The sequence below is a fragment of the Diceros bicornis genome, chromosome X (assembly GCF_020826845.1).
Source record: "Diceros bicornis minor isolate mBicDic1 chromosome X, mDicBic1.mat.cur, whole genome shotgun sequence".
In the NCBI taxonomy this organism is placed as follows: Eukaryota; Metazoa; Chordata; class Mammalia; order Perissodactyla; family Rhinocerotidae; genus Diceros; species Diceros bicornis.
In genome coordinates this window covers 46872479-47016657 of record NC_080781.1, presented here as the reverse complement: position 1 = coordinate 47016657, position 144179 = coordinate 46872479, and the positions used below count along the sequence as shown (strand labels likewise).

The window sequence follows — 144179 nt, the reverse complement described above, 5'->3', positions numbered from 1 at the left end:
CCCACTACAAACAGTCCTCAAAGCATAGAGTGGGAGGTGGCAAGGGGAGAGGATTAAAAACTTTGTGATTTGGTAGAATCACTGGTAGAATAATCAACCAGTTGTGGGATGGGCCTCAGACTGGCTGCTGTCCTGACATGTAGCTACCCAGTGAGTGGCAGATTGTGTGGGAAACACACAGTCAGACAAGCTCTTGAATCTTAGCTCCTCCATATTACTTCCTGTGTGACCATCTACTCTTTCATAGTCAGGCTTATTTTATGCAAAAGATAATGAATTATTTTCTTGCCCTGTAACATTTTTTTTGGTCAATATTACTGGAGGTGAAGAATGTAAATTATCACACATTGTAGATTCTCATTGAAGGAGACTAATTGCAGCTGTGACATCATCATTTTGTATTCATTTTTACCACCTTACCAGAGAGAGAGAGAGAGAGAATTAAACCTAAACCGTTGCACTCCAAAGGAAAGCCCACTGTCATGGGAAGGAAATGGCCTATCAAGTGAGAAAATCCATTTCTCCTCCTCTCTTTTTGATGTGAGGGAATCAGATCTCACAATGAAAATTTTACTCCCAGACTCTCTGACAAGATCACAAGGGTGGATTCCAGTCCACATTAACTTACATGTTTTATAGTTATTTCTAGGGCTAATGTAGTAATCATTGTTATTTACTAGAGCTCAGTTATGGAGACTGTATCAGAAAGGATATTTACTCAGCGCAGAACTGATTGTCCCATTCGAGTAATGTTATGATGGGTCGGGTACCCGTCAAGAGGACTCTGCAGGCTGCATCATGAAAAGTAGAGATACACCTCTGTAAGCCAATGTGCACGCACATGCTCTAGTTCCTTATGCAGCCAGTGTGAGAATGCTATTGATATCATCCCACAAGGGAGTACCTGGGCACAAGGACTGGCATCTGAAGTATCTCAACTAAGTGCAGGGGCAACAATATGCCTGTGCTCACCATTGTTGGGAGAGACCCCTGATTCCCACTGCAGGGAGAGTGTACCACCTGCCTCCCTCTGAAAGCACTCGTGTCCTATGCCTGGTTTTAGGTTTGGTTTAGTCATTCACTCAGAATATATCTTTTTTCCATGTTTGTTTCAGTCATTACACATAAGTTCTGACCTTCAGTGGAGCCCTCCTTATGTTTTAGGACACTTTTTTTTTTTTTTTTTGAGGAGATCAGTCCTGTGCTAACATCTGCCAATCCTCCTCTTTTTGTGCTGAGGAAGACTGGCCCTGGGCTAACATCCGTGCCCATCTTCCTCCATTTTATATGGGACGCCGCCACAGCATGGCTTGCCAAGCAGTGTGTCGGTGTGCACCTGGGATCCGAACCGGCAAACCCCGGGCCGCCGCAGCGGAACGCGCGCACTTAACCGCTTGCGCCACGGGGCCGGCCCCAGGACACGTTAATTTTTAAAAGTCCAATTATTTTAGTGAATTATAACTTTAGAGCACAGTCTAGAATCTAAATATTTATTGAGACCATCAATGTCATGCAACTTACAGAAAGTAAAACAAGATATCTCGATTTCTTTAAAATATGCATGACTGTTGAAAGCAAAAATTATAGCATTGTCTGGTGCGGTTTTTGATGTATATAGCTGTATTTCGTGTTACAACTATAATATAAAAGTCAGTGGAGGAAGGTAAAGGGTCATGTGTGGTTGTAAAGATTCCATATTTTACTTGAAATAGAAAATATTACCTCAGTACAGACTGTGTAACATTATGTATGTGTAGTATTTTGATCACTAAAGCAACAACATAAAAATAAAGATATATAGCCAAAATTCTAATACAAACATTAAAATGGAGCACTAAGAAGATTCAAATTATCCAAAAGAAGTCAGGATAGAAAGAACAGGGGGAAAAATAATAGGTCATGGAGAAAACCAGAAAATGAATAGTAAAATGGTAGACCTAAGTCCAACCATATCAATAAATAGATTAAATGTAAACAATCTAAACATACAAATTAAAAGGCAGTCATTGCCAGATTGGATTAAAAAAATCCAACTATATGCTGTCTATTAGAAATCCACTTTAAATATAAAGACATAGATGTATTAAAAGAAGTTGGAAGAAGTTGTATCATGCAAACAATAACCAAAGAAGGAAGCAGTGATTATATTAATATCAAACAAAGTAGATTTGAAAGGAAAAAAAAATCTTCGAGTCCCTGTTTTTAATTCTTCTAGGTATATTCATAGAAGTGGAATTGCTGAATAATATGGCAGTTCTACATTTAATTTTTTGAGGAACCAGCACACTGTTTTTCACAGCAGCTGCACCATTTTACATTCCCACCATCGATGCACAAGGTTTGCAATTTTCCACATCCTCACCAACACTCTTTTCCTTCTTTTTTTCAAATAATATCCATCCTAATTGGTGTGAAGTGGTATCTCATTGTGGTTTTGATTTACTTCCCTCTGAGTCCTTTTAATGCCCCCCATAATATAATTGTTAAATATTTTTTCTATGTACATCAAGACCCACATTAAACAGTGTTACATAATTATTGCTTTAACACTCAAACATAATTTAGAAAACTTAAGAGGAGTAGGAAAGTCTATTATATTTGCCCAAATGTTAACATTCCATCGTTTTTTCTTTCTTCCTGACATTCCAAATTTCCTTCTTTTGTACTTTTATTTCTGTATACAGAAGTTTCAGAGAGAAGTCAAGATGGCGGCGTAGGCAGACTGTGAACTCACCTCCTCCCACGGACACAGCCAATTTACAACTACTTTTGGAAAAATTACCCCTGAGAGAGAACTGAAAACTGGATAAGAGGAACTCCTGCAACAAACGACAATCCTAATTGAGGTGGAAGACGCAGAAATTCCCTTCTGGAGAGGAAAAACGCCACCTTCACAAGCCGCAGTGCTTCACGGCCGCCTGGGAGTAGCCCAAAGGTACACAGCCCTCCCTGGAGGAGTGGGGCCCTGAGCCGGGGAGCGCCTCCGCTATAGGCATTTTTTGAACCCAGCACAATCGAGACAAGTGGCATAATATCTGACTTTGCTTGCTACTAAAACATTGGGGAGTACCCCCAGAAAAGCTGGCTCACAAAGAAATTAAAGCCTCTCTTAAAGGGCCCACGCACAAATGGTCGGGCCACAATTTAGCCTCTTTCCCTGTGCTTGTGTCTATGTATTAGGTAGGTCAGCTATGTCTCCTGCTCTTGGAGAGGTGACCTTATATAAGTGATGCCTTAGGAGGCCCGGCAGTGTGCTTCCCTCAGTTCTGAATGTTCCAGGAGTGACCTCTATTTGGGCTACGTGTGTCCTTCTGTTGTGGCGTGGTTGCTCTCCCTGTAAGTGCCCAGGGAGGCTGAGCTATGCCCCTGGCCAGGTGTTGTAATGCTCAGCTGCTTGTAGTTGTTGTGGGCCCTTCAGTCTCTTTACCGGGTGTGGGGAGCCCCAGCACAGTTCGCTGCAAGTTCTAATAGCACATTTGTGTTGCAGTATTTCTTTTAAGTGAGTAGGCCCCCAGCGTGGCAGGTTGTTAGGCTCAGGGGCTTACAATTGCTATAAGCCTCCAGCCTTTAGGTCTCTTGTCAGCTCTCTGAGGATTGTGGCTGGCCTCAGGCACGGGAGTACCGAATTGTTTCAGGCTTTGGATGGTGGGGCAAGCCCCCTATGTGGGTCTTTGAGAAGCACAAGTCTTCTGCAGCTGACAAGCCCCGCCGCCCACAGGTCCACACACACAGTCAACACAGTCCTGCCCCGTGTGCGTGCCCCGACCTCCTGAAGTGGACGCAGTTTCTCCAAGGCAGGAGCCCCACACACTCCACCACCATCCCACACTCTCCACCCACTCCTTGCACACACCCTGCCCCACAGAGGTGGACCCACTCACCAGGCTGCGGAGAATCCAGGCAGCTCACTTAGCGGGCCCACAGGTTGCCCGAGGGCTGCTTGTTGGGTGGGGCCAGTCCCTAGGGTGGGCTGCCTGCCCTGGCTGAGCTGGATTAAGTCAGTGCTCTAGTGGGTGGGGCAGACCCTGGGCTAGCAGGCCCCAGGGAGAACTCCAATGGCCACTGCCAGCGTCTGTGTCAGCACGCCCACACCAGGCCACAACAATGGCCGCCACCAAAGTCCCAGTCCCTGGAGAGGTCTCACCTCTCACCGAGATGCACTCAGAGCCTATTAGGTGAGTCTCTTTTCACCAAAGCACTGTGCACCTTTCTTTCTGGTGATTTTAGGTTGCTTTCTGAAACTGGTGAATTTGTGCGTGGGATATTATTTGAAAAAAAGAAGGAAAAGAGTGTTGGTGAGGATGTGGAAAATTGCAAACCTTGTGCATCGATGGTGGGAATGTAAAATGGTGCAGCTGCTGTGAAAAACAGTGTGCTGGTTCCTCAAAAAATTAAATGTAGAACTGCCATATTATTCAGCAATTCCACTTCTATGAATATACCTAGAAGAATTAAAAACAGGGACTCGAAGATTTTTTTTTCCTTTCAAATCTACTTTGTTTGATATTAATATAATCACTGCTTCCTTCTTTGGTTATTGTTTGCATGATACAACTTCTTCCAACTTCTTTTAATACATCTATGTCTTTATATTTAAAGTGGATTTCTAATAGACAGCATATAGTTGGATTTTTTTAATCCAATCTGGCAATGACTGCCTTTTAATTTGTATGTTTAGATTGTTTACATTTAATCTATTTATTGATATGGTTGGACTTAGGTCTACCATTTTACTATTCATTTTCTGGTTTTCTCCATGACCTATTATTTTTCCCCCTGTTCTTTCTATCCTGACTTCTTTTGGATAATTTGAATCTTCTTAGTGCTCCATTTTAATGTTTGTATTAGAATTTTGGCTATATATCTTTATTTTTATGTTGTTGCTTTAGTGATCAAAATACTACACATACATAATGTTACACAGTCTGTACTGAGGTAATATTTTCTATTTCAAGTAAAATATGGAATCTTTACAACCACACATGACCCTTTACCTTCCTCCACTGACTTTTATATTATAGTTGTAACACGAAATACAGCTATATACATCAAAAACCGCACCAGACAATGCTATAATTTTTGCTTTCAACAGTCATGCATATTTTAAAGAAATCGAGATATCTTGTTTTACTTTCTGTAAGTTGCATGACATTGATGGTCTCAATAAATATTTAGATTCTAGACTGTGCTCTAAAGTTATAATTCACTAAAATAATTGGACTTTTAAAAATTAACGTGTCCTGGGGCCGGCCCCGTGGCGCAAGCGGTTAAGTGCGCGCGTTCCGCTGCGGCGGCCCGGGGTTTGCCGGTTCGGATCCCAGGTGCACACCGACACACTGCTTGGCAAGCCATGCTGTGGCGGCGTCCCATATAAAATGGAGGAAGATGGGCACGGATGTTAGCCCAGGGCCAGTCTTCCTCAGCACAAAAAGAGGAGGATTGGCAGATGTTAGCACAGGACTGATCTCCTCAAAAAAAAAAAAAAAAAGTGTCCTAAAACATAAGGAGGGCTCCACTGAAGGTCAGAACTTATGTGTAATGACTGAAACAAACATGGAAAAAAGATATATTCTGAGTGAATGACTAAACCAAACCTAAAACCAGGCATAGGACACGAGTGCTTTCAGAGGGAGGCAGGTGGTACACTCTCCCTGCAGTGGGAATCAGGGGTCTCTCCCGACAATGGTGAGCACAGGCATATTGTTGCCCCTGCACTTAGTTGAGATACTTCAGATGCCAGTCCTTGTGCCCAGGTACTCCCTTGTGGGATGATATCAATAGCATTCTCACACTGGCTGCATAAGGAACTAGAGCATGTGCGTGCACATTGGCTTACAGAGGTGTATCTCTACTTTTCATGATGCAGCCTGCAGAGTCCTCTTGACGGGTACCCGACCCATCATAACATTACTCGAATGGGACAATCAGTTCTGCGCTGAGTAAATATCCTTTCTGATACAGTCTCCATAACTGAGCTCTAGTAAATAACAATGATTACTACATTAGCCCTAGAAATAACTATAAAACATGTAAGTTAATGTGGACTGGAATCCACCCTTGTGATCTTGTCAGAGAGTCTGGGAGTAAAATTTTCATTGTGAGATCTGATTCCCTCACATCAAAAAGAGAGGAGGAGAAATGGATTTTCTCACTTGATAGGCCATTTCCTTCCCATGACAGTGGGCTTTCCTTTGGAGTGCAACGGTTTAGGTTTAATTCTCTCTCTCTCTCTCTCTGGTAAGGTGGTAAAAATGAATACAAAATGATGATGTCACAGCTGCAATTAGTCTCCTTCAATGAGAATCTACAATGTGTGATAATTTACATTCTTCACCTCCAGTAATATTGACCAAAAAAAATGTTACAGGGCAAGAAAATAATTCATTATCTTTTGCATAAAATAAGCCTGACTATGAAAGAGTAGATGGTCACACAGGAAGTAATATGGAGGAGCTAAGATTCAAGAGCTTGTCTGACTGTGTGTTTCCCACACAATCTGCCACTCACTGGGTAGCTACATGTCAGGACAGCAGCCAGTCTGAGGCCCATCCCACAACTGGTTGATTATTCTACCAGTGATTCTACCAAATCACAAAGTTTTTAATCCTCTCCCCTTGCCACCTCCCACTCTATGCTTTGAGGACTGTTTGTAGTGGGGTACGAGGAGGAATTGCAGAGGCAGCCCCTGTCCTTGGGAATGAGCATTTAATGAAGGGAGACATCTGATATCCATGGATGTGTTAGAAAGCACTTACTGGATCCCCCGAGTGGCACAGGTTTCCAGGAGCTCAGAGGAGTGAGAAGGACCAGGGTTGGATGAAGCGGACGTTGAAGGACTTGCAGAGGGAGGTGGCAGAATTAACCACGGTCTTCGAGGGGGACATGGAGATGGGTGGGTGTGACATCCATCAGGTGTAACTGAAGGGATCACCATTCCTCACCCCCACCCCCCAGTCCTCCACCTCTTTGTTAGCATACCTGTGTGTTCTCCTGAGAGACAGGCTACATTTGCCAGGGGAGAGACAGCTCCCTTTTCTCGTTGCTTGGCCAGAGCATGCGCCACATCCAACAACACAGAACCCCAACCTTGAAGGTGACCTGAGCCTATAGCTGAGTCTCCCGACAGCCATTCCCCCGTGCTACAACGCTAATCTCTGTAGATGTAGTGGGCATGGTAACGTGACCACTGCAACCCCTACCCATTTTAGTAGATACAGATCCTTGGTCTGCCAAGGCGATATGAATATTAAGACCGGCAATAGTAATAAGAAACTAATGTTACTGGGTACTTAGTACGTGCTGGGAACACTAATACCTTGATTCATTTAATCTCTTTATGACCTTATGAGGGAGGTACTAATTTAATCCTGACTTTTACAGCAGTGATCCCGAGGGCTAGAGATGGTGAAACCCAGGTTTGTCTGACTCCAACGCCCATAGGTACGACCACTTAACCGTACTGCATGTCTATCTATCTGCCTCTATAACATTGTCAGCACTGATGAAGATAATAGGGCTCTGAACCCTAGCTGAATCTATGGTCCCTGGAATGGCTGTCACGGTCAAAAAGCGTGCACTGAAAGATCTCAGGCTTCCTTTTATTGTGAAAATTTCACCAAGACTTTTGTACCACAAAGAGTTTTGTGACCCCATAGACACTGCACAATCTTGTCTCAGCCCATCCACCCATCCATCCATCCGTCCATCCATCCATCCATCCATCCGTCCATCCATCCGCACATCCATGTATGAAATCATGACTCCATCCATCTATCCACCCAAGAAATATGTTTCTAGAGCTTCAATAGGCCATGAACCACAGCTCACACTCCATTAGAAAACTTCAGCATCATCCTGTGAAGCAGGGCAAGGCACTCTCTTAAGGGGCCTTCTTTCTGTTTCAAAAATTTGGTCCTCTGTGGTCTCCTCCGGGAAGTTTCCTCTTTGGCATTCTTTGATATATTTATCACCAGCTCATAAACAAAAGCTTTAAGACGCAACTATACTTTTTAGGCCTCTCTCCAGCTGCTGGATCACTGGGATTCACCCCTCTGACCAACATCAAAGCACTAGAACATACACAAATGTTTATAGCTCCACATATCCATTTGAGTGGTGCTTCTCAACTCAACGTACATCACAGAGCAGGAAGGGCAACATCGAAAGCTTTGTGAAAAAGGACAATTTTTGATACGTGGAATAAGCCTCCTCCTGTATTACGCCACTGTACCTCTATCTATTTTTCACTTGGTTTATCACTAGGCAAATTTCCAACCCTGGACAGAGGTTCTGTCAAGTGCTTTTTTGTTCCTCAGTTGCTATAAATAAAAAGGAACTTGTTCAACTGGCCTCCCACTATGGTGCTCAAGAGATGTCATTTCAGCATTTGCTGATCTGCAGAGCTGCTTCGTAAGATAACGTTATCACAGTGTCAGCAACGTACCATTATGGTTATTTTTTTTTAAATAGGACTGCACATTCTTTCAGGTGAAGGTGATTTAGCATAGAGTCTGTTCTAAATAAATAGTTGCACAAATGGATCTAAACGAAATGCAAATGTCAAAATAGCCTTGAAAGAAGGAGTAGGTAATAATTTAAAAATATAAGTTGTCCCTCCCTGCCTTTCATGACCTGGCTTCTGCCTACACTCCTGCCTCATTGCCTCATCTCCTGCCTCCCCCGCATGTACCTTATACCACAGTCACAGTGCTGTTCTGGGCTGGAAGGAGTGCTCCTGAGTACACATGTGTGCATATGTCGGTGCATGCGCAGGACCCTTGCGACAATCACATTTTTGAGAGTCACAATTCCATGTCTGTGCGTGGCTTCGCACAATACATCCTGTGTCTTAGTTTCCACTCCCTTGTTAGTTTCTTTTTCTCTTGAGTCAGATGGATTAAGCTTCAGTTTCCCTGGTAACCAGCTTTGTTTTTTGTTTTTTTTTTTTTTTTTATCTCAACCTCTGGTCACAGAAAGAGAGCAAGATGGAGAGATGTGCTTTCCCATCTGTCCTGGCCCTTCCAGCTGGGCTGTTGCCTGAGCTGAGTGACCCAGTGACGATGAGTAGACGAATGTTGCCGAGACAACAGAATCCCACACCCCTTTCCAGCGCTGAGGCCCTTCTCCCTCCCCCTGTCTGCCTGCTGGGATCTCACCTGAGAATGGGAATGTGCTTTGGCCAAGGGCGAAGGGATAGATGTACGATAGAGGATACAAGGAGAGAGGTGAAATCTTGGGATGCTCTCAGAAGGGACTGGGGGAGGGACCAGAGTCACAAAGAAAGCATTCTTCACAGCACTGAGATCCCAGGAGACGATGAAGACTGTGAAAGCATAGTGGCTCTAACATGTGGTCCTGTGATTTTCTCCAGCAGTACACAGTGCTACAACCATTTTCTGAAGCCAGGCTCCCTGGATCAGGCCCTGGAAAAAGGGGCCTGTGTTGTTAAAGGAGAAAGGAGCCTGGCATCACTCGTGGAGGGCAACGACGGCCTTGAGGAGGACCTGCTCACCTCAGTGACCACTCTCATCAGTTACTCCACTCTGTGTGTCCGTCTGTCTGGTCCACTCTTCCTTCTGTGCTCTGTTTTGGGGGTCTGTTTATGGGATGTGGAACGTTGTCCTAGGTTAAAGGAGAGGACAAGGCCAGGATGCCCCAATCTCCTCTAACACGGACTGGTGAGACCATGGGCAGAGGAGGAGCCGGTGGGGGTGGTGTTCCTCGGACTGCATGAGCACTTTGGTTAATTTATTCTCTCTGGCCGATCTGACCTTCATCATGAGTGCCCACGCTCTGGACTGGATAGTAAGGGGTGAAAAAACCCACTGATTTTATGTCTACTTTCTTAAGTGTAATCTGATGCTGTCATGTGAATGGTTCATTTGAACAAATGCTCAGTCTGTTTTGGTGGAAATGCTCAGTCTCTCAGATTTCCACCCCACCTCCCTACTCCTTTCCAAGGCGGGGAAGGGGGATGTGTGTCTTACAAGTCTCCCAGGTGATGTGAGACGGGGCTGGGGGGGAGGGATCTATGAAATTCTTATGTTGATCACAGTATCCTCGGTGGTCTCTGAGGGAAGGATGACCCTTGTCTCCCAGGTCCAGCTGCTGAGGCTGACCTGCACCACCCACGGGTGGGGCTGGTGAAACTTGCACTTTTTTTTTTTTTTTTTTTTTTTTTTTTTTTTAATTGATATTTTAATGGTTTCTAACATTGTGAGATTTTGGGTTGTACATTTTTGTTTGTCCTTCACCCCATATATGACTCCCTTCACCCCTTGTGCCCACCCCCCACCCCCACTTCCCGGGTAACCACAGTCCAGTTTTCTCTGTCCATGTGTTGGTTTATATTCCACATATGAGTGAGATCATACAGTGAAACTTGCACTTTTGTCTCTCTCCTCTTGGTCAGGACCTGGTGCTCCCCGCCTGAATCAGCCTCAGCTCACTCTGCTGGCATCTGCGGATCCCCCTGAATCTGGGTCTCATCCTCCACCCTGCCCCTGGGCAGGGCCGTCCACTCCACAGCCTCAGCTGCAGGGCCACCGAGCCCCTTGCCTGCTTAGGCTTCCTTCGTGAACCCCTGGCTCTGGTCTCAGCCACTTTCCACATTCCTCCCTCAGAGAATGAAGCCCCGTGGGGTCTCACCGACACCACAGCAGGAACCAAGATCAGCTCCAGAAAGCTAAATTCCCAAACTCCAGCCATCCCTCTGCCTAAAGACGCTACTGGGTCATTCTGCAGAGTGAACTCTTGTGAGTCCCAAGTGTGAATAGGGGCAAAATCCCCTCTTCCACTTCTCTGACATATCTCGCTTGTCTGAGACGAGGTCCATGGAGGGGAGACTGAGGCTTGAGAGCCTTACCTCCACCTGCCACGGCTTCTGTGTGTCTTCTACTCCCCCGAGGCTGGAACAGAATATTCTTTTCTTTTGCTTGTCCTTCATGCCGACACAAGGCTTCCCATAGTACACCCAGATCACAAAGGGAAGGCTTTAGGATTTGCATTTTCTTTTTTAGGAAAAAGAGGTTAGCTAACTGATAAAGACACATAAAACAGAAGGGATTACCAAATACGAACCCTTGCACCATCATCAGCAGGACAAGATCTACAAAAATAAACTCCGAGTTGAAGGAGAGACAGTATGTTTCAAAAGGGTCCTAGGAGATGCTGTATCAGCAATTTTAATGTGAGTGCCCAGAGAGCTTCACTCCTAAGCAATCTGTCCCTGCCACTGTCGGGTAACTGTCAAGGAGAGTTGGGCAACAGAGATGAACTATCCTGAAGCTTGTGATGTGTTCCAGGAGTTACGGGGCAAGCTCGGGTGCGTGTTCACGTCCGTGAACGTGCAGAAATGTCTTGGGGGCTGGGAAAACTTTTTTTCACACTCTCATATTTACCAGATAATAAATTAAAAGGGCAGCACTTGAGATAGGCTCAATAGTTTAATCTTTAAAAAGAAATACTTTTCTCATTACCGGGTTGAGCACATTCTACATTATTGGAAAACAGAATGAAAGTACTACTGTCCCAATTACAGAATCATTGAAATGAAAATGTTTGCTTGAAAACCTCCCATTCTGGGAAAAATGCCTTCAGTGGCCTTCCTACCGAAGCGTGAATACAGGTTCCTGGCTCAAGTCCTAAACAAGGCATTTGTTTCCTACATAGTTATATGGGCGTCAGTCTATCAGGAGCAAGTGAGAGCACTCTGGCACCCTGCTGCCTTTTCTTGGGCTCCTGAGTTCTCCAGCTGGCAGCCGCTAACAAGAAAAGCAATGATGCTCTAAGTGAGCATAAGTGAGGCCATCTTGTTACGCTAAATGGCCCCAGCCCCTCCCGTGTGACTACTCGCTGCTCTGCACATACTCTAAAAAAATTCACATGCTCTCCTGATTTATGGCCTCTGCTTACGTAGGTACTCCCTGATAGCTTGATAAATTAACACTTTGTTCTATGAGTTTCTCTCCAGGAACAGGCTGACCACAGGCGGGAAACACACCTACAAGGTATCCATCACAACTGACAGAAGAATGGAACCATAAAAGACCCTGGAGTCCATCATGCCTGAAGGAAACCCCCTCCTTACCGCCCATTTTCCCTATATAACTACCTCAAGATTCTGTAACTTTTGAAGATGGTTTTTTGAGACATTAGTCTGCCATCTTCCCGATTATGCCAGCTAATCTAATTAAAACTTCCTTTCTCGAGCCCTAACTCATTGTGATTAATTGGCTCAGATTGCAGCGAGCAGAGCGAGCCCATTGCTCGGCATCAATGCTACCAAACTCATTTTGAAAGCTCCTGGGTGCCTGCACTGTTCTGAGACTGGACAGTCTCAGTCACCATGTGGGTATATAGCCTGACTGCCATATGTGCAGATAGGGAAACCAAGGCACAGGGAGATTTAAGGACTGTGCCTGATGCCACGCAGCCAGAGAGCTTCCTGGATGAAGTCATGATAGCACTGCTGCCCACTCTAGGCGACCTTACGATTGGCTAACATCTGCCATTTTCTCCCTCTCATTTATCATGGATATGTCATTTAAAATAGCAATAAGATAACTTAATGACTTAGAAGGAAAACAAGGCAGGGCAAGGTATTCCTTGTGGCTTTAATACCCATGCCTAGAAACCTACAGGAGTTATCGTGGGGCGCACATGCATTGCAGAATAGCTGTCGATTTGAAGGCAGATTCTCCAGTAAGATCCCCCTGCTCTGCCCCCCTCGCCAACCTGCAAGGAAGCAACAACAGGTCTCAGGTGGCCCTTTAATCAGCATTCAACAATATTAATGGAGCCTCTCTTAATAGGTGTTTGCTCCTCTTGCAGGAGCTGGTAATTTAGCACTTAGCTGGGGAGTGAGAGAATACCAACCAACCAATGAACCAATAAGTTGGTGTGGTATGGAGGAGGAAAATAATCCAGGTCCTAGGCCAGAAACAAACGACTTTACACAGAGTGGTCAGGGAGAGCCTCTCTGAAAAGGCAACAATGGAGCAGAAATCCTAAGGTTGAGAAGGAAGCAGCCATGTAAAGATCTGGGGGTAGACTCTTCCAGGCAAAGGGAACTGCGATTCCCAATGTCCTAACGAGGGAATAAGCTTGGCGTGTTCAGGAAACAGAAGTAGGCCAGAGTTATTGCAGTGAAGGCAAGAGATGATGAGATTGCTTGGATATTAAAATACTGGCAGCAGACAAGCACAGAAGGGGATGGATACAGGATGTATTCAGGAGACTGAATCAAGAGGACTTGTTGTTGGATTGCAGTGCAAGCAAACGAAATGCAGCACACCTAAGAGGTGTGCTTGGGACATGTTAAGTCTATGATGCCTCCTTGTCATTCAAACAAAGAGAGAGACAAATCTGGATCTCAGGGGGACAGGTTGATGCAAGAGATAGGACTGTGGGAGGTCACGTTATATACATGCTACATGATGGCAAAATGGATGAGATAACCCAGGGAGAGAGTGTAGCGTGAGAAGGGGCCCCGTTAGACTTCATGTGGAAAAGGAGGAGCAAGCAGCGGATACTGAGAAGGAGTGGAGTGGCCACTGTGGATGAAGGAACAACACCTGGGGGGTATATTGTCAAATATCCAAAAACAAACAAAAAAAATAAAACAGAGGAAGGGAAGGAGGGAGATAAGGAAAGAGAGAGGGAAGGAGGGACGGCTTCAAAAAGGAGGGAATTGTCAAGTGTACCAAAGGCATCTGAGAGATATAGTAAATTGAAGACAAGGACACGATCATAGGAGCAGGCAATATGAAGGTCATCGGTACTTTTGACAAAATCAGGTTTCTTTCAGGGCGACAGGCTGGTAGAAGCTCGACTGAAGTGGTTAGCAAGGAGAACGGTCATAGAACAAGGGGAGACAGACTTGCTGTTTGAAGCATCAGGGACATGTGGCAGTATGTTGGAAGTATACGGGATAAGGGATGGCTTTACGTTTTACCTCATTTTGTATAAAGGGTGAGAAATATGAGCGTATTTGTAGACAATAAATAATCCTGAAAAAAACTGGGAACATGACAATTCAGGACAAAGTAATGATGATTGCAAAGGCCTACCTCTGGAGAAGACGGGCAAGGGATCCAGGTGAAGGTCCTGGCCTCAAGGGGATCAGGTCACTTCCTCCAGAGGAGCAGCAGAGAATACAAGTGCAGATCCAGTGTTGCTGGGAAGTGGTGCGAGTTGCTATGTGATCTCTTCTCTTTTCTCAATGAATGATGAGTGACTATCACATGGGAAGAGTGGCTGCTGGTGCTCTCCCGAAGGCTATTTTGGGTAGAGGAGAGAGAAGATACAGGTGTGGAGGGTGCAAAGTTTGTCCATTTGGTGGTATTGCCAGCAGAGCAGGGAGGAAGGAGCAAGGAGCAAGGAGCAAAAGAGCTGTGTTTGAGGGGGAGCGTTTATAGCCCTGGGCCAGCTGGGTAAGGAGGGGCCTGGTGGACGGTGAGGAAGGCCGTGGGGTCGGTGGACTGGAGGTTTCCAAGAGGCTGAAGGCTGTCGGTGGAGAGGCATTAGAGGGAGGGAGCTGGACGACCAGGGCATGGCGTCGAGGTGATAAGAGAGGGGAGTGTTAGAAACGGACATCGTGGAGGGGCAAGGTCTTTCCTGATGCCCAGGGCATGACCGTGGGCTGGGGGATGCTCGGGTGCGGAGGAGGCGAACACCCCCGAGGACGGAGAGGCTCCGGGTTGACCGGGTCAGCCTCGTGGGCCCCGAGGTCGCCGGCAGGGATCAGAGGAGTGAGGGCTGAGAAGAGGACGGGGAGTGTGCCACGGGACGAGCGTGTTCCCAGGCCGGGGGTGGGCGGGAGGAGGATGGCAGGGGCTTGGTACAGGTCCCGCACGTGGGGTGGTGGGGGCGGCTGGGGCAGTCGGGCGACAGGCCCTGGACATCACCCGTCCAGTCGCTCAGCCCACAGTTCGCGGCAGGGTCCCGGAGGAAACCTCCAGCGGCCACGGGCAGGGAGACTGGCCGCGATCTCACCGGGCGCCCGCGCGCACGCCCGGAACCCGCCAATCGGAGCGCAGCCCCGCCCCCTCCCCCGGTCGCGTCCTTCCCGTGCACAGGGACTTCCTGCCGCTGTTGCTATGGTTCCGAGGGCGGGACTAAGGAAGGTGACCGTGCCCCAAACGGTTTGTCAGGGCCACTCTGGCCGGTTCTTTTCCTTTCTGTGGGCCTCATCTTCATCCCGCCTGGCTTCCTCAGCCATGATCTCCAGGTCTTTGCGAGGAAAAACCGCGGAAAAGATGGATTTTCCTGTGGGGTTGTCGGCGTTCGGTTTCTGTGGTCTGCAGATGGCAGTGTTGCGCCGTGCAGTCGCCCTTGCCTGCTTCATCCTCCGCCTTTCGTGCTTGAAAAAACGCCTCAGAGCCTTTTCCGCGAGAAGAGGCGCCTTCCTCCTGCGCCTCTGCGGGCTAGACTGGTTGGGGCTAGATCCGCTGCCTTCCGTTGGGTCCCTTGTGAAAACTCACTGCCTTGAGACAAAACCCCTTTGCTTTTCAAATTGCCTTTTCTTCTAAGGAGTTGCCTAGATTCCTTAGCAGCTAGTATTTCTGCTTCTCTGAGTGGTCTTGTCATTGTCTTTCCCCAAGTTGTTTTGGGTTTTATGGACCTTCATTAATATATTCTGCAGTTAACGCCAGTCACTCAAATTTGAGTAGAAATTTGGGAGGACGGATAAAATATAATAAAGAAAGTAATCTAAACCACGGTCCCATCACCCAGTGATCACCATTAATAGTATTTTGTGATAAATTTCCTTAGAGGTTTTTCATCAAAAAAGTTGCTTTTTAAATATACTAAGGTTTGTGCCGGCCCGTGGCTTATCGGTTAAGTGCGCCCGCTCCGCTACTGGCAGCCCGGTTCCGACCGGGCGCCCACCGACTCACCGCTTCTCTGGCCATGCTGAGGCGGTGTCCCACATACAGCAACTAGAAGGATGTGCAGCTATGGCATACAACTATCTACTCCGGCTTTGGGGAAAAAAAACAGAGGAGGAGGATTGGCAATAGATGTTAGCTCAGAGCTGGTCTTCCTCAGCAAAAAGAGGAGGGTTAGCATGGATGTTAGCTCAGGGCTGATCTTCCTCACAAAAAATAAATAAATAAATATACTAAGGTTTATTTTTGCATGACTTCAACCTCCTTCTTCTTATGCATTTTTGAAAATCGTTTTCATATTTTTAGTCATTTTACTGAAAAATAATGCAGACATATTGTAAAATGTTGAAAGTTTTGTAAACCTTGAGTTCAAGATATAATTACCTATGATCCAAAGGCGACCACCACAGTTCACCTCCATGAGGGCAGGAGCTGTGGGGCATGTTTGTTGCACTCTTTTGTCCTCAGCACCCAGAGGAGTACCTAGCACTCAGTGGGTGCCCAGTAAATATTGGGAAATTTTTTAAAAATTTGCTTTTCTGCTCATTTTTCTTTATATATATATATATATAATCAATCTTTTTCTAGCCCTGGATTATAGTATAGCAACAGTTGTCTACGTGATTTTTTTCCTTTGGCCCTTTGCAGTCAGCATTTGTCTGTGTCATTAAAATTTCTTAAAAATCAGTTTTTCCGTTCTCTGCCAGGTCAGTTGACTTACTAAAGGCCATTTGGCGTGTTGGTGACAGAGTCAGGACAGAGCCCAAGTCTCTCCAGTTTCAAGGCTCTTTCCTTTATTCCGTAATAATCTCAGTGAGGCTTAAGTGACTAAGATGTAGCGCAGAATTGCCTTGGTAGAGATGGTGCATCTTTTATTGTTTGCTCCATGTTTTCATCAGCTTCAATATACTGGGTGTCTTTCCTGAAGGACCCTGCCCTGCAGTATAGTCAATTCATGAAACTTAGATTCTGGAACGCATCCTAAGGTTTTTTGGTCCAGTCGTTAAAAGCTCTAGTCAAGCTAGCTTGCTGCACTGGATTATTGATTTGGGTCATGTAATGTGGGGCAGGGAGTGTAAAGAAGACTATACTAAATATGAACTTAGGGATCTAATTACCGACATGCTGCTGGAATTAGGAACACAGTCATTCGACAGTAAGCAGTATGTATGAAGCATGTCTGATCTGACGGCAATGGTCTTTCTCTCCCCAAGTCTAATGCTTCTGACGCTGCAAAGCATGCCTCACATCACTGAAAAAAAGTCACATATTTCTTACCAAAAAAGTTTAATTTTAAACAATACTGGACACAAATAATCTAAACTCATTTATACTGACAACTTCTTTACCATAAAGACGTCGTTTGATTGGACACACAGTTCTTCACTAACTTTTTCTTCCTGTTGGGTCTTGTGAAGGCCTTGGGCCAGGGCTCAAGAGAACTTCCCTTCCAGTTCCAGCTCTACCAGCCTTACTGATTTTACTCTCTGAGTCACTTTGCTTCTCTGGGCCTGCTGTTTCCTCAGTTTTAAGAAGAGTCAGGCTAAGTTACTGGTTGAACAGGGAGGCGCATCCAGGAAGGGGTGCGGTGAGAGAGCCCCTGTTCCCAGTAAGGTAACTCTTCTTTTTTCTTTTATGTATTGGAATTTTTTTCCAGGAAAGGTTTATTTTACTTTAACAAAGAGTTTGCAATCTACTGATCTACACAAGCTCCAAGATTTCCTCTGTGCTCAGTCTCCCAGATGTGAAAGAAAGAATGGAGAGGAAGGAAATTATAAATATGAATAGACTTGGCCATCTTTAGGAGTAGCAGACACTAAAAAGTAATCTCTAAGCTTAGGTACCCAGTACTGTCAAGCTACCAGACCAGCCCTTGTCTTAATCAAAAGATTATTTGAAAGAGAAACTTTTATCTTTTTTAAAGCTAATGTATTTTTGCTCCCTTATTAAATAGACTAGGCTGTATCCTAACTGAATAGTTAAATAAGTGCATGGACTGCAGCATCACTGAAAAGCAAACTCTATAGAAATTTGAGTCCCTTTTCTCAGTTTAGTGAGTGTTCCATGATATATCTTTTCCAGACAGCAAATCATGGTTTTTCCTGTACTTGTTTCCTAATGGCATCCTAGGTTGTATTATTTTGGCACAGACCCCCTTTGTTTGCATTGTAAGGATGTAGGGAAATACTTTACTCCCCCTGAAATTATGATTCCACAGCTTGTGCTCTTATCTGTTACAAAATCATGAGGCCAAGATTTATTGAGTATATACTATGTGACAGGCACTCTGCTAAGTCCTTTTTATGTACTGTAGTCTCATTCATGACAGAAACCTTATCAGGTAGGTTACTCTAATTCCCCCCCATTTAACAGATGAGAAAGAAAACTGCTAGTTAGGGAGATCGCTGCTAAGGATGACTGTATAATATGAACCCTATGGCGATGCAAGGGACAGATTTCCTTTGAATCTCGTTGCCAGGAACACTGGTACTTGCCTTGAGAAAATGGTTTGTTTTGACCCAATGGTAACTGTAGTTTATGCAAGTGATCCTGTGGCACTCTTTGCTTTGGCTGCTAGAAAATTGGGGTCAAATTAGTGGTAGAACTTGTCTAGAAAAAAATATGGTTAAAGTGATTCAAATAGAGGCTAAAGGCTTTATCCAGCTTATGTGCATCACCTCAAACCGAGCTGAAACAGAACTACACTTTTTATAGGGAAAGGAGAAGAGAGGTACATGACTGCCGTATTTCCCAGGTCACAGTTTCTTTAACTTCTACAAATGTTTGGTTGGAAGAGTCGGCAATTTGTTCCACTTCTTCATCTCTTGCTCAGATCCTTAGTGCAAGCTCATTCCAGCCGGTGTCAGAACAGTTTTTTGAGAGCTGTTTTTTGTTTCTGTTGTTCGTCAAGTTTTGGGAGTGGAGAGAGGTAACAAAAGAGGTGGGGTAGGTAAAAGAAGAGGAAAAAAAGGTAAAGGAAGCAAGGGGTAGAAGCAAGGACAACTGGGGTCTATTGTAATTATTTTTCAGTCCCTCCTCTTAGGCAAGATGAACTGTTTTCATCACCAGCCAAATCTTTTCAGAGAAAAAAACGAAATCACAGAGATGTATAAGGTTCGGGAGTTGAGTCAAGAAGGCCTCCATAGTGGGTTGGAGGGGCAGTTTGTTCTTTTGTCTTCTGTTCCTTAATCATAGCTTGGATCGTCTGTTTGAACAGGACAGTGATGCTGGTTCTGATTAGACGCGTGCTATAGACTGAATGTCTGTGAATCTCCCAAAATCCATATGTTGAAATCCTAATCCCCAATGTGATGGTATTAGGAGGTGGCCTTCGGGAGGTGATTAGGTCGTGAAGGTGGAGCCCTCATGAATGGGATTTTGCCCTGATAAAAGAGGCCCCAGAGAGCTCTCTCACTCCTTCCATTATGTGAGGACACAGCAAGAAGAAGACCTTCTGTGAAGCAGGAAGCCGCCCTCAACGGACACCGTGTCTGTATTCATTAAGTGTTATTAGTATTTGCCTTTCTCTTCCTGTAATGCCTTTGTCTGGTTTTGGTATCAGGGCCATACTGGCCCCATAGAGTTTGGGAGTGTTCCCTCTTCTATTTTTTGGAAGCGCTTGTGAAGTTTTCTTACTAATTCTTCTTTCAACATCTGGTAGGTTTTACCAGTAATGTCAGCACCAGATAGTCATTGTGGGAAGTTTTTAAATTACTAATTTAATCTCTTATTATGGGTATATTCATGTATTCTATTTCTCCGTGAGTTAGTTTTGGTATTTTGAGTTTTTCTAAAATTTGACAATTTCTTCTAAGTTATCTAATTTGTTGCCATACATTGTTCATTATATTCACATAGAACCCTTTTTAATTTCTGTAAGGTCAGTAGTAATGTCCCTTCTTTCATTCTGGTTTCATAATTTGAGCTGTCCCTCTTTTTGCTTGGTCAGTCTAGCCAAAAGCTTGTCAATTTTCTGTTGATTTTTTTTTTTCAAAGAAGAAACTTTTGGTTTCACTAATTTTCTCTATTGTGTTTTCTATTCTCTATTCCATTTATTTCCATTAGAGTCTTTATTATTTCATTCCATCTGCTTGCTTTAGATTTAGTGTGCTCTTCTTTTTCTAGTTCCTTAAGGTGAAAATTAGGTTAGTTATTTGAGACCTATTTTTCTTTCTTAATATTGGTATTTACAGCTATAAATTTCTCTCTGAAGACTGCTTTATTTGTATCCCTTAAATTTTGGAATGTTTGTTTTCATTTTCATTCCTGTCAAGGTATTTTCTATTTTTCCTGTTATTTCTTCTTTGACCTCTTGGTTATTTCAGAGTATGTTGTTTAATTTCCACATATTTGTGATTCTCCCAATTTTCCTTCTGTTATTGATTTCTAATCTCATCCCGTTATGGTTGGAGAACATATTTTGTGTGATTTCAATCCCTTTAAAGTCGTTGACGATGATTTTGGCCTAAAATACGGTCTATGTTGGAGACTCTTCCGTGTGGACTTGAAAAGAATGCGTATTCTGCTGTTGTTTGGTAGTGTTCTATAGATGTCTGTTAGATTAAGTTGGTTTATAGGGTTGTTCAAATGTTCTATTTGCTTGTTAATCTTTTGCTTAGTTGTTCTATCCATTATTTTAAGTGAGGTATTGAAATCTCCTACTACTATTGTTGTATTGTCTATTTCTCCCTTCAATTCTGACAGTTTTTGCTTCATGTATTTTGGGCCCTCTTTTTAAGTGCATATATGTTTATAATTGTTATATCTTTCCAATAGATTGTTTCTTTTATCATTATGAAGTGTCTCTCTTTATCGCTAGCAACGTTTTTTTAAAGTTAATTTTAAAGTCTAATATTAGTATTGCCACTCCAGGTGTATTATGATTGCTCTTTGCGTGACATATCTATTTATGTCCTTTTACTTTCCACCTTTTTGCATCTTTGCATCTAAAGTGTCTCTCCTGTAGAGAGACACACTTTATCCAACCTAAAAATCTCTTTCTTTTTATTGGATTGTTTAATCCCTTCACACTCACTGATGAGCGTGGATTTGGATTTACATCTGCCATTTTGCTTTCTGTTTTCTGTATGTCTCGTGGGGGGAGGGTGTTACTCTATTCCTTTATTATCAGTTTCTTTTGTTTTAAGTGGATATTTTCTAGTGTAACATCTTAATTCTTTTAATAATTTTTTATGATATTTTTGAATCATTTTTTAGTGGTTGCTCTAAGGGCTTACAATATACATCTTAACTTATCAGAATCTATTTCAGATATATACTAACTTAATTCTGGTAAAATATAGAAACTTTACTCCTTTATAGGTCCATTCCTACACCCCCTCTGTGTGCTATTATTGTTATACTCAGTAGTGCTATATGTGTCACAAACCCAACAATGAAAACTTATAATTATTACCTTATATAATCTTCTATCATTTAAAGAAGACAGGAGTGCAAGTATATATTTACAGAGTTTGCTATATTAATGTTCTTATTTATCACCTCTGATTCTCTTCATTTCTTCCAGTGAATTTGCATTACCATATGATGTCACCTCCTTATTCCAATACAACTTTGTTCCTGCCTGCCTCCTTTGTGCTGTTATTTCCAAATATATTACATTTGTATAAGTTACGATCCCAGCAACACAATTATTTACATATTGTGTCATGCAATTGGTTTTAAAATTAGTTAAGAAACGAAAGGAAAAGAACTATGCAATTAAACTTTCTTCTGTAATTACCAACATAATAATTACCTTTAGTGACATGCTTTGTTTTTTCATGTCGATTCGAATTTCTGTCGGGTGTAACTTGTTTTCACTCTGAAAACTTTAGTATTTCTTTCGAGGCAGGTCTTCTAACAACAAATTCTCTAAGCTGTTTTTCTTTTTTTCCTAAATCTTGGAATGTATTTATTTCCTTTTTGCTGAATATGAGATTTTTGGTTGATATATTTTTTTTTTAAACTTGCAGCATTTTAAATATGTTGTTCCACTCCCTCGTGGCCGCCATTGTTTCTGCTGAGAAGCCCACTGTTAATATTACTGGGGTTACCTTGCAAGTGATGAGTCATTTTTCTCTTACTGTTTTCAAGATTTTTTCTTCATCTTTGGCTTTCATCGTTTTGGCTACTATGTATCTGGATGTGAATCTTCATGCATTTTATCCACGTTGAGCTTCATGAGTTTCTTGAATATGTAGATGAAAGGTTTTTTGTTTTTTTTTTTTAATCAGATTTGGGAAATTTTCAACCATTATTACCACAAATATTTTTTCTTCTCCTTTCTCCCTCTGCTTTCCTTCTGGTACTCCCATTACATGTACTTTGGTGTGTTTCATATTATCTCACATTTCTTTAAGGCTCTGATCATTTTTCTGCATTCTTTTTTCTCTCTGTCCTTCAGATTTCATAACCTCTATTGATCTATCTTCTACTTCACTGATTCTTCTACCAGCTCCAATCTACTGTTGAGCCCCTTTATGAAATTTTTCATTTCAGTTATTGTAATTTTCAAATCCAGAATTTCCATTTGGTTCCTTTTTATAATTTTGAACTCTTTATTGTTATTCTCTATTCATTGAGATACTGTTATCATACTTTTAAAATTTTTTATGCATAATTTCCTTTAGTTCTTTGAGCATATTTATGATGGCTGCTTTCAAGTGTTTTTCTGCTAAGTCCAAAGTCTGGGACCCTCCAAAACAGTTTCTATTGACTGTGTGTATGGGTCACACTTTCCTGTTTCATCGTATGGATCGTTTTTTTTTTTTTTTTTTCTGTTGTTGAAAACTGTCAATTTTAGAATCTTTATCTAAATATTTAGATATTGTATCAATTCCAGATACTGATCTCCCCCTACCCTGGGACTGTCGTTGATTTGTCATTTATTTTTGGTGACTTTGCTGAACTAACTTTGTGAAGTCGACTTCCCCTACAGTGTTCAGCCTCTTATGTCCCTGTTCATATTTTTTTTTATTTTTTATTTTTTTATTGATGTTTTAATAGTTTATAACATTGTGAAATTTTGGGTTGTACATTTTTGTTTGTCCATCACCATATATATGTCTCCCTTCACCCCTTGTGCCCACCCGCTACCCCCATTGCCCCTGGTAACCACAATACAGTTTTCTCTGTCCATGTGTTGGTTTATATTCCACATATGAGTGAGATCATACAGTGTTTGTCTTTCTCTTTCTGGCTTATTTCACTTAACATAATACCCTCCAGGCCCATCCATGTTGTTGCAAATGGGACGATTTTGTCTTTTTTTTATGGCTGAGTAGTATTCCATTGTATATATATACTACATCTTCTTGATCCAATCATCAGTCGAGGGACACCCACCAGCTGGGAGAAAATATTTGCAAAACATATATCTGACAAGGGGTTAATCTCCATAATATATAAAGAACTCACACAACTGAACAACAAAAAAACAAACAACCCGATCAAAAAATGGGCAGAGGAAATGAACAGACACTTCTCCAAAGAAGATATACAGATGGCCAATAGGCACATGAAAAGATGTTCAACATCACTAATCATCAGGGAAATGTAAATCAAAACAACACTAAGATATCACCTGTTCATAGTTTTTGTTTGTTTGTTTTTTTATCTTTTAGCCTGGCTACATAGGGGTCAACCCTGGGTCAGCATAAACCACTTATTGGTCAAAGGATGTGTTTCAACCCCCTTTGCCAGTTAGATTTTTACCCTTTATCATTGGATGTTTGTTTGGCCTGTAGGCTGCTATCGCTGCTCACAGAGTTTACGTTTTTGCCTCACATTCAGTCAGGGACGGTTAGCTTGGATTTTCTCTTTCCAATCACTCCTAAGAGAACGCAGCTTTGAGCATGCACACAGTCTTCTAACTGCCATGGGATCCCCTGATTTTACTCTTCAGCTTGGTTCTCTAGGAGTTGCCCCTTTATCAGAGTAGATTATTCAGCCAGTATTTGGTCAGTGAGACTTGCGCTCTTGGTTCATGGATCTGTGTGAGGTCTGGTATACGTTTTCAAGGCTTCCCTGTGTCTACTCTAATTGCTCCTCAGTGGGGGCAACATCGTGCTTATATAAGCACAGCCTTCCTGACCCCAGGCTTGGCTATGATCCCAGACAGGTCTTCTTGGCTTTCCTTTGCCTAATCTCTCTGTGAAACTTCTGATTGCTTTGCCATTTCGCTTGTTGCTACTAGTGTGATGGAGCTGTGAGTTCTCTCTTAATTGCTCTACAACAAGATCTCCATTGTTTTTGGCAACATCCTTAGACATGGAATTCTCCATGCTCTGTTCCAAATAAAGTTAGTCCTCTTAAGCAGAGCACAGAGTTCTTCGTCCTTATGGCCTGCCTCTCTCCTTGCACAGAACCTCTGCACAGGAGCCGGAATGACAGTGCCCCAGAGTGACACTCCTGTTCTAGGAGTGGGCACCGAGGCAGTCGTACCCCCTGTTCTTCTTGGCTTGACCCTCCTGGCATGGAGCCTCCACCCTACAAACAATTTTGAGTGGGATTGATCGGACCTGTGTTCTCAGCTTGCTCCGCCTGGACTAGATCCTTCTACCCTATGAGTAGGTGGTGGAAGAGAACTCAGTCCTCTTGGCAAAGCCCATCAGGAACAGAGCTGCTGCAACACAGGGTTGGGGGAAATGAGGAATGCCAGTGGCCTGCCCATCCTGGGGTGAAACCATAGCCCTAGGCTGGGAGCTGGGGGGAGAGGAAGCCCTCATCTTCTTGGGCACATCTGCAGGAGTAGTATGCCCAGACTAGTTTCCATAAAACATAGCTGGGAGGAAAGGAGGGAGCAGGCTGTGGCTCAAGTGCAGCCACAGACTATCACTGTTCTTAACTAAATTTAGTGTATTTTCTCGAATAAATGTTTCTCCATTTGTTGTATTCCTTAGGACTATTGCCGGAGACTTTAAATGATTGGTTTTTGTTTTGTTTATAATTGTCTCCAGTTAAATGGTTGTTCTTTGGGAAGAGTGTGCCATGTTCCTTGCTCTGCCATTCTGGAAGCCAGTGTCTAAATTGTCTTTTGGTAATAGGGCAAGAGAAATATAGAATGGCTATAAGTCTGTCTGGTGATACAACAAATTATAATTCCTCGGTCTGGTGAGAGGAATTTACCTTCTTGGGATAGATAGATAGATAGCAAATGTGAGCCTGACAAAATAGTAATTTATCTTTAGAAACTTTACGTCCTTTTATAACCAAATGTTCCAAGAGATAAAGTGAGTCCTCTTGATAAGAGGTTCGACCAGGTGAACATAAGAGCAAGTGAATATATTGGATCAAGGTAAAAGAATGAGGAAACTACAAAGCTTGGAGATTATGGTTGAAAACCTTAGAGAAATACGAGAGGGCTTCAGTGAAGCCTTGAGGCATCACAGTCCACGGGTATTGCTGTTTATTCCACGTGAAAGCAAAAAGAGTGTGAATCAGGATAAGGGAATACTAGAGAAGGTTGCACAGAGATCTACTGCTGTGTTGAATTTGGAGGTAGAGAAGCCAGGATAGTATTTGGGTTGGGGACCACTGGGAAACATATGCACATTACGTGATTTACATCCTTTAAGTCTTACACATAGAGTTATCCACATCCATTTGAACTTGTTACCTGGAGGGTAGGAGTGCTGCAGGGACTAGTACAAGGAATAAGTAAGCCCTTAGCTATGAAGTCTGCAACAATGGTTGTAGTCCCTTTAATGCTTAAGGTTTTAGGGGATGCTGGGGCAATTTAGGCAGAGGAATAATGGTGTCAATATTGACTTGTAAGGCTTCTATATTACTTATTTACCCCATGTCTGTAGATGATGTCGATCAGAGAATATGGGGAACTGAAAAAAAATAAGTCAGAAAGTTATAGTAATTCTAAGGGTAAGAGACTTGGGGACACAAGAGTGGAGGGTAGTCAAGGGAAGCCACCGTAAGATGATATACTGGGTCATCCAACTCTGTGAAATCGAGAAAAAGTCTTTCAGGTGTGCACCTAATAGTGGCCCTTCATTGAGCCAAAGGACCCCATCCTAATAGGTTAGTAGGGGTGGAAGGACTGAGGAGAAAGGCATACTGAGAAGTTAAGGGACCCAACGAGATGGGTAAAGTCAGAATGTATTCGATTGGTAAGTCCCACCACTGACATCTTTTTATTACTTCAAGGAAACTTGGAAGGAAATTGGAAGAAATTATTGGTGGAGACTGTTGCTCCAATGTCTACAAAAAATTAGGTTGATGACTACGATGGTTACTTTTATGTGTCCACTCGTCTAGGCCACAGAAACACTAGTTTAAATGTTGCTGTGAACTTATTTTTTAGATGAGATTAACATTTAAATCAGTAGACTTTGAGTAAAGCAGATTGGCCTACATAATGTGAGTGGGCCTCATCCAATCACATGGAGGCCTTAAGAGAAAAAAGACTGACATCCCCCCAAGAAGAGGAAATTCTGCCAGCAGACTACCTTCTGACTCAAACTGCAAGATCAACTCCTCCGTGGGTCTTCAGCCTGCCAGCCTACTTGCCAGCCTCCACAGTTGCATGAGCCAGTTCCTCAAAGAACGCGCGCACGCGCGCGCGCACACACACACACACACACACACACACACACACACACACACAAACTATTAGTTCTGTTCCTCTGGAGAACTCTGACTAATAGAATGATCATTTACTAATGGGGTTATTTCTCTTTGCTGAACCAGAGGCACTTGGGGAGGCTGAAAGATGCCTTCTTTGAAAGAGAGTCATTTTGTTTCTGATTGAGCAGCTTGTTTGGCTGCCTGGGTCCTGGCCAAAGCAATATAATTCAGGCCCAGTGACTTTTATTCCCCCAATATGTACAAGTGTCTTCTTCTGCCTGTGTTGTATTTTGGAGAGTTTCTAAGTTCGTAGCATCATAAGTTTGTGTGTATAGTTTTGTCTTTATCAGACTATCCACAAAATGCTGGGCTACCTGTTAAAGCTGATGGATGGGCCAGGTCTGCCAGCCTATTTTCTGCTTCTGAACAGCAGCTGATATTTCAGGCTTAAGGCCACTAACAAAATAGGTGGAGATCTCTGCAGTGGTGTTAGCATTAATGCCCAACCCCCAGCATTCCTGAAAGTGGTCTCTAATCAGTCTCTCAGAGACTGATTCATCCTGCCCCTGTCAACAGGGTTGGACTGTTCTCCAGGAAATGCTGGTGGGGGGGCGCGGGGGGGGGCGGTAAACTTCAAGGATACCATTTAGAAGAACTTCTCCTTTCTCTAGGGCTTTAGCGTATGCAGAGGGGGTGTCATTTCTATCAGGGTTAGCTGAATTCTCATTTATGGTTACCCATATGGCCTTGTCAAAGCAAGCTCTGGCACCTTCTGGTCCTACTAAAAGGTGTGCTAACTGAGATGGATCAGAGGGCCGTCTCAGTCAGCCTTTTAGTTGGTGGGAAATCTCCGATTTTGCCAAGTACTTGGGGGTAAATTCCAACTCTCTGTGGTTACTGCGAATTTTCATTTGTTCCGGGTCTTCAAGGAATTTTAGTGGGGAGTTTAGTCAGGGGACTGGAAGCGAAGAAGAAGAATGGAGAAGAAAATAAGTAGGAGGACAGGTGGATTAGGAAGGACTTTGTCAGCTTTGTACTAAAGAGTGAAGCTATGCAGGAAGAGATCGATGGAAATGGTTACATAAAAATAAAATTATCTATGCATCTAAAACCCACAGATAATTACAAAGCCAAATCCAAGAAAAGTATATGCAATGTATGTGCCTGAATGTGGGTCCAAATCTTCACATAGAACTGTTAAAATCCATAAGCTAATTATTTTTAAAGCATGAATAAATGCTGGGGAGAGTATGAAAAACCAAGAATTCTTGTAGAATGTCAGTGGCAATACAAATGGGTATTATGTTTCTTGCAATATGCACCAAGTGTGTTAAAAGCGTTCACGTCTTTCAAGGCAGTAAATCTGCTCCTGGAAATCTAATAAGAAAATCAGAGATGGTGAAAAATATGTACTTGCAAAAATATTCTTTTTATTTTATGGAGGGATAGTCTTTGAGGGATGTATCACTGTGCTTTTCTCCTACACATTTCCTTGACTGAATTTCCCTAGAAATTACTAGTGTGAGTTTTCCACCAGGAAGCAGAAATGGGTAGTTGAAGAAGAGATATCTGCTGTAAGTTTAAAGAGTACATTTTATCACACTCAATCTTGTGGCTTGAAAATCTGTACACATGTTATAGGGAATATGGGGGATAGCACCAGCAGTAATATTATGGTATCTACAAGTGCCAGGCACCAAAGCTAAGAACCTGTTGGGGAATTTATGCTGGCCCCCCAGCCCATGAAGCAGATGCTATTACCTCCCTGGTTTTACACCTGTGGAAACTGTGGCACGCAGAGGAGGAGGCAATTGTCAAGGGTCTCAGGGCTCCTCAAAGAGGGCCATTCAGGTCCCAGGTCTGTCAGACTCTAGATTGCACACTGGTTTGCAGGATGCTTGCCTGCCCCCAATACGAGAATGAAATGCAAGACTCACTGGGGAAGAGGGTAAAACAGCCAGCAAAACTTTCTGAAAAGTGTAATAACAGCTATTGCCCACAATAAAGTGCTAAGTGGAAGAGGAAACAAGCAACGTAGGGAACTGTTCCCGTAGTACCATTCCAGTATTATAAAAAGATAGATTATATTTACAAAGGAAAGCATAGGGAACACATTAGGTACTTGTTCATTTATTCAACAAATATATATTGAGAACACACTGCTAGGCACTGTTTTGTTGATGTGCTGAAAACACGATGGTGAGCAAAAGCAAACATAACTCCTGTCCTTAGGGAGGTTACATTATGCTATTTTCCTTTGAGATAGCGGTCACAACTTATTTCTGCTTTCCATCTCAGGTATTAATTTTTTCAGCCTTTTAGACTAAGTATTCTTTAGGAAGAGAAGTGAATAAAAATTTTAAAAGTATTTTTCAAATGATTTGTACAATGGGGGTAACATGCTAAAATTCTGGTTTTAAAAAGCGAGATGTTCAAGTCACGATGCAATATGATCCTCATGTTTAAAGGTCACCTTTATGAATGAAAAACCGCTAAGGAAACTTATCACAAATTATTATTAATGGTCATCGCTGGGTAACGGGATTGTGGATGATTAGCTGTCTTTATTACACTTTACCTGTCTTCCAAATTTTCTATACTCAGGTGGAGTGACTTCAATAATGAGAGAATATATTTTATGATATAGAAAACCCAGGACAATCCAGGGAAAGACCATAACAAGACGATACGGAGAAGCAGACATACAAGTTGCTAAGGAACCTAGGCAGCTCCGCAGGAAAAAGGCCGACTTGAAAAGCAAATGGGCTTTGTCCCTGGGCGGTGAATTTTCACAAGGGACCCCCACCGAAGGGAGCAGCCCGGCCTGACGAGCGGCCAAGCCCGCGCGCACCCACAAAGAAGCTGCCTTTTTCACGGAAAAGGCTCCGGGCAGTTTTTTCAAGCACAAAGGGCGGGGGCGAAACCGGGCAGCGCGGCTCCACGGCGCAACACTGCCATCTAGGGGCAAAGGAGACCAAGTGCCCCCATTCCCGCAGGAAAATCCTTCTTTTCTGCTAGTTTTTCGCTCAGAACCTTGGCGATATGGGCTGAAGAAGCCACGCGGGATGACGGCGAGGGCCAGAGAATGGAAGACACCCGGCCGGCATGGACCTGACGAACAGGCCCCGGCACTGTGGCCTTCCTTAGTCCCGCCCTCGGAACCATAGCAACAGCGGCAGGAAGTCCCTGTGCACGGGAAGGACGCGACGGGGGGGGGGGGAGAGGGCGGGGCTGCGCTCCGATTGGCGGGTTCCGGGCGTGCGCGCGGGCGCCCGGTGAGATCGCGGCCAGTCTCCCTGCCGGTGGCCGCTGGAGGTTTCCTCCGGGACCCTGCCGCGAACTGTGGGCTGAGCGACCGGACGGGTGATGTCCAGGGCCTGTCGCCCGACTGCCCCAGCCGCCCCCACCACCCCACGTGCGGGACCTGTACCAAGCCCCTGCCATCCTCCTCCCGCCCACCCCCGGCCTGGGAACACGCTCGTCCCGTGGCACACTCCCCGTCCTCTTCTCAGCCCTCACTCCTCTGATCCCTGCCGGCGACCTCGGGGCCCACGAGGCTGACCCGGTCAACCCGGAGCCTCTCCGTCCTCGGGGGTGTTCGCCTCCTCCGCACCCGAGCATCCCCCAGCCCACGGTCATGCCCTGGGCATCAGGAAAGACCTCGCCCCTCCACGATGTCCGTTTCTAACACTCCCTTCTCTTATCACCTCAACGCCATGCCCTGGTCGTCCAGCTCCCTCCCTCTAATGCCTCTCCACCGACAGCCTTCAGCCTCTTGGAAACCTCCAGTCCACCGACCCCACGGCCTTCCTCACCGTCCACCAGGCCCCTCCTTACCCAGCTGGCCCAGGGCTATAAACGCTCCCCCTCAAACACAGCTCTTTTGCTCCTTGCTGCCACCTCGCTACCCACTCCTTGCCTGTCTCTGAGCACCTGAACGATGACGAAAAATCCTTAAAACCTTACTGATTTGTTTTATCTTAAATCCATGACCAGGAGAGGATTGCTTCTCACTTTCCCTCTCATCCTACCTACACTACTACATTACCCACTAGGAACCCTCCTCCATTCCAATGAACCTCCCTTAATAAGTCATTGAGAAAACAGAAGCAATCAGGTGGGACTTCTCAGATCTTCCCAAACCCAATCTACCTGTTTCTGCCCTGGCATTCTCTGCCGCCCTCTGCGTACCTGCTCCTGACTGCAACCAGCCCCTCACCTCTGCTCAGGATCCCATGCCTTCCACCTTCTCAGGGACTTTGCTCCTGCAATTGTCACTCCTCTCTCTTGAACCATCACCTGCTCCCTCTACACTGGAGCACTCCACAACAAAGGGAGAAAAACCCACCCCCTTCCCACATGTCTTTCTGCAGCTGCTGGCACACTTTCTGTTGCCCTTCAAAACAAAAGTGCTTCAACTTCTCCTGAGATGATTCACTCCTCAGCCCCCTTCAATAGAGCTTTTGTCCCTATACCTCCCCGGAAACTGGTCTTGTCAAGGCCACTATTAATATCCATATTGCCTGATCCCACAGACACTTTTTTGTGCTCACCTTAGGTAACCTCTCAGGCGCCTTTGGCACATTTGACTGTTCCGTTCTTTATCGCTCTATTTCTTTTTATATTTGGGGGGGGGGTCATGTGACAACATAGTCTCCTATTCTTGACAGGGTACACATTCCACAGCATGCCCCTTTTGACCTAGATATAGTATGGGAAGTCTTGGGTCAACATGAAAAACAAGCCAAAGAAAAGAGTGTCCATTCCAGTCACAGGGGCTAGAAGGCCCACAGAGGTAGTGGCAGGCAGAGGTGAGACAGCTCAGACAAGGAAGGTGTGTCAGGAAGAGAAGAGGAGCTCCAGGTAAAAGGGAGTTTCACCCCATTCACACTTGGGACTCACAGGAGTTCACTCTGCAGAATGACTCAGTAGCGTCTTTGGGCAGAGGGATGGCTGGAGTTTGGGAATTTAGCTTTCTGGAGCTGATCTTGGTTCCTGCTGTGGTGTCGGTGAGACCCCAGGGGGCTTCATTCTCTGAGGGAGGAATGTGGAAAGTGGCTGAGACCAGAGCCAGGGGCTCACGAAGGAAGCCTAAGCAGGCAAGGCGCTAGGTGGCCCTGCAGCTGAGGCTGTGGAGTGGACGACCCTGCCCAGGGGCAGGGTGGAGGATGAGACCCAGATTCAGGGGGATCCGCAGATGCCAGCAGAGTGAGCTGAGGCTGAGTCAGGCGGGGAGCACCAGGTCCTGACTAAGAGGAGAGAGACAAAAGTGCAAGTTTCACCAGCCCCACCCGTGGGTGGTGCAGGTCAGCTTCAGCAGCTGGACCTGGGAGACAAGGGTCATCCTTCCCTCAGAGACCACCAAGGGCACTGCGAGCAACATAGGTGTGTCGTAGATCCCCTTCCCACATCACCACATAGACTTGTGAGCCACACATACCCTTCCCCATTTGGAAAGGAGTAGGGAGGTGGGGTGGAAATCTGAGACTGAGCATTTTCACTGAAACAGACTGAGGATTTGTATATACGGACCATTCACACGATGGCATCCGATCACACTCCCCACATTAGAAGTAAATTCAGTGGGTTTTTTCCCCCCTTACTATCCAGTTCAGAGAGTGGGCAATCCTGATGAAGATCAGATCAGTCAGGGAGAATAAACCAAAGTTCCCGTGGGGTCTGAGAAACACGAGTGAATCTGTGATCTCAGCACACCATCCCCACCAGCTCCTCCTCTGCCCACGGTCTCATCAGTCCACGTTAGCGGAAATTGGGGGGGTGTTTGCCTCCTCCTCTCTTTACGCAGGACAGCTTTAACAACCCTTCAATGGACCCTAAAACAGATCACAGAAAGAAAGGAGAGGCCCAGACAGACAGACAGAGTGGAGGAACTGATAAGAGAGGTCACTGAGGTGAGCAGGGCCTCCTCAAGGCCACCCTTGCCCTCCACAAGCGCTGACAGGCTCCTTTCTCCTTTAACGACACAGGCCTTCACTTCAAGGCCTGAGTCCTGGAGCTGGGCTTCAGAAAATGTTTCCAGAACCAGAAAAGGAAGCCTGGAGGGGCATGCAGAAAGCCAATATTTTTTATTAGAAGAAATAGGTTTTCTTCCTTCTTCTTTCTTTTGAAGGTAATAATGCCAGTTTCCTCCTGAGAGTTGAGAGGCATGGGTGAGAATCTCGGTAGTTGCTGCCAGACCCAGAAATATCTCCCAAGGTCTCTTGCCCATCCCGCTGGTTCCTCAGGGAATCTATTCTTCAAGGGAGACCCTCCCCGTTTCTCCTAGACCTCGTGTGTGCCCTCGAGCACAGGCAGTGGCTTTTGCCCCGAGAGAGTGTGCAGCAATCAAATGCTCCTGGTAAGGGGCATGTCTCAGGTCTCCACTTCTGGGCAACTCGGCTGTCGTTGCCCCCTGAGTGTGTTTTCCATCGAGTAGAGCACATTGAATAATAACACCACCACCAATTAAACAGCAGAAGCAATACCAGTTTTCACAGGCTTACTTATATGGAGCTATGTGACTTAGAAAACATTTGTATACCCACTGCCTCATTTGGTTCTTGTAACTCAGAAAATCGTGCCTTCTACCCGCCTTCATCTTAAGGAGACAGCAGTGCTCTGAGGCCCAGGAGTCTTTCAAATGGAAACCAGGAACTAGTCCCAAAGAAGCCACCGCGGCTCTTGTGTCTCACCCTGGGGAGCTAAGGGGGTCAATTTGGAGGGAGGGCTTGGTTCTCCTCCTGTCACAGTCATGCCCCACCTGATAGCCTTTCCTCACTGGGGCGCCCTCTCAGATCTGGTCCTATCCCTCCCCACCGGCCAAACAGAGGTTAAGGAGCTTTGGAAAAACGGGATGTCCTTCACAAAGACCTTGAGTTCTGATAAGCACCTGGGCTGTGCACAGGTCGCTCTGGCAGAAATCTCTTTCGGATTGGACCCTGCTACTTCACTGGAAAGCATACACCTCAGTTATTTGATGGTGGCCCGATACCGGTGGCCCTTGTGTAAGATCTTTGAAGACTCCAGACTCAGGCCTCTCCCTGCACTTCCCCTTCATGGTGATCTGAGGACTAGACTCTGATATCTCACCTTTGCAGGGGCCAGAATCACAAGGGAGTTCTGTTCTTTCGCTCTATGGACCAGACCCTCTGTTCCTCATCTGAAAGACCCCAAAGCACAGCCTCCTCGCCACAGATATGAAACATCGAGGCCAAACCTCTCCTAGCTTCTCATAGCTTTCTGTGCGTCTATCGTCCTGAACCAAGTAACATCTTTGCAGCAGACACTCAGTGTGAATCTCGAAGCCACTCAAATGCCCTTGTCTCCAGCCCCTGCCATCACCCCAAACACAAGCCCCTTACATCCACTGCCCTCATCACAGGACTGCTCTGTCCTCCCCCAGCAGGACTCTGTTCCCTCCGATGCCACCTTTGCCAGAGCTTCCCAATCCCTCCCCCCTTGATTTCACTCTATTCTGAGTTAACTCAATCTTGGACTCTCCCTGACACCACCCATTGAGGCCTTTTACCTGGAAGATGTTGTATCTCTCAGCCCACACCTCCGTTGGTCAGGGAGGTAAGAATGAGGGCAGGAAGAGGGGATGGAAGTCTTCCTGCAACTCCACTGCTGCTCTGAAACCCCCATTCCTCCCTCCTCAACTTGAAGAATCACCTGCGAGGCTCATCGCAACTCTTGATGACTCTTGTCATCTATTCAACAGTTCTCATGACGGTTAGAGATTTCTGGAACCTGCATCCTGATGTTTTTCTCTCTCGTTGTTGGGGACAGAAAATAACGTACCCTGAAAAGCACATGGCCGTCTGTTTCTATTACCCTGTGTCTTTGATTCTTTTCAACCCAAGCTTCTTGAAAGTGTAGGCTCCAATAGCATACTTATTTGGTTACCTTTCGATTCCTCCTCAGTACGCCCCCATCCATGGAACATCCCCTTGCTAAATTCTCCAAAGGGCTCCGTGTTGCCAAACCAAAGTATCCGATGCTGTCTTGGCCACAGTCAGCATTCCTTTTTTTCAAAATGCTCTCCTTTCTCAGCGTCTGTGACAGCAGCCCACCCTGGCTTTCCTCCTACCTCTCAGACCATTACTTCCAAGTCTCCTCGTTGGTCCTTTTTCTTTGATCCCCTGCTAAGTATTGTTTTTCCCTGTTTCCAAGCTCTGCCCTGTGCTCTTCTCATTCTATACAAGATCCGTGGGTGACCACATCACCACCCAGAGCTTTTCCCCCATCTGACTTGTTTTCGTCTGTATCCCCTCGTATGGTGATGGCTTTTCCCATCACCAAGTCTGCCTAAGAAATCTCAGCTGGGCTCCAGAGCCCCCATAGGCTGAGACCTATGGGGCATCTCTACTCAGATGTCCCACAAGCCCTGCAAATATGCAGGTAACCCCCAAACCTTTAACCCATGTCTCATGGATGGGCACTGCCATCCACCCGATTCCTTAAACCAAACTCCTGGGGATGCTGCTAGGTGTGCTTTCCACCACCCTGTGACTCCCCTGGACCTGCTCTGGAAAAGGCTAAACCATGATCTTCACGTTGCCACAAGATGTGCATCAAGTCCCCTGTGAGGGCTCGTTCTTGGCAGACACACCCTGAACGCAGCCTGAGCAGAGACCTGTGCGCTGGTTTGGGTGGGCCCCTCGCAGGAACTTCGAGGAGAACCTGGGCCCTGTAAATATACCTGAGAGATGGAAATCCTTATCTTCTGTAAGAACTCAACAAATAATGTCTAAACTCGATGAATCCAGACATAGCAGCATAAGCCCATTATTTGGGAATATGGAGATGAATGTCCAGAAGAAATCGCTAAGAGAGAAAGTTTGGGGAGGCGGGTGTCCATGGGTACGCATGAAACAAGGGATTGCTCAATTTTATCTTTCATCATAAATATCCTGGTCCTATATGGTCTTTTATCTGAGCGTGAATTAATTTGATGACACAAATTATAATAAAAAGTTAAAAAATGCAACTCAACAAACTTAGCCAGCTCAGCGGATCCTTCTACATCAACTGATACAAACCTAGTCATCTGTAATTTTCAAAGAACTATTGTGACTCGTGTCTCATGGAGTTATCTATACAATGTTTTACAAATTTTAAAGTAACTAAGCACAATGGCTTGACAAGAAATAAAAGCTTAAATGTTTCATTAGCAAATGCAGGGTTTTAACCTCAAAATTTTGATTTCAGGAACATGGACAACAGCAAGTACAGCGTCAGTCTAAAAACACGCATTTGCTTTGTCATGTTTTTTCCTTTCCTAAGACATCTGCCAAGCACAGCAGGTAATGATGAAAACCTGCTTTCCTTGTAAAGAGAAGTCTCAAATCTCCGATTTTAGGTTTCCTCCTATAAGGAAGGTTTTGTTTCCACAGCTGCAATCTAGGCTTTCGTAGGAGAAGTTTTGCTCAGTAATGCTCATGCCAGGGCCACATTCCAGACCTACTAATTCAGACTCTCTGGGGATGGTGCGCCACCATCTGTTCTTTTAAAACCACTCCAGGGGAGATCTGATGCGCCTCCGAGGTTGAGAAGCATAAGCACACACCGTGCTTCACCTGTCGTGGTTTTAAATAGAATTTTGGACTTTAGAGCCATGTTTGTCATTTCTGAATTTTTTAAAAAAGTTAATATGTATCTTCTCTTTCGAGACGTATTTTTGACATATTTACTTTATTTTACAGCCATGTTTAGAACAATTTCAAGGACTCGGGAGTGTGTTTATGCCCCAATGTCCCCTTCCTTACCTGACCCCCAGGCAGGTGGAGGGAAGGGAGAACGGCCTTGGGGTGGAAAGGCGGCTAGAGTTCCGTTGTCTTGGTCACTGCTCTGCTGCGCATCCCCACTGGGTCGCTGAGCTCGGGCAGGGGGCCCTATGGGGGGACAAGCCCCCCTCACCACTCTACATGTCTTGCTGTGACCAGAGGTTGAAGCTAAGGGCTGAGGTTGGTTACCAGGGAAACTGAGCCAGGTCCAGGGGATTCATGAAGAATAGAAAAACACCCAAGTGTAATTTCAGACCCAGGGTGGATGATGGGAGCCTGCCGCCAGCCATGGAATTGCGAGTCAACCATCGTGTTCACCCAAAGGGCGCCTGCGCGTGAACACACAGAGAAACACGCGCACATGTGTGCACTCACCAGCACACCTGCTACCCTGATGTGCACAGTGACTCTGTCTGGCGGGAGCATCTAGTACACACGGAGGAGGCAGGCGATGATGGGTCGTGTAGGCAGGACCCAGAACATGGAACGAGAGAGGGGGGTTCCTTAGTGCTATATAAGCAACGGCGGACCTTTTCCTGCATGACTTCCGTGGACATTTGCATTACATTTTCTAAACAGCTCTGCTGAAGTATAATTTACATACCACAAAATGCACCCAGTTCAAGGGTCCAATGCAGCGACTTTTAGTAAATTTACAGACGTACGCAACCATCACCACAATCCAGTTTTAGAACATTTCCATCACCCCAAAAAGATCCCGTGTGCCCATTAGCAGTCAATCCCCATTATCACCTCCAGGCCCTGGCACCTCTAATCTAATTTCTGTCTCTGTAGATTTGCCCTTTCTTTGCATTTCATATTAATCGACTCATGCAATAAGTGGCATTTTGTGTCTGGGTTCTTTCGCATAGCATAATGCTTTGGAGGCTCATTCCAGTTGTAGCAGAAATCAGAACTTCGCCCTTTTTTTTTTACGGATCAGTGGTATTCTACCGTAGGGGAATACCGCCTTTTGTTTATCCGTTCAGTAGATTGTTTCTGCTTTTGGGCGATTACGAACAGTGCTGCTGGGAACATCTGAGTACAAGTCTTTGCGTGGACATAGGATTCATTTCTAATTTCTCCATGTTTTCATTTCTTTGTCTTGCATGACGGCACTGGCTAGAACCTTCAGTCAATGTTGGATTGCAGTAGGGGAAGCAGACATCCTTGCCTTGGTCTGGATCTCAAGGAGAAAGCATCCATTCTTTCACTAATAAATACGACGTGATGGGAGCAGTAGGTTTCTCGTAGGTGTCCTTCATCAGATTGAGGACGGTCCCTTCTAGCTCTAGTTGGTTGAGCGTTTTTTTTATCATGAATGGGTCTTGAATTTTGTCAAATGCTTTCTCTGTCTGTCAAGACGATCGGATGGTTTCTGTCCTTTATTATATTAATGTGGTGTATTACCTTAATTGAAGTTGAATGTTAAACCAGTACTGCAATCGTGGGATAAATCTCGGTTGTGTTGCATACTCCTTTGTAAATGCTGCTGGATTGGGTTTGCTAATATTTTGAGGAGGATTTATGTATCGATATTCATGATGGATATTGGTCTATAGTTTTCTTGTGACGTCATGTCTGGCTTTGGTAGCAGGGTAATATTGTTCTCATAGGATGAGTTAGGACATGTTCCTTCCTCCTCTCCATTCTGGAAGAGTCTGTGAAGGATGGGTGTTATTTCTTCTTTGGACGTTTGATAGAATTCACCAACAAACCCAGCTGGCCCAGGGCTTTCCTTTGTGGGAAGGTTTTTAATTTAACAATTTCATTTCTTTACTTGCAATAGGTACATTCTGATTTTCTATCTGGACATTACATTTTAAGCCCACTTTCTCCCAATATTTTCTTGCCTCCTTGTGCCTGTGGCTCGGTCTCTGGTCTAGAATTTGACCTGCTGGACATTTCTGGACATCACTGGATTCCAGCTCCTGGTCTGTAACTTGGGACAGTATGCTGTCTCAGGTGTGACACCCAGATCTCCTCCTACACCCCATACACGAGAGTGGGGACAAAGACTTGGAGATGGGTAAGGGGTGGTGCCGCTGACTCCCTCAGTTACACCCGCCCACCCATATCCATGCGCCCTCCTGGAGCCCACTGGGCAACTCTGCAGTTAGGACCTCCCTCAGCAAGCCCCCAGTGTCCACTTCATCCCACCATGATCCTTCTCACTCCTCTCATCTCCTGGCAACCGAGCCGCACAGGGGATCAATGACGGGCTGTCTACCATATCTATGGGTGTCAGATCTCCCTCTGATTAAAGGCTCAACTCCCGAGGGCAGGGATGGGCTCTGCAATTCCTCCTCACTTCCCCGCCCCAACAGCCAGCCTCGCATGGAGTCGGGGAGGTAGAGAGACAATGCCAACCTTCATGAGTGGCTAGACTGTGGGTGGCAGGATTGACCTGACGTGGCTGCTGGAGTGAGGCCATCACTTTACAACCTCTGTGAACTCTGCCAGGTGGGGATATTATCCCTGCCCCAGTGCACCGTGGGGAGGACCCAATGATGTATCTTACCCAGACTTGGTGCTGCCAGCAGTGAATCGTCCACTGAAGTCACCAGCTCTTCGCACTCCACCCCCAGCCTTGAAGGAGGTTACGGTTCGGTGAATGGTTCAGAGCGTGGGCTCTGAATCCAGTCGGCCTAGGTTTGCGTGCCACCCCCCTCTTATTGCCTGTGTGACCCTGAGCAAGTCCCCTAACTGCTCTGTACTCTGCTTTCCCACTTCATAAATTGGGATTGAATCTTGCTAAATGATGGGTCTGTGGGAGAGGATTAAATAAGCTGACCTATGGAAATATGTAGAATATTGTCTGACACCTAGTAAACAACCAATAAACATGAAATGCCATGTTACTCCTTCTAAACACACCGCAAATGACCAGTCTGAATTCAGGGCTTTGAGTTTCAAGAAAGAAAAGCCCTGCTTTACTTACCTTCTCCCCTCGAGCTGGGAGACAAGCCTGGCAGGGTCGGTTGAGCTCCCAAGCTCTCTGATGAGATCACAAGTTCAGAATCTAATAAAGGTACCTGTTCTCAAGCCACTTCTGTCTGCAGAAGACTCACAGATTTTTGCAACAATACAGCTCCGGGGACTACATGAAGACACAGACTAACGGAGAGCAGAGTTTATTTTCAGTTCAGAAGAATTGCATGGTCACTTCCTGGGTACACATCATTGGATTCTGTGAGGGGAAAAGGTAGATTTAATCACTCGTGCCTCCTGAAATGAAAAGGCACATGTCTAAATCCCAATACGACTCTCAAATAACTCAGTGACGCTCTGGTTCTCATGCAGCAGGCATGAAACTACTGTTTGTCTTCACCAACCCAGGGATACCAGGCAACGAAGAATGGGCCTGGGAGTCTGCATGCCAGGGGCACCAGCACCATCCCGCAGGACCTCCTACTGTGAGCAGCAGACTCTGCTTCCAACTCTCCGTGGGCAGGAGGACTCTCTTCCATTTGCTCTGTCTGGGTGATCTGAAGGCTGGTTTCGCTGCAGGGCCACAAAGAGTGACTTGAACACCAGGTGTTCTCTGGTGCCCTCCCTCCACCCCTGTTCCAAATGCGCACAGTTTAGAGCTCCTCTTGATACACTCGGATCTACTGCTCTGGGATTTAAATGTAGTGATCTCAGATCTAACAAAGAACAAAACAATATGGATGAACAAACCTGAATTCTAAAGTTAGTTTCCTTTTATGCGTATGTTTATTTGGTATCGACGATGAGAAATTCCTTCAGAATTTCCGTCAGAAATTCCTTCAAGGGGAAAGACTACTCATTGTTAAGGAGCAGGGAAACAGCTACATTTAAGCTTGTCATACTCGTAATAGCTTATACAAACCATATGATACAATGGTGAACCCCCAAGTTCTAGTTCCACACCCCTTTTCCACACTTTGTTTAGCCTCAGATCTTTGAAACTGGATCTAAGTTTAGCACCTGTGCATTCCACCACACCTAGTGCTGTTTCTTGGAGGCAGTCAGTAAAATGGCACACAAGCACACGGACAGCAACAAGGCATTCTCACTACAGAGACACTCTATATCTTATTGACACAAAGTAGGGAGGAAAGACAGAGATCCAGGGTGTGCAAGCGACAACATGCATCATGGGAGCCATATTACAGGAGTTAAGGACCACTGGTATGCAGTCTCCCTTGCCACAGAATGCCCCAGAGTGATCCAGAAATTCCAGGCAGGAAAGTTTAGGACCTTTCTGGGATCGGATCAAGGCTCATGCTGATGGGATTTCCAGTCACAACTCTGGTCTTGTTACTCCTCCGACTACAGCTTACTCTTTGGTCCCCAAAAGGAATCCACGCCCAGGATCTGGCAACACCAACATCCGTGTCTGAATCCGTTCAGATCTCTGTCATGTGAGGATGAGAGTCTCAGTTTTCTTTTAACCACTGTTTTAGGAGCCTCTGAAACATTCTTTTACTTTCCTGCCGCATCTCCAGTTGGAGCTCCTCCTCCCTCTCCTGCTGCTGGAGCACCCCTTCTGGCAGAAGGCCGGGCCGGTTGGTACCTAGGCTGAGGGTCAAGCCACTGAGGCCCTGTACTAGCGTTTCCCAGGAGGAAGGATGTGGGGCCCCATTCCTCTCAACAGGCATCCCAGAAACATTCGGCCTACGGCTCTGGCAGTATCGACATTCACATCGGAATCTATCCTGAACCCTATCCCCTGAGGAAGAGATTCTGGCTTCCCTTTCAACCCAATAAGGTGCCATGCGATCGAGGTGTCTCTGTCTCATGTGCCCCAGGAATGTTTTCTTCCTCTGAGGGGATGCTGACCTTTCCCACTGACTCTCTTGCAGGGTTTTCTCATCTCTGTACCGCTCCTGGAACAGCCCCTCTGGTAGAGGGGCCGAGTAGCTGGTGCCAGAATGAGGGTTCGGGTCACTGATGCCCATCATTAGCAGTCCTGAGAAGGAAGGATGAGAGGCTGCTGTGACTTCCCAGGAAGTCTCTTCAGAGGTCGTCAGGAAAGATTCAGAAATCAGCGCTGGGTTACGTTTCTGGAGTGGATCCATGGAGTAGGTCTAGTCCGTGCTCGAAGCTCCAGCCGGCCCTTGGGTCTGGACAGGAAGGTGAAGATGAAGGTTCTCAAAGAACTAGAAGGTAGCAGGGAACGTGTGGAGCCAGAAGAACCCAGACTGCAACAAATAGTGACAAGAGAGGAAAGAAAATCCATTATTATTCATCTTACCTAACCCTTCTGTCCTTCCATTTCCTATCCGTAAAATGGGGGTAATAATGAGACCTACTTCCTAGGATTGTCCTGCAGGTTAAATGAGATATAATTACACCTCAAGAGCTCAGAATACTTATGACATATGATTATAGGGGTTTACTATATATTATGTAATATATATTATTATTGCAAGGCTTTTAGAAATGAGATCAATTGTTGCATCCATACGACACCTAACACAAAATGATGCACCGCAGTCAACCATGTTAATTCCCCGATGACTTTATACAAACTATTCTCAAGCATGATTTAAAGAACAATCAACGTGTGACTAACATGTCCTCTTCTCATAAGCACTCCTATACTTTCAAAAAGTAGACATTTACTAAATTGTAAGCATTTGCACCACGGTGACACGCTCTTTTAAATTTTCCTTCACCCTCGCTGACTTGTCATCTGGTTAAAAAGGCTGCTCGAGCCTATGGGAAACGTCTCAAAATTCCCAGTAAGTATAAATAAGAATTTATTTTACTCAAAAATAAGAAAAGAAACCAACGAGATTTCTAACAGAAAAAAAAATACAGAGAAACTCAATTAAACCAAAAGCTGGTTCTTTGAAATGATCAATAATATTGATAAACCTCTAGCAGGACTGACAAAGAAGAAAAAGAGGGAGAAGAAGAAAATTACCAATAGCGGGTATGAAAGAGGAGATTTCACTGCAGACCCAGCAAATATGAAAAGGACAAAAATACGGTAATACTATATTCAACTCTACATATATAAATGCAACTACCTAGGAGAAATGGATCCATTACTCAAAAACCATAAAGTACCAAGATGGGCCCAAGGTGAACTAGTGTACAAAGTCCAATATCTTTTACAGAATTTGAATTGGTAGTTAAAAGCCTTTGGAAAAAAACCCCAGGTGGTATCACTGGTGAATTCTACCAAATATTGAGAGAAAAAAGAAAACCCACAAATTCTACACAATCTCCTCCAGAAAACAGAGGTGGAGGGAACACTTGCAACTGATTTTATGAGGCTAGCATTTCACTGGTATCACAAAAAGAAAACTCCAGACCAATATTCTTTCTTATCATAAGCACAAAACTCCTCAACAAAGTACTAGCCTCGCATCCAGCAATATATGAAAAGAATAATATACCTTGATAGAGTGGGTTAACTCAGGAATGCCAGGGTGGTTCAATTATTGAAAATCAACCAATGCAACCCACAGATTAAGAAGATAATTGATTAATCAATCAATGTAATCCACAGATTAATATAACAGATTAAGAAGAAAAATGATAGACAGATTCAATGCTATTCCCACCAAAGTCCCACTGGTATTTTTTACAGAAATAGAAAAACAATCCTAAAATTCATACGGAATAACGAAAGACCCAGAATGGCCAAGGCAACTCTGAGAAAGAAGAACCAAGCTGGAGGCATCAAACTTCCTCATTTCAAAATTTACTACAAAGCTACAGTAAGTAAAACAGTATGGTACTGGCATAAAGACAAACATATAGACCAATGACACAGAATAGAACCCAGAAACAAACCCACGCATATACAGCCAACTGACCTTTGACAAGGGCCCCAAGAATACATAATGGGAAAAGGACAGTCTCTTCAACAAACAGTGCTGGGGAAACTGGATATCCACATGCAAAAGGATGAAATTGGATGCCCATCTTGCACCACACACACAAGTCAACTCAAAATGGATTAAAGATTAAATAAACATAAGACCTGAAACTGTAAAACTCCGAGAAGAAAACATAGAGGAAAAGCTGCATGACATTGGTCTTGGCAATGATTTCATGGAAATGACACCCAAAGCCCAGGCAACAAAAGCAACAATAGACAAGTGGGACTATATCAAACTAAAAAGCTTCTGCACAGCAAGGAAACATTCAACAGAGTGAAAAGGCAACCTACAGAATGGGCGAAAATATTTGCAAAGCATATATCTGATGAGTTAACATTCAAAATTTATAGTGAACTTCTATAAGTCAATAACAAGAAAACCAATGAGCCAGTTAAAAATTGGCAAAGGATTTGAATAGACATTTCTCCAAGGAAGACATACAAATGGCCAATAGGTATATGAAAAGGTGCTCGGCATCACTAATCATGAGGGAAATGCAAATCAAAACCACAATGAGATACCTCATCGCACATGTTAGGATGGCTATTATCAAAAAAACAAAAGATAACAAGTGTTGGTGAGGACGGGGAGAAATTGGAAGCCTTGTACACTGTTGGGAATATGAAATGGTGCAGCCACTATGGAAAACAGTATGGAAGTTCTTCAAAAAATTAAAATGAGAACCACCATATAATCCAGCAATCCCACTTCTAAGTATATATTCAAAAGAACTGAAATCAGGGATCTCAAAGCGATATCTGCACTCCCATTTTTACTGCCACATTATTCACAATAGCCAAGATAATGGAAACAGCCCAATTGTCCATGGACAGAGGAGTGGAGAAAGAAAATGTGGTATATGTATACAATGGGATATTATTCAGCCTAACAAAAGAGAAGGAAAGCCTACCACTTGCGGGCCAGGTGCTGTGCACTAAAGCAGCGTGATAGAGAATGTTGCCATTTATTTAGTGCCTTCCACGTGCCAGGTAACGTGAGCTGGGTGTCTTAGATCCAATAGCTCCTGTAGGTCTCCCAACAAACCTCTCGAGTAGGTAGAGTGCCATTTTACAATGAGGAATTTGAGGCTGAAGGAGAGAGAGTGGCTGAAGAGGCAGAGTGTGCGCTGGAATCCAGTGTGAGTGTAAACTGAATTCTGGGGTGGAGGGAGAAGAGCTTGGAGAGAAAAGCAGGGACCAGGACACAGAGAGCTTCCAATGCCATGCAGGAGCAACAAAACATCACAGGCTTTCTTACCTGCCCTGGGGCGTCCCCTGCACCAGAAGCAGCCCCTACCTATCTGAGGACAGAACTGGAGTGAACTGAATGGATGCACACAATATAAGATGATGTGTATTTGTGGTTCCCTGGTGGGAGGCCCACAAGCCAGACTTGTGCTGAGGGGTCGTCCATGCGTGAGAGAAAAGCTAGAAGACTGTGGCAGAGAAAGAACGAACCTCTAGGGCTGGACAGAGACGTCTAAGGTGATCTTTATGTTCTTCGCTGTAGCTCATGCAGCGTAAAGCCTGGCCTGCAACCTACCTGATGGCAGCATCAGTAGTTGTAACCATAGGGAATGTGCCAGGCACATTTCTACGAGCCTCATGGCATTACCTCATTACATACTCACAAATACAACCCTCTCAGTTGGTACTGTTATGATTAAGAATACTAAACCCATTTCACAGGTGAGGATAGTAAGGCACAGAGGGCCAAGTAAATCTCTCAAGACGACATGACTGCAAGTGGCAGAACCGGGTTGGAAGGGAGCCTGTCTAGTATCAGAGCCTGTGCCCTTTCCCACCACACGGTATCAAAACTCCCTCAAAAACAAACAAACGAACGAACCAAAAAACCCACGATGCTCACTGTATCGGGAAGTCTGCTTTGGGCTGTGAGTAAAGAGAACACCCCTCCTCCAACAGGCCTAATCAGAAAGGCAATTCACAATCACACAAAATGAAACCAGGAGGAAGGGTCGGCTCAGGCAGGGGACACTCTGGGATCCAGTGATGCCGTCAAGGACCCAGGTTCTTTCCAGCTCTCTGATCTGTCCTTTTCTGCAACAGGATCCTGGTTGTTCCAGGATCGACATCTAGATATGGTGATATCCAAGAACAGAAAAGGACTTTCTAATCCCGTATCTTTCCTCTGAACAAGGAAGTATCCCAGAAGCCCCCTGGCAAACACTCCCTTCTTTTCTCATTGGCCAGCACCGGGTCACATCCCCACTCCTCAGTCAGTCAGGAACGCGTGGGAGGCGACGGCTGTGGTGGTCCTAGGTGAAGGGTTTGGGAATGGAATGGCTGTTAGGGAGACTGTCACCTCTTATTCACCCCTCAGGACTCAGCTTAGCCAGCACATCCTCCAAGAAGCCTTCTCTGCCCGTTTCCTCATGCCCTGGACAGGGGACTTCCTCTGAGCTCCCACAACACCCTGTACTTCTATCCCAGCCACAACCTCACTCAGCTGTCAGAGGTGGTTGTTTGTCTGTCTCACCCACTGTCACAGGAGCTGACAGAGGCCAGGGACTTTACCTTGCTCACCCATCACAGAGCCTCAACCTCGGTGGGCATTCACAAATACAGTTATCTGTAGAGTGGAATAAGGGGAATGTGGGGCCCTTTAGAAACATCTCATTTAGTATATCAACCCCACAGAATCCATATTTTCCCAGGTCACAAAGGTGGAAATGCTTGCATGGAGAGGTTAAGTAACATCCCCAAGGTCACACCTCAGGCAAGGGACAGAACTCCATCCCAAGTGCATCCTGACTCCAGATGCACGCACCGTTGGTGGCACTGCCTCTCTGGATTCTCTGCCTCCCCGAAAGCCTGACTTAGAAAGCAATCCTGAGGGAGAGAATTCAGGTGAGAATGTCCTGGGGGCTGGACCACGGGTCCAGAGTTGGTCCAGGGATCAGGTAACTCATGCAGCAAATAGCTCATATCACTTCCTAGTGCCAGGCTCCATTCTCAGTGCCGGGAATACTGCCCAGAACAAAATTTGCAGACTCCCCGCTCTCATGAAGCTTGCCTTCTGGTGTGGGGGGAAGAAAGTAAACAACTAAACAGGTAAGTACCTGCTATGTCAGGGGTGATGAGTGCTACGAAGACACTTGTATTTATTTTGACAATTAAACCTGTGACATGTGATACTTTCCTCAACTTTCCATAATGATATGAAAAACGATTATAAAATAAATTTATTCCTGTTCAAAGAATCAGATTTCATGTAATAATATTTCAAATAATAGTTTGACTTTTTTTTTTTCCTTTCTCCAGGAATGGCAAAATCCTAAGGGTACTAGACTGAGATCTGTCCAAGGTCACCGAGTGCTGAAAACCATCCCCCTAGCCCTGTGCAACACCAAGGAAAAATGAGTCCGAGTCCTAGCCATGCAAACCACACAGATTAATAAAAGAGATTCTCCAGCACCTGGTACGCAGGTGTCCCATATTTTTGATGCCTACGCAGAAAACCTCCATCCTACTGACTCCAGAATGGAGGAGATGCTTTTCAGAGTGGTGTCATTACAAAAGAACATTTAAATCAGTAATGCCCACTGATGCCCACTTCTGAGTGTGAAAGAGGAAATGAAGAGACCAATGAAACATGGTCCTTTCATTAGGGATCTTACAGTGTGGTGGGCCAGAGGACATATCAACAGAAAGCAGTGGGAGTACAAAGGAGGGCACAGGGGAAGGGTAAAGAGGAGCAGCAGCCACAGAAGCAAGAGGAACACAAGGAGAACAGTCTCCTGCTGCGAGTGACAGAGGGCACGTGGACCCGCCCAACGGGACTGAGCAGCGAGTTCACATCGTCCATTCTGCTGATGGAAGCCGGAGTGACATCTATACCTCTCACCCACGAAATAAGATAACCTGACCGTCCAGGTTGGATTCTTCCAACCAATATTTACTGAGGGCCCACCTGTTCATCAGTCCCTTCAGTGAATTACCCAATGCAGCCCCAACCTAGCACAGACCTAATTCTGAGCAAGTACAAGACTGTCCAACATACAGTATAAAGGGGAAAAATGTGAGGAATACTCGGACACTAGACATTCGGGACAGAGTGGGGATAGAAAACATGATGCCCCTCACCCCCTTGAATGAACAGAAATTTGAGCAGAGCATTTTCTGTGTTTGCTCATTTACAATATATTATTTCCAGTTGAGAAACAACTGGTATAATGGTAGCTATACACTAGGAAGGAGAAAAGTGGGTGTTACAATAAGGTTCTGGACAGTGGGGGATACAAGACACAAACACCCGCTGGATTGAAAATTGATCCGAGAGATTTGCTCTACCCACTCATTAGGATATATTGTTTCCAATAACCAAATTGACAGCATACCAATAGCTACACTGCTCTGTGTGCGTAGCTCGTCTCACCATCACTCACATGTTAAACGTGTTCTGAGCACCTGCTAGGCACCAGGCTCCAGGACCCGTGCTTTGGTAGACTTTGTGCACACGGGATGTCATGCGGGATAATAGTCCTCAAAGAAGAGCTCACAGTCTGGTGGACAGGGGGCCAGGCTGAAGACAATGACAAAACAAGCGTGATGAGAGCCGAGGCAGGCGTGAGCCAGGGGATGCTCGGAACACAGAGGAGAGCCGCATAACCCAGATGGTCAGGAATGGCTTCTCCTGGGGGTGGTATAATACATAATATTATTGTCTCCATTTGCAGATGAGGTAACTGAGGATCAGAGAGCGTAAGCAACTCACTCCAGGTCACACAGCTAGGTCGTGGTAGTGACCATTTTTCACTTAGGTTTGTTAAAACACAAAAGTCTCTGCACTATTCATTACACCAATCTCTCCCTGTTAAATATTGTCACCTGTTTTAACTCGCATTCACCCCCCCCCCCTTATACATACTCTTGGCTCTCCTTACCCCTTAAATACTTAAATGATCCGCTGATTTAAATGACCACAGTATAGATTTCCTTTTAGCACATCAGGCTTCTTCACTTTATAAATTTTCCCTGCCAGGCACAATGGCCTTGCCTAAACTGAACATTTGTCTTGAGTTTGCGTTGCATCCAAATGCTGGGCAAAGAAAAGGGATCACTGCGATCTTAAGTTTTAACTTACCTATTTCATGCAGTGTCAAGTACAATTTTAAATGTAGTCAATACCCAAGTAAAAACAGTAGAACCCGTGCTTCCCTAAAACAACCATTCACAAAACGTTTTCTTGAATACCAAGGCGTTCCAGGTAAGAGACCCTGCTCTTTTGATACGGAGTTGTCGAAAACCTGCTCTCTCTAAGGCTCACGCACGTTCTTTGGCGGATCAGATTCCCGCCGTCCAGAAGCCAATGCGCTGCCTCCCATCCTCAGTCCAGGCGAAGAAGCGCGGCCCCCGGAATAGAAGGGTTAAGACCACCGCGAGGAGAAGTCCTGCCCACGTCCTAGAGAGGCTGCCCACCCCTACCCGGGGAAGGAGGGTCTGGGGGCTGAGCCTGACGTCACAGGGATGGGACACTGTAGAGAAGCCAGGTCTTTCCTCTCTGGCCTCCCGCGGGCTGCAGTGGGCGGGGAGGGAGCCGGAAGTGGCCTGAAGGGGAGTAGGTTCCTCTCCGTGGGCGGCCGGGTGGGTCGGGGGAACCCACGACGTAAAGCCTGCTCGGAGGAGATAAGCGTTGAGTCCGCCCGTCCCGGCCGCGCAGCGGAGCGGTGGTCCCAGGTCCCAGGAGCTCGAGACGGGACGGGTGGGGAGGAATGCTTCTTGAGGACGCAGGAGGAGTTTCCAGGCGGTGGAGGTGACTTCACCGACGACGACGCACGTGGATGCTGGGCTGGGGGAATGGAAGGAGGGGCTTCTTCCGTGACCGCCTGGGTACTTCTGTTATAGAGGGCACACGGGAGGAGAAGCACCTGTTACTGATTTGTCGTCTTACCCATCGTTTTTGCATAAGCGATACATCACACTGGGAATGACAGAAGCCAAACTAGTAAAGAGAGGGACTTTATTCAGGCTGTTGCAATCGGGAGCGCACCCCAGATCTGAAGATCAGACTGTCACAGCAGGGTGGTTTTGCCTTTTACTTCATGAGGAGTAGGCCACTTACAGTGGGGAGATTCATAGGTGGGATTGTTTCTGCATTCAGGGGAAGTCTCCCTCAGCTGAACGGGAGATGTTTATCTCTGCTGTCTAGCTAGTTTCAGCAGGACTGACTTCTAATCTCAGTTATCATTCAAGAGACAAAGAACAGGGCGTTGGAGCGTCTGTTATCCTGCCCTTCAGCAAAGGAGAAAGGTCTGTGTTTGGCCTTGTCGCAGGTATACCAGGAGTCACCCGCGGGTTTTATGGGAAGTATGACAAAGAGTGGACAGCAAGCCTTCTCTAAGTCAGAAGAGGAAGGGGGTGGTCCTTTGGGGTAAGCCATTTCCAGAACACAAAAGCCTGCAGAGATTTCTTTACCGTGGTTTGTTTTCAGGGCTGGGGTGAAGTTCAACACTGTCAACACAGTAAAAATGAGCAAGGCATCTTTCATGCTTGTCCAAGCACATACATGGGTAAGTAGGGACATTCCCTGTTTACCCTGGAAGTAATCGACACTCCAACAGCACACTGTAGTTTTCAAAAGGTAATATTATCATGATCTAAGTGAAGGAAGCAAAACTGAGTCATTATCCCAGAATATGCTCATCGACCTCATCTTACAAATGAGGAAACTGACCACAGAGAGGTTAAGTAACCTGCCCAAAGTCACACAAGGACTAAGTGGTGGAGCCTTGACTCAAATCTAGATATCCGTGGCTTTATCACCTCCCTGCTATTCAGCCATACACTGATGGTTTCCAGACCCACGTATCTGGCTCAATCCTCTCTCCCAAACTACAGACCTCCTGAGCCGACTGACAGGCCCACAGGCAGACTGCGCTCAACAAGTGCTAGACAACCTCTGGGACGCTGGAGATGATGTCACAGAGAAGGGGAGTGTTAGAAAAACTCAGTCTCAAAGGCCCTACCCCCACCCTTGGAGGGAGTGAAGGGCTACGGGAGGAAGACTGGAGGGTCCGCAGGGGGGGGCAGTTTATCTGAGAGACAGCCTGATGGGCTATCATACTGCACACATGATGATAAACACTGGTTACTTTGAACTTATGTCTTTTTTTCTTTTAACGTTGGCAATACATGCTGCCTGGTGAAAATACACAGAGCACATATGGAAAACCAAGAAGAGAGATGGATAAGTATGTTACCCGGGCAAGGTCCACTGCCCGATGCACACAGAAGCCAATACCATGGCACTGGCTTTTGAGAAAAGAAAAGGTTTTATTGCGAGGCCGACTGGCAAGGAGACAGGAGGCAAGGCTCTCAAATCTGTCTCCCCGATCCAGGGTTCGGGGCAAAAGTTGAGGAGTTAGGAGCTACTAAGCTGTAGCTGGGTCCACAGAAGCTGATTGGCTAGTCTCGAAGCAGTCCATCAAGCTACCCGGGCTGCTGGAAACCAGATTTTCCTTATTGAAGGCCGGGGTCATCCTGGGCCTACGGGCTCCCACCTGGCAAGGTCTGATTAATGAATTACCTGTTTTAAGGAAGCAAAACTAGTTGAAGCTGGTCAATGTTTTATGCGCTGTTTCAAGTAGAGCGATTCCCATTTTACTTAGGGAGTACCTAACAGTAAAACAGCACTCTGCTGTATACAAGGAGAACATCCTCCTAGACTAAATGAATGAAACAGAAATTAGTCATTTTTCCTAATTATTAGTAGCATTGTCCTATCACAGATGAGGCATCCCAGGCACAGAGAGGTTAGGTCAGCTCCCCCAAGTCACTCAGGTAACAACTGTTTGAGGCCCACAGGCAAGGAACACTCAACATGTCCAAAGTGAATCCATCCACCCCCCACTCCCCACACATCTGCACCCCCTCTGGCGTTGCCTAACTCAGTGAAAGGCAGCCTTCTACCCAGCTGCTTAGGCCAGAGGTCCTCAAAGCCATCCTTGATTGCTGCCTCTCTCTCACCACCCCCTCAATCACCAAGCCTGGCCAGTTAGACCTCCTAAGTCTTTCTAAAAGAAGATGTTGACACTTCTCTCCATCACCACAGTTCCCTAGTCCAGGTCACCCTCATCTCTCTCCTTGACAACCACCACCAATCTTGGCCCTTTCCTCGCATTCTCTATCCCACTGCCTGAGGGACCTTTCTTAAATCCTAACCTGGTCACGTCACCCCTGCTCAAAACTCTGCAGGGGCTGCCTGCTGCTCTTAGGATAACATCCAGCCTCCTGCCCCCAAATGCCTCATCTTCAGCAGACCCCTACCTCTGCTCCACGCCCCACTCGATATTCCAGCCAACCGAAACCTCTTTCTGTTCATCAGGTGACCAGTGCGCTCGTGCTTGTACTGGTTCGTTCTCTCTCTCCCTCTCTCCCTCCCTCCCTCTCTCTCTCGTTCTCTCCCAGAGTTCCACAGCCTCACATGTGCTGTTCCCTCTATCTAGCATGCACTTCCTCCCTCCTCATATGCCTGATTCATACTTACGTTCAGCTGTCAGGTTAAGTAGAGCAATTTCCATTTTACCTTAGGGAGTACCTGGATGTAAAGGCACAGTTAACCGATTTTCTATTTTTATGCAATCTGACGGCAGAGTTTTTCCGGGAAAGGCTTCCTTGCTAAGAATAGCATACGCGCGGCAAAGATCTCCCCTTATTTCATATGGGCCCATTGTTGTGTTTGAATATGGAGTTTGAGATTGTGGCCACAGTGTTCGGACCGTGAAGGGATCCAGGCCGGGGACCTACCTCACAGTGAGGAGGCATAAGCCAAAACATGGAAAGAATCTGCCACTTGATGGTGTCATTGACCCCCATTAACGGTAAATTAAACAGACCTTGAGCTGCCCTACCTGCAGACTTGGATTTGATGTGAGAATTTTTCGCCATAAGTTACAGTCTGAGTTTTCTGTTAGTGAAACCGAGCACGAAGAGGTTAAAAAATCTTCCCTGGGCTAGAAGAGAGCAAAAACTTTGAGATAAGCTTTGCTAACTGCAGCTGTGCATATTCAGCATAATCAACTGTTGTTTAAAACTAACCAGGTCTTTCTGTCCTTCCTTAGTATATGAGTGAGCTGTCTGTCTTTCCCAGGAAATCAAGGTCCAGACATCAAGAATCAGCCTCACAAGGCCAAAACACAGGCTGAAGATGAAAACTAACCAGAAAAGTCCAGACAGTCAAGGGAAAGAAATTCAGTCTTCAAGGCCACATGCAAGCTGGTGCCAGCTGGGAAGGTGCCAGCCAGCACGTCCACATGATCCCCCCTCCCTTACCTAAAACCCCAACACATGCTCTCCCTCTCAACCTTTAAAACCCCTTGCCTCCCATCTTCGGGGAGATGGGACAAATTTGAGAGCTCTCGTCTCCCGGCTGACGTCACCCGAAATAAAAACTTTTTCCTTGCCATAAGCCTGGCGTTCTAGTTTTATTTGGCCTCTCTTGTGTGGCGGGTAAAGAACCTGGGTATGTATCTGGTAACATTAGGACAAGAGAATGTCTACAAACTGGTCCTCCCTTTGCAAGGGGTTCGGTTTACTAGTCCCTGTGGTCATCAGGGAGGCAAGGATCAGCTGCCTGCTCACTATGGGGGACCCTCCAGGGGAATCTGACAATGCCCTTGTGCCACTCCTTAGAGGTCCCCCTCTAGATGCCATCAGCCCCTGGAGGAAACTATGTCAGTTCCTATCAAGTCCAGTGGAGAGCGCCAATCCCCTGCTGATTCCGCCTGCTACAGACTCAACTGTGAGGATTAACTTCATTCACTGCAACTCCTCTGAGCAGAGCACACTTAAGTATGAAATGAAGTGTGTGCCTTGGACACGTGTGTACAATGAAAGAGTAAAGATGGCAACGGCACCAGTCTGACCACCACCACTCCAACCCCCAACCCCAGCCAGAGGGTAGACCAGACCCCCAGGGGCCCTGGCGTGCTTCCCTCACACCAATGTGTCCCTAACACAGGGCACAGTGTGAATAGCTCTTCCTGGAGCCTACCCACTGAGGAGCTAATGTATGCTGGGCATATACAGTTTTATTTCCCAAAGACCCAGAGAGGTAAGTATCAGACCCCGCCTTCTACAGACAAGGACACAAGCTGAAAGAGGTTAGGTCGCTGATGCAGTAAAGGGTGGATCTGGGAATCACAGAGACACACACACACACGTTCTGCCCGACTCCAAAGCCAGTCTTCTTTGCATTCATGACGACGCACTTGGCTTACGTTTCAGGCGCTGAGATGCAGATATTGTTCCATGATTGGAGAGTCATCACTGTGCCAACACCACATCCAGCTGTGAAATGCAGGAACCCAGCAGAGCAAAGCAACCCTGAAAGGTTCTAAGACTCTCTGCGTCTGCCCTCAAAGGAGTTGCCCTGAAGCCAACAGACCTGGAGTCCCTTGGCGTGAAAGGCTTGCCTCAGAGTTGACAGCCAAACAGGACTTGAACTTCCAGGGTTTCCCCGTGGGGAGGCACTTTGCCACATCCGCGAGACTTTTACAACGAATCCCTACCCCCAAATTATGCCCCCACCAGTCTCACTATATTTACCAGATATTAAGAACCAAGAGGCAAGCAAGAGGAAGTGTTTTTAGTGGCTGCATCACCGCTCTGCAGATGAACAAACTCCAATGGTGGTTTGGAGCCCAACGGACTGAGAATTGAAATCTAGCTCTAGCTGTGTTGATCTCTCTGTTCTTCAGCTTGCTTGTTGTCTGTAAAATGTGGATAATCAAAGTGCCTACCTCAGAAACCTCCCCTCCCCTGAGAAGTCTGTCCTGACCAAACTCACACAAACACCCTCAGGGAGGGGTAAGATGCCCTCCTCTGTGTTCCTAGGGTAGCATGATTTAAATCCTGCCATTGCTTTTCTCACACCACAACATGTGGCAGTCATCTGCTTGCAGGTTACATCCCTGTATCCGCAAACTGTGTCCACTAGGCTGAGATGTAGTGTCCAGTCGGTGATTAGAACATGTTTTTTGATGAAGGAGCTTGACCAAGGGTCAATAAAGGGTAGCTATTATTGTATCAGTTATTTTGGTGTGTTATTTCAATGACACAGGAGAACAAAGTCAATAGGACATCTCTGTAGTCAGATTCTCTTCCCTTTGGGGCGAGGAGGACTGCATCTTTCATACCATCCCAAATTCTGGAAACTCCTAATGAAAGAGGCTGCAATGTTCATTAAATATGTGTGGGTCACTCTGTTGTCCCATCAGCCACAGTTCTGGCCTCACAGTGGAACTTGGGTCAAGATCCTTGGAGCACCAGTCAGTTCACTGAATGCTTCCCAAGTACTAAGTGGCTGGTAGTGCACACGGTAGACCCCACAACAACCTGTCCAATAGGTGGACTGTTGAATGAATTCAGGCTGCTAATTAAGTGTGTGATGCTGTGCCTCAAGAACAGATGTCTGTGGAGACAGGGACATGAGCACACGGACGAAGGACGTCTCAATCCAAACCCAAACCCGCCTCTTCTCTGACTGCTCTTCCCCCATGTCCCTCTGCCTCACTCGACAGCCTCGCACAGGCTTGTCATTCAGCATCTACGACCTTTTCGGTCCAGCGGACTGAGCCGAGCTTACACAGCCCAGCAGGACCAGCCCAGCCCTGTCACCCTCGGTTCTCCCCACCTTCCGTTCAGCTCTCCCTCCTTGCCCTCAGTTCCCCTGGCCTCCTGGAAGTGCCTCCAGTGTGTCTGCACCCTCTGCCTGTGACACTTTCTCCCAACTGTTCCCTCTGTCTGCAAAGTCCTGACCCGAGACATCTGCTTGGATGACTCCTCTCCCTCTTCATGTCTTTGTTGAAATGTCACCTCCTCAATGAAGCCTACCCTGGTTGCTGTGGGCAGTATTCCCACTTGCTCCTCAAATTCTCAATCTCATTACCATGACCTAGACTTCTTTTTTTTTTTTTTTTTTGTGAGGAAGATCAGCCCTGAGCTAACATCCACGCCAATCCTCCTCTTTTTGCTGAGGGAGACTGGCCCTGAGCTAACATCCGTGCCGACCTTCCTCCACTTTATGTGGGACGCCACCACAGCATGGCCTGACAAGCGGTGCGTCGGTGGGCGCCCAGATCCGAAGCCAGGCCGCCAGCAGCGGAGCGTGCGCACTTAACTGCTACGCCACAGGGCTGGCCCCTAGACTTTTTTTTTTTTTTTTAATCACAGAACCATCACCTTCTAACACACTTCACAATTTACTCTGTTGTCACGGTGAAGGTTTACTGTCTGCCATCTACTCCTTCCCCTTCAGGGAGTGTAAAGTCCAGGGCAGGGATTTCTGTCGGTTGGGTCATCACGTATCCCAGCACCTGGAGCAGTGCCTGTACACAGAAAACCCTCGATGAATATTTGTTGCCTGAAGCAATGGGTCTGCCTCCCCTCCTAGACTGTGAGACCCTTGAGGGTCTGTTCTGCTCCCCCCTGGGACAGGGCCCTCCCTCCACGCAGGGACAGGTCTTCACGTCACGGCTGCATTGGTTTCAGCCACACCTGCTGCCCGGCAGCTCTGTGATCTGGGACGCGGGGTCCGCCTAGCTTTATTTCAAACCCCAAACACTTAACTTTAAAGGAACTTAGATATAGTCAATGTTTTGCTTTTACCTTGTAGCCTTGCTTATTTCTTGACATGCTAGTTTAAAAAAAAAATTGCTGCTGTTCACGAAACATTTAGAAGTTCAAAATTTGCAATCAATTCAGTTGCGCCAATGTGAAATGCTTCAATCTCAGTGTGTGTAGTCCTTCTTTTTCTTCCTCTTTTCTTATTCTCACTTGTCAACCTTTTCTTTCTGTTGCAAAAACAAGAGGAAAGTTTACCCCCGCCAACATTCAGGTGACTCGCTCCCAATGTGTTCAGTGCTTTACTGCCAGGCACTCAACTGTGCGATGATTTCCATTACTGTTACACAGGAGAGGCTCACAGGCATTCGTTTACAAGGTTTTACAGAAACAGCAATCAAATAATTCATAACATCGACCTTTGAGAATTCCCCCATGGCATTCTGGAATCAGAGAAAATGTTAGGAAAAGTTAGAAATGCCCTGACATTTTCCGCTGGGGGTGTGACCTGCCATTCCCCTGCCCCACTCAGGCCAGAAGACTTCCCCAGACTTCACACCCTCAGAGAACTGAGCAGAGGGGCCGTGCCACAGAGCGGGGCTCGGAGGCAGGAAGGCAAGTTTCGGAAAAGCGGACTTGTCAAGGACAAGGAAGTTTTCCCAGCACTGGGTATGCAGCGGTGCTCTTGTCTGACAGCCTTGCTGCAGAGGTGTTGCTGCTTTGCAGGTCTGGGAGTACATGAAGATGAAGAGAGGGGTGGGTGGCTTTACATCAGACAGAGGTTATATTAGAAAATGGCCCTTCGTAGGGAGGGCAAAGCTTCCTGCTCGGTTGAAATCGGCCTGAAACACTTGCCCCAGTGGTTGAAGAGAAACTCACCTCCACCTGACACGTGATCCCACAGTGTGTAATTTATAGCATATCAAGGAAAGTTACAAACCTGTCTTCTAACCAGGTTGTAAGTTTTCAGAAAAGGAACAAAGATTTTTCTCCCTCGGAATCCTCACCTCCTGGTGCGGAATGTATTATGTAAGTTTCTCAGGAAACAACAGGATTAAACCACGGGTGTCTAAGAGATGGAGATAAAATGCTGGACTATGTTTACTCATTCTGCAACCCAACACACATTTATATTAAGCAATATGTGCACAAGACTCCAATGTACCAACTGAGACATCTCAGGCCCACACTCTCCCCCGGCTAGAGATGGAATTTGCCTGGATCCCTTCCCCTCCCCCAGCCCTGAATTCTGCTTTCAGAAGACGTGTGTGATTTGGGGACGGGGCTGAGGTACAGTCTGTATAGCCTCATCATGGAAAGGTCACGTTAAGGTTTGGAAAGATGATCCAAAAAGCTAGACTCTCCTACCACCCATCCAGGTCATAGGGGATCCAGGCTTTCAAATGTACAGTCAGAAGGCTGCAAAATGGATGCATCCAGCTTTATTTTATGGGCGTCAGGCCTGAGAGGAGACAGATGACATCAGAGGACAAGAGGGGCAGCTCCCACCCATCGTGAGAGAGGAGTCCCCCACGCTGTGTCTTTTGTCTGAGACACAGAATAAACTCCTCCCCACAGTGGGATTTGCACAAATGGGACCGAGGAGGACCCTGTGACCTTCAAAACAGCGTGGTGAGAACCCGACCCAAGGGGAGGGTCTGAAGGAAGCCGACCACATACACTCAATGGTCTAGACAAGGAAGCCGGGTTGTTGGGAGCTGGAGTGGATGAGTTCACAGACAGTCAACTCAGATCAATCTCTCACTGTCTTTCTGGAGAGCTATCAGACTGAAACATCAGGAGGAGGTCACAAACACCTCATGTCTGAACTTTGGTACATGACAAAGTCTCTCCATGGGGATACAAATGCCCAAATGGCTCAGAGGTTTCAACCTGGGACACAGAACCAAACACAGACCAGACCTCACTCTGGGACCCGGATCTCCACCAGCTCTGATGCATCATACCCTCGACGCAGACTCCCAAATACCTCAGGGACCTCACACTATGGCTCACAAACCCCACAATACCCCAGTGACACGCTAAACCCAGATACAGACCCAGGAAAGAGCAGCTAGGAGACCTCACTGCACTGGACATACACCACCAAACAATCCACAGAACTCAAACTCCTAGAGACTCAATCAATGAGGCCAGAGACACAGAATCAGCTCAGAGACAACAAATTCTAAAATATAGGCCACACGCCTTTTAGCAACTTCATAACCTATGACATAGAAACACAATAGCTCACAGACCTCACACCCTGCACACAGAAGCCACACAATCACAGAGCTCACGTCCTCGGACGCAGACACACAAACAGCTCAGGGCGCTGGTACAGTGAACACAGACAGCTCGCTCACAGTGTTACACACAGCCAACATTTAAGAGACCTCAGACCGTGGTGCACCAAATCCCACCCGCCCACCCAAGGTTCACGACCCGAGACAGTCGACCCCTCAAAATTCCAGCACCCTCAATCCCTGGTACGCAGACTTATAACCAGGTCAGAGATGTCACACTCAGGATGCAGAACCCCCAAACGGTCAGACACCTCCCGCCTTGTGTCAAATAACCTTTGTGATCTCACAACCTAGGGTATGGACCCTGAGGAGTTCAAATATGTCACACCCTCGACCCAGACCCTCAGGAGAGCTCAAACTCTAATTCCTGAAATACAGAATGGGAACAACTCCGGATACCTTACATTGTGGACACAGCATGGAAAACAGATCAGATACCTCACACACTGGAAGAGAGACCCCTAAACAGCCCAGAGAACTCTCACCCTGGACACATAATTCCCCACAGCTCAGAGATCTCACATCCTGGACATAGACCCTCACATAGCTCAGACGCCTCAAATCCTGGACACAGACCCCGAAACAGCTCAGAGAAATGACATCTTGCTTCTGACACCCAAAAAGTCACCCCACACAGGACACATATCAGTTAAAGCCACAGTGAGGTCTCACGCAGCCCCGTGAGTGAGACTCAAAGAAACAGCGAGAGACCGAATGAAAGAGAGAATTACAGAGAGCCTTTCTGGAAAACTGCTGTCTCCACGGAGTTAGCTCCTATCACAGGAACCCCATCCAGCCACCTGAAGAACCTCCTCTTCTCTTCCAGGGGAAGGAAGACCCCAGGATCTGCCCTCATTGGCTGCTTCTGGAAAATGACTCAGCTGCACTGGGCCCAGGCCACAACCAGGAGGGAAGGACCCCCCCCCCCCACCAACTTCCCCGTCCCCTGACCTGACGCACAGTGGAGCCCTCCACCCATCAAAATGGGATACCTTCTAGGTTTGGAGGGTTCATGCCATCCTTGGGGGAACCCCCACTGCCCCTAAGGCCCTGGCGCCCTCCTGCCGAGGAGCTGCTGCCTCAGCGTAGGGAGCGGAATCTGTGGGAAAAGTGGAACAGGAGGGCAATCCTATGCTGCTCGGGGCAGGATTGGAGGCCACTGCAGGCCGGGCCCTCCACAGCCCCATGGACTGCTTGGCTGACATCCAAGTTGCCCTGAACACACTGCTTCAGCTTCCTCAGCCTGTGGATCAAGGGGGTACTGCAGCCACCTGGTTTTCCCTCAGCCCGCCTCAGCCCGGAACAAGGACACCTTCAGCCAGCAGATGCCTTGCAAGCCAGTGAACAAGAGTGGGGGAAGGAGATGGTGAAGAGGTTCACACTGCTGTGCTGGGGGCTACATGCCACAGACCACATACCTGACCACTGAGAGGCGCCCCCGTCCCACCCACCCCTCCACCTTGTCACTTCCCCATCCCCAAAGAGAGAACCTGTTCCCTCCTCTCAATGCCTAACTCTGCTTTCAAGGGGAAGGGGGTGTGAGCGGCTCTACATTTCCTGTGGGGCTTTGTGCAAATTGTGAGGCACACACATTACCCCGCCTCTATCCCGCACCAGGAGACCAGCACCAGGGCAGGGCTATTTGCTCATGGGCAAAAACAGCTGCAAGGCTAAGGAATTCGGGGATTGAAGCTGATGTGGGCCTGGCTGATGCACCTCGTCCTCCTGGGGACACACACACACTGGCCCATCTCCGATGCCCTGGTGAATTTTTATCCCCCAAGACAACAGGAACCCAGTCTTGCATCTCTGGCCTTTCCAGCAGAGCTCTGAATATAGTCAGGGCTTAATGAACGTCTGCTAAGAAGTTCACTGACTTGAGAAACCACCTATCTCCTACTTACCTACCTTCACTCAAACATCTCTCCTGTCTAAAACCTGCCTAAAATCCCATCAGTTAAGCATTCACTTCTTTGGGATGAGCAGGTCACCTTCTGTTTCCCTGGAGAAACCTGGCCGGGAGACCATCATGAGCCCTCTGGGAACTGTCTCTGCCCATCCAGGACCCACAGGTAGCCTGGTGGACACATAACAGGAGATTGGAGAAGGGTTTTCTCAGTGTGGTGTGAAGTGTTATTCAGCTCTGAAGTCAATATAGTGGGATCCAACAAGCACTGTCAAAAAGGGAACAGATAGATCGACTACAAGACAGAATAGACGAAGCCGGTGATTCCACTGACCGGGTAGCATCTTCAGCCTCTTTTGCTGGTGCTCGGGCTGAGGTTCCTGGGCAGGATTCCAAACCCTCCACTTCCGCCTCCATCTCCACCATTCAAGCCCCACATCTACACCCATAAACTCCTTGAGTAGGACACTCCCTCTCCCAGCCAATGGGAGTTCTCTTCCCTGGAAGATCCTAAGTAGGAGGTCCCATCTAGACCAATCAGATCTAGTGTTGTCCTTAATGTCTGCCCTGCTCACCCATCAGGGAACCATTCACTTGCTCCACTGTGGTCTTCCCTGGCCCTATTTGATTTGAATCTGTAGAGCTGGCGGGCTGGGGCCAGAAATGGGATGATGGTGACCTCAGGAGAGGTGGAGGCCTCTCTCTCAGACTGGACATGTGGAGGTCCCTGCATGGTGCTGAGCCCCCCTGCACCCTACACATAGTGGTTGGTTTTGAATACAAGACCCCCCTTTCCAGTGGTAGCTCCCAGGGCAGACTGCTCCATGTGGGTCTCTCAGCGGTACATTCCAATAGAGGAAGGTACCACCCTCCACTCATCATTCAACATCTTCCCCTTCCCCATCACCCACACTCTGGTAATTTGCCCAGAAAGGGTTGTTTCATGCCTATTTCCAAGGGGTGATTTCATCCCCAGCTCCCCCACCACCACCACCAAATACATCTACATGGGCAGTGGACTGTTCCATCTCGGTCTCATTTCCCCTAAAATCCCCACATGGATCATTCCAGTTGTAGACTCCAAGATCTTGTAGAGAGCCTTGGGATAGAGTCCAGCCTCCGGCTTAGAGCCTCCACCCCACGAATGGTGCTGAGGATGCCGGCAAAGGGGCACTGGTTCCCTTGCCCCACTGAGGGAAGTGTGAACTGGTAAAACAACTTTGCAGGGCTCTGTGGCAGCATCTACCAAAACTCAAATTCTACCTCGTCCCCACCCACAGCAGAATTTCAGCTTCATGAAAAGAGAGACACAGGTCGATCTTACGCTGTGATGTCTCACCAGCATTTAGAACAGTATCGGGTACACAAGTAGGTACTCAAGAGATGTTTGTTTAGCCAAAGAATTCTTTGATCTCCAGCAATTCCAGTTACAAATGTGTCCTAAAGAAATGTTCACGTGTTCACGCACGCATAGGGCCGTGTGTACAATGACAACAGCAAATTCTGGGGGGGAACAACTCTAAATGTCCATTAATAATCAAGGACCATTGGAAGGGTAAATGCGAGATGAAGTGTTCATATTATACCATGGAGCACCCACTAGCCTTGAAACAGAATGAGGGGAACCAGTTTGTACTAGCCAGAGAGCTTTTTTTTTTTCATTTTTTTAATGATGAGTAGCAAGTAAGAAATACTCATACTCACCCAGTGTCTGTATGTGCACGTGATGTTTGTAAATGCAGAAAACAGGGACAAGAAAGAAACACCTAATCCGACTACAGTGGTCACCTCTGAGGATCAAACTGAGGGAGGCAAGATTCGGACAGCTTATTACGTCTTCTGCTGTAGCCTACTGTATTGCCAAAAATGTCCAAAAATATATCCAAAAGTACACGCTTTCCTTTTTAAAAGCTTTTCATTTTATTGAGCTGTAATTCATGTACCACAAAATTCACCCTTTCAATGAAGTTGTACAATTCAGTGGTTTTTACTATATTCACAAGGTTGTGCAACCATCACCAATGTAAAATTCCAGAACAAATCCCATACCATTAGCCATCCCTCCTCAGTCTCCCCTCCCACCAGCCACTGCCATTCACTAACCTGCTGTCTGTCTCTATGCATTTGTCCATTCTGGACATTTCATATAAATAGAATCCTACACTAGGTGGCCTTCTGTACCTGGCTTCTTTCACTTAGCATAATGTTTTCAAGATTCATGCACGCTGTAGCATGTATCAGTCAGTACTCTATTCTTTCTATAGCTGAATAACATTCCATTATATGGATATACCACCACATTTGATATTCTATTCATTAGTTGTTTGGCATTTGGGTTGTTTGCACTCTTGGACTATTACGATTAATGCTACTAGGAACACTGGTAAACAACTTTTTGTGTGAACTTATGTTTTCACCTGTCTTGGATATATACCTAGGAGTGGGAGAGCTGGGCCATATGCCAACACTAGGTTTAACTTTTGGAGGAACTGCCAAACTGTTTTCCACAGCAGCTGCACCATTTTCCATTCCCACCAGCAGTGTACGAGGATTTAAAGTCTTCCACGTCTTCCTCAACACTTGTTATTTTCATTTTCTAAGTTATACCCAGACTAGTGGGTGTGAAGTGGTAATGCACTGTGGTTTCCCTAACGACGAATATTTTTGAGCATCTTTTCATGTGCTTATCGGACATCAGTTTATCTTTTCAATAGAAACGACTATTCAAATGCTTGGCATATTTTTAATTGGGTTATTTGTCTTTTTATTGTTAGATTGTAAGAGTCCTTTTTATCCTCTAGATACTGGACCCTTATCGGATACAAGATCTACAAATATCTTCTCCCATTCTTTGGTTTGTTTTTTTCACTTCCTTATGGTGTTCTTTAAAGCACAATTTTTTTTTTATTTTTATGAAGTCATTTTAATCTAATTTTTCATTTATTACCTGTGCTTTTGGTGTCGTATCTAAGAATCCACTGCCTAACCCAAAGTCACAAAGATTTACTCCTATGCTCTCTTATAGGAGTTTTATATTTTAGCTCTTACATTTGGATTTTGATCCATTTTGACTTAATTTTTGTCTGTGGTATGAGGTTTGGATTCAAATTTATTCTTTTGCATGTGGGTATCCAGTTGTCCCAGCACCATTTGCTAAAAAGACTGTTCTGTTCCCATTCAACTGTCTTGGCACTGTTGTCAAAAATTAATTCACCATAGATGTACGGGGTTTCTTTCTGGACTCTCAATTCTATTCCATTGACCTATATGTGTATCCTTATATCAGTACAACATCGTCTTGATTACTGGAGCTTTGAAATAATGTTTGAAATCAGACTGTGTGAGCCCTCCAACTTTGGTTTTCTTCTGCAAGACTGTTTAAGCTGGAATTTCCATATGAATTTTATGATCAGACTCTCAATCTCTAAAAAACTGCAGGAAGAATATCGACAGGGATTGCACTGAATGTTTGGATCAATTTGGGGAAATTTGCCATCTCAACAATAGTACGTCTTCCAATCCATGAACACAGGATGTCCTTCCATTTATTTAAGTTTTCTTTAATTTCTTTCAACCGTGCTTTGTCATTTTCAGTGTACAACTCCTGCACCTCGTTGGTTAAACTAATTCCCAAGTATATTATTCTTTTGATTCTACAGTACTGGAATTATTTTCTTCATTACTTATTTGGATTATTCACTGGTAGTGTACAGAAATACAACTGATTTTTCTAAATTCATTTTATAACTCACAACCTGAATCTGAAGTCTATGTTGTACTGAAAATAACTATAGCAACCACACAACGGAAGCCCAGCTCAACTACTGAAAAGACTGATTCAACACCAACACTGACACCCTGACAGAAAAAGGAAAGAAAAACAGACACATTACTTACAAGGGAACAAACAGGACAGCACATTACTCATTAGAATCTATGCAACACGGAATTTTCTAATTAGCGCAAATACATTTTTTTTTTCTTTTGCTGGGAAAGGTTCGCTCTGAGCTAACATCTGTTGCCAATCTTCCTCTAGGGGAGCCACCGCCACAGCATGGCTACTGACAGATGAGTGGTGTGGTTCCGTGCCCGGGAACTGAACCTGGGCCGCCGAAGCAGAGCATGCTGAACTTTAAACGCCAGGCCGTCAGGGTTGGCTCGGTATACTTTTTAGAAATGAAGATGAAATAAAAACGTTTAAACAAACAAAAAATTCATAGCCAGCAGATCTGCCCTATAAAACACGTTAAAGGAAGTTCTTTGGGCAGAGGCAAATGATATCACAAGGAAATTTCGATCTATGAAAAAAATTGAATTGTGCTGGAAATTGTCACCAACTAGGTGCCCCAGGGAACTCAAGGGTGGGTTTAGAAGCATTTAACTGTTTTTATGTTAAGGAGACAACCAGCAGCCACTCTGAAGCTAACCAAGCCTCCCTATAAGAGCTCCGCCCATGACCTTGCCTCATTTTTAATGCGAAGATCTCTTCAAGAGGAGATTAAGCCTCATTACCATAATCTACAGTGTACCCGCCTCTCCCTTTTGAATATTCATTCCCCAACCAAATAAAAGTCCCTCCTTCCCTTCCTTCGGGGAGCCATGACTTTGGAAATGATTCCTCATGGCCTCCTATTTGCTGCAAGTACACTTTACTTTGTGAGACAACTTCCACTGGTGTAGAGTCTTATTTAACTCACCAGGAGGCGAGCCCACTTGGTTCGGTAACAAAATGGTAAAATTGTGGGTAAATACAAAGCTTTTTCTGATATTTAATCTCTTTAAAAGATAACTGACTGTCTAAAGTAATAAACCGTAACAATGCATTGTGTAGCTTATGACACTGGTAGAAATAAAATGCCAGACAGCAATAGGATTGGGCCGGCCCCATGGCTTACTGGTTAAGCGCGCACGTTCCACTGCTGACGGCCCGGGTTCGGATCCCGGGCACGCACCGATGCACCGCTTCTCCGGCCATGCTGAGGCCACGTCCCACATACAGCAACTAGAAGGATGTGCAACTATGACATACAACTATCTACTGGGGCTTTGAGGAAAAAGAGATAAATAAATAAAATTATTAAAAAAAAAAGAAGCTTAAAAAAAAAACAATAGCATTAAGGATGGGAGAAAGGAAATGGAGGTACACAGTTGTAAGGTTCTTACAGTATACAAGAAGTGTTATAATATCATTTGACGTCATATTGCGGTAACTATATATTGTAAACCCTAGAGCAGCCATTAGAAAAAAAATTTTAAAGATGTATCTCTAGTGAGCCAATAGTGGAGGTACAGTGGAATAATAGCAAACGTTCAACTGATCCAAAAGAAAGGAGGAAATAGGAAAATCTGAATAAAAAATACATATGATAGAAAAACACAGCAAGATGGTAAATTTATTTATTTATTTTTTTAAAGATGGTAAATTTAAATGTAAACTGTTTACACCCTAAATGTACATCACCTACACATGTCACTTAAAAGGCCTAAAGTTTGTCAGTTTAGATAAAAATAGCAAGACCCAACTACATACTGTCAAAAAGAATCCCACTTTAAATATAAATAAATTAAGTTGAAAGTACACAAATGGAAAACGATATTTCCATGGTCTGAATATGTCCCCTCCAAAATTCCTATGTTGAATCCTAATCCCCAAACGTGATGGTATTAGGAGGTGGGGCCTTTGGGAGGTGATTAGGTCCTAGGGTGGAGCCCTCATGAATGGGTTTAGTGCCCTTACAGAAGAGGCTCCAGAGAGAGCCCTTGTCTCTTCCACTATGTGAGGATACAACCAGAAATCTGCGACCTGGAAGAGGGAACCCAACCATGCTGGCACCCTGATCTCAGACTTCCAGCCTCTAGAACTGTGAGAAATACATTTCTGTTGTTTATAAGCCACCCAGTCTGTGGTATTTTGTTACAGCAGCCCGAACGGACTAAGACAGATATATATACCCAGCAAACATGATTCAAATGAAAGCTGGAGGGGCTAAATTAACATCACACAAAGTATACCTCAGAATGAGGATTAATACAAGGGATAAAGATGGATACTACACAATAAAAGAGAGGCATATTCACCGAAAAGACACAAAAATCACGAATGTGCATGCATTTTCAAAATACAAGACCTAAAACCTGATAGAACTGAAAGGAAAAACAGACAAAGCCACAGATATAGTTGGAGCCTTCAACATTCCTCTGTCCACAATTGATAGCACAAGTGGACCAAAAAAAAAAAAAAAAAAAAAAACCATCAGGAACTATATAGAAGAGCAACTTGGGCAACACTACCAAAAAGTTGACCTAATTGATATTTACAGAACAAGGATAGCAGAATACACATTATTCCGAAGTGCACATACAATGCTCACCAAGATAGACCTATATGCTGTGCCATAAAGTATATCTCAACAACTTCTAAAGGACTGAAATCATACAAACTAGGTTCTCTGACCACAAAGAATTAAAATAGAAATTAGTTGGAACAAAATACCTAGGAAAATCACAAAGTATTTTGAAATTAAATGACCTTTCTAAACGATGCAGGGATCAAAGAAGAAATTGCAAGGAGAATTAGAAAATGAAAACATAGCATATCAAAATTTGTGAGGTGAAGCTAAAGCAGTGCATAGAAGGAAATTTGTATCAGTAAATGCTTATATTAGAAAATAAAAATGGTCTCAAATCAATGATCTAAGCTTCCACCTTAAGAAACTAGAAAAACAAAATCCGTTTAAACCCAAGGGAAGCAGAAGAAAAAAAAAAACAAAACGATGATCTGAACAGAAATCGATTTAATAGAAATCAAAACAATTGACAGAAAGAAATCAATGAAACTAAGAGCTGGTTCCCTGACAAGAGCAGTAAATTTAATAGATTTAGTAGCCAGACTGATAAAAATGAACGAGGTGGGTACACCACAGATTACCAATATCAGTAACACTAGAGGGGACATCAATACAGATCCTTCGGACATTAACTGGATGGTAAGAGAACATTATTAAATATATTATCCAAATAAATTTGATACTTAGATGAAATGAGAATATTCCTTGAAAGACACTAGCTAGCAAACCTCAGTCAAGAACAGGTAACATGAAGCTCAGGGCTGATCTTCCTCAAAAAAAAAAAAAAAACCAACAGATAACATGAATAGCTCTATATCTATCAAAGAGATTGAATTCAATAAAAACAAACAAACAAAACAAAACAAAACAAAACAAAACCCCTTCCCTCCACTAAAACTCAAGGCTCAAGTGGCTTCACTGGTAAATTCTATCAAACATGTGTGGAAGAAATAATGCCAGTTCTACAAACTCTTCCAGATAATTGGAGAAGAGGTCACACTTCTGAAAACATCTTATAGAGCTAGCAATACGCTGATATCAAAACCAGACAAAAACATTTTAAGGAAATAAAATGACAGACAAATATAACTCATGAACATAGACACAACAATCCAAAATAAAACATTAGCTGTTTGAAACTAGGAATATATAAAAAAGATAAAACACCATAGCCAAACGGGGTTCACTCCACGGCTTCAAGATTGGTTGAACATTTGAAAATCAGTCACTGTAATTCACCATAATAACAGACTAAAAGAAATACGAGCATCTCAATAGACGCATAAAAAGCATCTGATAAAATTCAACAAGGTAAAAACTCTCAGCCAAGTAGGAATAGAGAGGGATTTCTGTCGTAGTCTGTTTGGGCTGCTGTAACAAAAATACCATGGACTGGGTGGATTATAAGATAAGACAAATTTATTTCTCACATTTCTGGAGTTCTCACACTTCTGGAGGCTGGGAAGCCCAAGATCAAGGTGCCAGCAGATCTTGTGTCTGGTTCCTAGACGGTTGACTTCTGTGTCCTCGGATGGCCAGAGGGGCAAGGGAGCTCTCTGGAGTCTCTTTTATAAGGGCACTAATCCCATTCATGAGGGCTCCACCCTCACGACCTAATCACATCCCAAAGGCCTCACCTCCAAATACCATCACAGTGGGGAAAGATTTCAGCACAAATGTTGGGGAGACAGCAATATTCACTCTACGGCGACGTCCTTAAACTGATAATTGGTATCCACAAAAATATCTAAAACGAACATTATCCTTAATTGCGAAGGTCTGAATGCTTTCTCTCTAAGATAGGGAACAAGGCAAGGGCGTGTACTTTTGCCACTTCTGTGCAACATTTTACTGGCTGTTCCAGCCAACAAAAAAGGCGAGAGAAATAAGGAAAACAGTCATTAATCACAGGTAACACATGAATCTATAAAAAGAATCCACAAGAAAGCTACCTGAACTAACAAGTGAGTTCAGCAAAGTAACATGATACAAGATCAGTATGCAAAAGCCAATTCTGGTTCTATATACCAGCCACAAATAATGAAAAATTGAAATTAAAAAAGCAACATCACGTAGTCCAATACCAGTAAACAGGAAAGAGAAGTGTGCCATCATTGTCCCCACTCCCCAACTACAGAGCTGTGGCTCAGTAGTTTTGAAGCAGATAGCTCTGAACCTCTTCCCAGAGGAACTGACTTCATTTGCAATGGACTGTTGAGAAGGTCCAGCCTAGGGGCACTTTCAAAATAGTGGAAGTTGTGGTAAAAGGCAACTAGTAGAAGATCCGTGGAATCATTGCACTATATAGGCTAAACTGTAGGCTGGCTGGATTACCTGAGACAACCAGGGAGGGAGACAGCTGAAGGAGCCTGCCTGGGGTCAAAACAAATCTGAAACACTGACCTCAATAGCTATCTCTTCAAAGGAGCAGGAATTTCACTGGTTTAGATTATGGAGCAATTTATGTCCCAGGGCGTTGTTGAAAACAATAATCAGCCCACAATTAGTGGAGCTTAACAGCTGAGTGTGGTCAGGGATAGAGCAAGTCCAAGACAGGCCTTCCCAAACCCCAGTCACCCCAGGGTGACTGCGGGTATACCCAAGTGGGCATACCCAAGTGGGTTCTCCTGAAACAGTCAAATACAAAGCTTAACACAGCAAAGGTGGCAGGGGGGTGGGGGGGCGCACGGAGAGAAGGAACTCCACTAAAATAAACCAGCCAGACACTAAGCAAATAAACAAGCAAATAACAGTAACTAACCCAGGAGGGGTAGGATGGATCAGTACCCAGAACTGCTACAATATATTATCTACTTTAGATAGTCCAGTTTCCTACAACAACAACAACATTATGACACATGCAAAGAAACAGGCAACTATGAAAAAGCAAGCAACAGAAACTGCCTGTGATCACAACCAGATGTCGGATTTGATAGACAAAGACTTCAAAGTAGCTACTATAAATAGGTTCAAAGAACAAAAGGAAACCACGATCAAGTAACGGAAGGTATGATGAAAATGTCACATCAAATAGAGAATAACGATAAAGAAATAAAAAATTATAAAATTATAAAAAAGAATTATAAAATTATATAGTTATAAAATTGTATGTTAATTATAAAAAAGAACCAAATGGAAATTCCGGAGTTGAAAAGTACAATAATTGAAGTGAAAAATTCACAAGAGGAGATCAACAGTAGATTTGAACTACCAGAGAAAGACTGAGCAATCTTAAAGACAGATCGATAGAGATTATACAATCTGATGAAAGAGAGGAAAACAAATGAGGAAAAATAAACCGAGCTTCAGAGAACTATGGGACACTCTTAAGCACACCAACATACATGTAATGTGAGTATCAGGAGGAGAGAGAGGAGCAGAAAAAAACACTCAAAGAAATATTGCCTGAAGGAAGCTCAATGAACTCTGAGTAGGATAAACAAAAGGAGATCCACAGACACACAGTAAAAATGCTGAAAGCCAAACATAAAGAGAAAATCTTGAAAGCAACAAGAGAAAAATGACTCCTCGCTTAAGAGGGGAAACCCAGTAAGATTAACAGCAGATTTCTCAGCAGAAACAAGGGAGGACAGAAAGCATCAGGATAATATATTCAAAGTGCTCAAAGGAAAATACTATAGGAAGTATACTATCGGAAGAATCATATATCCAGCAAACTATCTTTTTGTGTGCGTGTGTGTGTGTGTGTGTGTGTGTGTGTGTGAGGAAGATTGGCCCTAAGCCAACATCCGTTGCCAATCTTCCTCTTTTTGCTGAGGAAGATTAGCCCTCAGTTAACCTCTGTGCCCACCTTCCTCTATTTTGCATATGGGATGCCGCCACAGCATGGCTCGATGAGCGGTGCGTAGGTCCACGCCCGGGATCCGAACCAGTGAACCCCGGGCCACCGAAGCAGAGTGCACGATCTTAACCACTATGCCCCCGGTCCGGCCCCAGCAAACTATCTTTTAAAAATGAAAGCAACGTCACTGAATTTGTTTCTTAGTTCTAACAGTTTTTTGGTGGAGTCTTTAGGGTTTTCTATGTATAAGAGCATGTCATCTGGACCTGGAGGACACTATGTGAGTGAAAAAAGTCAGACACAGAAAGACAAATACTGCATGATTTCACTGACAGGTGGAATCTAAAACAGTCAAACTCATAGAAGCAGAGTGTAGAATGGTGATTGCCAGGGGCTAGGGGGAGGAGGAAATGGGGAGGTGATGGTCAAAGGGTACAAAGTTACAGCTACGCAAATAAGTTTTGGAGATTGACTATACAGCATAGTGCCCATAAGCTAACAATACCGTATTGTATACTTAAAATTTGCTAAGAAGGTAAATCTTATGTTAAGTGTTCCTATCACTAATAATAACAACAACAACAACAATAAAGGGGGTGGGTGGAAACTTTGGGAGGAGATGGATACTTCTATGTCCTTGATGGTGGTGATGGTTTCACGGGTGTACACTTATTCCCAAACTTGTCGAGTTGTATACATTAAATATGTACAGCTTTTTACAGGTCAATCATACCTCAATAAAGTGTTTAAAAAAATAAAAGTGAAAGCAAAATAAAGGCATTCCCAGATGAACAAAAACTGAGAGAATTTGCTGCTAGCAGGACTGGCTTACAAGAAAAACTAAAGGAAGCTCAGGCTGCAACAAGTAACCCCAGATGGTAATTTGAATCCACAGGAAAAAACAAAGAGTGCGGTTTAAAGGTAATTATGTAAATATAAAAGACTATGTAAATATACATTTTTACTCCTTTCTTCTGGTAACTGATTTTAAAAGCAACTGTATAAAACAATATTATATAATTTATTGTTGGGCCAATAACATATATGATGTAATATATTTGCCAATAACAGCACAAAGGAGGTGGCTGGGAGCAAAGCTGTATTGGGTAAGGAAACGAGTCTGGATGGTAACTCAAGTTCACAAGAAGAAATAACGGGAATCAGAAATAGTGACAAAGAAGGTTAATATAACAGAAGCTATAAATATGTACTTGATATCCTGTCTTATCTCAGCTTTTTAAAAAGATATAAAATTATATACAACATAATAATGATAAGAGTGTATTAATGGGATGTACCTTTTATAGTTGTAATATATATATAACAATACCACAAAAATAGGGCAATGGGAATAGAGCTATATAGGAGTGATGTTTCTATATCTCACTGGAATTAGTGTAAATCTGAAGCCGACTGTGATAAGATGTGTACGGTAAGCCTTAGAGCACCTACTAAGGAAATAACTCAAAAAATATAGTGAACACATCATTAAAGAAATTAAAATGCTACATTAGAAAATATCCATTTAACGCAAAAGAAAGCAGTAAAGGAGGACCCAAAGAACAAACAGACATGAGACACAGAGAAAAAAAGAGTATAATGGCAGATGTAAGTCCAACTACATCAATAACAACATTAAATATGAATAGATTAGACAATCCAATCAAAAGGCAGACATTGACAGACTGGATTTAAAAAAAAAAAAAGCTCCAACTGTATATTTTCTACAGGAGACACAGTTTAGGTTCAAAGACACAAATAGACTGCAAGTAAAGTAAGGGAAAAGATATATCATAAAACAGCAACCGCAAGAAGGCTAGAGTGGGTATCCTAATATCAGGTACTTACTTTTAACATTCAACACACATTTACCATATGACCTAGCAATTCTACTCCTGGAGAGTTCTACCCAAGACAAATGAAAACATATGTCCACATAAAGACCCGTACTCAAACATTCATAGCACTTTTATTCATAATAACAGCCAACCCCAGAAACAACCCAAATATTGAACAACTGGTGTATGGATAAAAGGAAAACAAACTGAACTATACCCACACAAAGGAATATTACATACTAATAAAAAAGAACTACTGATGCATGTAACAGCATGGGTGCATCTCAAGCATGCTAAATTAAAGAGGCCAGACACAAAAGGCTACACATTATATGATTTCATGTAAATGGCATTCTCAAAAAGGCACAACTATAGGGACAGAAATATGTCAGTGGTTGCCAGGGTATGGAAGTGGAGGAAGGAGTCTGATGGCAAATGGCCCAAGGGAACATCTTTGAATGATGGAAATTTTCTGCATTTTTATTGTGGTGGTGGTTACACAACATATACATTTGTCAAAACTCTACATACAACAAACACATAGATAAGGAGAACAGATTGGTGGTTACCAGAGGGGAAGGGGGTGGGGGAGGGCGAAAGGGGCAAGGGGGCACATATGTGTGGTGACAGATGGAAATTAGACTATTGGTGGTGAACACGATGCAGTCTATCCAGAAAATGAAACATAATAATGCACACCTGAAATTTACACAATGTTATAAACCAATATGACTTCGATAAAATAATTTAAAAGTTAAAAAAACAAAACAAAAACACTCTACAACTATTTATCTTAAAAGGTTGACTTTTATTGTATGTAAATTATATCTTACTACCTCTGACTTGTTTTTAAAAGGAAAAGGAACTTTTAAGCAAAGTATTTAAATATTGGTTACTGCATTACATTTAGACCAGGGGTTCATAAAAATAAAAGTCTTATTTCTGAATTTTTCACAGACCTGGCCCTCTTCCGGTATTCCCCATGTCAGTGGATGGCACCATCCTACTCTTACTACTCAACACAGAAACCTGGTCTTAACCATTTACTTCTCCCTCTCCTTCACCTCAAGTCCAAATCCTTGCTGAGTTCTGTCCATTTTACTTTCTAAATATCTGTTCAATCTTTTACTTTTTTGTGTGTCCACTACATTAGCTCTAGTCCAAAGCCTCTCTCCCTTTGATTGTCAAAACCACCTTCCAACTGGTCTCTCACATCACTCAGGGGTCTGTCTCCCTCCTCCCTCCCCTCCCCTTTCTCTCCCTTTCTGTCACACAGGTGCAGGCCTATCCATTGCTTTTTAGATAAAAACCATATTCCTACACAAGCACTTCAGGGCATGGTCTAGCCCCTGCCTACCTCTCTAGTATTATGGAAAGCAGAGCTTCCTCTTCTTGTCTCTCTTATTGGGCTTCTTTCACATCCTCCAACTCCCCAAGCTTCTCCACCTACATTGTCCCCTCTTCCTGAAGGCTCCTGATTAACTCCTGTGTGTCTTTCACATTTCAACTCAAGCATTGCCTCTTAAGAGAAGACTTCCCGAAAGGTCTTGCTAAAGGTCATTTCTTCCCAAGCCGTGGAGGGCGCCTCTTTGGTACCACCAATCACAGCAGTACTTTTTACAGTTATTTGTGTGATCATTAGATTCACTATTGCCTCATGATTTGACATAAACTCCATGAGGGCGGAATGTTTCTTTTTTTTTATTGTATCTCCCAGGCATCCAGCACAGTGCCTAGACCACACTTGAAGCTTGGTGAATTGCAGTTAAATGAATCAAGTCTCCCCCTCCATCTTTGTTAAACATGCGTGCCCGCGCGCGCGCGCACACACACACGGTGACCATCACAGGTATCCAGAACAGCGAGCAGTGTCTGGGCAGCCCCCCCGACCTGGATCAGAAGGTTGGGGAGCACTGGTAGTTTTGCTAGAGGATGGCTTCCAGCTTCCCTAAGGTGCCACAGAACTACTCTCAGCAGGGCTAAGAAGCTTTCTGCATCTGTCAATGGTAAGGGCCGAGACCTTCGTGCCTGCACACACACTCAGTGCCCCCTTGTTAGGGCTGATGGCGAGTCCTCAGAACACTCATCACCAACTGCAGTAATTCCCTCCCAGACCAGGGAGTCCTGCCCCACAATAAAGGAGCACTCTATCCTCTTAGCAGAAAAGCAAGGCCAGAAAACAGACTTTTCGCTGTTTATCTCCTCTTAATGAGTTCTCTCACCTCTGCATTCACTTCCACATGTCTTCTCTGAGTCACCCAATCCAATCCTGCTAATTCCCAACCAATTATTGCCAGGACCTGTATCCGCATCTCGCTTTCTGTGTATGGATGTATTAGGGGAGGGTTGGATCTAACTACTGCACTATGTACTTTCTTTCTCTTTTCCCTTCTGAATCTGTAGGCTTCCAGACTTCAAGAAAAGCGCTCCAGATCGCCCACAAAAGGAGCGGTGCTGCAAGTGAGGTTGCGACTCTCATCCACAGAGTAGTTCTAAGCAGTACTGCCTTCTAAGAAGCACACGCTGCCCCACTGCCCCAAGGGAGCCAAGAGAGAGCGAAGGCCTAAGAAGTCTTAACACGGACACTTATCTCGATAGCATACTAGCCTCTTTGTAAGGACGTGCGAGTCTGGTTTGGTTTTTGCCTGTACTGACTGTGGCCTTTTTCACAGCGCTTGCAGACTTACCTCACTCTCCATCTGGACCTCTCTGCCTCCCACGCTGCTCCCCGCTACTGCACCACAGATCTTGCTCCTGCTTTAAACGCACTGATTGGTTTTTCACCTGGCAAGGATGTAGAAACAATTTTTTATCCTGAAACGTCAAGACACCTAAGAGAATGAGTCTTCAGAAAAACTATTTTAAAAATTATAATAGGAACACTGGCTGTGTAATAACGAAGATACAGCAAATGGTACAGTGAATAAAATGTTATGTGAAAATTATCTAGAGTTTCACACTTAGAGAAAAACACTGAATATGTGGTTATTCCCTTCCAGGCTTTTTTCTATGCATTTTTTAAATTAGGAGTTTGGAAAGCGGAGGTAGTGTCTTTATACTGTATGCGTTGTTTTGTTTGTTTGACATTATACCATAAACTACTTTCCATAATGATAATGACGATGAGGATGCTGATGCTGACGTCGATAGGAGCAAACACACGTACAGACTCTGATATGGACCAGAAACTGTTCTTTGCGATGTGTGCATATTGACTCGTCACCCCATAGCATTTCATGCACTTAGGAGACATCATGTTCAATCCGTACACAGGTATGATGTAATCTGATTAATGCTGCTGGACATGTTCACCTGCCTTTTGATCCAGAGGACACTGGACACTGAGGTGCATTCCAGAGTTTAGGGTCGCATCTCATGTGTCTTTATGTTTCTCTCTGGCCTAGGTACAAATCTGACTCTGCCCTTGCCGGCTAGGTGACTTTGGGCAAATTATTTCACCTGTTAATCTCTATGTGTTGCAGCTTCCTCACCTACAAAAAAGGATAACATTAAAAATGCTTACCTCACAGAGTTGCTGTAAGTACTCAATGACTTTTAAAATTATATATGGAGAGAGAGAGGGCTAAAAACAATGCCAGGCCTATAGGAAGCATCCAGAAGTGTGAGCTTTTATTCACTTCTGCTTTCTGCTTGTACCCATTATCCCTCCCTCCTGTTTGCACCCTCACCCCTCTCTCCCTGCCCCCCGACTTTCTCTTCTCCCACTCCCACTCCACTCTCTCTCCCCTTTGCCCCTTTCCTCAGACTCTCCATCTGAAAACAGTTTACCCTCTCCTCATGATCTAGCTCAGAAAATATTAATACCTTTTATTAAATCAATAATGAATATTAGTGGTAGAAATAATGAACACAATAAAACTGACAATGTGAAAACTACACAAGAAGTAAAGGGTTACTGAAGAAACTTCGACTCCTAGCAGTTTCATATCTTCATCAGGTTCAAATCTTCACAATTTGATGTAGGAGAATTAGACTAGATAGAACTAACAGCAGTAAAAGAAATCATATGATGAGGTTCTTTGGCCTTTAAATATCACTCTTTAAAATGTTTTTTAAACTTTATATACTCATGTTCTATCATTATCCAGTGACCACTTACTTTTCCAGCATTATACAAATCATATGAAGAGGTCATCAGAGTTCTAATTTCCTAGAGGAGTTTCCACTCAAATTTTCCATATGAGCACATGATGATGAAACCCTGGCAGTACCTTCAGGCTTCATGATAACCCTACAAGGAAAGTTGAATATTCATTATGCTAATAAAAATATGACCTTCCCCATGCCCCATACACTCAGTTCTTGAGTCCCTGAAGAGCTGAAGTGATCGTGCAAAGTCCATCCAGTCAGTCAAAGGTAGTCTTGACACTCTCTCTCTGGAACATGCTCCAGGAAAATGTGGCCACAGCAACAATATTAACAAAAGTAACAACAACAACTAGAATTGATTGGGAACTTATCATATGCCAGGCACCGTCCTGACAGCTTTACGTGTCTTAACATAGTCGGTGCTCTAAACTGTCCCACGAAGTAGCTAAATTTACTACTAACTAGTGTTTTCATTTTACTAATGGAGAAATGAGGCACAGAGATGCTAAGTAACTTGCTCAGTGTCACCCAGCAGTAAGTGGTGGAGCCACAGGTCTGCAGGCACTGTGGAAAACTCACTGTGTTGTGTATTTATTCAATCAAGGGTAAGATCCCATGGCTACTGCAAAATATGTAGAATAACAGCTAACATATAACACAAATTGATTTTACAGCATGGAACCGCAGAATAAATAGAAATTTGATTTCAATAGAAATCTTTTAGATCGAGGCTTGACAGGATTGGAATCAGAATACTTTGGGGAAACGATGATGTGAGAGCCTCCATAATATAGCAGACAGCATGTCAGTCTCCTAGCCCGAGGGTCTTGGGTTTGTGACTCAGACAAAGCACCAACCCGATGTCACTTCTACACTCTCACAATGGAGAGAGAAGCCTGGGAGCAGGGAGAATAAGACTATTCCCCTGGTCCAGTAGCTCCCAGACAAGTTGTCCATGTGAGTCGGAACCCAGGAACTTTTAAAAAAATGCACATTCCGTGATCCACATCCAGTGAGTCTCATTTAGTGTGGCCAAGATAGTGCCCTAGAATCTGTGGCCAAGATAGTGCCCTAGAATCTGTGATTTTTAACTCTGCCTAGGAAACTCTCAGGAACTTTATTAAATCCGTTGGATAGCAAGACTGTCCCCAACGTACTGACTCTTCCCAGGACAGACACACAGTTGAGAAGACCAACCAGAAAGCACACAGGAAGACAGAACATAATGGACACAGCATGAGAGTCCAATCAAGGGCAGGGCAGTGGATCTTTTGAGAAGACAACAGGACTCCACTGGCCTTCTCCCTGAAGGCTTCTGTTTATCTCAAATCCATTCTCTCTGTGTCTGGTGGATGGAGGTGGCAACAGGAGATGACCTTTTCCGTATGAGCACATGATGATGAAACCCCGGCAGTACCTTCAGGCCTCACGATAACCCTACAAGGAGAGTTGAATATTCATTATGCTAATGAAAATATGACCTTCCCCATGCCCCATACACTCAGGGCTGTACGGGCCTGTATGACCTTTTGGGATTTTAGATCCCACATGGCATGGGCTTTTTTTTTTTTTTTCTGCATGCAAAGTCCAGGAGCTGAGGCCACGCCTGCTGTCCCATAGTCAGAGCTCTGTCAGGTGTGACTGGAGGCTCAGCAGTTAGTTTGTATTCAAAGTGCTCACAGCAGCTTGGAAAGGCTGCACGGGAAATACTTCTTTAGGATAAACAGAGCGTTTCCAGGAACAGTTTGGACAAACAAGATCAATAATGTCCTCGCTCCGTCCGCCTCTCCCCAGGTGCCAGGTTTGTGTTTTTTCCATTGTTACAATATCAGTGTATACAATTCTGAAATCAAAATTTACATGTTTAAAGTTATCCCCTACTCTCCTCCAAACCTTTTGTCTGGTAGGGTTGTATGCAAGAGGGACTAAAGAATTTTCATAGAAGAATATGTTCTATAATCTAACTATAAAGACACATCATGTTTAGGAACTGGTCAGGATGAAATCCTGAATTTTAAAAAATTTTCAAAATGGGCTTACATAACCTCCTGTCCCCTTTGTCTCTATCATTTATCCAGTGAGCAGACTGGAAAAGATCAATCCCTTCCTGGGGCAGCTGTGTTGAATAGCTACACTGCCTAACATCTGACATCAATTTCCTCACACACCCAGATGCAACAGCCACAAAATACAAAGCCATTTAAAAAAATTCCCCCTTTTTCCCCCTTTCATTGAAAGTTTATTCAACCGCTTAGCACTCAACTGACACTTACAGGGTTACCATTACAGCCGCCTGGGGGAGATACCGGCTGGAATGCTGGGAGGGGCTGTATCAGCAGCAGCAGCAGCAGCCACGTTGAAGAAAAGGCTAGAGTGTTTTTTCCCCTTCTTTGCCTCTAGCTTATTTAAAGCTTTGCTCCAGCCCAGGGAACTGATTTGTTTCCTCCCACTTGGAGGAGAGAGCAAGTTACACTTTTCACACTTTTGGCCGACCCAAAGGTCACCTTTGGGAACGTCTGGATCCTTTTTCCCCCGCACCGGGAGGAAAGAACAAACACCCAAGTCATGAGCTGGCTGCACTTCTTCCCCCTCATATCATTCAGCACGGCAAAAGCAGCCAAGGGATGCAGTGAGCTTAACTATCCTGAAATTGGATCATTTATCTGCAAATTCTGTAAGTAACATTTACCTGTCACAACAGACAGCAGCTCAGGTGCTGTTTCATATTACGAGTACATCCATCCATAGCCACCGAGGCACAGAAGGTTCACCGTCCCTGCCCCTTCATCCTTCCTTTACTCCAACAAGGCTTTCACCTTATTTCAGGTGAAAGTCAGGGTCTTGCCAGTGAACCCCATGGCAGCCACTACTGTTTCAGATATCCCAAGACCACCCTCACTTTCACCCTAGGATGAATCCCTAGGAAGGCTCCAAGGACTCTGCTTATAGTCATCCTCATGGCTAAGATTTACCACAGCAAAAGGATTCAAAGCCAAATCAGCCAGGGGGAGAGGTGCCCTGGGCAAAACCCGGAGGAAACCAGTGCAAGCCTCCAAGAGTCCTTGCCCAGTAGAGTCACACAATTTGTCCCTCCAGCAATGAATTATGACAGATGTTTGAAATGTTGTCTACCAGGGAAGCTCATGAGAAACTCAGGTCCCAAGGTTTTTACTGGGGGCTGGTCACATAGGCACTGTCTGCCTAGCATGTCCCAAGACTTCAGATCTCCAGAAGGAAAGCAGGTGTTTAGCATAAAACATACTGTTTGGACAAACACTTTAGGAAGAGTAAACCACCCTTCTCAGGTAGGGAATGGTGGGAAACCTCCCGAAATCCAAGTTCCCAGATGCAAGGTAAGGGCCAACAAGCTGGCCTTTCTAAGGATAGTAGTCTCAGGCCTGCTATGTTAACTCTTTTCTGCACAGCACTCAACAATAAAGCTTCAAAATATATAACCAAGTCAGACAGAACAGAAAGGAAAAACAACTCTACAATTACACTTGGAGACTTCAACACTCTCTCAGTAATATATAGATCTAATTAAGAGAAAATGAGCAATATGTCTATGAACTGAATGGCACCATGAACAACCTGGATATAACTGACAAATATAGAACCCTCCACATAACGACAGCGGAATATACATTCGTTTCAAGTACATATGGAAGTTTCACCAAGGTAGACCATATACCGGGTCATAAGTCTCACCAATGTAAGTCTTACCAAATGTAAATATAGTTGAAATCACACAAAGAACGTTGTCTGACCAAAAGGGAAAAGCCACCAATAAGTAAGAAGCAGTTAAGAGGAAAATCTCCAAACACGAGAAAATTAAACTATACACTTCTAAATAACCCATGGGTCAAAGAGCAAGACTCAAGGGAAATTAGAAAATATTTTGAACTGAATAAAAATGAAAATACAATATATCAAAATTTGCAGGATGCAGTAAATGTCCAGCATCAAACACTTGTCTCAGAAAGAATAAAGGACCCAAATCAATTATAAAAGCTTCCACCTCAAGAAACTAGAAAAAGAAAATCAAGACAAACTCAAAGCAAGCAGAATAAGGGACATAGAGATTGGAGCAGAAATCAGAAGAAGAATAGAGAAAATCAATGAAACCAAAAGCTGGTTCTTTGAAAAGGTCAATATAATTCATAAACTACCCAGACTGACAAAAAAAAAAAAAAAGAAAGAAAGAAAGAAAGATAAGAAAAGACACAACTTCCCAATATCAGGAATAAAATAGGTTACAGACTCCAGAGAAATTAAAAGGATTCTACAAATAACTCTACGTTCCCACATTTGGCAACTTAGACAAAATGGAACAATTGCTTGAAAGACACAAACTATTAAAGCCCAACCAAAAATAAACAGATAATCTGAATAGATATATATCTATCAAAAAATCAAATTTGCCATTGGAAAACTTCAGAAATCTCCGGGCCCCTATGATCTTCCCCGGGAAATCCTACCAAACATTTAAGAAGAAACAACAGCAATTCTACACAACTCTTCAAGGAAATAGAAGAGAGGGAACGCTTCTTGAATCACTCTATCAGATTAGCAGTACCCCGATACCAAAATCAGACAAAGACAGCATTAACAAATCAAATTCAATAATATATAAAAAGAATAATACACCATGACCAAGTGGGGTTCATCCCAGAGATGCAAAGCTGGTGAAGTATTCAAAAATCAATCAATAAGTAGGCATACCAAAGAAAAAGAACCACACGATCATCATATCAATTGATGCAGAAAAAGCATTTGACAAAATTCAACAGCCATTCATGATAAAAACATTCAGGAGTAGAAGGGAGCTTTCTTAGTCTGACACAGAGCATCTACAAAAGTACCTACACCTTCCATTCTATTTAACGGAGAAAGACTAATGCTCTCTTTCTAAGATCAGGAATGAGGTCAGGAGGATAGCCACTCTCACCCCTGCTATTCAACATTGTACTGGAAGTCCTCGCCACTCTAGTAAGGCAAGAAAAAGAAATGGCTTACAGATTGGGAAGGAGGAAATAAAACTGCTCCAATTCATAGATGACATTATCTACATAGAAAATCCCATAAAATCTACTAAAAAAAAACTCCTATAATAAGTGAGCTCAGCAATGTTGCAGGATACAAGCTTAACACAAAAAAAATCAAGCAGGGCCGGCCCTGTGGCTTGGCGGTTAAGTGTGCGCGCTCCGCTCCTGGCGGCCCGGGTTCGGATCCGGGCGCGCACCGGCGCACCACTTCTCTGGCCATGCTGGGGCCGTGTCCCACATACAGCAACTGGAAGGATGTGCAGCTATGACATGCAACTATCTGCTGGGGCTTTGGGGGGAAAATAAATAAATAAATAAAATCTTAAAAAAAAAATCAAGCATATTTCTATATACTATCAATGAACAATTACAAGACAAAAAAAAATACATACAATTTGCAATAGCTTCCAAAAAAAGACCTAGCAAAACATATGCAGGATCTGTATGCTCAAAACCACAAAAAGCTGAGGAAAGAAATAAAAGAAGATCTAAATATATGGAGACACATACTGTGTTTATGGGTTGATAAATTCAATATAATTAAGATGTCACTAGTCCCCAAATGGATCCATCAATTTCAGACAATTCCAATTAAAAAATCCCAGCAGGATGTTTTATAGATATAGACTGACTGATTATAAAATTTATGTGGTTAGAATAGCCAAATGATTTTGAAAAAGAAAAACAAAATTGAAGAAGTAACACCGATTTTAAGATTTATATCTCAGCTACAGCCAAGATATGGAAACAACCTAGGTGTCCATGGATGGATGAATGGATAAAGAAAATGTGGTGTATACATACATACAATGGAATGTTATTCAACCATAAAAAAGAAGAAAATCCTGCCTTTCGCAACAACATGGATGAACCCTGAAGGCTTTATGCTAAGTGAAATAAGTCAGACAGAAAAAGACAAATAGTCTATGTTCTCACTTCCATGTGGACTCTAACAAAGCCTAACTCATAGAAAGAGAGATTAGCATGGTGGTTGCCAGGGAGCTGGGGGAAATGTTGGTCAAAGGGTACAAACTTCCAGCTACAAGATGAATAAGTTCTGGGGATCTAATGTATAGTAGCATGGTGACTATAATTGACAATACTGTGTTATATACTGAATGTTGTTGAGAGTAGATCTTAAATGTCACCAACACAAAAAAATGGTAATTATGTGAGGGGACAGAGTGTTAACTAACCTTATTGTGGCAATCATTTCACAGTATACAGTTGTCCCTCGGTATCCGCGGGGGATTGGTTCCAGGACCCCCGCGGATACCAAAATCCACGGAGGCTCAGTCCCTTAGTTGGCCCTCACTATCCGAGGGTTCCACATTCCCAGATCCTAAACATAGTAGTACAGGATCCGTGGTTGGTCGAATCTGCGGATGCGGAACCCACGGATACGGGGAGCCACCTGTAGAGTGTATCAATTTATCGCGTTGTATACCTTAAACTTACTTATGTTATATGTCAATAATATCTCAATAAAGCTGGAACAAACAAATAAAAGAGTCCCCAGTTTATCCAGTGGCAGCCCCTTCAAGTTATTTCTTGTGTCCTTCTGACATCTCCCCATCATTCCCTTATTACTTTCCCTTATTACTCCCCAACTTTCCCTTATTACTCCCCAACTTTCCCTTATTACTGACACCACAAGTTGAGGCAGGCTTATTTATCCTTTCCCTCCCCCAGCCTGGGAGCCCATCATTTAGTGGGGGATGGTATTTAGAAGCCAAGATCTGGGGGCTAGGTGTACTTATTGCTATTGGGACGGTACTGTCTCCAAAACTTTGGAATATATATATGTACACACTCAAACACACATACGTACATCTATATCTATCTATCCATATATGCACACATAGATTCTGAAAACTGAGTTCACGTGGAGACCTCCAATTCCAGTATAAACCTCCGATTTTGTTGTAGTTTTCCTCCTTCCCATATTTGAAACTCCCTTTTCCAAAAGTACGAGACACGGCTCCCATTATCCTTATACATTTACTGAGTTGATGAACGCCAGTGTATATAAGCCATCCTTTCCCCACACAGAGTCCCTCTTCACATGCTGTGCCAACCATCCTGTGCCTCTAACCTTCACACCCCACTCAGGCTTGAATCCTTGAGCCAGTTAGCCCTCTCCCCCACCGACGCCCAGGGACCCTCCTTACCACCCTGGGCTCCTTACCACCATGGGCAGGCTGTCCCCATGGATGGATGTCCTCCTCACTGTGCCTGGGCTCTGACTCCCCAAGTTGGGATGCCCCAACACACATACACTTGCCTTGCTCTGCAGCACCTAATGGCTTTAGGACTGAACTGCTCAGGCAAAAAAGAGAAGGGAGGTGAAAGAACGGGCAGGGAAGGGGAAAAGGGTGAATATATCTTAATAGGATCAGTTAATTAAGGTGAACTGGGCCAAATCCAGGCAATATTATGAAGCCAGTGTGTTTTTTCTCACTGCTCTCCAGCTTCCCCTTCCTGCCTCTCTCCTCTGCCCCAGTTCTTTCTCATTCCTAAAGCCCTGCCCTCGATCAAGAGTAGAAACGTTATGATGGCCATGGTTCCCATACTATAATTTATAGTGGCAGGCTGGCTGACATTCAGTGTGGATGGTGTCCTCCCTGCAGCCTTGACACTGAAGCCCTCTGTCTCTATGATCGAGTAGAAAGTTTCACTCCTCTTTTAGCAATTTCACATGAGAGCAGGAGAGAAGGTGCAAGGCCTTGGAGCCTCAGGTCCTTCATCCCTAAAATGGGGATGACCCCACCTCCCTCACAGGTTGTGGGAGAAATAAAAATAGCAACACCAAACACCGTTCAATGAGCGCTATGTGTGAAACCCAGGGATGAGGGCTTTACCACCATCACTGGACTTCTTGACGTCCAGGAACACACCAAGTGGATTTCCCCTCAGGACTGTTGCACCTGCTGTTCCTTCTGCCTGAAGTGCTCTTCCCTCAGGTAATCCACGGCCTGTTCCCTCACTTCCTCCAGGTCTTTGCTCAATCATCACCTTTTCAGGAAGACCTTCCTTGATCAGCCTGAATAAAATAACAACATCCTCCATCCCACATACTCTTTCCATTGACCTTGCCTTATCTTTCTACATAGCACTTGCCACCCTCGATGTGCTATATATTTACTGACCAACTCCATGAAATCAGAGACACTTGTCAGTTTTGTCCTGTGTTTTATCACTAACTCCTAGAACAGTACTCGGGCACTGAGCAGGTGCTCAGAAAACTCTTGTGGAAGGATGGCTTACGCACATTGCTAAGATGCACAGGTACACTCCCGGATGGGCACTGGGCCCATTTCATTAACTATGATACATACTGAGGCTCCAGGAGACAAGCGACTTGCCCAACAACACACAACCAGGACTTGGGGCTCCAGGCTTTGGAATCATATCTGCCAGATTCCCAAATCCTCAGTTCCCGGACAAAGACCTCACAACCAAAAACGTAAGAAATTTTACTCCTGAAACACAGACCCCAAACAGCTCAGATACCCACAGACACCAAAAACAGATCACTGAACACAAAACCTAAAACAGATTCCAAACATCTCTGCACAGAGAGCTTACAACTTGAGTCACAGACCCCCAAATAGAACAGAGACCATACATACTGTGACAAAGACCTCCCCAACATACCGAAGTCCCCACCCTAGGAAACCAATTAAAACTGCTCAGATACCTCTCATCCTAGAGACAGACCCTCAAACCACTCAGACACCTCCCAACCTAATACAAAGACCACAAAAACAGAAAGAAGTTCAAACAGCTCAGAAACAGCACATAACCTTAAGATAAAATCTCCAGACAAATCAGAGAACCTATGACCTGAGCACAGATCCTCAAACAGCTCAAATACTTCACACCTTAAGATAAAGCCTACCCCACACCCAGGCAGCTCAGAGACTTCACAACTTGGGACCCAGAATGACATACGGCTCAGAGACCTCCTACCCTGGGGTGCAGAGGCCTACATAGAGATCTCGTGCCCCGGGACACAAACGCCCAAAAGCTCAGAAAATGCACACTCAGATTTACAGGCACACAAAGCCTAAGAGACCTTACACCGTGTCGCACCAAATCCACTCAGATAAAATATCCTACTCACTCACAATCCCCCCAAAGGCTCAGACAGATCAAATGTACCCAAACAGCACCTGAGATGTCATACCTAGCGATACGCATCCCCAAACTGCCTGACACACTTTACTTCCTATGTAGAGACACCAAACTAGCTCAGAGACCTCTCCCTGGACATTAATTGAATGCATCTGTAGCACTGATGGTGCGGTGCCAAACGCGCCTGACTAGGCTTCTGAGTGAGTTAGGGTTAAACAAGACTGAAAAGCTCACGCGAAGACAGCACCGTCACCCCGCGCATCCAGCGCTGGACTCTGGCTGAATTCAGGCCAGCGATTGGGCCAAACCTCGCCACTGACCGGGGCAGCATCTTCAGCCCCTTCGGGACAGTCAGTTGGTGAGGAGTCCAACTCGGAGAAAAATTCTACACTCTGAAAAGCCACCCCCCACACCCACCCGCCCTCACCTTGAGCTCCAGCTGTGCCATCGTCGTGCCTGTCCCAGACAGACGGCCAAGGGTAACTGGCTAGCCGAAGAGGGAGGCAGGAACAACGAGGGTCCATCCGGTGCCACTCTGCGTCCCGGAAGTGCTTAATCCGGCGATCTTGCCGTGACCAATCACCGCCCAGTACGGTTTCTGACTCCGCCCCCATACCCGGGAGGCAATCGCTCGCCCTGTTGTGGTCCTCAGCTGGATGCAACCATGTAGAAACGGAGGGGTGAAGTTGGAGAAGTGAAAATGAAGCCTGCAGCCTCAGACCCAGTGTGCACTCGGGCTTCAGTGCGCCGGGAGAATGGAGTGGTGGGAGTGGGGATGGACCCGACGGCGCCATTAGTGCCTCCACTGGGACCTGTGGTTGATGCCCCACGCCGTGTAAGCAGACCCTCAGTGTTGTCACACACGCAATGGATTGTTCCAAAACGGACGCCCCCTCCCCAATGGTACCTCCCGGAGTGGACGGTCCTACCTCTGCGCCTCTCAGTTCCGTCGCGCGCGCGTCCCTCGGTGGTGCGAACGGGAAACAGCTGGTCGGTGCAGATGCTGATGGACCATTCTAAGTTGGCCCCCAAGAGCTGGGAGGGCAAAGTCATGATGAAAACCCCACGACTCGCTGCAGTCTTGGACTCGGGAAGAAGTCTTCCTTAGCTGAAATTTACCTCCCTGCAGTGGTCACCGTTATAACAGGGAGCGTTAGAAGCGTTTTCTGTGTTCTAGGCATTGTGCTGGCTTGTGCCTCCCTGGGTGATGCAGAATAAGTCAGTGGGGGAACCTAGCCACAGTCCCTCATGGGGCGGGTGGGATACAGCTCCCGACTAGGGTCCAAAGGCTTAACGTGGGGCAGGCCTCTATCCTTGACTTGTCAGTAATAGCGAAAGGGACAGCAGGACCTTTGGTTCTGTTAGGGAAGGGGCCATCTCCCACGGTCCCCAAGGACACTGAGTAGGTGAGATAAAGACCATGGACTTTTTCACTACCCTGTCACCCCTGAAGATGTTCCCTAGCAAAATCCTTGGCATGTCTAGCTATGCCTCTCTCCACAACTTTGCATTTGTTCCCTCCTTTCCTTCCTTCCTTGCCTTCCTTCCTTGCCTTCCTTCCCTTCCTTCCTTCCCTTCCTTCCTTCCCTTCCTTCCTTCCCTTCCTTCCTTCCTTTCCTTCCTTTCCTTCCTTCCTTCCTTCCCTTCCTTCCTTCCCTACTTCCTTCCCTTCCTTCCTTCTTTCCTTCCTCCTTCCCCCCTTCCTTGTGTTGGTGGTTGCTGTGTTTAAAATTAAATAGGTATAATGAAATAGAGAGAGTGGTCTAGAAAGAGTAGTCACGGAAGGTCTTTCTAAGAATGTGACATTTGTGCAGAAACCTAGAGGAGATGAATATCTGGGAGAAAAGCCTCCCAGACAGAGATGGAGAGCCTCTGGAAAAGTGTGGCAGTGGAACTCAGTCTGGTGTGTATGAGGAACAGTGAGGAGGCCTGTGTGGCTGGCACAGCGTGATGGAGAGAGAGAGGTAGGAAATGAGGTCAGAGAGGTAATGAGGGCCAGATCATGTAGGGCCTTCTGGGCCATGGTGAGGACTTTGACTTCCTCTGAGTGAACCATGGGGGGGTTTTTAGCAGAGAAGCCCCCATGCCTCTTTCAGAGGCCAGAGGCCCAGGTAACCTAACGTATGGGGAGGAGCTCCTGGTTTGCCCCAGGGAAGAACCCCTTCCCCAGCCTCTCTGCAGCTGAACATACCTTCCCTGGACAATCCCATAGACTCAGGGGGAACCTCCCAACTGTTCCCCATGAATATCCGTGTCAAAGGATGATACTCTCAGGAGAGGCGAGGCAAGGGCCCTCATGGCATGCGTGAGGTCACACCCAGGCCCATGTGTGAGAGGGACAAAGTAACAGGCACAGAGAAGACAGAGAGCACACGTTAGAGAGACAGGGACAGAGAGACTGTTTCTGGCAGCACACTGTCCCCACTGAATTAGCACCCACCTATGGGCCCTCAGCCCTGCTGCTGGATGATATGTCTGTCTCTACAGGGGAAAGGAAGCCCCTCCTCAGGGACTGTTTCTAGGGAATGACTCAGCTGCCCATGGCCTGGGCCTCAGTCACACTGCCTTGACACACATCAGGACCCTCTGCCCATCAGGACAAGGATGCGTTCCAGTTGTGGGGAGGTTCATGCTGTACCCAGGGTCCCCCACACCCTCTCAGGCCCTTAAACTGCCTTCCTGCTGATCTCAGTGCCAAAAAGATGCTTTAAAGGGGGAAGGGGTGGCAGGGATCTCTGCCTTTGCAGTGGGGCCTTGTGCAAATTGATGACTCGGAGGTATTTCCCTGCCTGCGTGGAGGCTCACCTCTCTACCTTCCACCACCACGTCCACAGGGAATGGATTGCATTCTACACATCAAGTACCAAGTGGGATGTGTGAGTGAGAGACAGACATCCTGACAGTGAGTCAGTTACAGGGTCCTTGTGGGCCTGGGCACACCTTGCCCTTCCCCCTTCCTTGTGCCCCCCCCCGACCTGGCCTGGGCTATGCTGAGCCTGCCCCTGCCCCTGCCTCCTCCGAGGAGCTCAGTTACATCCAGTTCCTCTCCTCCTCAGGAGCTGAGAACTCCCATCCTCACTGGGCGTCAGGCTCCTCATCCACCAATGGTGACCTCCTCGTTGGGTGTTGGGCAGATTAACTGTGTTTATATGTGTACGTAGGTTTGTCACAGGGCCCCTAGCAAGGGTGAGAGTGATGTCAGCAGATATTGTTCTTATCAATATTATTACCATGGGCTGCTACAAGCTGCACATGACTGAGGACTTGCCCTCCCTGAGGATGGGAATCCTAAGCTTTCATCTCTGTGGTTACCAGGGCAGGCATGGGAGAAGTCACAGCAAATATGAAATCACAGGTCTACTGCTAAGCCCTGTGAGAGTAAGGTCCACCTTGCCTTCTCCTCGAAAACATTCTCGAATGCAGATACACGAGCAGCTCAGAGACCCAACCCTCTGGACAAAGACCCCCCCCCCCCGCAGATAGTTCAGAGACCTCATGCTCTGGGACAGACACCCACAAACAGTTCAGAGACCTCTTATCCTAGACACCAACCACAAACAGTTCAAAGATGTCACACCTGAGAACATAGACCTCAACCAGCTCAGAGAATTCTTACTCTAGGTAACAGCTCCCCTTCAGCTCAGAGGCCTGACACACTTCCCCATAGAGCCTACACCCTGGGACACAGAGCCACAAATCTGCATCTCAGGGCTGCTGTGTGGGCACTGACAGTGAGTCTCTGTTCCGTCCACCCCGTGGGGGAGAGGCCTTGGGTCTTGCAGTCCCCACTGTCTGCAGTCACCACCATGTCCTCGTGAGGAAGGCACGTTCACTCCAGCGATAGGGAGGGCCTCTGGAGCTGACGGGTTCTGAGAGTGACCTCTCATGTCTGGGTCCAGGGAATGGCCATCGTCTGACCAACCCTGGTCACCTCTGGTAATAGTGACTTTTGCATCCTTCCCCATGGGGGATTTAGGGTAAATCCAAGACCCACAGAAGGAGGCCCATAGACCTGGTCATCTCTGCCGTCTCTCAGCACCCACTTTGGGGTATTGGATCCTGGGAAGACAGTCTTCCCTTCACACCGCATATGGCAACCCCCATTAAATCCCTCTGATCATCTCTGCCATTTCCCCAAACTCCCTCTCCTGGTGGCAGCTGCCATATATCTTCTGTCTCCCCAAATTTCTCTCCTGCCCTCGTCAGCCACCAGGCCTCCCATTCCACCCTAGGTGCCTGTTTTGCATCTCTCCCAGCCCTATTCACTGGGCCTCAGTTACACCTCTCACCCCCATTTGCATCCTCTCATCTAGCACCCAGCCCTGCCTCAGAGAGGACCCCCACAGGACCCTCCCTGCTCCCTGCAAGTTCAGAACATTGTGCAGGACAGACTGCGCTCCTGCCCCCACACAGGTGTCTGTCATAAAGTCCTGCTAGGGTAGAACCGAAAAATCTCTCCAGGATCCAGGTGCAACTCCAGAGCCACACTGGGAGTCTAGGGCAATTCCTCCAGGGCTGGGGGGTGGGGGAAAGGAGAAGGGTTTCTGAGAGGAGTAGCTGTGGTGAGTGTCCCCTCAGGATGTGGGATGACACTGTGCAGAGCTGAATCTGTGAGGACAGGGAAGCGACCCTGGAAGGGACGGGGCAGTGTGAACTTAAGGAGTGCCCCAGCTGCTGTCCTCATGAGCTTTGGCATAATGGAGCCGGTTACCTGCCTTCTCTGGGCCTGAGTGTCCTCATCGGTGACAGGGGTGACAGCATTTTCTCCCAAGGGGCCTGGTGAGGATTAAGTGAGATGGCACTTAAGTGCTTAGGACACTGCAAATCAGATCAATGATTACCCAGAACTCAAGAGCCCCAGCACGGAGTGCCAGCTGACTCCTAGAGTGATCTCCCTAAACCCTGCACAGACTGGGGAAGTGTCTTCAGCCCTGTTGACTGGACAGTGGACCACGTCTTGGAGACAGGGTTGGACTGGCGCTCCAGTGCTCAGTGCCCAGCCCTGCACTACAAACTCCCGCCCATCAACCACAGCTCCTGAGTGTGAGCACAGCGACCGGGCTTTGGGGGTCCGTCCCTTTGTATCCTGCAAGAGCCAGAGCAAGTGGTCTCCAGGTGGACCACACAGAGCGGTCCCGGATTCCTCGCATTTCTTGTCCCACAACCAATCAACCGCCCCTTCGCAGGCTCCTGGTTTATTCAAATCTGTGGGAGAAGGGCGTGGCTAAAATGGGACTGGAGTGGCCTCTGGGAAGTCTGAAAAATGGATGTCCGCCCAAGGCCGGGATTGGGGGCTGGGGCACCAAGACAACATCATCCCCTCCTCTGTCAAAGGCTGAGGCTGATCACCCTGGGGTGGGGCAGACTTTATTGTCCCTCCATACACGGTATTTGTATTGTTATAAAATAGAGTCCCCCTCCCTGGTGGTACCTCCGGTAGTAGTGCATTCCGCTTTTGCACCCCCGAAATGGTACCTTCAGGCAGGGGACAGTTCCATCCTCACACCTCATCCTGCCCCCCCACTCCCAGGAGGTGAGACCCCAGAGGGGCTGTTTTTTATGTATGTCCTGTGGAGTATTCTGGTGGTTCTAATGCTAATGTGACGCTTTAGTGTGCATCAGAATCCCCCAGTTTCTGATTCAGTGAGTCCGGAGTGAAGCCCAAGGAAGCTCAGCCTCCCTCCCACACAACTAAGTGGAGTCTGATTCCCATCTCCCTCCATCACGTTACTAGTGAATCATTCCTTCCCTTCTCTCCCTCCCCCCTCACGCCCCTACACACCTAGATGAACAATCTTAGCACCATACCCTGAAGATCTTGAAGGGAGCAAAGGTCTAAGCATCCGGTCCACTGCAGCAGAGCTCCTGCCCCACGAAAGGTGTGAGGATGCCAGTAAACCAGCTCTTCTTCTGCACCACCGAGGGACAGCATCATGGCAGCATCTATCAAAGCGAAAAATCCTTCCAATGCTAGGTCCGTGAGGGCAAGGACATTTTTCTGTCCAGTATCCTCAGTCTCCCCAGTGCCCAGCACATAGTAGGTGCTCACAGGCTGATTAGTGAATGACTGAACTGTGACCCAGTGATTCCACTTGAAAGAATGTGTAATAAACACACACACACACAGAGCTGTGTGTACAAGGAAGGTAGTAGCAAGCCATCGGGAAAAACCTCCAAATGTCCATTGATAGTCAATGATCATTGGATGGTAAATGACCAATGAGGAGTTCATGTAATACATGGAGCACCCACTGGCCATGGAACAGGATGAGGGGACCAGTCTGTACTGCTCACAGGGATCTTCTTCAGGACATGCCATTAACGTGGGGGGAGGGGGAAACAAATGGGAGATGCTCATAGTGAGACCCGGTGTGTGTGTGTGTGTGTGTGTGTGTGTGTGTATGTGTGTTGTTTAAATACAGAGAAATATGTTTGAAAGCAACAGGAAAATACCCAGAACTAACCCCAGTGTTAGGCCAGGAGGAAGAGAATGTGGAGGAAGGAAATGAACTGTGTAGTCCATGTACTGATGTCCTAATGGAATCTTTTACACCAACCCCATATTTATGTATTATTTGAGTAAGTCTTTATAAAGCAAAGTCATGTAATGAAAGCAATATCTGCACCACAGAGCATTTGTTCGTGAGGGCATCTGGAGGGTGTGTCCGGGAACAGGGTTCTCAAACTTACCTGCCCCAGGGCCAGGCAGTTAATGTGCGTAAGAGAACCCAGCTCCTGTGAAGGTAAGGAAGAGCAGCACGTGAGTAGGATAAATGTTCCCTGCCAATCAGCCTCCGGAATGGGTACTGATAGAGAAGATGGGGCCAGTGCAGACCCTATACCCACACCTCGTCTGAGGAGGCATCCACAGTGCAGCTACCACCTACTATCCTTGAGGAGGAATGAGATCCCTGCATGGCCAGGGGTTGTGATTTTCCCAGAGAAGCTGGAAGTCTGGGTTCTTGTCTTCTCCTGTTTTTTAAAATGATAGAAACAAATTAAACTGACAAAGATTGTGGTTCAGTCCAGCTCTGTATAAGCCATATAGAACAATGTGTCTGGGAGCGGGGTTGGGTCCGAGGGCTCCTTTTCCAGGCAGATCCTTCTGAAACCCTTCTGAAGCCCTTTCAGAAGACGGCAGGAGCTCAGGAAATGCCTTTTGAAATTGAATGAATGAATGAATGAACGAATGAATGAATTCAGGAGCTAACATCCAGACCTGCAGAAGGATCCCTGTTCTCAGCCAGTGATGTCGCCTGTGACACCCATCCCGGGCCTCTTTCTCCTCTGTTCCTTGAGTCCTGGATAGACCCTTCCGATCTCCGCCATCGGAGGGCATCGTCACTTGCCCTCTGACCCCTTCATCCACTTGGTGTGTCTTCCCAGCACTCACTGCCCACAGCAGCCCACTCTGATTCCTTCTCCTAGTTTTCAGCCCCAGCAGAGCCCCCTCTGGAATGGACCCCTCCATGCCCCACCCCCACCCCCGGCAGTGGTCAGGAGCTTGGGTTCTGGTGTTGCCCTGAGTGCCGATCTCCGCTTGTCCTCTTCATGGGCAGCTGTGTGACTGGGGGTCATTCCCTTGCTCTCTCTGTGCCTCAGTCTTCTCCACCATGAAATAGTGTCAATCCTCACAGGTTGTTGTGAAGAGTAAATCAGATGATCCCAGTAAGAGTTTTCACAGGGCCTGGCCCAGAATAAATGTGAGAGATACATTAGCCAGTATTATTATTGTTTTAGTCGTTATTACTGTTTCCAGAGATGCTCCACTTTAACCATCAGTAAACTCTTTAATACTCATAATATGCTTGGGAGGTGGTTATTATTAGTAATCACTCTTTTACAGGTGAGTAAATTGATGTACTGTGCACCAGCTAACTAACTTACTCAAGGTCACCAGAGCCAGGAGGGGAAACACCGGTACTCATGCCCAGGTCTGTCTGGCCCTAGAGCTCCTGCCCATAACCCCTGGCTGTGCCTTATTCCACAGCAGTGTCAGTGACAGCGGTAGCCACTCACGTCACAAAGGTAGCCAAAGCCGAGCAAAGACCCCATCTGCACAGTCCCTGACACAAATATGGTCCCCACAACATGAAGTGGACAGACTAGATATTCAGAGGACTCTCAGTCTCAGTGAGCCACTCCTCCCTGTGCACGTCCTGTGGGCTGGAGAATCCATCCTGTGGGTGTTGTCCTCCAGGGACATCTTAGCACCTGCAGGTTCATGTCCAAGGCTGACCTGAGCAATGCCCACCTCTCCCTGCACTGCTTGGCGGGGCATGCTGAGGCCCCATGTTCTAGGGACCTCTGCCCCTGGACCCAGCTGACCCTTCACAACCTCCTTCCTGGCAATCTCTCCTTCAAGTGGCTGCAACAGCCCACATTCACCCCTGATTCTGTTAATAGACCAGTGGATGAGGAGACTGAGGTACCAAGGGGTTAGCCTAGTTGCCCAGGGTCCCCCCGCTTGTCCATGGCAAACTTGGATTCACACACTGCGCTTTCTGACTCTAGGTGTCCTGACCTAAAACAACATTGTCTTCTACCTCTAGGAGCAGATGCCCTTTATAATTTTATTTATTTATTTTTTTCCCCCAAAGCCCCAGTAGATAGTCGTATGTCATAGCTGCACATCCTTCTAGTTGCTGTATGTGGGACGCGGCCTCAGCATGGCCGGAGAAGCGGTGCGTCGGTGTGTGCCCGGAATCCGAACCCGGGCCGCCAGCAGCGGAGCGCGCGCACTTAATGGCTAAGCCATGGGGCCGGCCCTGAGCAGATGCCCTTTAAATGGCACCCACGTGCCGCATGCTTTAAACACAATTCTCTAACACCAACATCATCATAAATAGTGGTAACTGTCAGAATAGCGACAGCTGTTCCATCTTTACACTGACAGAATCTCGGGAATTTCCCTCAATCTCTTCATCACAGGACACACACATGTCATATGAGAAAGATAGGCGATCCTATTAACACAGCCTTCAAGGACTAATTCAAGACTGGACTAGGAATTGGTTCCGGCCATGATGGACTAACAGGTCTGGATTTATCCTCCCACTTTAAACAACTAAAAAATTGGAAGAGACGGGTTTTGGACGTGATACATCAGGCAGCGCAGGACATTGATACCTGAGAGAAAGGGAAAAATGAGGTGAGCACTACAATTTCCCCTGGCTTACTGCCTGGAGAGGGTTTCCAGGCATCAGTGCAGGGTGAGGTAACCCAAACAGAGGCCTATGGTCTCCCAGAGTTGAGGAAACAGTTGAGAATTCAGGGAGGTCAAGACAGGCAGTATTCCCAGAGCAGAGGACCAGAGAAAAGAGAGCTGCATGGAGAGGAGAGAGTTGCAGAGAGAGAGAGACAGAGACAGAGACAGAGAGACAGAGAGACAGAGAGGGAGAGAGAGAGAAAGAGAGAAAGCGAGCTCTGGAGATCTGCAGAGGGTTCCCCTGGAGTCTCCAACTGAATTCTCATCAGCGCATGTGTGTGAGGAAACTACCCAAGGCTGGGGAAAAAACTACCAAAAAGGAGTGGGTGGAACAACCCCAGAGCTCACAGAGGGATGGAAATAGTTCATCTTCTCACCTGCCAGAGTTGAAAAAAACTCATAATATGCAGGATATTGGGAAAAGTTCTCAGCTAGTTATTACCTCAGTAGTTGGGAAAATTCACCCTGGACTAAAGACTGTTCAGGTCCCATCTAATAATGCTCGAAAGCAAGCCTCAAAAGGATAAAACTGTTATCAAGTGTCTTAAATGCATCACAGGATGAAGCTCAAAATCACTTAAAGTGATTATTATTATTTTTATTATTATTATTATTATAAAATCCAGAACCCAACAAGGTAAAATTCACAATGTCTGGCATCCAATAAAAAATTGTGTTGTATTGAAAATATCTATAGCAACAACACAACCGAAGGCCAGCTCTACTACTGAAAAGATTGACTCAAACATCAACAGTGACTCCCTAATAGAAACAGAATGAAAAAAGACACATTACACACAGAGGAACAAACTTAAGAAGGACAATGGAATTTTCATCAGAATCTATGTAACCCGAAATTTTCTAATTAGTGCAAATGCTTTTTAAAACATGAAGATGAAGTGAAGATATTTAATTGAATGATTAAACAAACTAAAAATCTGAGAAAGGTAATAGCCAGCAGATCTGCCTTACAAAGCCTCTTAATGAAGTTCTTCAGAGAGAAGGAAGATGATATCAGAAGGAAATTTGGATCTATACAAACAATTGCATAGCGCTGGAAATGAGGAAATTGTCCATAAATACAAATATTTTTTATATGTTAAATCCCTTTAAATGATAATTGTCTAAGCAAAAATAGTAACAGTGTATTGTGGTGTTTATCACATATGTAGAAATAAAACATAAGACAATAGCACAAAGGATAACAAGAAGGAAAAAGAGGTATACAGTTTTAAGATTTTTATAGTATACACGAAGTGGTATAATATTAAAGGAAGGCACAATGTAAGAAGTTAAAAACCATATAAACTCCAGAGTCTCCACAAGAAAAATTTTTTAAAAGATGTATAACTAGTAAGCCAATAGTGGAGATAAAATGGAATCATCAAAAACATACAACTAATCCAAAAGAAGGGAGGAAGTGGAAAACTAACTACTAAAGAACAGGTGATAAATAGAAAAACATAGCCAGATGGTATATATATAAAAGTAAACTGTTTGCACACTAAGTGTAAATTCCTTACACATGTCAATTAAAAGGCCTAGTTTGTCAGGTTGGATAAAGTAGGAAGATCAAATTATACATGGTCAAAAAATAATCCCACTTTAAATATAAACAAATCATTTAAAACTAAATGGATGAAAACAGTTATACTCAGAAATCCTGAGTGAAATGAAGGTTGGATAGTGTAAATTAATGTCATACAAAGTATACTTCAGAATGAGGATTTTTACTAAAGATAAAGAGTGATAATACACAATGATAGAGAATTCTGTTCATTGAGAAGACATAACAATCACGAATATGTATGCAATTTCAAAATACAGGAGTCAAAATCTGATAGAATGGAAAGGAGAAACAGACAAAACCACAGTTATAGTTGGAGACTTGAACCTTTCTCTCTCAGCAGTTGATACAAGTGAACAAAATAAAAATCAGAAAATATATAGAAGACTTAAATAACACTATCAATCAACTTGACCTAATTGATATTTATAGAACAACAGCAGCAGAATACATATTCTTCTAAATTGCATGTGGAATGTTCACCAAGATATACCATTAAAAAAACTCAATAAGTTGAAAGGGACTGAAATCACACAAAGTATATTCTCTGACCATAAAAGAATTAAAATAGAAGTTAGCTGCAGAAAGATAGCTGTAAAATCACAAACTATTTGTAAATTAAATAACACTTCAAATTAATGCAAGAGTCAGAGAAGAAATTGAAAATACAACATATCAAATTTATGAGGTGAAGCCAAAACTTCATAGAGGGAAATTTATAGCATTAAATGCTTGTATAAGAAAAGGATAAAAGCAAGTGATCATTCAAAGATCAATAATCTTCCACCTTAAGAAACTGAACAAAAGAGGCTGGCCCAGTGGTGTAGTGGTTAAGTTCCCGCACTCCGCTTCAGTGGCCTGGGGTTTGCAGGTTTGGATCCTGGGCAAGGACCTACACACCGCTCATCAAGCCATGCTGTGGCGGCATCCCACATACAAAATAGAGGAAGATTGGCACAGGTGTTAGCTCAGCAACACACTTCCTCAAGCAAAAAGAGGAAGATTGGCAACAGATGTTAGCTCAGGGCCAATCTTCCTCAGCAAAAAATAAAATAAAATAAACATTTATTAAAAAAAAAAGAAACTGGAAAAGGAATCAAATTAAACTCAAAACAAGCAGAAAAGGGGCCGGCCTGGTGGCAGTTAAGGGCGTGCGCTCCACTGCGGCGGCCCGGGGTTCACCGGTTCAGATCCCCGGTGCACACCGATGCACTGCTTGGCAAGCCATGCTGTGGCGGCGTCCCATATAAAGTGGAGGAAGATAAGCATGGATGTTAGCCCAGGGCCAGTCTTCCTCAGCAAAAAAAAAAAAAAAAAAAGAAGAAGAGGATTGGCAGATGTTAGCTCAGGGCTGATCTTCCTCACAAACACACAAAAAAGCAGAAAAAAATAAATAATAAACATCTAAGCAGAAATCGACTAAATAGAAACCAGAAAATAAGTACAAAAAATTAATGAAAACAATTCTTTGAAAAGATCAATAAAATAATAAAACTTTAGCCAGACTGATAACAAAGAGAGAGAGAAAGAGGAGGGACACAAATTACCAATTTCAATAATGCCAGAGGGGACATCAATACAGAGTTTTCAGACATTAAATGCACAATAAGGGAATATTATAAGAAATATTATTCAAATTTTTTAAAGAGGGTATATCTCATGTTAAGTGTTCTTACTACACACATACACACACAGAGAATCCAATGGGAAAAAAAAATAAAGGGACACAAGGAAACTCTGGGAGGTGTTGGATATGTCTGTTACCTTGATTGTGGTGATGGTATTACGAGTGTTTGCATATGTCCAAACTCATCAAATTGTACACATTAAATATATATAGTTCTTTGTATATCAATTATACCTCAATAAAGCTGTTAAGAAAGGGACACCAGAAAAATTTTATCCAAAAAAATTGATACTTAGATAAAATGGGAACATTCCTTTAAAAATACTAACTAGCAAAGCTCACTCAAAAAAAAAAAATAGAGAACATGAATAACCCCATGTCTATTAAAGGAATTTAATTCCTCTGTCTAATTTTATGGCATCATAATTACTTTGATACCAAAGCCAGACAAAGACAACACAAGAAAACTACAGACCAATATTTTTATGAATATAGACACAAGAATCCTCAGTAAAATAAATACTAGCAAACCAAATTACACAGCACAAATAAGTGGGATTTATCCCAGGAATGCAAGGTTGATTTAATATTAAGAATCAATTAAGGGCTAGCCCTGGTGGCCTAGTGGTTAAGTTTGGCATGCTCCGCTTCGGCAGCCTGGGTTCGGTTCCTGGGCATGAACCTACATCACTCGTCTATCAGTGGCCAGGCTGTGACGGTAGCTCACATACAAAATAGAGGAAGATTGGCAGCAGTTGTTAGCTCAGGGCAACTCTTCCTCAACAACAACAACAAAAAAAGAATCAATTAAGTTAATATACCATGTCAATAGAATAAAGGACAAAAACCGCATGATCATCTCAGTAGCTGCATAGAAAGCAACGGGCAAAATTCAGCATCCCTTCATGATAAAAAAATTCAGTAAACTAGGAATAGAGGGGAACATCTTCAACCTGCTATAAGGCATCTACGAAAAACCCACAGCTAACACTATACTTAATGGTGAAAGACAGAAATACTCCTCCTCCCCCAAATCAGGAACAAGGCAACTATGTCCTCTCTCATAATTTTATTTCACATTATTCTGGAGGTTCTGGACAGGGCAATTAGGCAAGGAAAAGAAAGGGAATCTAGATTGGAAAAGAAGAAGTAAAACTTTTCCATTTGCAGATGACATAATCCTGTGTATAGAAAATCCCAAGGAACTCCCCCAAAATAGCATTATATCTAATAAAGGAGATCAGCAAGGTAACAGGATACAAGACTGATATACAAAAATAAATTACATTTCTATATACTAGCAATGAATAATTCAAAAATGAAACTAAGAAAACAATTCCATTTACAATAGCATCAAAAGAATAATATACTTAGGAATAAATTTAACAAAAGATGTACAAGGCTTGTACACAGAAAACTACAAAACATTGTTGAGTGAAATTAGAGAAGACCTAAATAAGTGGAAAGGCATCTCACTTTCATAGATTGAAAGATTTACTATTAGTGTTAAGATGGCAGTACTCCCCAAATAGATCTACTGAGTCAATGCAATCCCTATCACAATTTCGACTCCTTTTTTACCCCAGAAATTAACAAGTTGATCCTAGAACACTAATGGAAATGAAAGGGTCCAGAAATAGCCAAAACAGTCTAGAAAAAGAAGAAAAAAGTTGGAGTGTTCACATTTCCCACTTTCAAAACCTACTACAAAGCTATTGTAATCAAGACAGTGTGGTACTGACATAAGGATAATATCTAGATAGATAATGGAGTAGAATTGAGAGTTCAGAAGTATACTCATATCTCTATTGTCAGTTGATTATTGTCAGGGGTGCCAAGGCCATTCAATGGCAAAGAATTGTCTTTTCCTGAAAATGGTCTTGGGATAACTGGATGTTCACAAGCAAAAGAATGAATTTAGATCTATGCCTCATACTATATACAACAATTAACTCAAAATGGATCAAAGACCCAAATGTAAGAGCTAAAACTATAAAACTCTCAGAATAAAACATAGGCATAAATATTCATAATCTTGGACTAGGCAATGATGTCCTTGATATGACACCAAAAGCACAAGCAACAAAGGAAACAAAAGTAGGTAATTTGGAATCATCAAAATTAAAACTTTTGTGTTTCAAGAGACACCATCAAGAAGGTGAAAAGAAGAGAGAGATGCCGCAGAAGAATAAGAGGCAGCAGAGACAGAGCATTGTGAGAAGTATTCCACCCGCTGTTGCTGGTTCTGAGATGTAGGGACCCACATACAAGTATAGGGAAAGAGACCTCTGAGAACTAAGACAGGGCTCAAGTGATAGCCAGTAAGGAAACAGGACCTCAACCGCATGGTACTGAATTCTGCTGACAACAATCTGTTTCAACTTGGAAACAGATTCTCCCTTAGGGCCTCCAGAGAGGAAAACAGCTCTGCTGAAACCTTGATTTTGGCTTTGTGAGATGCAGGCAGACAAAACAGCTGAGTACACTGGAATTCTGACCTACAAAACTGTGGGAAATAAATTTGAGTCATTTTATGTCAAAAAAAAAAAAAGTGAAAAGACAATCCATAATACAGGAGAAATTTTTTGCAAATCATATATGTGATAACGGACTTGTATCCAGAATATATAAAGAACTCTTACAACTCCATACACAAGACAAAAACCCAATAAAAACTGGGTAAAGGATCTGAATAGAAATTTCTCCAAAGAAGATATACAAATGGCCACTGAGCACACAAAAAGATGCTCAACATAATCAGCTTCAGGGAAATGCAAATTAAACCAGGAGAACCACTTCACATTCACAAGGATGGCTACAATAAAAAAGACAGGTAATAACAAGTGTGGAGAAATTGGAACACTCATACAATGCCAGTTGGAATGTAAAATGGTACAGCTGCTTTGGAAAACGGTCTGGCAGTTCCTTGAAAGTTAAATATACAGTTACCATATGACCCAGCAATTCCATTCCTAAGTATATAGGTAAAAGAAATGAAAACTTATGTTCACACAAAAACTTGTGTATGATGTTCATAGTAGCATTATTCATAATTGCCCCAAAGTGCAAACAATAGCAATGTCTATGAACTGACATAAATGTGATATATCCATAAATGGAATGTTATTCAGCAATAAAAAGAAATGAAGTACAACAGGGATGAGCCTTGAAAACATTTTCTTAAATCAAAGAAGCCAGTCATCAAGAACAACATATTGTGTGATTCCTATTATGTGAAATATTCAGAACAGGCAAGTGTATACAGACACAAAGTAGACTGGTGGTTGCCTAGGTTTGGGGGGAGGGGGAGAAAAAGGATGGGAGGAAATGGGGAGTGACCGCTGAAAAATATGGCGTTTCTTTTTGGGATGATTAAAATGTTCTTTCTTTTGTTGAGGCAACATTGGTTTACAACATTATATAAATTTCAGGTGTATATCATTGTATTTTGATTTCTGTGTAGACTACCTCATGTTCACCACCCAAAGACTAATTACCATCTGACCATACACACATCCCTTATTACCACTTTCACCCTCTTCCGTCCCTCCTTCCCCTCTGGCATCCACCAATCTAATCTTTCTATCTATGTCCTTGTTTGTTGTTGTTGTTGTTTTTATCTTCCACTTATGAGTGAAATCATACGGTATTTGACTTTCTCCATCTGACTTATTTTGGTAAGCAAAATACCCTCAAGGTCCATCCATGTTGTCACAAGTGGCAAGATTTTATCATTTTTTTTTATAGCTGAGTAGTATTCCATTGTGTATATATACAATGTATTCTTCATCCATTCATACATTGATGGGCATTTAGGTTGTTTCCAAGTCTTGGCTATGGTGAATAATGCTGCAATGAATATAGGAGTGCAAATATCTTTTCACATTCGTGTTTTCATGTTCTTTGGATAAGTACCCAGAAGTGGAATAGTTGGATTATATGGTAGTTCTAGTCTTAATTTTTTAAGGAACCTCCATACTGTTTTCCACAGTGACTGCACCAGTTTACATTCCCACCAGCAGTGTATGAGAGTTCCCTTTCCTCCACATCCTCTCCAACACTTATTTCTTGTCTTGTTAATTACAGCCATTCTGACAGGTGTGAGGTGATATCTCGTAGTTTTGATTTGCATTTCCCTAATAATTAATGATGTTGAGCATCTTTTCGTGTGCCTGTTGGCCATCTGTATATGTTCTTTGGAAAAATGGTCGGATCAGCCCTGAGCTAACATCCATGCCAGTCCTCCTCTCTTTGCTGAGGAAGACTGGCCTGAGCTAACATCTACTGCCAATCCTCCTCCTTCCCCCCACCCTTTTTCTCCCCAAAGCCCCAGTAGATAGTTGTATGTCATAGTTGCACATCCTTCTTAGTTGCTGTATGTGGGACGCCGCCTCAGCATGGCCGGACAAGCGGTGCGTTGGTGCGCATCCTGGATCCAAACCCCGGGCACCAGCAGTGGAGCACCTGCACTTAACCGCTAAGCCATGGGGCCGGGCCCGGGTTGTTTGTTTTTTTGTTGTGGAGTTGTATGAGTTCTTTAAGTATTTTGGATATTAACCAATATCTAGACATATGATTTGCAAATATGTTCTCCCAAATGCTAGGTTGTCTTTTCATTTTGTTGATGGTTTCTTTTGCTGTGTAGAAGCTTTTTAGTCTGACGTAGTCCCATTTGTTTATTTTTTCTTTCGTTTTCCTTGCCTGGTGAGACATGGTATTCAAAAAGATACTGCTAAGACTGATGTCGAAGAGCATACTGCCTGTGTTTTCTTCTAGAAATTTTATGGTTTCAGGTCTTAGCTTCGTCTTTAATCCATTTTGAGTTAATTTTCATGTGTGGTGTAAGATAATGGTCTACTTTCATTCTTTTGTGCGTGGTTGTCCAGTTTTCCCAACATCATTTATTGAAGAGACTTTCCTTTCTCCATTGTATGTTCTTGGCTCCTTTGTAGAAAATTAGCTGCCCATAGATGTAAGGGTTTACTTCTGGGCTCTCGATTCTGTTCCATTGATCTGTGTTTCTGTTTTTGTGCCAGTACCACGCTGTTTTGCTTACTGTAGCTTTGTAGTATATATTTTGAAATCAGGGGGTGTGATACCTCCAGCTTTGTTCTTTTTTCTCAGGATTCCTTTGGCTATTCGGGATCCTCTGTTGTTCCATTTGTTCCATGTAAATTTTAGGATTCTTTGTTCTATTTCTGTGAAGAATGTCATTGGGATTCTGATTGTGATTGCATTGAATCTGCATATTGCTTTTGGAAATATGGACATTTTAGTCATGTTAATTCTTCCAATCCCTGAGCACAGAACATCTTTTCATTTCTTTATGTCTTCTTCAATTTCTTTCGACAATGTTTTATAGTTTTCAGCGTACAGGTCTTTCACCTCTTTGGTTAAATTTATTCCCAGATATTTTATTCTTTTTTTGTTGCTAGTGTAAATAGGATTGTATTCTTAATTTCTCTTTTTGCTATTTCGTTGTTAGTGTATAGAAATGCAACTGATTTTTGTATGTTGATTTTGTATCCTGCAATTTTACTGTATTTGTTTATTATTTCCAATAGTTTTTTGGTGGATTCTTTAGGGTTTTCTATATATAAAATCATGTCATCTGCAAATAGTGACAGTTTCACTTCTTCCTTTCGAATTTGGATCCCTTTTATGTCTTTTTCTTGCCTGATTGCTCTGGCTAGGACTTCTAGTACTATGTTAAATAAGAGTGGTGAAAGTGGGCATCCTTGTTTTGTCCCTGTTCTTAGAGGGATAGCTTTCAGTTTTTCACCATCGAGGATGATATTAGCTGTGGGTTTGTCATATATGGCCTTTATTATGTTGAGGTACTTTCCTTCTATACCCATTTTATTCAGAGTTTTTATCATAAATGGATACTGTATCTTGTCAAATGCTTTCTCTGCAAATATTGAGATGATCATGTGATTTTTATTGTTCATTTTGTTAATGTGGTGTATTACGTTGATTGATTTGTGGATGTTGAACCATCCCTGCATCCCTGGAATAAATCCCACCTGATCATGGTGTATAATCTTTTAGATGTATTATTGTATGCGATTTGCTAGTATTTTGTTGAGGATTTTTGCATTGATGTTCATCAGTGATATTGGCCTGTAATTTTCTTTTTTTTTGTGTTGTCCTTGTCTGGTTTTGGTATCAGGGTAATGTTGGCCTTGTAGAATGAGTTAGGAAGCATCCTCTCCTCTTCAAATTTTTGGAAGAGTTTGAGAAGGATAGGTATTACATCTTCTTTGAATGTTTGGTAGAATTCACTGGGGAAGCTGTCTGGTCCTGGATTTTTTTGGGGGGGTGGTTTGGGGAAGGTTTTTGATTACTGTTTCAATCTCCTTACTAGTGATCTTACTATTCAGATTCTCTCTGTCTTCTTGATTCAGTTTTGGAAGGTTGTATGATCCTAAGAATTTATCTATTTCTTCTGGATTATCCAATTCATTGGCTTGTAGCTTTTCATGATATTCTCTTATAATCCTTTGTATTTCTGTGGTGTCCATTGTAATTTCTCCGCTTTCATTTCTGATTTTATTTATTTGAGCCTTTTCTTTTTTTCCTGGTGAGTCTAGCTAAAGGTTTGTCAATTTTTTTTCTTTTCAGAGAACCAGCTCTTAATTTCATTGATTTTTTTCTATTGTGCTTTCAGTCTCTCTTTCATTTATTTCTGCTCTGATTTTTATTATTTCCTTCCTTCTACTGATTTTGGGCTCTGTTATTCTTTTTTTTCAGTTCCTTTAGGTGTACTGTTAGATTGTTTATTTGAGGTTCTTCTTAATTCTTGAGGTATGCCTATATTGCTATAAACTTCCCTCTTAGAGCCACTTTTGCTGTATCCCATAAGTTTTCACATGTTGTATTTTCATTTTCATTTGTCTCCAGGTATTCTTTGATTTCTTCATCTACCCAATCATTATTCAATAGCATTTTGTTTCATCTCCACATATCTGTGGTTTTTCTAGTTTTCTTCTTGTGATTGATTTCTAGTTTCATACCACTGTCGTCAGTAAAGATGCTTGGTATTATTTCAATCTTCTTAAACTTATTGGGACTTGTTTTGTGGCCTCATATGTGATCTATCCTGGAGAATGTTCCATGTGCATTTGAAAAGAATGTTTATTCTATGGTTTTTGGATGGAATTTCTGTATATATCTACTAAGTCCATCTGGCCTCATGTGTCATTTAAGGCCAATGTTTCCTTACTGATCTTCTGTTCAGATGATCTATCCATCGATGTAAATGGAGAGTTAAAGTCCCCTATTATTATTGTGTTTCTGTCTATTTCTCCTTTCATCTCTGTTAATAATTGTTTTATATATTTAGGTGCTCCTATGTTGGGTACATAGATATTTACAAGTGTTATGTCCTCTTGTTGGATTGTTCCCTTTATCATCATGCAGTGCCCTTCTTTGTCTCTTGTTACAGTTTTTGTTTTAAAGTCTATTTTGGGCTGGCCCCGTGGCTTAGCGGTTAAGTGTGCATGCTCTGCTACTGGCGGCCCGGGGTTCAGATCCCGGGCGCGCACCGATGCACCGCTTTTCCGGCCATGCTGAGGCTGCGTCCCACATACAGCCACCAGAAGGATGTGCTACTATGACATACAACTATCTACTGGGGCTTTGGGGGAAAAAAAAGGAGGAGGATCGCCAATAGATGTTAGCTCAGAGCCGGTCTTCCTCAACAAAAAGAGGAGGATTAGCATGGATGTTAGCTCAGGGCTGATGTTCCTCACACAGAAAAAAAATAATAAAGTCTATTTTGCCTGATATAACTATTGATACCACAGCTTTCTTTTTGTTTCCATTTGCATGGAGTGTTTTTTTCCATCCCTTCACCCTCAGTGTGTGAGTATCTTTAGGGTCTGAAGTGTGTCTCTTGTATGCAGCATATATATGAGGATTGCTTTTTAATCCATTCAGCCACCCTATGCCATTTGATTGGAGCATTTAGTCCCTTGATATTTAAAGTAGCTGTTGATAAGTATGTACTTATTGCCATTTTGTTACTTTTTTTCTGGGTGTTATAGAAGTTCTTCTCTGTTCCTTTCTTCTTTTCTTGCTCTCTTCCCTTGTGATTTGATGACTTTCTTTAGTATTATGTTTGGTTCCTTTCTCTCTATTTTTTGTGTATTCATTATAGGTTTCTGGTTTGTGATTACCATGAACTTTGTATATAATAACCTATGTAAATAGCAATCTGTATTAAATTGATGGTCTCTTAAGTTTGACCTAAAAGGCTACACTTTTACTCCCCTCCCCCCACATTTAATGTTTTTGATATAATATTTAACCTCTTTTTTTGTGTGTGTGTCCCTTAACCTCTTATCGTGGAGGTAGATATTTTTAGTACTTTTGTCTTGTGACCTTCATACTAGCTTTATAGTTGGTTGATCCACTACCTTTACTGTATTATTTTTTCTTTGATAATTTTCTTATTCCTATTTGTGGTCTTTTCTTTTCCACTCAAACATGTCCCTTCCCTTTAACATTTCTTGTAAGGCCAGTTTAGTGGTGACAAACTCCTGTACTTTTTGCTTGTCTGGAAAACTCTGTATCTCTCTTTCCATTCTGAATGATAACCTTGTCATGTTGAGTATTCTTGACTGTAGGTTTTTTCCTTTCAGCACTTTGAATATATCGTGCCACTCCCTTCTAGCCTGTAAGCGTTCTGCTGAGAAGTCAGCTTGATAGCCTTATGGGGTTTCCATTGTATGTAACTTGTTGCCTTTCTCTTGTAGCTTTTAGGATTCTCTGTTTACAAACTCTTGACATTTTAATTATAACATGTCTTGGTGTGGGCCTCTTTGAGTTTATCTTGTTTGGTGCTCTCTGTGCTTCCTGTACCTGGATGTCTGTTTCCTTCCTTAGGTTAGGAAGTTTTCAGCTATTATTTCTTCAAACAGGTTCTCTGCCCCTTTGTCTCTCTCCTCTCCTCTGGGAGACCTATAATATGGATGTTAGTATGCATGATGTTGTCCCAGACATCCCTTAGACTGTCCTCAGTCTTTTTAATTCTTTTTTCTTTTATCTGTTCAACTTGGGTGATTTCCTCAACTCTTTCATCCAGTTAACTGATCTGTTCTTCTGTGTTATCTACTCTGCTGTTGATTCCCTCTAGTGAATTTTTCATTTCCATTATTGTATTCTTCAGTTCTGATTGTTTTTTTTTTCCAGTTCTTTGTTGAAGTTCTCACTGTTTCATTTACTCTTCTCCTAAGATCCGTGAGCATCCTTATAACTATTAGTTTGTACTCTTTATCAGGTAGATCATTAATCTCTTTTGTTTAGTTCTTTTTCTGAGGATTTGTCCTGTTCCCCTATTTGGAACATATTCTTTTGTCTCCTCATTTTTCCTACTTCTCTGTGTTTATATCTATATATTAGGTAGATCAGCTATGTCTCCCGATCTTGGAAATGTGGCCTTATGTAAGAGATGCCGTATGGAACCCAGCAATGTGCTTTTCTCTCCTTACCTGTTCCAAATGTTCCAGGAGTATCCCTTGTTTGGGCTACGCATGTCTTTCTGTTGTGGCGAGGTTGCTCTTGCTGTGGGTGCATGGGTAGACTAGGCTGGTCCCCGGGCTGGCTGGTTGTAAGGCTCAGCCACGTGCAGCTGCTACGGTCACTTTGGTCACTTTAGTCACTTTATTGGGAGGAGGGGCAAGCCCCTGCACTGCTGCCTGCAAGGTCTAATAGCACACAACTGCTGCTGTTTTGCTGTTAAGTGAGTCAGGCCCCCAGCATGGCTAGTTGCTAGGCTCAGAAGCTCGTAATTGCTGCAGGCCTTGGGTGAGCCTCCCTGCGGTGGAAGGCTGTTGTCAGCTCTCTCAGGAGCACAGATGGGTGGGGCTGGCTCCAGGCGTGGTAGCACACAATCTTTTCAGGCATTGGAATGAGGGGGCAGATCCCCCGTGTGGCTGAGATGGCCAGGGGCACAAGTCTGCTGCAGCCAACATGCCCCACCACCCGTGGGCCCACACACCCCACCACCGAAGGCCCACCCCTCATGCATGCCCTGCTGAGGCCGACCCACTTGCCTTGCTGTAGAGGTCCCACGCACCCCACTTATGTGGGCCCACAAGTTCCCCCACGGACTTGCTGGTGGGTGGGGCCACTCCCTAGGGTGGGCTGCCTGCCCTGGCTGGGCTGGATTAATTCTGTGCTCTAGTGGGTGGGGCAAACCTCTGTGCTAAAAGGCCAGAGGGAAAAATCCAATAGTGCCTGCCAGCATCCGTGTCAGCACAACTGCACTAGGTCATAATAATGGCTACTGCCAGTCCCTGGGGAGGTGGGCCCAGCCACCTCCTGCCTCTCTGAGATGTGCTCAGAGCTTAGCAAGTGAGTCTGTTTTGCCAAAGGACTACACACCTTTCTGGTGTTTTTGTGTTGGTTTCCAGAAGAGGTGAATCTGTGGATGGGCCCTTTAAGGCCAGGCTTTTCTTTCTGTCATGTTTGATAGCTTTCCCCTGGGTATTCCCTGTTGATTTTAATAGCCAGAAAATCCAGACTTTATGGCACTCATCTCAGTTGTGCTGAATTCAAAGTCTGCTTCTTGTGGCATAGCTCTTCCTCTCAGATCCCCTGCTCCTCCAGGAAAAGCTTTGTGCCTTAAGATTGCTCCCAGTCATGAAACTGTGGCTAGAATGTGGTTCTTTTCCTCAGCAGAAAAGAATGTGGTTCTTTCCCTCAGTGTATTTCTGCCTCTTCCACCCATGTCAATGTTGTCCCTTGTTGTGGGCGTTCTTTCTATCCAGTTTCCAGATCTCTCTCAGAGGTAACTGTTCCACAAATAGTTGTAGATTCGTTGTGTCCATGGGAAGAGGTTAAGTTCAGAGTCCTCCTATGCCACCATCTTCCCAGAATCTAAAATGTTCTTAAGCTATGGTGATGGTTGCACAATTTTGTGAGTGTACTAAATATCATTGACTTCTTTATGTTAAATGAATCAATTGTACGATACATGAATTATATTCAATAAAGCTGTTACAAAAATTGTTGTAAGTAAATTAATTAAGTAATACTTTAGTCAATGTCAGATATTTCAAAAGCTTCTCTGGAAATGACTGAGTTCAGCTAAATATTTTTAAGCCTCTGTAAGAGGGAGAAATAATTGTGCTTATAATCCCGTGCCATTCCCTAAGCAGGGTAGATTCCGAGCGGAGTTCTTTGTTGCAGAACTGTTTTATTGGGGTGTAAGGATGTAAATGGGAGCTCAGAGGTGTAAATTTAAAAACTTATTCACGTAATTCACCACATTAACAAATCAATGGAGGAAAACAAATCCTATGATTTTAAGAGATGTGTTGTAACAGTTTGATGAAATTATACATACATTCAAGTTACGTATGCTTAGAAAACTAGGAGTAGAATGGAACCTCCTTATTTGATAAAGTGTACCCACAAAAAAGTACAGTAAACATTATATTGAAATGTGGAAAATTTTCCACTTCAGATCAGGAAAAAAGCAAGGATATCCAATACTACCAGCTGTATTCAAACAGTACCTGGTGGTCCTGTCCAATACCATAAATGAGAAAAGGAAATAAAAGGTATAATGTTTAAAGTGGCAAAACCAAAATTCAAAGATGATATGATTGTGTATTTAAAAAATCCAAAAGGATCAAGAGATAAACTTTTGGAATTAATAAGCGTATTTAGCAAGTTAGCTAGAAAAAAAATCAAGGTACAAACATTTTTTTTCTCTATATCCCAGCTCAACCACTTAGAATGTAAACTTTCAACAAAGATACAATTTTTAGGAGCATCAAATGCCTAGGAATAAATTTAACAAAAATATGCAAGAATTATTTGAATAAAGTTGTAAAACTTTATTGAGAGATTGTTAACACTCAAATTTCCAAAGTAAGGACAGCACGCTTGGCTTCAGTCTGTCTTTGTTTAAATTTGTGGCTGTCCTTCACGTATAATAGAAACATAAAATTGAGACACATTACTTAGCAGAACTTTATTTAGATGACTAGAGCTATATAAAGGACACTACAGTTTTGATGGATTAAAACCAGAGCCCAAAGGGTGACCCTTTGACTTACATCCAGTTAGCCTTCATATAGACATTGAAGGTAAACTTTCAGACATATTAACAGTATTTTTAATCATATCACTTTTTTTAGCGGAATAAGGAAACAGAGACTGTTCCAGTTCAGAGCAAATTAAATCAAATCAAACTATTTAAAGGTAGGTACAGGGGCCGGCCCGGTGGCTCAAGTGGTTCGGTGTGCGCACTCTGCGGCGGCGGCCTGGGGTTCGCCGGTTTGGGCCCCGGGTGCGCACCGAGGCACCGCTTGGCAAGCCATGTTGTGGCGGTGTCCCATATAGGGTGGAGGAAGATGGGCGCGGATGTTAGCACAGGGCCAGTCTTCCTCAGCAAAAAAAGAGGCAGACTGGCAGATGTTAGCACAGGGCTGATCTTCCTCACAAAAAAATAAATAAAAAAAAATAAAGGTAGGTATAGGTAGAAAGAAAAAAAATGCATACACTGTTAGTAATAATCCAACCAAACAAAAAAAGGATATTTTTGAAAAAAATAGATATTTTTAATGTTTTGATGTGAAATAATATTCTGAATATAGGATGTGCTTGTAACTACCTAAGTGAAGTAAACAGAAAGGCCATTATCACATTTGTTTTGTCTCTATTGTGGGAAAGTGCAAAAATGTTTCTTTGGGATAGTTTAGCCCTTATGTAGTTGTTTTAAGTAGGTTAAACATTTGTCCCCATTTTCACCCATACTCCTGCCTCTCTATGCAATTAAAAGCATTTCAGTTTGTACAATAAATTACATGGCTACACCAGTTTTAAGCCATTACCATCATATGTGACATCAAAATATAAACTGATGTTTATTATAATGTGGTGTGTATTTGTTCGAAGCATGCCTTTATAAAAATATGTGAAAATTATTAGCCGTTCACTAAATGACTTAGAAGTGAGAAAATACTTTCATATCTTACAATTCAATACAGCATTGACCCAATTTGTTTCTATCTCTGATAGCTTACACAACAGCCATTTGGGGTCTGAACTACCTTTCAAATAACTTTTATATGGGAAGTCTGTTATTAAAGTAGCAGTAATGTTACTTTATACCTCTATACTATAAGAAATACAATACTGTGGAAATTAATAATTCAATAATTTGCATCTTAATGGATAACAAACCTGTTTCTGGCATTTTAATAGGCTCTAGACTTGGCAGAATCTCTTCCTTGACAGCAAGACCATCTCCAGGCTCATCCACAGTCTTCAGCAGAGTCAGTTCTTGTTGATCAGCTTCCACATCAGGCCCTTAAAAATAAAAAGTTCATCAATTTAAGAAGTAAAATCATGAAATATGAATAAGGAAATAATATCCATTCCCTTAGCATTATGAAATAAAAGCTTGTAGGCTAGTGTGGTAATAAATGTGATGCATAAGTCTCCCAAGAGCATTAGTTCAGGAGTCTGTTGCCAGAAAAATGGAAAACAGGTTTTTCAAATATTACACTTTCCTTTCCCCAGGCTACCCCTAGAAAACTTAATTGTCCCTTTTGTACTTATTTGTTATTGTACTTATCACATTAAATCAGTGGTTTGTTTGAGTCTGTCTGACTAGATTATAAGCTTTAGACAAAAATTATGTCTCTCGTTAGCACTGAGACTCCCAGCACTTAGTGTATCACATGGCATAAGTAGGCACTAGTAAATGCGTGGGAAAGAAATCTTAAAAACTACATGAGGATGTCAGCAAAGTGGCAGACTAGGAAGCCCAAAGCTCTCATTCTCCCCCTCCCCAGAAACATCAAAACTGTCTGAACAATCCATATAGGAGCTCTGGAAAGCACTCAAAGGTTTACATACAAATGCCCATCAAGAAAAAGCCACTTTCAAGATGATAGGAAAGTTTTGTGGCATTTTAACTTGCCCTTGCTCCACTCCTTCCCCAGAGCAGTAGCAGGGAATGTTTGAAATACTTTTCTAATGTTTCTTTACTCCCGTTACCGGTATGTCATAATGCATGATACACAAACACATGTCCATCACCCATAGACCCACAGGCACTCTTATTCTCTCTCCTTTCATCTTGAACTGCAGGTGCTCCTTCATCATCAATGTCCTAAGTAGGTATAATATCCTGATTCTCAGTTGGTGGTTCCTCTAGTTGAGGTTGTTCATCACTGGGCTGCTGAGCCTAGGGGTGTGAGTGTGTGTGCAAATAAAAAGTCAATAATATAAACATACAGGATACAAACACATATATCTAATCATAAGTAAGTTTAAAGACATTTTCCAAAAGTAATTAATATATAAATAAAATCGTTACTCTTCCCACAGATAATCTACTCCAAGTAAAATGTTACCTGTAAGGATTTTGGAAGCTATTTTAATCTACGCTGGGATGGATGTGTGTAATCTATTATCAATAAGCTTAAGAAAGTCATAGGGCAAAATATGGGAAACATAAGAGCATGCCCATCCAGGCAACAACAGAATGTAATCTTCCTGGGTGAATGTTTTCTTCATAGGATTCCATTATCATTTTCTATCAGTGTGGAAGATTTCTATCAGTGTATCTATACTAGTTCAACAACATTAAAAAATAATAGATTCTGGTAATAGAAAACATAAAATGTTGAAGCACTCACAACCACAGGTCCAACTGGCTGGGAAGACTCTCGATGAGCTCTCCTTCCTGTAGACTTGGATCTTGTTCTTACATGTGCACTCATATTTCCCACTGGAAATACAATATCATAATTTGAAAACAGCATGTCAGAGGATAGCTGTATATGAACACTATGGCAAAATGGTTATTGGTACTCTTTTTAATTTCGAAAATATTTTCAAAGTAAGTCCTAGGGTCATGAGAAGTGCTCATGCTTTCTAAAAACACCAGATAAGCCTTTGTTCATGTGAGTATCAAAGAGGCATAGAAATCACCTTAAGGCACAAGGCAAAAGACCGGAGACTTTTCTGATGAGGTTTGGTTTCACAACTGGATTCATCATGAAAACACCAGAAAATTTCAAGTTGAGTGACTACTGCTTTTGTCACACTCCCATCTCCTAGGCCCATTCTTCCCCCTTCCATCAAGTTCTGTTGGAACCCATGGAAAGCCTCAACCGTTCCCATATTGCCTATGGCTGTTTTCCCACTCCAAGGGCTGAGGTGACGAGCTGCCCAGCTGCCGAGCTGCCATGCAGAAGGATGGGCCCGCTCCTCCCTTGGCACTCTGCTTGGTGCACTACCAATCTTGGGGACGCAGTTACAAGCCCGCGGCGTTCCCTGCTTCTGGGCCCTTTCTTTACCGCCCGCCCCAACCCGCCCCGGCCCAGGGTCCCACTGAGGACTCCGGATTCCGTGCTCTTTCAGCAGTCCCAGGCGCCTCCAGGACCCGGATACCTCCAATAACGCCCCCAAGACTCACCCCATCTTCCTCACACCCCCTCCCCTCCGCGGCCCACCGTCCTCCCTCGTCCTGGCCCCACCACGACGACAAGAGTCATGGTGGCTGCGACGCCAGTGAAGAGGACGACGACCTGGAGGACCCTCCTCAGAGGCCAGAAACCATGCCGCCTGGACCCGCCGAAGCCCGCTGGCTTCCTCCTCATTCTTAAACTCCGGGGAAGACTGATCTGTGTACCTACCGGCTGAGTTTCTGTCAGCAAGAAAGAGTCAAGATGTCAAGACACTACCGCCCCTGGCACAGCTACGAGCACAGAAGACAGACAGCAAGGCACGTGTGCATCAACGTGCTTGCTTGCGCAACAAAGGACCCGCATCACAAGGGACATGCGTAGCCAAGGGCATGAGCACGGATTGGGTCTTGCGCCGCACGGGGCTGAGGTTTTCCCGCCGCAGCAGAGAATGGGAAGTACAAACTCTCTTGAGGACAAAAATGGGCTTGCAAAGCACTTTTCTTCTTCCTGCCCAGCCTTTCTTCCATGTTCAGTAACTTTGGGGAGGATCAGCCCCAGGTTACTCCTAGGGAAGGATATGTCTCAGGAAAATTCACCGTGATAGAAATAGATATTAAGGATTTTAATACCTGTTTTATACATGCTTTGCTCAATCATTTCCTTTCCTGCTTTTTGAGTGTTCTGTCATGCTTGCAATGACCTTGCCCACTCCAATAGAATAGACACAACTATTCTTTTTTGGTTGCATTATTCAACATCCCAACCCTTGGTGTGCCTGGACAAAGTAAAGAGGTAGGGATTCACTATCATATGTTGAATCCCCGTTTCTCCCACAGGTTTGAAATGGCTCTTTTTTTATCACCTACATTCCCATTCATTTTTGTATGTAATTTTCTCCTTTTAATTTTCTTCCATTGAGCTGTTTGTTTATACTTGTACCACTACCATCCCATTTTAATCACTGTAGTTTAGTTATATTTGAAATATTACCTAATGCTTGTTCTCTCATTGCTTCCTCTTTTCTTGGCTATTCTGGCACTCTTGTCTTTCAGATGAACTTGAGAATCACGTGATCCAGTGCCAAAATATTCCTGTTGAGATGCTAATTGGTGTTGTATTTAACTTACATGTTTATCTAGGGAGAATCGCCATCTTTCTATTCCAGAATCTTTCTATTCAAGAAAAAAATCACTCCTCAGTTCTTCAAGTCTTTTACATATCCCTCCAAAGGGTTGGATCATTTTCTTCATATTAGTTTTTCACGTTGGTATTAAGTTTATTCTCAGGCATTTTTATTGCTATGTTGCATTGCTGTTGCAGATTTCTTTTTTCCTCCACTGTGTTTTCTAACTAGCTGCTATTTACATGTACGAAAGCACTAGATATTCCCTTCTGATAGAACTTTTACAACAATTCAGCCAGATGAAAGAGGAAAAAAGGGGAGGGGAGCTTCCACTGTCTTCTTCCTCTGACATGCCTTGCAAGGAGTTTAGGACATGTCAGTAGGTCTCGTAGCAGAGGCAGGCAAAACCTCTGTGCTGCAGAGACCATCTGAGGAAGCATTTTCCAGAAAAATCTCTGGGCTGCTACTGATTTCACTGAATATACCTGTGGTCATTCAGTAGGTGTATGGTTCAGAAATATCCATAGATGTTGGTTCTAGGGCCTAGACTCACGCTATTGTCACACGGTATAAACCAGTGGTGACTGTGCTCATCATATACTGTTTTCCCCAGAATATCAGCCAAATAACCCATTGATTAGACAAAGCTGACGTTATTGCATGATGTGGTAAGGGAGAGCACTGCCTCAACAGAACCTTAGGAACATCTCAGAAGTAGAAGGGCAGGAGTGATATTTTTGCATATTTTGAAATCTGGTGGAAAACAAGTCTTTCAATTTAGGGGGGCTGGCATTGTTGGAGTTGGTTAAGGATCATGATATAATGGTTTAGGGTTCGTGGACACAGCAAGGCAAGAACTTTGAAACAAGGGGTTCAAAGAGATTCAGGGTTTGCAAATGTTGTTTGACACTTCTTATTGAATAGTTGGTTGGTCCTTCAGGCCTGGAGTGAACAATCAAGTCATTTACAACTTTTATCTTTTTGAGCAAGAGTTTCCTGGGATAATAAAGTTATGTTGGTGAAGACAGTGGAATACTAAAACTCTTGTTAATGTAGACAGTGAGCTGGTGCATGATTTCCATTCTCATACTTGTTTTTGTATAACTCATCAGTTTAATTTGGGAGGTAGTATATGGAAGGGAGGGAGAGGATGGGGACCCTGCTGAGAAAGTAGCTTTTTGTAAGTAAATTAGAATATATTTTTTTTTTGATTTTTATTGATATTTTAATGGTTTCTAACATTGTGAAATTTTGGGTTGTACATTTTTGTTTGTCCATCACCCCATATATGACTCCCTTCACCCCTTGTGCCCACCCCCCACCCCCCCTTCCCGGGTAACCACAGTCCAGTTTTCTCTGTCCATGTGTTGGTTTATATTCCACATATGAGTGAGATCATACAGTGTTTGTCTTTCTCTTTCTGGCTTATTTCACTTAACATAATACGCTCCAGGCCCATCCATGTTGTTGCAAATGGGACGATTTTGTCTTTTTTTATGGCTGAGTAGTATTCCATTGTATATATATACCACATTTTCTTAATCCAATCGTCAGTCGAGGGACACTTAGGTTGCTTCCACTTCTTGGCTATGGTGAATAATGCTGCAATGAACATAGGGGTGCATAAGCCTCTTTGGATTGTTGATTTCAGGTGCGTTGGATAGATTCCCAGTAGTGGGATGGCTGGATCATAGGGCATCTCTATTTTTAATTCTTTGAGGAATCTCCATACCGTTTTCCATAGAGGCTGCACCAATTTGCATTCCCACCAGCTGTGTATGAGGGTTCCTGTTTCTCCACATCCTCTCCAACATTTGTTGTTTTTGTCTTGGTGATTATAGCCATTCTAACGGGCGTGAGGTGGTATCTTAGTGTTGTTTTGATTTGCATTTCCCTGATGATTAGTGATGTTGAGCATCTTTTCATGTGCCTATTGGCCATCTGTATATCTTCCTTGGAGAAGTGTCTGTTCATTTCCTCTGCCCATTTTTTGATCGGGTTGTTTGTTTTTTTGTTGTTCAATTGTGTGAGTTCTTTATATATTATGGAGATCAACCCCTGGTCGGATGTATGTTTTGCAAATATTCTCTCCCAGCTGGTTGGTTGTCTGTTCATCTTGATTCTGGTTTCATTTGTCTTATAAAAGCTCTTTAATCTGATAAAGTCCCACTTGTTTATTTTTTCTTTAGTTTCCCTAGTCTGGGTAGGCATGTCATCTGAAAAGATTCCTTTAAAACCAATGCCAAATAGTGTGTTGCCTATATTTTCTTCTATGAATTTTATAGTTTCAGGTCTCACCTTCAGGTCTTTGATCCATTTTGAGTTAATTTTTGCGAATGGCGATAGCACATGGTCCACTTTCATTCTTTTGCATGTGGCTGTCCAGTTTTCCCAACACCATTTATTGAAGAGACTTTCCTTTCTCCATTGTATGTTCTTAGCACCTTTGTCGAAAATTAGCTGTCCGTATATGTGTGGTTTTATTTCTGGGCTTTCAATTCTGTTCCATTGATCTGTGTGTCTGTTTTTGTACCAGTACCATGCTGTTTTGATTACTATTGCTTTGTAGTATGTTTTGAAGGCAGGGATTGTGATGCCTCCTGCTTTGTTCTTTTTTCTTAGGATTTCTTTAGCTATTTGGGGTCTTTTGTTGCCCCATATAAATTTTAGTATTCTTTTTTCTATTTCTGTGAAGAATGTCATTGGGATTCTGATTGGGATTGCATTGAATCTGTAGATTGCTTTAGGTAATACAGACATTTTAACTATGTTTATTCTTCCAATCCACATGCATGGGATATCTTTACATTTCTTTATGTCATCATGGATTTCTTTCAATAATGTCTTGTAGTTCTCATTGTATAGGTCCTTCACCTCCTTGGTAAGATTTATTCCTAGGTATTTTATTCTTTTTGATGCAATTGTAAATGGTATTATCTTTTTGAGCTCCAATATTTTGTTGAGGATTTTTGCATCAATGTTCATCAGCGATATTGGCCTGTAATTTTCTTTCTTTGTATTGTCTTTGTCTGGTTTCGGTATCAGGGTGATGTTGGCCTCATAGAATGATTCAGGAAGTGTTCCATCTTCCTCTATTTTTTGGAATAGTTTGAGGAGGATGGGTATTAAATCTTCTTTGAATGTTTGGTAAAATTCACTGGAGAAGCCATCTGGTCCTGGACTTTTATTTTTTGGGAGGTTTTTGATTACTATTTCAATCTCTTTACTTGTGATTGGTCTATTCAGATTCTCCATTTCTTCTTGGTTCAATTTTGGGAGGTTGTATAAGTCTAAGAATTTATCCATTTCTTCTAGATTGTCCAATTTGTTGGCATATAATTTCTCATAGTATTCTCTTATAATCCTCTGTATTTCCATGGTATCCGTTGTAATTTCTCCTCTTTCATTTTTAATTTTATTTACTTGAGCCTTTTCTCTTTTTTTCTTAGTTAGCCTGGCTAAGGGTTTGTCTATTTTGTTTATCTTCTCGAAGAACCAACTCTTTGTTTCATTAATCCTTTCTACTGTTTTTTTGGTCTCAATATCATTTATTTCTGCTCTGATTTTTATTATTTCTCTCCTTCTGCTGGCTTTGGGCTTTGTTTGTTCTTCTTTTTCTAGTTCTGTTAGGTGTAATTTAAGGTTGCCTATTAGGGCTTTTTCTTGTTTGTTAAGGTGGGCTTGTATCGCTATGAGTTTCCCTCTCAGGACCGCTTTTGCTGCGTCCCATATGGTTTGATATGGCATGTTATCATTTTCGTTTGTTTCCAGATAGTTTTTGATTTCTCCTTTAATTTCATCAATGATCCATTGGTTGTTCAGTAGCATGTCGTTTAATCTCCACATTTTTGTCACTTTCCCAGTTTTTTTTTCCTGGTTCATTTCCAGTTTCATAGCCTTATGGTCTGAAAAGATGCTTGTTATGATTTCAATCTTCTTAAATTTATTGAGGCTTGCTTTGTTTCCCAACATATGGTCTATCCTAGAGAATGTTCCATGCGCGCTTGAGAAGAATGTGTAGTCAGCTGTTTTTGGGTGGAGTGCTCTGTATATGTCTACTAGGTCCATCTCGTCCAGTTTTTCATTTAAGTCTAATATTTCTTTATTAACTTTTTGTCTGGATGATCTATCCATTGCTGTAAGTGGGGTGTTAAGATCCCCTACTATTATTGTGTTGTTGTTGATTTCTCCTTTTAGGTTTGTTAATAGTTGTTTTATGTACATTGGTGCTCCTATGTTGGGTGCATATATATTTATAAGTGATATGTCTTCTTGATGGAGTGTCCCTTTTATCATTATATATTTCCCTTCTTTGTCTTTCTTAACCTGTTTTATCTTGAAGTCTACTTTGTCTGATATGAGTATGGCAACACCTGCTTTCTTTTGTTTGCCATTAGCTTGGAGTATTGTCTTCCATCCTTTCACTCTGAGCCTGTGCTTGTCTTTAGTGCTAAGATGTGTTTCCTGAAGGCAGCATATTGTTGGGTCTTGCTTTTTAATCCATCCTGCCACTCTGTATCTTTTGATTGGAGAGTTCAATCCATTTACATTTAGGGTAATTATTGAAATATGAGGGTTGAATGTTGCTGTTTTGTCACTTATTTTCTGGTTCTTTTGCATTTCCTTTGTTTCTTGTCCCATTTGTTTTGGACTGCCAATTCAGTTTGGTTGTTCTGTCTTATGATTCTTCTAGTTTTCTCTTTGTTTATCATATGTGGTTTTAATTTGATTATTTGTTTAGTGGTTACCTTGAGGTTTGGGCGAAAAATCTTCTGTATGAGATAGTCCATTATCTGATAGCCTCCTATTTCCTTATACTAAGTCAATTCAGTCACTTTCCTCTTCCCCTTCTAAGTTGCTCTTGTTATACCTTATTCTATCTTGTGTTGTGGCTGTGTGTTTACAGTGATGAGGTTAAATTTATTTTTTGGTGAATTTCTTCCTTTGATCTTTGAGTTTAGTATTTAAGTGGTTGCTAACCTATTCCGGTAAAGATCTACTATTTCTCTGATTTTGTCTACCTACTTTTCTCCTTACTCCAAGCTTTGTGTTCCCTTTCTCTTCTTGTTTTCAGGCCTGAGGGCCTTCTTGAGTATTTCTTGTAGTGGCGGTCTCGTGGCCATGAACTCCCTTAGCTTTTGTTTATCTGGGAGAGTTACTATTTCTCCATCATATTTGAAGGATATTTTTGCTGGATAGATTATTCTTGGCTGAAAGTTTTTGTCTTTTAGTATTTTGAATATATCATTCCAGTCTCTTCTAGCCTGAAAAGTTTCTGATGAGAAATCCGCTGAGAGCCTGATGGGAGTTCCTTTGTACGTTATTTTTTGTTTTTGTCTAGCTGCCCTTAATATTGTTTCTTTGTCGTTGACCCTGGCTAGCCTTACCACTAGGTGTCGTGGTGAAGGCCTTTGTCTGTTAATATATATAGGGGTCCTGTTGGCTTCGCTTACTGGTATTTCCTGCTCCTTCCCCAGATTTGGGAAATTTTCAGCTATTATTTCCTTGAATAGGCTCTCTGTTCCTCTTTCCCTCTCCTCTCCCTCAAGAATACCTATAATTCTTATGTTACATTTTCTAATAGAGTCCGATATTTCTCGGAGTCTTTCTTCATTTCTTTTTAGTCTTAGTTCTCTCTCTTCTTCCATCTGGAGTATATCTGTATTCCTATCCTCTAAAGTACTAATTCTTTCCTCCATATTGTCAGCTCTGTTCTTTAAAGATTCCAGATTCTCCTTTATCTCCTCCATTGTGTTCTTCATCTCCATCAGCCCTGATAGGTTTTTCTTTATGATTTCAATCTCTTTTGTGAAGAAACTCCTAATCTCATTTAATTGTTTGTCTGTGTTGTCTCGTATTTCGTTGAGTGTTTTTATGATAGCTATTTTGAAATCTCTGTCATTTAGTTTATGGATTTCTGTGTCTTCGGGGTTGATTTCTGGGTGCTTGTCATTTTGTTTCTGGTCTGGTGATTTCATATATTTTTGCATTGTGGTTCCTGTGTTGGTTTTGATTTTCCTCATCCTGGAAGTCTCTGGTTGCAATTTCCACCTGCCGCCACTGTGTGGTGGTAAAGGGCTGTGTAGTCTAAGCCCCCTGCGCTCTGCCCCAGTTTTTCTGCTGCGATCCGCAGTTTTGTTTTGTTTTGTTTTGTTTCTTTTCCCCACTGCGATCCACGGGTCCAGTCCAGTTTATTCAGGTCTGCCTCGGACCGCTAGATCTGGTCGAGCTGCAGACTCCGGGTTGCGGGGAGGGGGGAGCTCTCTCTTTTGCCCTCTGGGTCCCTGACGTGGGAGGCTTCTCGTTTGCCCCTCTTTATCCGCTCTCTGGGTTGCTCAGATGTTGATGGTAGCCCTGTGGCTCCTCTGAGCCCTCTGTGCGGGAGTTTCCCACTGGCTGAGAGCGCCCGAAGAGCTACAGTTTCCCGCCGAGGGCCGCCCCTCCCCCCTCTCTGGGAGCCGCGCGGACCGGATCGCTGATCTGATGGGGAGGGAGCGGAGTTCTCCTTACCTCTCCCCACTTCCTCCGGGGGCCCAGCACGTTCCGCTCTCAGATGTGCGGCAGTGTGCATCCCTCCACTCCAGCTTTTGACTGTCTGGGATTCCGTTGTTGGTCTGTGGCTGTTACTTTTGTTGTATTTTGTGGGGGAAGAATTCACGGGAAAGCTCACTCCGCCATGATGCTGACGTCACTCTCAAATTAGAATATATTTTTGAACTGACTCCTATATATTTCATACAGCTGGGCCTTTTTGAAGGAAATACCTTCAGTGGGGAACAGGAGGTTCCTACCTCTCTCTGTGTCTCTGTCTCTCTCTGTCTCTCAAAAGCAGCTTGAAAAGGAGTTGTTGTTCTCCATTTTGTTAAAGAGTGAGAGCAGTTATAATCCCTTATCTTTTATGTAGTTTATCTATCTTTTATCTTTTTTTTCCTCAGCAAGGGCACTATCATTATCAAATTTTACTTGCTTTCTGTTTCTCCTAACCCCAGTTGTCAATGCAGCGCACTCAAGAAGTGCTCAAAGAAAGGAAGATAGTGAGTTATCCTAACACCTAACCAGCAGATGGCCAAATTCATGTCATCAGATGGCTGGATGGTTGTGGGTCATGAGGACCTGGGCTTTGATGATTCCTGAGTGGCTCCACTACAGCTTCAAGTGTCAGGCTTCAACCTAATGCCAACTGTTAGCTTCCTTCCACTGCTCCTGTGGAATTTAACTCCTGGCCAACTAAATGAGTTCATAGGACCATATTTGGATTTGGATGGAAGCGAGTTGTGAAGTAGCTCTTGTGACACACAGAAAGCAGCAAGAAAGTATTAAAGACATTGTAGAGACAAGAAGAAGTGCCTTCTTCTAGGACTCTTTCTGGGATGATAAGCAAGGAGCTAGAGCTGGGACTGTTAGCAGTCCCTCTCACTGTGGGAAGGCTGCAAATTCCCACATGACCAGAGGCTTCCCTTTGTCCAAGCAGGAGAATCTGTGAACAAACTTAAATTTTCACAATACTGAGGAGGAGAGCGGGAGCAAAGTCTCCAGTGTTTTGGGGAGCTGGCACTTTCCAGAGGCCCCTAAACAGCTGGAATCTAAGCTCAAGCTGCTTGGCGCTTGAGGTCAAATTATTTATATCCCACCACGTGCAATGCATCTCTCACGTTTGTCTCATAAAATGGGAGTGTAGTGGAGAAATGAGATCCCTTTTCTACAACACAGCAATGCATGACATTCAGCTATGCCTAAGCCCAAGCACAGCTCTAGACAGAATGCCAAGAGAATGAGAGGCCACATGTATCTGCTGACCTTTTTACCTGTTAGTTTTAGTCTGTGCCAAGTGACACTTGCCTTGTGCAAAACAGACACTGTTACCTGAATTGTAATGTGAAGCTTTGCAGATGGAACTTACATTTCATCAGCAACTATACATTTTGTGGCAGCTCTTGAGGCCCATATCAAAGATGTCCTTTATGCCTGAAAACACTGAATTTCTTTTTTTTTTTCACCTCACATATTTATTTATTTGTGTTTGGTGAAAACATTTAACTTCTACTGTCTTAGCAAATTTCTTTTTTGTGGGGGGGGTGATTTTTTATTTATTTTTCTTTTCTTTTATTATTTTTTTGTTTATTGTGGTAACATTGGTTTATAACATTGTATAAATTTCAGGTGTACATCATTATACTTCTGTTTCTGCATGGATTACATCATGTTCTCATGTTCACCACCCAAATACTAATTATAATCCATCACCACACACATGTTCCTAATTATCCCTTTTGCCCTGCTCCCCCCTCTTCCTCTCTGGTAACCACCAATCCAATCTCTGTCTCTATGTGTTTGTTTGTTGTTGTTTTTATCTTCCACTTATGAGTGAGATCATACGGTATTTGCCCTTCTCCCTCTGACTTATTTTACTTTGCATAATACCCTCAATGTCCATCCATGTGATAACACTGAATTTCTAAGGATGGCGATGAAATGGGGTTCTTATATGCATTTGCATGTACTTCTATATCAGCATTTAATAATCTTTGGGAATGTCCTGTGAAAGACTTTAATGTTTTCCAAACTGTGGTTTGCAAACCATAGTGGGTCATGAGATTAATGTAGTGGGTCATAAAACTGTATTTCAAATGAATACAATACAATAAAATAGAAAATATCAGCATGCTCTGTGTATAGAATATACACATAGACTACACACACGTGCAAATATGCAAACACTTATATTAATGTGCCCACTGAGTTTGTACAACATGTGTTATTCTCACATGTTGCAATAAAAAAAGTTGCTACTTTAGAGGATATTGGACAAACGCCTAAGACCATTTCATCAGCCATCAATGAGGATGACGAGGTAGGACCTGATCAGAATAAGGCCGTTGCTGCCCATAGCTTTCTACCTAATACTTGAAATAGCTCTCAGTGCAGTTTAAATTGATTCAGCCTTACTGTAGGCATTTGGCCCTCAGTAAACTCACTTGTGGAATCCTGAGGTCATAAGAAAAAAGTCTGATTAGTGATGAGGTTTTCTTGTTCATTACCTCTGTCAATGCCCAGATTATTTCCTACTGCCTCTTTCTACAGCTGCAGGGTGTGTTCATGTGTGTGTACTTCTGTAGTTGTCTGATGCTGCCTTTATCTTTCCTCCTTTTTTGCCCCTTCATTGTTGATCTTTTCTTATGGTTCTTATTAAGTACTTCATTATCATCCAGTGACAGTGGGACTTTTAAACTGAAAGATGTTTTTCTTATAAAATGACAAGAAGTCAGTTGATTGTGAAAGTAAAATGAGTAGGCCCTGAAATGAGTTTTCCTCTGAAGGTAGGGAAAGGGAAACTAAGTTGCTGCTGGTGCAGAATAATAGAAAGGACCTGAAAAATAGACTTTTAAAGTTCTAATTTAAACTTCAAAAGGTTTGTGAGTTAATGTCTCATTTAAATTATAAGGGCTATATTATGGGAGGCTTTAGAATATTTGAAGTCCCTCCCACCCCAAACCCAACTAAACCTTCCTTGGCGACTTAAACAGCCCCTCCTCCCTTGTCTGATAAGGCTATTTTTGCCTTGGTTGAGGATGCTGATGCATCACCTTGAAAGGAAAACTTAATTCTCCTCATGTCTCGACATTCCCTATTATCTCCAAATCTGTAGCTATAGTGGATCCCACCAAGACTCAGGGGAAATGTGGCAATATGATTATATCCTGGAGTAGAGTATTATATAAAAAAGAACTAAAGTACTTTGTTAGTTTTTATGTTCATTTTCTGAATGATATGCTTGAGAGTGGATTCCAAGATGGCTTGACCAAGGAGAGAAGAGTATAATTTTTGATCAGAAGAATGTGATCATTATGGGTATGCTTATAACAGGTTCTAGATTCAATATGGTAGCTCAGTCAACTGACTATTTTGGATTCCTTACATCATAAAATTATTAGGCATGCACAGAATTAGAAAATGCAACCAATAATGAGAAGAAAAATTAATTAATAAAAATTATTAATTAACTAATTAATATCACCAGAAATAACAAAGGTGATAAAATTAACTGACAAGGACATTAAAACAACTATTATAAGTGTATTCTATGTTTTGAAGAAGATAGAGGAAAGAGTGAGCATGTTAATAGGAGATATGAAGTTATTTTAAAAAGACCCAAATTGAACTTCTAGAGATTAAAATACATGATCTGAGATAAAAAATACACTAGATGAGATTAATAGTAGATTTATACATTTCAGAGGAAAAGATTAGTGAACTTAAAGACATAATGAGATGTAAAAAAAACAAATCCAAAATGAAGCACACAAAGGAAAAAAACGTTTTGTTTAAAATGAATGGAGCAAACCAGCTTTGATGGCCTAGTGGTTAAAGTCCAGCGTGCTCTGCTTTGGTGGCCTGGGTTTGGTACCTGGGCACGGAACCACACCACCTGTCTGTCAGTAGCCATGCTGTGGTGGTGGCTCACATAGAAGAACTAGAAGGACTTAGAACTAGAATATACAACTATCTACTGGGGCCTTAGGGAGGAAAAAAATTTTTTTTTAATGAATGGAGGAACAGTGAGCTGTAGGACAACTTCAAGTAGCCTAATATACATATTATTGGAGTTGCTGAAGGAAGGTGGACACAAATAATGTTCCCAGATAATAGCAGAAATTTTTCCAAATTTAATGCAAGCCATAAACTCACATCCAAGAAGTTCAATGAATTCCACACATAAGAAACATAAAGAAGATTACACAAAGTCACGTTGTAATCAACATGTTTAAAAGCTTTAAAAAAGAGAAAATCTTAAAAGCAGCCAGAGGAAAAAATGATTCATTATGTAAGGTGGATCAAAGATAAAATATAACAGTATATTTCTCTTCAGAAATACTAGGAATCAGAAAACAGCGGAGCAACATCATTAACACAGTAAAAGAAAAGAATTGTCAAACTAAAATTGAAAACTGAGATAAAATAATTTTCAATAATGACTTTTTTAGAGATACAAAAGCTCAAAGAATGCATCAGCAAACATGCAAAATACAAAAAAAGTTTAAAAAGCCCTTCAGATAGAACGAAAATGATAGATGAAAATTAAGATTGCACAAAGAAAGAAAAAGCACTAGAAATGAGAAATATGTATGTAAATATAAACCACCCTTTTTTTAGAAAATAAATATTCTAAAATATTTTAGAAAATATTTTAAAGTAACTTTAAAAATTGACCGTTTAGGCAAAAATAATAATATATTGTGGGGTTTATAACATAAATAAAAGTAAAATGTATGCCAACAAAAGCAAAAAGGCTGGAAGAACTGAAATGGAATTATACAGTTGTAAAATTCTTATGCTCTATTCAAAGTGTTGTAATACTACTTAAGACTATATTGTGATAGGAGAGACAGTATCAAGATGGCAGTGTAGGCGGACTCTGAACTCACCTCCTCCCACAATGAATTTACAACTACTCTTGGAACAATTACCCCTGAGAGAGAACTGAAAACTGGATAAAAAGAACCCCCACAACAAGGGACAGTGCTGACTGAGGTGGAAGAAGCAGAAATTCCTTTCTGGAGAGAAAAAACCCACCTTCGAACCACAGTGCTTCACAGCCAGCTGGGAGCAATGTTAAGATACAAAGCCTTACCTGGAGGAGGGGGGGATCTGAGTGGGGGAGTGTTACTACAATAAGCAGTTTAGGACTCAGCACAACCAAGACAAGTGTCATAATATCTGGCATTGCTGGCTACTAAAAACAACGGGGAATACCCCCAGGAAAGCTATTGGACATAAGGGGAAAAAAGCCTTCCCTTAAAGGGCCCATGCACAAATTCACCCATTTTAGAAAGCAACCTAAAATAACCAGAAAGAAAGATGCACAGTCCTTTGGTGAAAAGAGACTCACTTGATAGGCTCTGGGTGCATCTTGGTGAAAGGTGAGACCAGGGACTGGGACATTGGTGACAGCCATTATTCTGAACTAGTACTGGTGTACTGATACAGCTGCTGGCAGAGGCCGTTGGAGTTCTTCCCCTGGCCTGTTAGTGCAAGGGTCTTCCCCACCCACTAGGTCACCAATTTAATCCAGCTCAGCCATGGCAGACAGCCCTCCCTAGGGACTGGCCCCACCCAACAACAAGCCCTCAGGCAACTTGTGGGCCTGCATAGGCTAGGTGCCTGGATCCTCTGCAGCCAGGTGAGTGTGTCCACCTCTGTGGGGCAGGGCGTGCATGAAGGGTGGGCCTGCATTGGTGGAGTGTGTGGGACCTCTGCAGTGGGGTAACTGGGTCTGCTTCAGTGGGTCAGGGTGCACACACGGGGCAGGACTGTGTTGACAGTGTGTGTGGCCCAGTGAGTGGTGGTGCTTGTCAGCTGCAGCAGACTTGTGCTTTACAAAAAGCCACATAGGTCATCGGCCCCATCTTCCAAAGCCTGAAACAACTGGGTGCTCGCATGCCTGTGGCCAGCCCCACTCAAATGCAATCCTCAGAGAGCTGGAAACAGCCTTGCAAGCTGGAGGCGTACAGCAATTTTAAGCCTCTGAGCCTGGCAACCAGCCACACGGGGGGCCTACTCACTTAACACAAAAACAGCAGCAGGAATGTGCTATTAGACCTTGCAGCCAACTCTGCTGGGGCTCCCCACACCTGATAAAGTGACTGAAGGGTCCATAGCAGCCACAGGCAGCTGAGCATTACAACCAGCCATCCAGGGGGACAGCCTAACCTCCCTGAGCACCTGCAGCAAGAACAACACTTCCACAACAGAAGAACACACATAGCCCATACAAGGGACATTGCTGGAACATTTGGAACTGGTGACCAGAGGGAAGCACACTGCTGGGCCTCATACGGCATCTCTTACATAAGGCCAGCTCTCCAAGATCAGGAGACCTAACTGACCTACCTAATACATAGATATAAACAGAGAGAAAGAGGCAAAGTGAGGAGACAAAAAAATATATTCTAAGTAAGGAAACAAGACAAAACCCCAGAAAAAGAACTAAATGAAACGGAAATAAACAATCTACCTGACAAAGAGTTCAAATAAAAAGTCATAAGGATGTTCACTGATCTAGGGAGAAGAATGGATGAACTCAGTGAGAACTTCAACAAAGAACTGGAAAATATATAAAAGAACCAATCAGAAATGAAGAATATAACACTGGAAATGAAAAATTCACTAGAGGGACTCAATAGCAGAGTAGATGATACAGAGGAACGGATCTGCAAGCTGGACAAAAGACTGGAGGAAATCACCCAAGCTTAACAGATAAAAGAGAAATGAATTAAAAACAATGAGGACAGTCTAAGGGACCTCTGGGACAATATCAAGCACACTAACATCCGTATTATAGATGTCTCACAAGGAGAAGAGAGAGACAAAGGGGCAGAGAATCTATTTGAGTAAATAATAGCTGAAAACTTCCCTAACCTAAGGAAGGAAACAGACATCCACATACAGGAAGCACAGAGAGCACCAAACAAGATAAACCCAAAGAGGCCCACACCAAGACACATTATAATTAAAATGTCAAGAATTAACGACAAAGAATCCTAAAGGAAACCCCATAAGACTATCAGCTGACTTCTTGGCAGAACCCTTACAGGCTAGAAGGGAGTGGCATGATATATTTAAAGTGCTGAAAGGAAAAAACCTACAGCCAAGAATACTCTACATGGCAAGGTTGTCATTCAGATTGGAAGGAGAGATAAAGAACGTCCCAGATAAGCAAAAACTAAAGGAGTTTATCACCAAGAAACCAGGCTTATAAGAAATGCTACAGCGACTTATTTAAAGTGGAAAAGAGAAGACCACAAATAGGAATAAGAAAATTATCAGATAAAATCACTGGTAAAGGCAAATATACAGTAAACGTAGCAGATCAACCACCTATGAAGCTAATATGAAGATCAAAAGACAAAAGCACTAAAATTATCTGTTTCCATGATAAGATGGTAACAGATACACATACACAAAAAGAGAGGTTAGATATGGTATCAAAAACATAAAATGGAGAGGAGGGGCGTAAAAGAGTAGAGCTTTTCGAAAGAGGTCAAACTAAAGAGACCATCAACTTAATATAGATTGCTATATGAATAGGTTATTATATATGAACCTCATGGTAATCATAAACCAGAAAACTATAATAAATACACAAAAAATTAAGAGAAAGGAGCACAAACATAATACTAAAGAAGAAAGAAAAGGAAGAGAGCAAGAGGAGAAGAACTACTAAAACACCAATAAAAAAAAACTAACAAAATGGCAATAAGCACATTCTTATCAATAGCTTCTTTAAGCATCAATGGACTAAATGTTCCAATCAAAAGGCAGAGGGTGGCCAATTGGATAACAAAAACAACACCCACATATATGCTGCATACAAGAGACACACTTTAGAGCTAAAGACACTCACAAACTGAAAGTGAAGGGATAGAAAAGACACTCCATGCAAATGGAAACAAAAAGAAAGCTGGAGTAGCAATGCTTATACCAGACAAAATAGACTTTAAAACAAAAACTGTAACAAGAGACAAAGAAAGGCACTACATAATGATCAAGGGAACAATCCAACAAAAGGATATAACACTTGTAAATATCTATGCATGCAACTTAGGAGCACCTAAATATATAAAGCAATTATTAACAGACATGAAAGGAGAAATAGACAGTAACACAATAATAGTAGGGGACTTTAACATTCAACTTACACCAATGGATAGATCATCCAAACAGAAGATCAATAAGGAAACATTGGCCTTAAATGACACATTAGAACAGATGGACTTAGTGGATATATACAGAATATTCCATCCAAAAACCACAGATGACACATTCTTTTCAAATGCACATGGAACATTCTCCAGGATAGATCACAAAACAAGGTCACAAAACAAGTTTCCATAAATTTAAGAAGATTGAAATAATACCAAGTATCTTTTCTCACCACAACAGTATGAAGCTAGAAATCAACTACAGGAAGAAAATCAGAAAAGCCACAAACATGTGGAGATTAAACAAAATGCTACTGAAGAATGATTGGATCTACAAAGAAATCAAAGTGGAAATCAAAAAATACATGGAGACAAATGAAAATGAAAATGTGACAGAATTTATGGGGTACAGCAAAGGTGGTTCTGAGACGGAAGTTTATAGGAATACAGGCCTACCTCAACAAACAAGAAATACCTCAAATAAACAGTCTAACAGTGCACCTAAAGGAACTGGAAAAAGAAGAACAAACAAAGCCCAAAATCAGTAGAAGTAAGGAAATAATAAAAATCAGAGCATAAATAAATGGAATAGATACTAAAAAAACAATAGAAAAAAATCAATGAAAGTAGACCACTATCTTACACCATACACAAAAATTAACTCAAAATGGATTAAAGACTTGAATGTGAGACCTGAAACCATGAAACTTCTAGAAGAAAACATAGGCAGTATGCTCTTGGACATTGGTCTTAGCAGCATATTTTCAAGTACCATGTCTGACTGGGCAAGGGAAACAATAGAAAAAATAAACAAATGGGACTACATCAAACTGAAAAGCTTCTGCACAGCAAAGGAAACTATCAACAAAATGAAAAGACAACCTAACAACTGTGAGAAGATATTTGCAACCATATATCTGATAACAGGTTAATATCCAAAATATATGAAGAACTCATACATCTCAACAACAAAAAAACTAACAACCCAGGCAAAACATGGGCAAAAGATCTGAATAGACATTTCTCCAAAGAAGATATACAGATGGACAACATGCACATGAAAAGATGTTTAACATCACTAATTATCAGGGAAATGCAAATAAAAACTACAATGAGATATCACCTCATGCCTGTCAGAATGGCTATAGCTAACAAGACAGGAAATAACAAGTGTTGGAGAAGATGTGGAGAGAAGGGAACTCTCATACACTTCTGGTGGGAGTGGAAACTGGTGCAGCCTCTGTGGAAAACAGTATGGAGATTCCTCAAAAAATTAAGAATAGAACTGCCGTACAATCCAGCTATTTCATTGCTGGGTATTTATCCAAAGAACATGAAAACACGAATGCATAAAGATATATGCACCCCTACGTTCATTGTGGCATTGTTCACAAGAGCCAAGACTTGGAAGCAACCTAGCTGCCCATCAAGGGATGAATGGATAAAGGAGATACGGTATATATACACCATGGAATACTACTCAGCCATAAACAAGGATGAAACCTGCCCATGTGACAACATGGATGGACCTTAAGGATATTATGCTAAGTGAAATAAGACAGAGGGAGAAAGTCAAATACCATATTATCTCACTCATAAGTAGAAGATAAAATCAACAACAAACAAACACATAGAGACAGAAATTCGATTGGTGGTTACCAGAGGGGAAGGGGGAGAGGGGAGGGCAACAGGGGTGATTAGGCACATGTATGGTGATGGATGGTAATTAGTCTTTGGTTGGTGAACATGATGTAATCTACACAGAAATCGAAATATAATGATGTACATCCAAAATTTATATAATGTTATAAACCAATGTTACCACAATAAAAAAAGAGTATATTGTGATACATTGTAGATATATGCTATAAACCCTGAATACTACTAAAAAGTAAAAGTACAGCAAGTAAGCCAACAAATGAACAAAGTAGATATAATGGTATCATAAAAATACTACATTAATCCAAAACAAGGCAAAAAAAGAGGATACTGGGAGCAAACAACAGAGGGGGCAAATAGATAACAATATAAAATATGTAAACCCAACTATATCAATAATTACATTAAATATAAAGGGTCTAAATGCCCCCATTAAAAGACAATGATTGCAGAATTGGATAGAAGAGCAAGACTCAACTATATACCTCCTAAAAGATACCCAATTTGAATGTAAAGACACAAATAGGTTAAAAGTAAAAGGATGGGCCACTCAGGGGACTCCACTTCCAGAATGGCAACACAAGGAGCTCTGTGGATCTGTTCACCAGTGAAACAACTAGTAAAAGTTATTTTTTTTAAACCAAAACATTTAAAGTCTCCAGAAATTGTCCTAAGGATATACAACAAATAAAGAAACATGTATTCAAGAAAACCTATTAAATCTCAGAACAGTGAAAGTCTGTGGCACTTGAGTCAGGACCCACTCCATCCTCCACCCTCCAGTTCTGCTAGATGAAAGCTTCACCTTGGGAGGATGTGGCCAAAAAAGATGGGGCTTCCTCTCCATTCAGCTCCCAATCAAGGGACACAGCATCTCACTGGACGGGGCAGGACACCAGCATTTCTCATCCCCTCCCACTCCAGGTTGCAGAGGCTAAATTCCTAGTGAGTGTGTCTGAGAGATCAGAGGCTCCCTTCCTCCATCCAGCCCTTACTTATAGGGTGGAAACCTTACCCCAGGCACAGCAGGCCAAAAATACTAGAGCATCTATAGCCCTTGCCCCACCTCACTCGTAAGAAGAGGTTCCAGTTGAGAAAAGCAGAAGTTACCACCCTCACCCAGTGCCTGGAGCAGTGGCTCAGACATTTTACCCAGGGAGAGAGTCTGTTCATAAGAAGAGAGACCTCTGAAGTTATTCCCAAAGGAACTGATTTTATTTGGAACAGAGTGTAGAGAAGTTCAAACTTAAGGACATTCAAAAACAATGGAGATTTTGCTGGTAAGCAATTAAGAAGGGGCCCTATGAGAGCAAAAAACTAAACTGACTGGAGGCTCTAGCCAGGGCAATTATACAAGAAAAAGAAATAAAAGCCATAATGATTGAAAAAGAAGTAAAACTATCTCTATTTGCAGATGACATGATCTAGTATATAGAAAGTCCTAAGGAATCCACTAAAAACTATTAGGGCTTAGAAATGGCCTCAGAAAATTTGCAGGATAAAAGATCAATACACAAAAATGAATTGTATTTCTGTACACTAGCAATGAACAACCCAAAAATGAACTTAAAGAAACAATTCATTTTACAATAGCATCAAAAATAATAAAATACTTATGAATAAATTTAACAAAAGAAGTGCAAGACTGTACACCGATAACTACAAAATATCATCTAAAAATTTAAGGAAGACCTAAATAAATGGAAAGACATCTCATGGATCAGAAGACTTAGTGCTTGTAAGAAGGCAACACTCCCCAAACTGATTTATTTCAATGTAATCTCTTTCAAAGTTCTAACTGCAGTTTTTGCAGAAATTGACGAGCTGGTCCTAAAATGCATATGAAGTTGCAAGGGACCCAGAATAGGCAAACCGATATTGAAAAGAAGAACAAAGTTGAAGGATTCACACTTCATGATATCAAAACTTACTACAAAGCTATAGTAATCAAGACAGTGTGGTACTGGCATAAGGATAAACACATAGATCAATGGAACAGAATTGCAAGTCCAGAAATAAACACTCACATTTATGGCCAATTGATTTATGACAAGAGTGCCAATAAAATTAAAAGGCAAAGAATACTCTTTTCAACAAATGGTACTGAAACAACTGGATATCCACATGCAAAAGAATGAAGTTGTATACCTGTCTCACACAATATACAAAAATTGACTCAAAATGGATCAAAGATCTAAATTAAGAGCTAAAACTATAAAACTCTTAGAAGAAAACATAGGCATAAAACTTCATGACCATGGAATAGGTTTCTTAGATATGACAACGAAAGCGCAAGTAACAAAAGAAAAAATAGATAAATTGGACTTCATCAAAATTATTATTTTTTTATTTTAATAATTTTATTTATTTATTTTTCCCCCAAAGCCCCAGTAGATAGTTGTATGTCATAGCTGCACATCCTTCTAGTTGCTGTATGTGGGACGCGGCCTCAACATGGCCAGAGAAGCGGTGCGTCAGTGTGCGCCCGGGATCCGAACCTGGGCCACCAGCAGCGGAGCGCGCGCACTTAACCACTAAGCCACGGGGCCGGCCTGGACTTCATCGAAATTAAAAGCTTTTATGCTGCAAAGGATACCATCAAGAAAGCAAAAAATAAACCCACATTTTTTGTAAATCATATACCCGATAGCTAGATTATAGAGAGAACACTTACAACTCAATAATTAAAAGACAAATAACCCAATTTTAAAATGGGCTAAAGATATGAATAGACATTTCTCCAAGGAAGATATACAATGGCCAATAAGCACATAAAAAGATGTTCAACATTATTACCTATCAGGGAAATGCAATCAAAACCATCTGAATTACCACTTCACACCCACTAGAATGGCTATAATCCAAAAGACAGATAATAATAGGTGTTGGTGTGGAGAATGTGGAGAAATTGAAACCCTCATACACTGCTGAGAATGTAAAATGGTGCAGCTGCTTTGGAAAACAATCTGACAATTCCTCAAAGATTATATATATAGTTACCATATGACCCAGCAATTCCACACCTAAGTATATACCAAAGAGAATTGAAAACATGTGTCCACACAAAAACTTGTACACAAATGTTCAAAGCAGCATTATTCATAATAGCCAAAAAGTGGAAATAACCCTAATGTCTACCAACTAATGAATGGATAAATAATACGCGGTATAGCCACATAATGGGATATTATTCAGCAATAAAAAGAAATGAAGTACCAATACATGCTACAACGTGGATGAACCTGAAAACATTATCCTAAGTGAAAGAAGCCAGTCACAAAAGATCATGTATTGTATGATTCCATTTATATGAAATGTCCTAAATAGGCAAATTTATAGAGGTGGAAAGTAGATTAGTGGTTTCTTAGGATTGGGATAGATGGGGAAGGGGAGTGAGTGCTAATGTGTATGGAGTTTTTTTTTTCTTGGAGAGGTGGTGAAAAATGTTCAAAGCTTGTGGTGATTGTTGCACAATTCTGTGAATGTATTTAAAATTTTTAATTGTATCTTTAAAAGGATAAATTGTATGGTATGTGAATTCAATCTCAATAAAGCTGTTATTTAAGAAAGGACATGATAGAACTTTTTGGGGTGACAGAAATGTCTTATATCTTGTGGTCGTTGTTACATGAGTGCACATGTTGGTCAAAATTCATGAAAATGTACGCCCAAAATGAGTGCATATTATAGAATGGAAATTGTACCTCAATAAAGTTGGTTTTTAAAAAAAGTAAAAAGATGGGAAAATATATGCCACACAAATACTAATACAAAGAAAGCTAGAGTGGCTATATTAATATCAGAAAAAGTAGAAAAGTAGATTTCAGAGTAAAGGATGTTACCAGGGATAAAAAGGGCCATTTCATAATAAGAAAGTGGTCAGTTCATCAGAAGGATATAACAGTTCTGAGCATTTATTCACCTAGTAACAGAGCTTCAATATACACGAAGCAAAAACTGATAGAACTAAAAGGAGAAATAGAAATTTTTATAATTATAGCTGAAGAAGTCAACATATCTCTTTTAGTAATCTATAGAACAAGTAGACAAAAAATCAGTTAAAATATAAAAAAGTTGAGCAACACTATCAACCAATTTTGCCTAACGTATTTATAGAACACACCATCCAACAACAGCAGAATAGACATTTTTTTCAAATGCACACAGAACAATTATCAAGATAGAACATTGTACTAGGTTTAATAGTGGCTTCTGAAAAGATATGTCCACGTCCTAACCTCTGGAACCTGTGAATGTGACCTTATTCGAAAAAAGGGTCTTTGAAAATGTAATTAAGTTAAAATCTCAAGATGAAATCATCCTGAATTTAGGGTGGGCCCTAAATCCAATGACAGGGGTCCTTATAAGAGAAAGGCAGAGGGAGATTTGAGACACGGAGAGGAAGGCAACGTGAAGACAGAGGCAGAGATGGAGTGATGCATCTACAAGCTGAGGAATGCCAAGGATTGCTGGCAGCCACCAGAAGCTAATGAGAAGAGGCACGGAACAGATTCTCCCTCAGAGTCTGCAAAAGGAGCAAACCCTGCCTACACTTTGATTTCAAACTTCTGCACTCCAGAATGTGAGAGAATAAATTTCTGTTGTTTTAAGCCATCAAATTTGTGGTTATTTGTTATGGCAGCCTTAGGAAACTAACACAACCATATTCTGGACCATAAAACAAATCTCCACAACCTTAGAAGATTTAAGTCATACAAAGTATTTTCTCTCAACACAATTAAATTAAAAATAAATTGCTGAGAAGGTATTGGGAAAATATGCAAATATTTTGAAACAAAATAACACTTCTAAATATTGTGTCAAAGAAGAAATCAAAAAGGGGAATAGAGGGGCTGGCCCCATGGCTTAGCGGTTAAGCGCGCATGCTCTGCTGCTGGCGGCCCGGGTTCGGATCCCAGGCGCACACTGACGCACCGCTTCTCCGGCCATGCTGAGGCCGCGTCCCACATACAGCAACTAGAAGGATGTGCAGCTATGACATACAACTATCTACTGGGGCTTTGGGGGGAAAAAATAAATAAAATCTTTAAAAAAAAGGGGGGGAATAGAAACTTTTTCCGCTTTATTGAGGTATAATTGACAACTGAAATTGTAATACATTTAAAGTGTACAACGTGATGATTTGATATAAATGTACACTGAAAGTATTCCCACCATCACATCCATCACCTCACATACTAACCTTTTTTTTTCCACTCTCTTAGCAAATTTCAATTATACAATATAGTATTGTCAACTATAGTCACCATGTTATACATTAGATCTTCAGACCTTATTAATCTTATAACTGAAAATTTGGACCCTTTTACCAGCCTCTCCCTATTTTCCCCACTCCCCAGCCCCTGGAAACCACCATTCTACTCTCTGTTTCTATAAGTTCAACTTTTTTTTTTTGGTTCCACATATAAGTGATATCGTACATAATGCCCTCCAAGTTCATCCATGTGGTCGCAAATGGCAGGATTTCTTTCTTTTTTAAGGCTCAATAATATTACATTGTGTGTGTGTGTGTGTGTGTGTTTGTGTGTGTATGTGTATATATACCACATTTCCTTTATCCATTCGTCTGTTGACAGACACTTAGGTTGTTTCCATACCCTGGCTATTGTGAATAATGCTGCAATGAACATGGGAATACAGATATCTCTTTGAGATCCTAATTTCATTTCCTTTGGATACATATCCAGAAGTGGGATTGCTGTATCATATGGTAGTTTTATTTTTAATTTCTTGAGGAACCTCCATACTGTTTTCCACAGTGGCTGTTTTCATTCCCAGTTTTCATTCCCACCAACAGTGTACAAGGGTACTCCTTTCTCCACATCTTTGCCAACATGTGTTACCTCTTGTCTTTTTCATAATAGACATCCTAACGGGTGTGAGGTGATATCTCACTGTGGTTTTGATTTGCGTTTCCCTGATGATTAGTGATGTTGAGCATCTTCGAAAAACCTACAGCTAACATCATACTCTATGGAGGAAAGACTGAATGCTTTCTCTTTAAGATCAGCAACAAGGCAAGAATGTCTGATTCCACTTCTATTCAACATTGTACTGGAGGTTCTAGCCCTTGCAGTATGGTAAGAAAAAGAAATAAAAGGTATCCAGATTGTAAAGAAAGAAGTAAAGCTGTCCTTTTCACATATAACATTATTGTCTATACAAAATCCTAAGAAATCTACAAAAAACCTACCAAATGAGTTTAGCAAGGTTTCAGGATAAAAGGTCGATATTCAAAATTAACTGCATTTCTATATACTAGCAGTTAGCAATTGGAATTTGAAATACAACTATCATTTATAATAGCATCAAAATATGTAAAATACTTAGGGATAAATTTGACAAAAGAAGTGCAAGAACTGTACACTAAAAATTACAAAACATTACTGAGAGTCGTTAAAGAAGATCTAATAAATGAGAGAGAGCCTATGTTCACAGACTGGAAGACTCAATATTGCTAAGATGCATGAATTGACAAGCCAATTCAAAAGTTTATATGGAAATGCAAAGGACCTAGAATAGCCAAAACAATTTTTTTAATTAATTTATTTATTTATTTTCCCCCCAAAGCCGCAGTAGATAGTTGTATGTCATAGCTGCACATCCTTCTAGTTGGTGTATGTGGGACGCGGCCTCAGCAGCGGTGTGTCCGTGCGCGCCCAGGATCCGAACCCGGGCCGCCAGTAGCGGAGCGCGCGCACTTAACCGCTGAGCCACGGGGCCGGCCCCAAAACAATTTTTTAAAAGAACAAAATTAGAGGACTATTTGATTTCAAGCTACAGTAATCAAGACAATGTGGTATTGGTGTAAAGATCAGTGAAAAAGAAAAAGAGTCAAGAAATAGGCCCATACACATACGGTTAGTTGATTTTCAACAAAGGTATAAATGCAATTCAATGAGGGAAAGAATAATATTTTCAATAAATGGTGCTGGAACACTTGGATAGCCATATGCAAAAAAAAAAAAATGAACATTGACAGTTACCTCACAACATATACAAAAGTTAATGCAAGATGGATCATAGACCTAAATGCAAAACCAAAAGCTTATTAAATAAAACAGAAAAAAATCTTACTCACCTTTGGTTTGGCAAATATGTCCTAACTAGGACTTAAAAAGCACGGATATAAAAGAAGCATTGATAACTTGGATTTCAACAAAATTAGAAATTTTTTTTCTTCAAAAGAGACTGTTATGAAAATAAAAAGGCAAGCCACAGACTGAGAGAAAAAGTTTTCCAAAGCATATATCTAATAAAGGACTTGTATCCAGAATATATAAAGAACTCTGAAAACTCAGCAATAAGAAATCAAACAACCTAATTTTTTAAATAGGCAAAAGATCTGAACAGGTACTTCACTAAAGAAAATATACACGGGCCGGCCCCGTGGCTTAGCGGTTAAGTGCGCGCGCTCCGCTGCTGGCGGCCCGGGGTTCGGATCCCGGGCGCGCACCGACGCACTGCTTCTCCCGCCATGCTGAGGCTGCATCCCACATACAACAACTAGAAGGATGTGCAGCTATGACACACAACTGTCTACTGGGGCTTTGGGGGGGAAATAAATAAATAAATCTTTAAAAAAAAAAAAGAAAATATACAGATGTCAAATAAGCACATGAAAAAATGCTCAACATCGTTAGTCATTAGGGAAACGCAAATTAAAACCATGACTAGGTACCACTACACACTTTAAAAATGGCTAAAATTTAAAAGACTGACCATACCAAGTTTTGGTAGGATATGAAGAAACTGGAACTCTCATACACTGCTAGTGGGAATGAAATGGTACAACCACTTGGGAAAACAGTTTAGACATTTCTTACAAAGTTAAACATACATCTACTATATGATACAGCCCTCCCATTCCTATGTATTTACCCAAGAGAAATGAAATCATATGTCCATACAAAGGTGTGTGCACAAATCTTCATAGCAGCTTTATTTATAATAGACAAAAACTGGAAACTACCCAAATGTCCATCAACAGATGAATGGACAAAGAAATTGTGGTATAAAGCCAGCCCTGATGGCCTAGTGGTTAAAGTTCAGTGCTCTTACCACTTTGGCAGCCTGGGTTTGTCTCCTGGTCGTGGAACTACACCACCCGTCTGTCAGTTGCCATGCTGTGGTGGCGGCTCACATAGAAGAACTAGAAGGAGTTACAACTAGGATATACAACCATGCACTTGGGCTTTGAGGAGAAAAAAAAAGAGGAAGATTGGCAACAGATGTTAGCTTAGGGTGAATCCTTCCCCGCCAAAAAAAAAAAAGAAATTGTACTATATAAATACAATGGAATACTACTCAGCACTAAAAGGAATGAACTATTGACACATGCAACTGCAAGGATGAATCTCTAATTATGCCGAGTGAAAGAAGCCAGATAAAAAAAGAAAACATATCATATGATTCCATTTATATGAACTCTAGGAAATGCAAACAAATAGATTAGTAGACTTCAGAATGGATTGGATATGGGACGTGAAAGAGAGAGGAGCGAAGAATAACTCTAAGAATGTGGCCTGAGCAACCAGAAGGATGGAATCGCCAACGTGATGAGAGAAAGACTGTGAGAGGAGCCGGTTTTAGGGGTAAGGTCAGGAGTTCACTTTTGGTTGTGTTGAGTTTGAGAATGTCTACTAGACATTCAAGTGGAGATGTTGAGTAGAAAGTTGGATATGAGAGTCTGGAGATCAGGAGAGAGAAGTGGGCTGGAGAAAATTTGGAATCTTGACTCCAGGACTTGCACTCTTAACTACCAACATGTATCGCTCCCTGAATGTTGCTGTGGCTTCCTCACAGGTCTCCCTCCCTCCTGCTCTTACCCCTCGAATCCATCTTTCCTGCATGCTGCTGGAAGGATCCTTCTAAACTGCAAAATAAGCAATACGATGCCCTTGCTTAAAAAATATAGGAGAAAATGATGAAGGAAGAGGACGAGGAGAGAAAAGAAAAATTCAGTAGTATCCCAATCCCCTAAAGGATAAAGTCTCATCTTCATAACCCAGCACCCTAGGACTTTTGTGACATGTCCTTTGCCTCACCAACCTACCCTGCAACCTCAATTCTCCCCTCCACCTCTAAATGCAGCTGCCTCTGACCCAGCCTTCCCCAAATGCTAGCAGTTCTCAGATCCTCGCTGTGCTCTCCCTCTGCCTGGAAGCTCTCTGTATCTTTGTCTCTCTGTCTTTCTGCCTCTCTCTCTGTCTCTCTCTCTCTCAGTCTCTCTCTCTCCCTATATCCTCCTAGGGAGATCCTATCTTCTCATCCTTCAAAACGTACCTCAAACATCTCAAAGTCCATCTATCCATAACTCCACATGTATAACTCTCATGGAGAACTTATTCTGCAACTCTCTGCCTCATCTGTCTGTCTCACCTGTGGGGCTACGATCTTCAGGTTATTTTTTCCTTCTTTTACAAGCTATGTATATATAACTCAAGTTCTCAACAATGCCAGCAGAACATTTTTTAAATTGTGGTATATTCATACTATGAGATGCTATTCAGCAATAAAAATGAACTATCTGTTCAGTCAACAGAGTGGATAAATCTCACTAACATAATTAAGTAAAAGAAGCATATACTTTATTAGTTTTCCATTTATATAAAGTGCAAAACTAAACCATGCCCTTAGGGCCGGCCCCGTGGCTTAGTGGTTAAGTGCGCGCGCTCTGCTGCTGGCGGCCTGGGTTCAGATCCCGGGCACGCACCGATGCACCGCTTCTCCGGCCATGCTGAGGCTGCATCCCGCATACAGCAACTAGATGGATGTGCAGCTGTGACATACAACTATCTACTGGGGCTTTGGGGGAAAAATAAATAAATAAAATTAAAAAAAAAAAAGATAAAGGCCTTTTTCCCCTATGTTCATTGCAGCATTATTCACCATAGCCAAGAAGTGGAAGCAACCTAAGTGTCCCTCGACTGACGATTGGATTAAGAAAATGTGGTATACATATACAATGGAATACTACTCAGCCATAAAAAAAGACAAAATCGTCCCATTTGCAACAACATGGATGGGCCTGGAGCGTATTATGTTAAGTGAAATAAGCCAGAAAGAGAAAGACAAACACTGTATGATCTCACTCATATGTGGAATATAAACCAACACATGGACAGAGAAAACTGGACTGTGGTTACCAGGGCAGTGGGGGTGGGGGGTGGGCACAAGGGGTGAAGGGAGTCATATATGTGGTGATGGACAAACAAAAATGTACAACCCAAAATTTCACAATGTTAGAAACCATTAAAACATCAATAAAAAAATCTGTTTTCAGTGTAAAAAAAAAAAAAACTAAACCATGCCCTTAGAAGTCAGAATAGCGGCTACCTTGAGGTAGAAAGTGACTGGGAGGGGGTGCTGGTCATGAACTGTTTCTTGACTTGGGTATATTTGGTTTGTGAAAACTCATCAAGTTGTCCGTTATTTGTGTGTGTGTGTTATACTTGAATAAAGGCAAAACTAAACTAAGGCGGTTAACTATAAAGAAGAGCAAGAAAGTAAATACCATAAAATTCAGGATGAGAGAGAGGGAGCTATGATTGGCAAAAGTCACTCAGAGGACGTCTAGGGTGCTGATAACGTTCTATTTCTTAACCTGTGTAGTGGTTATACAGGTATTTGAATTATAATTATTCCTAAAAAGTGGATATACGTTTTGTGTACTTTTCTGTATGTATATTATACTTTACCATTAAAATGCTTTTATAAATACATACCTTTTCAGGATGTATTTGTAAAGAAAATAGCACAAAAGAAAAAGCAAAGTGCAATGGAGTATATATAGTATGCTATCTATTGTGTAAGAAAGAAAAGGAAATGAAAAATATATATTGTTCATTTGTGCAAAAAAATACAGTAAAGGTAAAACAGGAATTAGTGGGATTTATTACCTACGTGGGATGAGTGAGAATGGAGTGAAAAGGATTGGCAGATGGGAATGGTCTACAGGGGATGGGGGAGTGACACCTCTCTGGGTATAATTTTTTGTGTAGTTTTGACTTTTAAAATCATGTTAATGTTTTACATAATCGCTCAACAAGGGTGGGGGAAACAAAATGGGATATAAACAGAAACAAATGAGCCTATTTCAAATGAATAACATAGCTACAGTGAAGGGGAAAAACAAAAAGAACTGTAAACAAATATTAAACCCTAGTTAGTAGTTTTATTTTTCACAGTGGTGTGGGTTGGTAGTTCTGAAACTACTGAATGCGAATCCTAGGATTGAACAAATAAGTAAATATGTTGTGGATTATGAGAACCAGGTTTTTCACTGTCAGAGAAGGGAGTTAGAAATATGGAAAGAGGGAAGTTTAGAATGAACCTTGTGGTTTGAGATTGGAATTGGAGTACCAGTATGAACTCATGATTTCTAAGATGATACAGACATTACATAAATAGATAGTTGATAGATAGATAGATAGATAGATAGATAGATAGATAGATAGATGATAGGTGGATAGATATAGATAATGTGTGTGTATATATGTGTTTGTGTTTGGGAATATATATACACACTAGCACTGTCCACTGAGATGACCTAGAAGCAATGGCCCCTAGTTGCAACAATGAGCACACCTAGTGCCCATATCTTGGTATCTCTACCAAAAGGAACCAAGTCTGGATTTTTGGAGAAATGGCTGATTCCAGAGCTGGGCCAGAAAAAGTACAAGATGAGCCTAGAACATCTTGTTGTTCCAGAAAGTAAGGAAGTGCTCAAAGAATGATGGGCATATCAAAAGGACACAAAAGCGAGCTTGAAAGGACCCCCACCTTGTCAAATTCTGGGACAATTTGGGCATCAAAATAAATAATGAATGTAGCAGTTTATAACCCATTGAATAAAATAATAATCCACAAATTCACATGAAGAAATTAAATGAATGAATAAATAAATAAATGAAGGAGAAGAGAAAGCTCTTCTTTATTGTAAAATGTGAACTAATATGTCTAGAAGAAATAATGGAATTAGAAAATCACCATTTGGCAACTACCATAGGAATAATTGTTTCAGTCAAGTGCAGTGGAATTGGGCAAGAGCGAGAGCAAACCATGGCTTGTTATTCGATACACTTCTGTGTTCAAGCATCTCACAATGTACATGTTCTCACGCATTACTTGTGTAATTAAAAATATGTTTATTCTTTTGACATGCTGAGGGACAAGTGTTTATCACTGTCACTGCTTGCTGCAAGATAGTGGGAGGTAAGTTGCACTGAGGCGGCACCCAGGAGCGCTGTCTCCTGAGAGACAGAGATAAAGAGTAGCAGCCCTCGGGGCTGGCCCGGTGGCGCAAGCGGTTAAGTGCGCGCGCTCCGCTGCGGCGGCCCGGGGTTCGCTGGTTCGGATCCCGGGCGCGCACCGACACACTGCTTGGTAAGCCATGCTGTGGCGGCGTCCCATATAAAGTGGAGGAAGATAGGCACAGATGTTAGCCCAGGGCCGTCTTCCTCAGCAAAAAAAGAGGAGGATTGGCGGATGTTAGCTCAGGGCTGATCTCCTCACAAAAAAAAAAAAAAAAAAAAAAAAAAAAAGAGTAGCAGCCCTAATTAACCGTAATACTGAAAAATACACTAGAACATGGTGATAAGTGGAATCGCTCTTGCTTGTACCTCAGCACGGTGCTGGGAATATAACAAGCACTCAATAGATGCTTGCAGAAGGTGTAAAACAGTATATCTAGTCTGCTACCTTGCATAAGAAAGGGGAGAATGCAAAGTATAAGTATATACACACACCCACACACATATAAGCAAATAGGTAGATACTTACATTTGCAAAGAGAAATACTGGAAGGATAAACCAAAAACTAACAAAAAATTGTGACCTATGAGGGAGCAGATGCAACAGAGCGTAGGAACAGGATGGAAGTTATATGGTTTAGACTGTATATTGGAAACATAAAAATGTTTTACATATTCAAAAATTAAAGTTCAATTAAAAATTTAAAGACTAATCCCTAAAAATTGAAAACAAACTGGAATTAATAAACCTAAATCTATCACATTCATGACATAACTTCCAAAGGTAATATATTATTTCCAGCAACTTTAGAACACAGTGTTTTGAATGCATATCCTTAGTGGAATATATTCCAAGGACAAACAGAGCTGCTAAGAAATCTTAGACTTCTTTCAGGAGTCTAACTGTTGGTAGAAATATTGGTTTTGTTAATTTACTGTAAAGAAGTCATTATATAAATGTTGTTAGGAACCAAGACTTTCAGTATAACAGTGCCACTTTTGAAGCATAAAAGTTGCATAAACACCTTGGAATATTAATTTTGAATTGGAAATATCAATATGATCCAGTGACTTTTTTGTCTCTCTCAAAACAAATAGTAATAATAAATAATCTGAATGCAATAGAGTCCTCAGAGTTAACTTCCATCTCCAGGAAAAATGGGGAGTAAAGAACATGTTAAATGATACCACAAGAGAGCAAACAGACAAATTTGGAAGCTGAATCCTTCTATAGCACAACTGCAGCAAGTCAAGGGCATGACACAAAAAGTAGGAAGAGAAGACCTGCTCTAGATTAAGGGACCCTCAAGAGACATACCAAACAATGAAGTGTGTTTTGATTAGAACAAGCCCACCTTTGATCGTGAAGACAATTGAGTAACTGTGGACT

At 43.1% G+C, this 144179-nt stretch overlaps 2 protein-coding genes and 1 long non-coding RNA gene across 10 annotated transcripts; 1 reads left to right on the top strand and 2 right to left on the bottom strand.

The window, feature by feature from the left end:
- The first annotated feature begins 3535 nt into the window (after nucleotides 1-3535).
- LOC131401032 (uncharacterized) lies at nucleotides 3536-10008 on the top strand. The gene is made up of 3 exons (XR_009217504.1): nucleotides 3536-4175; nucleotides 7381-7440; nucleotides 8973-10008. It is a non-coding gene; the product is annotated as an uncharacterized LOC131401032 (long non-coding RNA).
- Nucleotides 10009-35488: 25480 nt separating this feature from the next.
- Nucleotides 35489-89962, bottom strand: FAM156A (family with sequence similarity 156 member A). 8 transcript variants are annotated; one of them, XR_009217499.1, is made up of 8 exons: nucleotides 89906-89962; nucleotides 86124-86313; nucleotides 77210-77449; nucleotides 76023-76154; nucleotides 74590-74686; nucleotides 48226-48977; nucleotides 39665-41424; nucleotides 35489-39446 (listed from the first exon to the last, which is right to left on the bottom strand). XR_009217499.1 is itself a non-coding variant. In XM_058535966.1 (6 exons), the coding sequence occupies exon 6, from the start codon at nucleotides 41299-41301 to the stop codon at nucleotides 40660-40662; it is 642 nt and encodes a 213-aa protein (XP_058391949.1). In that variant the 5' UTR covers nucleotides 41302-41424; nucleotides 48226-48977; nucleotides 74590-74686; nucleotides 76023-76154; nucleotides 77210-77449; nucleotides 85622-85738; the 3' UTR covers nucleotides 39459-40659. The 8 variants fall into 8 exon arrangements, 1 of the variants encoding a protein (XP_058391949.1); XR_009217497.1 differs by lacking the exons at nucleotides 86124-86313; nucleotides 89906-89962 and adding an exon at nucleotides 85622-85738; XR_009217498.1 differs by lacking the exons at nucleotides 48226-48977; nucleotides 86124-86313; nucleotides 89906-89962 and adding an exon at nucleotides 85622-85738.
- On the bottom strand, nucleotides 85682-112343 carry LOC131400276 (putative G antigen family E member 3). The gene is given in 4 exon segments (XM_058535073.1): nucleotides 85682-85846; nucleotides 110750-110925; nucleotides 111700-111805; nucleotides 112260-112343. Coding segments are annotated over 4 exon segments (531 nt in total).
- Between the last annotated feature and the right edge of the window lie 31836 nt (nucleotides 112344-144179).

What these genes read in the sequence shown, in the direction of transcription:
- FAM156A (XM_058535966.1), bottom strand. Translation starts at nt 41,301, where the DNA reads ATGGATCCACTCCAGAAACGTAACCCAGCGCTGATTTCTGAATCTTTC.